The sequence below is a fragment of the Scomber scombrus genome, chromosome 10, assembly GCF_963691925.1.
Source record: "Scomber scombrus chromosome 10, fScoSco1.1, whole genome shotgun sequence".
Classification (NCBI taxonomy): domain Eukaryota; kingdom Metazoa; phylum Chordata; class Actinopteri; order Scombriformes; family Scombridae; genus Scomber; species Scomber scombrus.
In genome coordinates, this window is record NC_084979.1 from 17,330,427 (window position 1) to 17,454,581 (window position 124,155).

Sequence of the window (124,155 nt, forward strand, 5' to 3'; positions counted from 1 at the left end):
ACTGTGTCTTTCAAATTTCTTATTTCCGTCACACCATAGTCTCTGTTTCAGTTAGAGTAATCACAGTCAGGGAGGACACTGAACATAAATTTAGCCATACAGTAAATCTGCAGGGATTGCAGTGCAGCAGAGAAGAAGAGAAGAGAAAGAATGCGGTGCAAGAAAAGAGGCAGGGTATTGGCTAACACTGTGGTCAAGAGAATTGTCAACCCAATTCACACACTAATACAGACAAATTATAATATATTTTTGTTTTTTAGGTTTAGCTGTACTGAATAAAACCTGCGCAAAAGAAACCCCTCTCCTATGCATTCATTTAACAAACTATGGGTATGAAACAGTGCAGAAACCAATAGCGATTACAGTATCAACACAATATCTAATGGGTTTGACCTCTGTGTTGTCAATGGCAAAAGGAGACAGAGGTCACAAAGCCACCTGTTCTGTATAGTGGGCAGTATATAGTGGTCACCTGGTGGCATCCCTGAGACACACAGGGTGGGCACGCTGTAGGTGTCCATCTCATGCCTCATTTCATAGGCAAAGTCAGCTGAAGGTGAAAGACAACCTGGGCACACTACATGGCCCTCTATACACAGTCAGAATGATGGAGGGGTGAACATCTAAACACCAGCAGCTGGTTAGACATCACTATATCGTTAAGGATTTGCATGGAAAAACTTAAAAGAAACCAAAAGAAAGAAATAAAACACTGACTTCTTACTTTCATAATGTATTTACCTTACGTGAGAGTTGATGTCATGTCATTTGAATAAGGTGTATTCTTTTGGGAGTCATTCTCTAGACTGGGAATCTAGTCAGCAATATCGGGTCTGCCTGAAATGCCAGGTTTACACAACAGTGTAAATCTACAAACAGTATAAACGCTGGTTTCATTGCTAGAGGTAAAGGAGTAATTCACATGGAGAAGGGCACGGCAGTGCTCCAAACTTACCAATGTTATCAGTGGGAGAACAGCAGCCTCTGCTGAGCGCCCGCAGTAGTGCACTCAGGACAGCCAGACACAATGTTCTCCCAGTCCATTCATAATTCCTTGTGCGCTGCCTCTCCTTTCGCTTCTCGGGGTTTAGCACCTTTCCGAGTTGAGCCTGGTTCGTTTTTGGTGGGGGAAGTTCATTGTGGTAATTTAATAACAGACCTCCTTTACTCCGATTTGTCTTTGGGTCAATGCAAGTCACTGAGTGGGCTTGTTGATTAGCCATAGTGGAGCTGGCACGATTTGACTTGTATTTTACGCACAGAGAGCGTGATGACAAAACAGTCTTATTACAGACTGAAGACAAGCTATTTAGATGATAATCTTCAATATAGCTTCCAAGCCATCTGGGAGGTTACTGTGGAAACAGAGGACCCATGGCAACGGTGATTGGGGTTACCGAGGAAACGACCGTCGCCATGGAGACTGCATCACAGCGGGCTATATTTGAGGCATCCAAAGAAAAGCACATTCCATCTTTGATTGTTGTATGTGTGCGTGAAAGAGCTCTGTGTTTCTCCCCTCTCACGTGTGTCTTGCGTCGATAATGACACACTGACAGACGGCTGGCCCCTGTGTTTACATGGTGCCGTTACGCATTAAAAAGCTACCAGTACAATAAATATCCAGGAATTATAGGGGATTGATTTTAAAGACAGTAGCATTTGGACTAGACTTTAACGCACAGTAAATGCATAGCACATAACGGTCTAATTGAGATAATATATGCTGAACTGTGTTTTTCATACATTACATGTGTTTAAACACACACACATATTTAGATGATTCTGAATATTATACACAGGCTATGACTGACGAATCACGACTCATAACGCATGTTAATACAATGTGAGTGTCCTTCGAGTAAAACATACATTTGCAGTCATCTTTCACGGTTATAAAGCTTCTATTTCTACCTGTTGTGATAATATACTGGATATTGCACAATGCACAACTGGTCAATTCCCCCACTCAGAAAGGAATAGCAGGCCTAATACTTTAAGGAGCTCTTGCTCTCCAGGCGCGAATGGAAGAGAATTATGAATTCAGATCACTGAAATGAAAAATCCTGATTCTCTGAATGGAGCACAAAGCAGCATCTCTGAACAGACAGGGTTTGCTCTTTCTTTCTATCTCTTTTTATTCCCTTTTGTTATTAATCTGATCTACCGCTGCTTACACACACTGGTGCGCAACGACAGAACCAGCTGTGTGTTGACACATCGACCCATGTCCTGTGTTCAGGGCAATGACACTAATACTGGCTACACGTCTGTGAAAATCTTTTTGTCTATGTTCACACAATTTTGCGAGTTGTTTTGTGTGGTAGTGGGGAAGTTGGGTTGCTGTTTAAACGCGGTGTTTATCCCATGTTCCTCTATCACCATATACTCGCTCTTGCTGAGTGAGGAAGAGGATCGGGTCTTCCTCAGCTCCTCTGTGTCTGCCAGAGGCTGACAGCTGCCCACGTGCAGGTATTGTGCCTGCTCCTCGCCCTCCGTCTCTCTGTGGTAGAAGTAGTTGAAATTGGAGACAATGACAGGTACAGGCAGAGCAATTGTCAGCACACCGGCGATTGCGCACAGAGACCCCACTATCTTCCCCCCGATTGTCACAGGGTGCATGTCCCCGTATCCCACAGTGGTCATGGTGACAACAGCCCACCAGAATGCGTCCGGGATGCTGTTGAAACCCGAATCTGGGTCGTCTGCTTCAGCAAAATAGACAGCACTGGAGAAAAGGATGACACCGATGAATAGGAAGAAGATGAGCAGACCCAGCTCACGCATACTGGCCTTTAGAGTCTGTCCTAAAATCTGAAGCCCCTTGGAATGACGGGAGAGTTTGAAGATGCGAAACACCCGAACAAGCCTAATTACGCGCAGAATGGCTAATGACATGGCCTGCTGTCCATTCCCTTGCCTCTCTGCCAGCTCTGTGCCCAGGGTGATGAAATAGGGGATAATGGCCACAATGTCAATAATGTTCATAATGTTTTTTGAGAACGTGGCTTTACTCGGGCATGCAAAGAAGCGCACCAGCAGCTCGAAGGAGAACCAGATGATACACAACGTCTCCACCACAAAGAACGGGTCAGAGAAGGGGCTGATAAAATATGGGAGTGTGCCATTTATCAAAGGTGCAATAGTGATCGGATCCCTATTATCGTCCCTGAACTCCGGCAATGTCTCTAAGCAGAAGATGACAATGGAGATGAGAATGACCAGGACAGACACTATCGCTATGCCCCGGGCGGGACCCGAGCTCTCTGGGTATTCAAAAAGCAGCCACACCTGTCTTTGAAATTCATTATCTGGCAACGGCCGCTCCTCCTCCTTAATGAAGCCCTCATCCTCTCTGAACTTCTCCATAGCCTCCTCACCTAGCTCATAGAAGCGTATCTCCTCAGAAAAAATGTCAATGGGCACATTTACGGGTCTTCTGATGCGCCCACCAGACTGGTAGTAATACAGAATGGCATCAAAACTGGGTCTGTTCCGATCGAAAAAGTACTCGTTCCTGAGAGGATCAAAGTATCTCATCCTCTTCTTGGGGTCCCCCAGCAACGTCTCTGGAAACTGCGAGAGAGTCTTGAGTTGTGTCTCGAAGCGTAACCCTGAGATGTTGATGACCACCCTCTCGCAGCACTCGTGATCCGGTTCATAACGGTCCAGAGAGTGGTGGCCCGGGAGAGCCGCCGACTCTTCTAACATGTTGTCACACGCCACAACCGTCATCACGTCGGCCTCTGTCTCGGTGTATCCGTGGTTCACCAAATTGTCGCCCCGGGTTTTGGTTGCGGTCGGAGGGGGTGATTGCAGGAGGCTGAGGTGGTCGTCCATGCGCAGATACAGGGGCGGCCGCCTCGCCCCCTCAGCAAACCCCGGTCAACCACAGCCGCCGACACAGCCTCGTCTCCTCCACTGTCTCTCTCACTCTGTTCCAGCACTTCACTTTCACTCTTGCTGTTCCCGCCCACGGCGAAAGATCTGGGTTTATAAACAGGCCTTTCCCCCGCCCACAGCGCGCCAGCGCTGGGTACCTTGCCTTGTCCTCCTCCAATCGCAGGACGCACCAATATACACAAGAAGCAACAGACGGGCGTCATTCAACACCATCGTTTGGGCGTGCCCTCCTCCCTTTGCCCCTCTCTCTGTCTTGCAGACACGCGCTCATGCACACACACACACACACACACACAGACACACACACAGACACACACACACACACACACACACATACACACACACACACTTAATAGGCGAATCCAAACAGTCACATTTTTAAACAAGGTCATTGCCCCCAGATAGGACAAATGGACTACTCATAAATAATCAGAGCCTAATTTTTCCGGCACAGAAGCACCAGCACCTTTGGTTACAGCTTTAGTTTATTCAAGAAACGAATTTTGGGTTTGCCATAGCAAAATTAAATGGAAGCGGAATATTATTCATAAAACTATTGTTACTTTCCTAATTATGCACACAGAAATCCCGTTTGAGTGATTGCCATCCCATCTGAAAGCTGAAATATTTGATCTCTGCTTCCCAGGGAAAAGGTGGCGATGACACGTGTCCAAGTGAAGAGGAACAAAAAGAAGGCAGTGATGAGGAAAGGGGAAGAGAAGACCAACGTCGATGTGAGAGAAAAACGTGTTTCTCAAACAAGAGCAATATGAAACAGAATGCATGTTCTTGCACGTCCCATATATCATATAAAAAACAACGTATCGTAGCCATTCATGGACACTAGCCCCGTATAATATTTTAGGACTAGTATGGTGAATATCAAAAGGGCAAATATAGAAACAGCACTGGTCCTGTGGCAGATTTGATCCAATTTAGAGAGAGAAAAAGTTTTCCCCGTTTTCTCACCTGAAACGTCTTTGCTCCCACTGGTTCAGTTCAGCTCTGCTATGCTTATTAGTGACGTTTAGCCTACTTTACAACCTTTGTGTTGAATTTAATGATATTCATCTCCAACAGTGACCTGGCATTGTTGCTACTTGACAAGTGACCCAAAATGTCATCATTAATACAAGAAGAGGAATCATTATGAAAAAAATAAAATAAAAAATGAGTAACGATGATTCATCACAAACAGATAAACTGTTGAAGTATCAAACAGATTAATACATTGTCTTATAGCCACCAGTTTCTGATCCACTTGTCTATTCAGATTATCCTAAACTAGTTTGTTTTCAATATTCATTGTCCAGTCCTATTAATTGCGGGGATTTTTTTAAACCCCAGGGGGCTGCTGTCCGAGGTGCTGAAATGAAAAATGAAAACTACCACAAACTATGAATTTTTCATGCAAATATTTGTGAGGAAGAGCTTTCTGAAACAATCCCCTTGGTTGGTTCATACTCGAGGATCCAAAACACTTCAGCAACTAGAAGAAAACTTTGCTAAAAAGATAAGAGACCATACAGATGGCAGCCGATATTATGAAGTCTGGCCATTAGCTGTAATTTATGATCTCGCCCATCATACCTTCTGTAGTCATGTCTCAAGTAAGAAAAACAATTTCTTTTAGGCAACTTTGATAAAGGGTTTATAAACCCAACAAGATTTTTCGCTGCCCGAAAAGATTGCTCTCATTCATGCCTTGTAACTGATCTGTAAAGCTTTAGTAAATCTCAATTAGAATAAAGCCATTATTTACAAACCAAGAGTGCCATATTATATAGTGGTGTCAAAAAGTCATTGTGATTTCTATTTGTTTTTCTATCTGTGTTATATTGTCAAGTTTGTCACAATAGCTAGTGCTCTGGAAAAAATTGGCACCACTTATTAAGGTTGAACTCAACAATATCATTATTTTGCCTCCAGAGTTGCTCTGTCTCCAAGAAATGTTTAAAACACCAGCCTGCCAATAATGAGATTTTAACCTATAAAGACTGAACTTAGTAGTGTGAAATGACAGCAACATTAAAATAACAAATGTTAGTCATTTATTAATCTTGACATTCAATTACAGGACATTTGGGTTACAAAATCTACTTAAACCAAAGTGTTTTCTCTTGGCTGCTGGAAGACACGTCCATGTTTTTCCTCAAACAACTAAAGGAGCCTCAGCTGCTGGCCTTCGATAGTCTGAGATGTGCCAGATTTCTTTATTATTTTAAAATGATAACAATGATAATTAAAACTGCAAGCAGTGTCGAAGGGTTAGGGTTAGGGTTAGGGTTAGATGGCAAACTAAGACCACAAATGAGTCTGGGTGACTTCTCAGCACAAAGGAATGTGGGGGAAGGGCCAAAAAATCATTAAGATTGAGCATTTTTGCCTGGATGGCAGACTTCCTGTTGGACTTAGGATATGGGTCCAAGAGGCTTTTTAGTGCGTCTTTACACGATACATGTGTTTCCCGAATTTTGTTTGTCTACGTCAATCTGAGTGGAGGGGCTTGATTTTTTAAATTTTCTAGGGGGCGCTATTAATCCATTTTGCGTCTGCCATTTCCGCGATCCTTAAAATATCAAATTCTTCGCCGGATCAGACATGATTGCAAGTTTTGGTGAGTTTTGGGGCATGTTTAGGCTGTCAAAAAGGCGTAAAACTATAATAATAATAAAAATCATCCAGATTGAACATTTTAGACTGGATGGCTGACTTGACCTGTTGGACTGAAAGGTATGGGTCCAAGAGGCTTTTTTGTGCGTCTGGACATAAAACATAGGCCTTGTCGATTTCATTTCTCTATGTCAATGTGGAAGGCGGGGCTTAAACTTTGAAATCTTCCAGGGGGCGCTGTGGAGTCATCTTCTCACTTAAAAATCCCAAACTTTGTCAGTAGTCAATATGTGTGACTGTTGACGTATGTGTACAATTTGGTGAGTGTAGGAGTTCGGGAAAATGTACAAAATGGCTAAAGGCAGTAGGGGGCGCCATTGAGCTGTTGTACCACGCCCAGGGGCAGTTATGGTCTCAAATTAAAGAGCTCCTGAGTGTGAACCTATGTGGGCAATTTGGTGATTCTGTGAAGACGGGAAAGTCCTCTAAACGCTGTGGGAAAAACGGAAAATTGACGCAGGAAATGCACAATAACTCACTTCCTGTTAGAGTGAAAATTTTGAAAAAAATAATTTGGGGGTTTACCCATGAGTGCTATGAGTCCTGTACATTTTACTAAGATCAGACAAAGTTTGTGGTCACATGACCTGCTGTTAGGGGGCGCTATGGAGACCACTTGCCACACCCACCCCCAATGATGTTGAAATTGAAACGGCTTCACCAGGTGTGACATTTTACGCACTGCATGTATTAACATCCGACAATGTATGGAGGAGTTATAAGGGGTTATAAGGAGTTGTTTGTTTATACAAAGTTGTTTGTTTATACAAACAAACAACAAACAAACAACTTTGTTTATAAAAACAAACAACTGCCACGCCCACCTGGTATAACGTAGGTCAAATCTGTCATCAAGTTTACATAATCAAGGTATGAGGATGACACAGTTCGATTCTGAAGTCTGTGGAGTCAAAACTGCAGGAGGAGTTCGTTAAAGTACGAGGCCTGGAAATGGGGAAAATGGCGGAAAAAATGCACCTGTGATCCAAGATGGCCGACTTCCTGTTGGACTTAGGGTATGGGTCCAAGAGGCTTTTTTGTGCGTCTAGTCATGATATATATGAATCCTAAATTTCGTTCATGTACGTGCATGTAGAAGGCGGGGCTTCAACTTTTAATGTTCTAGGGGGCGCTGTAGAGTCATCTTGGCACTGAAAAGGTTGCGGTTATACCAAAAAATCATATTCGTGAGTCTTGATGAGTGTGTCCAATTTGGTGAGTTTTAGAGTTTGTCAGTGCATCCTAAGTGGGAAAAGGCATTAGGGGGCGCTACTGAGCTGTTGGGGCAAAATGTTGGGCAAATGTGGTATCAGATGAAAGAGCTCATGATTTGAAACCTACGTGGCAGGTTTCATGATTCTGTGAACATCATAAAGTCCTCAAAGCGGTGTTCGAAAAATGAAAATCGGTGCACGCCACGCCGCGTGGGCGACTTCCTGTTTGGTAAAAAAATTCCACAAAATTAATTTCCCCATGATCCAATGAGAGCTATGACATATAAAAATTTCATGCAGATCCGAGAACATTTTTGGTCACATGACCCGACGTGTGGGGGCGCTAGCGAGTCCCCTTACCACGCTTGCGTCCAATCACATAGAATTATATAAATTTTCACCAGATGTGACGTGTGTGCAGAATTTCATGAGTTGTCATGCATGTTCAGGCCGCCAAAAATGCGATTGATTTGGCGGCCCTTGATTAATAATAATAATAAGAATCTTGGCAAAAGCAATAGGTCCCTCACTGACTTGTCAGTGCTCGGGCCCTAATAATAAGAATCCTGGCAAAAGCAATATGTCCCTCACTGACTGGTCAGTGCTCGGGCCCTAATTAAATCAGATAATTCACCAATAAAGAAACGTTAATCCACATGCAGCTTTCTTCTTTATTCAGAATTGTTACCAACTATGAATTCAATTATGTGTATGGGTATGCAAGAAGGGGATCTCCCACTAGTCTCAAACTTCCTTACAAGGTCAGAGGAAATGAGGACAATCCCTCAAGGTGAGGACATTTTTTCTGGTCCTCACTTCTATGAAGGTCTGCTGGGTCTAAGGACAAATGTAGTCAGTGGGAGGTCTTCAAATATAATATCGCAGCTATAATGATTGTGTGTGTGTGTGTGTGTGTGTGTGTGTGTGTGTGTGTGTGTGTGTGTGTGTGTTTGTGGGTGTGTTTTTGTGGGTGTAAGTGGGTGGATGGTGGTGGGTATGTGAGCTGGGAATAAAACGAGAATGAAGAAGCCTGAAAGTTGGCTGAAGTTTGCTCAACAAAGAAAATACCAAGTCTGCTATAAAACCTTCAGCAGCTCTCTTTTAGTCTGCGCCTCTGATGTCTTTCACTGATGGAGTATACCTTGAAAAAGTGTGTTTTACTTTCATACTCTATACATCACAGTCAGGCGCGCACGCGCGCGCACACACACACACACACACACACACACACACACACACACACACACACACACAGACTACAGATCAACAAGTGGAGGGACACAACACTAAATGGAGGAAGGGAGGGGGGAAAGGAGGAAAGGGACCTTGGCTAATTGTGACAGATGACTGTGTTAGGCACTCATGAACATCTGCTTCCTCCAGATTAAATTAAACAAGCAATGAATGACTGGACTAATCTGAGAAGTCCCCCATCAACATGGGCGATGTGTGATAACACCCAACCTGACAAATAGAGCCCCACCCTCACATTAAAAAACTTGTATTGTACCTGCACTGTACTTGTGAGTATAGTGCAAGTTTACCCTAACTGCTACATGACTAACCCTTACCCCAATTTAAACCACAATTTAATACTGCAGCTTCTTTTTTGATACTACCACAGGGGGGCACCAATACTGGTTTAACGTTTTTTTTAAATGAATGACACAAACAGATATTATTTTAATTTTTAGATTGCAGAGCAAAAAGTTTAATATACTTCCAACAGGGTCTAACTGAACCCAAAATCATTTTGGCAATTTAACTTGTCCATACATTCCCTTTTAATTTAGACCTACTCATTAAAAAGTCAATTTATGGTAAACCACCATTTTTAAACTTAATTACATTCACTCTGTAATTTCCCACTACTTTACACTTCTACCAGACTACATTTCATGAGGAAATATTGTACTTGTCATTCCATTATTTGATTTTATTTTTAGCTATTTTGATTAGTTACTTTTTTATATTTTTATATTTCATTTATTAATTAATTATTGAGTTTATTAAATATGATGCATTCTTACCAAACAGTATATACAAATTATTAAAATTAGCTTAAGCTTGATGCAATCTGATATTTAAAATTCTGCTCACATGATTATGACTCACTAATAATAACCTTTATTGTTATATGATAATGTAACTCTGACAGGGGCCATACTGTTGCATAATAGTTGTTCATTTATGTATTTTTTATTTATTTATTGTGTCATGCACGTACAAGTGCCCAGCCCACATGATAGACAAGAACAAAACTTCTTACATTACGCAGCAAACAAATCACTTTACTTTACTCAACACATGCAATCAGCAACACAAAAGATTCAGCTCAAGAAAATTAATTAAAATTATACTAAATAGTATAGGCATTAAATCATCATATAATGTGCATAATAAAATACTTTTGATGTTGTTAGTGCATTTTGTTGATTATACTTGCAATATTTTGAGTACTAAGATTAAGATTACAGTGACATTGGTTCAGAAAATGCATTGAAATGGACCTGAGATCTGTTCAACCCAGTACTGGAAGTACAACTCCCTGGTTGTTAGAAACATAAAATGAACTATGAAATAGATACATGGGGAAGACACTGTAATTAGTTAAAGCTGCAACCACAGTGAGAGTCTTGTTCTGGGTCGGAGGGGTTTAATTTTTGACAACTCTCTGTGTGTAGAGCCTGTTTTCCTATTGAGGCCACATTGAAGCTGTCTTGTATTAAAAGGGCCAGTTGGTCCACAGGGAAAGAGCTCAGGGACAGCCAAAGGGCCTTTTAATGTGGTTTCCACTCTCCATGTTAAATATAGGACCACCCCAACTCCCTTATTAACCTACGAAATTAGGTTACCTTGCACATTGCACTTGAATGTCTCAAACTGGAATGTGGCTGACTGAAAGGCGTTGAAACAGGCCCAAAGAACATGTGAGGGGGAAATGGGTCATTTTTGCAGGAAGAACAGCTCAGTTGGCTGAGGTCATGGACATCTGGTTGCACTTGAGAAAATGGGCTGGTTTGGATCTTCTGCAAGGGATGCAAAGCAGTCTCCATTCACACAGTTCCCGGAAAATGGTGAAGTTAAGAGAAAACTAAAGGGTGTGGATCACGTTTCTGGCAACCTGTCCCAGCGTCTACAGGTCAGCATTTATGTGTGGCTGATGGCTCTAACCTCACTAGTAGACTGAATGTGCATTAGTGTGCTATGTGTGTTTGATCTCACCAGGAAATACTCACATTTGACCATTTACCACTCGCCACCCTATTGCCACTGCTGCTGTAATGGAGCATTTATTTTTCCATGATGGTTGTCTCATTTGCTTTCCTTTCATCTAATTAAGAAATGCCACAGCCCATGTTTGTTTTGTTCTGGCATCTGTTTACATACAGCCATCTTGGAGGAGGATCATCTGTGCAGCAAGTGTTTCCTTCCTCATATGTTGTTCTTATTTTCAAAATTGGTCTAACATTGATGTCACTTGATCAACACAGCTGACTGTAATAGCAAAGATTTTTTTTTAAAACTTGCTTTTTGTGTTTTTGCATTATAGGTTCACAGATAAAGCCACTCACAGGAGGGAAAATTATCAAATGTTAATGACACATTTGAGTATGTATGTACATATAAGTCTAGAAGACGGGTTTCAGTGTATAAAGAGAAAACTCTGTGCAGAGACATCTTGTCTGGACAGTAATGTTGCTTGATCACATCTCCCTTGAGCTGTGGAAAAGTTTAGGTGTGTCTCTGGTTATATTCCCCTGGAGAGGCCTTAGGGAACAACAGGACTAATGTCAGAGAATGAGAAGAGACATTCAGACATATGTCTTTTATTAACAAGGGAACAGCAGGAGTGTAATTTATACGTTAACTTTGTCATGGATGATTTGCATAGTAATATCTACACTTGAAACCTGTTAAAATGGATCTTTTTCAGTATTATCAGCATTTTTACTTCTAATAAACTAGCCTGGCATGCTATTCTGAGATGCAATTGCAACCATAGTCATGACTTTATTATTCCATAGACAGCTAATTAAATCCGCTAGTAATCTCTATATGATAAATAAAATCCAGATTCAAATCACTTTTACAAGCACTATTTTCCTGTTTCTCAACTACTGACCCGCATCCTCTTCCTATCCACACATACATACACAGAGGAAGCACACAGGGGTGCTGTAATCCAAAAATTCACAAATGAAGAGGAGGCCCATATGGACAAAGCACCTGAGTATGTAGACTAATTAATCAACTGCTCATATTAGCATAACTATTAGATATCACTGCAAGTGTGCAGCTGCACATGACAGAGAGTGAGAGAGAGAGTAAAGACAGGACCATCTGTAGAACAAAGCCTGACTGCATCAGGTCCGGCTGTAACCCCCGGCAACGGAGAAAGGGATGGTGGAGACAGACAGGCTAGGGGAGAGGAGAGCAAGGGGAGAGGAAGAAACATGGCTGAAGATCGTCTGGCTGTGGCACTCTGTTATTGTTTAAGTCTGATGATGATGTTTGGAGACAAAGAAATAAACAAACAGTAGACATGCAGTAAAACCATGCATGCGGACCAACACACGAAAAACACACAAATGTACACACAAGACCCATCTTTGCAATACTTTTCCAACGTCTTTAATCTGACTTTGCCACTTCAAATGAATCTCTTCAGGTTGACTTGGATCCAGTGAAGGTTTCTGGAGACTTCCAGAATGACTTGTGTGTCATAAATATGAAGATGTAGCAGCAGGCAATATGTATGCATAATAGATACAGTCCCACCAGAGCATATCAGCTGCAGCAGTGAGAGAGAGGGGCTTTCCTGTTCCATAACCACCACAACCTCCATTTATACACAGAATGAGGACAGAAACATAAAAAGCCTTCAAATGTGGAGGCAAAAAAAACTGCAAAGCTGAGGTTGATTTAACTGAGGACTCCAATGTGTTATCTGTATGGAAGCTCTGGAGACCAAGCAGGACTTTGATGAATTATATTTACTTCATCTGTCTTCATGTGTCTCCTATGATGGAATGTCTAGTACAAGCCAGGGAAGCTAATTCCTCCCACAGTTTTAGGATTAAAAAAGCAGAAATGTGAGATCCCCATCACATCAGATAACATCCCCTCATCGTGCCCACCTCCCTGCTCTTTCCTACGTCGACTGGCTCACACTTCATTTCTCACCTCATCGTCTCCCACTCCATGTCTCTCACCTCCACTCATCTCTTTCCACACCTTATAATCTCTCCTTCTTCTTTTAAAGAAGAATTTACTGACCAATGTTAGTGTTCAGTTGACTGGTCTTATTTCATGCTTTTATGTTATCAATTACTAACCAAGTTCGTACACTTTAATTTACAGTGTGTAGTTATCTTTAAACTTCTTTTTATCTTGAAACATTTTTGAAATGCCCCAAAGCTTCTTCACTTTAAATTTCCCCATAAAGTGAAGAAGCAAGAATACCAGTGAGCTCAAGTTATCCTTTCAAGTTTTATGATTTTATGCTATGCAATATTTCATTATGTACCTTGACAAAGGCATATACTTTGTTTAACTGAATGAGTGCTTGTTTGTGTATTTTGAATGTTTTTGTTTTTTTAATAAATGTAACATATGTGTACCCATCTGTTTTTACAGTTCACCTGTGTTTGACACATTCCTCCCTGCCTTGCCCCTTGTCCCCAGTTGGTCCAGATGGTTGCTGGTACATGTAGCGGTGAAACATGCATCCTCAGAGGCCCATTGTCCTGCAGAATGAATTCCCTCTTTCAACTACCACATGATTCAATTTCAGACCAAATTAATTTTTAAAAATGTGCAATTTTTTTTTGGTTAATTGTTGGTTTGGCCTGGGAAAGCAGGTAGAGGATTATACACGGTCGCCCATAAAGTTGGAATACAATATTTTTTACTTTTTCTAATGAAATGATTGTGACAATGTGATTTATTCTTGATAGATAAAGTGTATATATTCTCAAAATTGTATTGATCAATCTCATTGCAGCTGGTCAAGGGTGATTACTGATGTATTAATAGAAAAAATAAAAAGTGGTATGTGTCTGAAAACAAAATTATTCCAACTTTATGGGCGACCTTGTATGTTACACGTACAGTGTCAGGGATGTATACATTTAGAGTTTTCCCACATATATATATATATAGCACTTTATCTTTATACCCAAAGTGCTTCGAAGTGAAGGCGGGGAAACTCACCTCAAGCAAAACCAATGTGTAGTACAATGGATGTATATAGAGAACTCCAGGGTGGGACCACGCTAATTCCAGACAGTTGCTCAATGGCACATGAAGCACAAAAAGTCTGACTTTTTATGCATAGCTTCCATATCTGTGGGGCCAACAGAGCAAGCATATCAGCAACTCCATCAGCTGAGCCAGCTACTTCTGGTTTAGCCCTCTGGCTAACAGGAATGGGGATAAAACAATTCAGTTGTGCACCTCCTCTAGATTTTCGAAATGTGTTTGGACCAAATGGAACAAATTCTGATAGTGAAATGAGTCTTTTCGCATGGTTTGTGATGCCCAAAAGAATTGTCTGCTGATTTACAGATGTCTCTTTCTCTTTGGGCCCAGTAGTGTCATGTTACATTGTAATTATGCAGTTTGGCCACTATATCAAATTGTCTTCAAAGCCTGGTGCTCTTTCTGGTGGCTTATTAGCACCCACCTGGGTTGATATACAGCAACCGTTTTGGACCAGAACGTTTACCACACAGCAGCTTAACGTGGAGAGGGAGGGAATCATTATTGGGCCAGTTACACTGGATGATTGATTAGATGGCCATATGGAGAGAGCCAGGCTGGGAATGTTTACCAGGGCACCAGGGAAACCCCTACTCCTTGTGAGAAGTACCTTGGGGTCTTTAATGACCACAGTGAGTAAGGACCTCGATTTAACATCTCATCCGAAGGACGGCAATTCCTGGCACAGTGTCCTCGTCACTGCACAGGGGCATTGAGATTTATTAGGACCAGAGAGAAGACTGCCCCCTATTGTTCCACCAACATAATTTCCAGTAACAACTTTGTTTTTCCTAGGAGGTCTCGCATCCAAGTACTAGCCAAGCCCGGACCTGCATGGCTTCAGTCATTCAGCAGAAACAGGGTACATGTTGGTATGGCTGCTAATCTATTTGTTAAACCAGCAATGTTTTACTCAAAAATTGTTTAACATTGTGTTAACAGTCCAAATAACAGATTATGGTCAAAACAGAAGTTTGAGATGCTGTATATTCACTGTGTTTTCCCAAATCAATGATATGTGGGGCTGAAACAGAGTGAAACAAAACTGTTTCCTAAGCACCTCTGAGCCTGCGCTCCACTGAGAGAAAATCAGATTTACCAACAACAGTTGAAACCAATGCATTATCTGTTATTGTAGACAGCTACTAAAAAGATTTACAGAAAGTCCACAGTTACATACTGTATGTCACATGACATTTGATAATAATGAATAGTTACACCCTCATCGTTCACTGCAACATGGAGCCAACAATCTGTGAAGCTGCTTACGCAGCTTTAAATATAGCTTGGTTTAAGAATTCGGACTATACAACAATGTTTCAGAAGAATTTAATCTGAAAGCAATATAAAATTCCCTCTCTTTACAATATGTGAAACTGACGTAAGCTCTCTAGCTTTGTCATCCTTTCAGCAGAAGGCAGCAAGTCAAAAACTTGCAGATGCAACAAAGTTAGGCTGTAGATATGCTCAAGAAAAGCAGTTGAGTCAATGAAGAAAAACACCCTGACATTTTATTACCTGTAAAACACCTGTGTAAGTGTAATCTGTTGATATTGTCTTTCCCGCTTGTTAAATAATTAAACTTCCAGCCTATTTTGTGCCCTCATGTCGATCAGCAGGTGAAATGGTCACTTCACGCAATACTGTAGAGAATAAACAGAGGCTAGCTGTTGTATAAATGCATTTTGGGGGACTTCAGGGAAGGATGGCTTCCACTGCAGGCCACCCATCAGCACAATTTCCATATTCCTCTGCTGTGGCTTTCTCCCTGCTGTGTGTTTTACAGATGGATGAAAAGGGAAAAGGAAGGCATGTGTGTGGTGTGTATTTGACTGATGGTACCATGGGAGGTCCGTACCTTTTCAAAGCTTGCTGGACTCCACAGAGGCAGAGGCAATAAGTCATTAATAGAACTAAGCTGACACACACATTATGTGGCTGGTGCTCCTTGGTGGCCTCTCTAGACTCCATGCACACTCTCCCTCAGGCCACACTTCCTTAGTAAATGGGTCAGTCTGCCTTTGCCAACAGCAACAGTACGGACATGCACGTTTTATCTCTTTATTTTCTTCTGCTTCTTTCACCTCCAATCACACTCTTCCCTTAATATCAGTGCGTATTCATTCTGTGTCACCTATTTTTGCTATCAACTTTAAATCCTGAATTATCAGAGCAAGACGTCTTGTGATTTCAAAAAAATCTGCATGCATGTGAGTATATTGACATTTAAGTAATCTATGCAAGTAATTGTTAATCCCCTTTAGTACAAGGTCACACAGGCAACACTACTTTCATTGCAGATTCAGCAACTTACTTTCATTAACATATTACAACACACAAGAAGAGATTAAAGAGGTTAAAATTAGGCCAAGTACATGCCATTTGACTTCACTGTACATTCATTCCCTTTAACGAGTGTTACAGTCGAGGTTAAGTTTGTATGATGAGGGTTTAGGAAAACTTTAACAAACACGAAAGACAAATCATTACATTTTCACTTTTGCGTATACAATGAAAAAACAGATTATGGTAATATTAATTAAACTGTCCCCTTTATTCACAGCAATCTGAGTTTGTGATAAATTGTTACCAAGAAGGATTTGTGATCTTTTTAGGGCTGCACATGAAGAAATGGAAATTGCTTTTCTTTTTAAAGTAATTTGTTTATAATTTTATAATCATACTTTGATCTGCTCTTTCACTTTTCTGGTACACACACATAATTGAAACTGAGATGAGGATATGCCAAAGCAATTCAAAAGATGTACACATAATCTCAGTCTGTTAATCTGGTTATGCATATTACATTTACAACCTAAATGTGATTACAATACTGTAACGCAGATAACATGATTTTCTTCTAGTTTGTCATGGACAGGTTGTTCTGCTCAGCGTTCACTGTATTCACAGGCCTGCTAGCTGAGCATACTACCATAATTTTATTTGTCATTTGATTTAATTTTGATCCTACTATTTTGATACTCTCTGTATTTTGAGAACTGCTTTTATATTTGTTGCCTTGCAATAGCAGGCAGCATGGATTCCCTCTCGCTAGCAGGTGCCTGCTTTACCATCTTGTATGATAGACTATACTATAATAGAGGATTCAGGATGGTGATTTTTCCAGCTCACTATTTAACACAGTATCACCCCTGAAGATCAGAACTGTGTAATCTTATTGCTTTCCTGCAGGAAGATCTAGTTGTGCTCCCACAAGCACCACTGTGTTGCACAATAATTGTACAAACAATTATTCTCAAAATAATACAAAACAGCTGTCTAAAGTCTCCTGAACTGCAAACTTACCACTGATGTGTGTAAGGAAGCTTGGAGTTATCATGTTTAACTTTTCTAATAATATTATTATTAGATTACAACAACTTTATTCCTGTACATACTGTGTCATGATTATTTCCAATACAACCAATGTGTGAAGACTGTGACAACTAGGATATTATTGATATCTGCATACCCCCAGCTTCCAACTTGACCTCTGCTGATCACTTAGAATAATGCAACAAATTGGTTTGGCCCCAGGTTATGTATGACCTCATAACCTCTTGTAATTCTGAGTGCAAATCAAAGTCTCTTGACATTATGCTCCAGGCCATTCCTAAATCTAGATTAAGGTCTAAAGGGATCAGAGCAATCAGGTCTGCCTTTGTAACTAATACGCTATGTGTTAATCTATCTTGTATTCTGTTTTTCCACCACTGTCCTCTTTTAATGGATCCTTTAATACAAAAATAACCTATCGTTGTATTTTTTCTAAAAATTCACATTTCAATTTAATGTGTTATTCCTCATTTTGTAGGGTACTTATCTGGGTAAGGATCCAATACTATCATATTAGTAGTCTTGGTAAAGAAATGTTAAAACGGTAAGAAAAAGTGAAAAGGTAACATGAAAAGGAACAAATAGTGTATGTGTTTCCACCACTGAGTGTGTTTCAACTGCTGCAGATTAACATGCATGTCAGGACTGACTCTGAGACCACTCCAAATAGCAGCTCTTTTCCTGGGCTGTCAATACACGTGTACACAAATGACAACATACAGCCACAAACACACCTGCACATACTGAACACATGCAATCACATAACTAAAGCACCTGTTTGTGTGTGTACAAGTCGTACACTATTGTTTTCCTTTCTTTCCTCATTCATCAGAATCATCCTTCCTTCCATCTGTCTTCATACGCCATCACTGGCCTCACTGAAAGGTGTTGCCTTGATAAATTATTCAGTTTTGGCATTTAGAAATCTCTGGCCTTGTGGACAGAGAACACACATTTGAAAAATATGTGTGTTATATGAACCATTCCCTCAGCATGCATCCTCTACCCCCATTACATGTCACATTTTGTTATTTTTAGTGTTCAATCACACAACACAACACACACAACACAAACACTTTATCACAACATTGGTTTTCCAAAAATGAATGGCATGTTGCACAGAAATGGTAAAGTGGTTTTACAGACTGCGATAATAAATATGTAAAAGTTATAAAATAAAAAAATACAAATTGAGCAATGACAAACAGAGGATACCATTTTAGATTTTTGTGGTACAAATGTACTAAGCCTGGTTCATATACTTTGCTTTTAGCATTAATGATCACAGACACAAATGTGTTCATTAACAAAACAGTGTAAGTTATAACCATAGCAAAACAAGAAAGTAAAAAAAAGTAGGCAATTGTCATTTACTCATTGTAAGCTTCTTAATGCATAACTGTGCCGCTTAATATTTGTGAAGTTTAAACTGATCAGAAGTATTGATTTTATTACAAGAGAAGAGAGTACATACACATGACAGCCTTTTGACATTCAACATTACAAAAAATAGCAATAAAAAAGGACTAAACAAGAGACATTGAATGAAACCAATCTGAAACCAGGAAAAACATTTAAAATACAGATTCAATAGCAGCTTGCCCAGCAGGGTTCCTGGAAGCAGAGATAATATTGTAATTGATAGGACACAGTTATAGCAACTCAGTGTTCTTGCCAAATATTCACCAATTAAGTCTCAGAAAGTCTATTCTTTCTTGAGACAACAAACATTTTTCTGCACCTCAGACTAAACAATAGGATTATTTAAAGAGGGAAAATTTGACAGTTAATTCCCACCTCACATGTCCATCTTCATCTTGCAAGAGACTGTCTTTATCACTATAACTTCATCATCATAAAGCCCAACGATCGTTCACTCTTGACTGCTTTGTTAGGCTTGCAAGAAATATATCAACAGATTTCACACCTGTTTTTTCCCCAAACAAAACAGACATTTCTTTAATTCTCTTGTCACTGATCTTTTCCTAAAACTTTGTCATTTGGTGCACTGTGTGCCTGTGATTCAGTGGTGGTTAATTGGACGAACAAGCTTTCTATTCCCTGTTGTGAGAGAGGACAATGTGATGAAAGAACTAACCCAATTTCTCACAGCTTCCCATACAAGGCTGCTGATATGATTAATCTCAAATTCACACACACATGCAGAGGTGCACGAACACAGCCACATATGCACACTTACATGAACACGCATGCTTTTTGTCAGCTCTTGCAGTATCTCTTTTAAGTAGGAAAGCATAACATTTTTTGTGATGGATCCATGTTGTATTAATGACTTTATGACTTTTTTATTTTTTTTTTACAAGTTCAGTAACTTGAATAATTCGAGAGCTGGGCACTTCTATAAAAATAGAAAAAACAACGTTCAAATAGTCTAAGAACTTACTGTAAGATAATGAGTTCAACATTCTTATTTTAGTCTGTGGTGTCATTCAGAGATTATAAAGGCAGTACATCTGTGCTTTTCACTCACCTCTGGTGTACTCATGGCCAGTGTCCTGGGACCCTGCAGTGCTATTTCTATTCAGAAGAAAGAAGAGGACAGGAGGGGTGAAGTAGAAAAGAGAAGGAGAAGGAGAAGAGAAGAGAAGAGAAGAGAAGAGAAGAGAAGAGAAGAGAAGAGAAGAGACGAGAAGAGAAGAGAAGAGAAGAGAAGAGAAGAGAAGAGAAGAGAAGAGAAGAGAAGAGAAGAGAAGAGAGGAGAAGAGAAGAGAAAAGTAGAGAAGAGAAGAGGAGAAGAGAAGACATGACAAGGATCAAGTTATTGTAGGTCCATACAGTGTTTCCCTTCAGAACAGGGCAAAGGGCTAATAGCGCTGAGACTCTGGAAGGCCTGAGCAACTGGAGGAATCAGAGCAAATAAAAACTGCCACACAAATAGACCCACATAGACATACATGCTATAGAAACACACACACTCACTCACCACAGACCTCCCCAGCTACCCACTTTGACAGATGAATTCCTGGGGCATCTAGGGGATGTGAGAGAGTGTGAATTGAATTTTAGGTCGAAAAAAAAAGGAAACATACACACACACTAATACACAGAAATGCACACACACACACACACACACACACACACACACACACACACACACACACACACACACACACACACACACACACACACACACACCACACACACACACAGCCCATAAACAGAATGACATTGGCACAGTTAAATCTCAATTACACTGCAGCTATGGTGCCCTCAATCTTTATAAGACATAACGTCTTTTTGTCCTTCATCATGCCTTTCCATCCTTCCTTCATTTCTCACCCTCCATCTGCTCCATGTTTCAATTAACTCACCACTAAACCACACTCTCCCCCCATTTCAGGCTTATCCTGGGTGTACCTTGTGTGTGTGGATGCATATTGTTGCATGCCCTTTTGGATGCGTGTGATTTTATGCATCCATACGTGTTTACATGGGTGTTTATCCTAAGGGGAGACCCGTGTTTGAAATATTAAAAAAGCAATCTGTGGCACAGGGGAACTGAAGCTGCAGGAACTATGATTGTTCTTGGGGAAGTAATTTCAGAGGCATGTTGCGGAATGGAGGCCTCAGAGTTGTAATTCTCACTGTCATATCTCAGCCTGACCTCATTTACATAATCATATTGTGGCTAAAAGGCTCCATTGGTGAACATATGAGGTATATGGGTGAAAAGTATACCTGGTAGAAAGAAGCACAACAGCTGTGAGTACAATCCTGGATGTACATATGGATTATGGAATTGCACTTTCCTGTAAGTTCAATGTTGAGGTGAATGCAGGTAAGAACTATTATAATTATAATATAAAGTCCATGTTGAATCTGCACATTGCAAATTTTAGTTTTTTTATCCTGTATTTTTTATATGTTTTTTTTTTTTTTTTTGGTTGACTGCACACATACAGTATACATATAAAGAGGAAGGAGGGAAGGAAGGAAGGAAGGTTATTTACTATTCATACTATGGAAAATGTTCTTTGGTGCTGAAAAACAACACTAAACAGGACAATTAATAATAATACACTGTACCAACAAACAACATAACCAACACTCGCACAGCCCCCATCCCCGTCACACTTGCACCCCGCCCCCCTACCTACTCATTCAATCCCAAACATGTCATTAACTCACAGAACATTTGACATTATAACAGAACATTACTGCAGGGTCGCTAGAGTATTTTATTTACTGCATATAGCATAAAGTAAGAAAATTAAGTAAATGTGGAAGAATTCATTTTTAATATTCTTGTGAAAAAAGCATATGTTGGCCTCAGTGTTGTCAAAACAAAGTGATTACTGTTTTGTTTAGAATTTAACTGCACTAACTGAATGTTTTGCCATTTTGGGAGCAGCATGGAAAAAGAAGCAGTGAACACAACATCACAATCTTTTAAGTTGACATGGAACATTTTTGCTGCTTGTTTATAGATACAGCAGATGCAGCAACTGGCAATCTAGAGAATGTAGGTTCCATATTCATTGTTTTAGTGTTGTTTTTTGGTCTCTACCAACTGCTGAGGGAAATATCCGTTTCTTCAGCTGCTAAATGCTCCACTGTTTTCACCAGTCATTTGCTTTTTGTCTTTTGCTTTGCTATGTCTATGGTGAATATTTGGAGCATTTTCAATGAAAAAAACAGAGAGATTGAAACAAAATGGTAAAATAGCAGTCAGTAAAACAAAAACAATGAGCTAAAAGATGCTATAAATATATGTTTCGTGACCATGAGTAAACCCCTTCAAAAAAAAATTTGTCATATGATCCACTGTTAATACAAACATATTGAATCCTCCTTCCTATAGGCTTGTACTGTATCAGACTCACGCAATCAGAGCGAGAGTCACGCAATGACCGTTTTCACACGCACTCATGCCACGCTGCTATTTCTCACGCTGTCAAAAAATAATACTGAATTATCTTTTTAAATTATTAGTTTGGACCCCCCCATACACTTTTACCATGTAGAAAACCAGTATATCAATATATCCACTGAGCGCTGTTTTCAGAGCGCGGTGTCAGTGCTTCATTATTAAATCTGTTCCGTTCGTTTATTGACAGAAAACCCAAACTGTTAAGAAGCGCTAATGCTATGTTAGTAAAATAGTGAAAAGATAAGGAGAGTGGTTAGTTTTTATTTGATAGTAACTATAGAGAGGACTGGTCTGTTTTTGGCTGACAGTCTCTTGGTTTGATGTTTGCTTTCCCAGACTACATGGACATAAAGAAGAGTAAAGTAAGTCATCACTGGTAGTAATCCGTTAACTTCAGCTAACTACACCTGAGTCTTACAGGAGCTGACTCATATATAAACTGGCTCATAAAACTGACAATTATTCTACTTTTTGATGAGTAATCTATGGCCTGCTGCTGAGGGCCCCCATTACATTGTCCCACCCACATTTCAAATGTTTCCTACGCCCATGCTGTACATACTCATGTTTCTTTACTTAAAGTACAAATTAAATAAAAATTTCTTTGACGTAAGGTGGCGACCATGAAAGGGCGAAAAAAAAGATTGGGGGCCCGCTCAGCTTCCCTCTATTCTCACTCCAAGGTTTTCTGAAAAGTTGACAGCTCTGGTATATGTCCAGACTGACCAACAGAGGCACCACAAATATATTTGTCTCATGTCTATTAGTATATTCCTCAGACTAACTAAAGACACATCAAAAGACCACCTGTAACTCAATCGTTCACCTCTATGTGCCACTACCATGCAGGGATCTTCAGGAGAACGGAACAAAGACAGTAAGAGGGAAAGAAAGGATACGTGGAATAAAGGATTGAGGGATGGAAGGATAAGGAGATTAAGGATGTGTATTTGAAGGTGGGGGTTCGATTAAACAGCTGACTGTCCTCTGGCCTGTAATGGCCTTTACCATAGCAACAATGCCCAGTAGAGGTACGTTAATAATGCAACAGACATTAGAAAAACGCTGCCAATCAAAGAGCTTAGGTCCCCACTGCACTGAGTAAATTATTCACCACAGGCACTGATTAGAACAGGGAAAAAGAGTGAGAGAAAGAGACTGACAAAGGTGTGGAGAGCGTGACAAAGGAGAGTGATGTGACTTGAAGGGGAGGAGGAGAGACAGACAGAAAAGACGAGAAGAGGAAAGGAAGGTATTTGCTTGTTATGTAACTCAGGAGTTGACAAGAGAGAGCATGAGGTTGTGGCTTGTTTCAAACAGCTTGCAACAAAATAACAGTCTTGTTAAAAGAGCTGTTGTTCTGTGCTAAAAACATGATGTGATACTTAACATGCTCATTTACCTGCTTTGTTAACATTTTCTTGACTGTTTCTTATTTCTCATAGATGCTCTGAAGGCTGTGAGCTAATTCAGAGGTGGAAATACACATTCACACACACAAAGGAAGCATATGCAAACATGTCATCTTCCCGTCACTGATAGGAATGCGGATCCCCTGTGTATGAGCAGCTGCGAACGTGGTCAAGGACAATGAAACATAACACAGTCATTCTCTTTTTTTTCTCTTCTGTCTGTCTCTGTCTGACTATCTCTCTTTTTCCTTGACAAACACAAACACGCCACCACTTCCTGCCCTTTCAATTAGCAATGCTTGAAAAACAGCGCTTCCTGGCAAACCTTTATTCATTAGGATCCAATTAGCGACTTAAATACATTGAGCTCATGTGTAAATTTAGCCTTTATATGATCACTTCATACTAGCAAAGGCAACACAGGGATGGAAAGAAGCTGGTAATTAGAGGCCTGTGGCACTAAAGGAAATGTGCCACATAATCATTTACATGTGCATGCACACAAGATAGACACACACAGATGCACGTACAAGGATTTTCCATAAGCAACATTTTCCATAAGAAAAAGTAAAGGTTATTAAGTTCATTTCAATTTTCAAATTTTCTTCAAGCAACTTCAGGTTGCAAGGGAGAGAAGTAATAATTCCATCAGAATAATTTTTAAAAATAAGTTGTATTATTGTATATTCTAGATGTACATATATATTTACATTTGTATGTATGTATATCAGCATTATATTGATTTTATCCTTTTGACAAAAGGTCAAAGGTGTTTATTGTTAAAGCATCATCAAAACATTTCTGTGTAGCTCTGCACTGTACATCTAACTCAGCATGTGTGTGAAAACACACCAGCCCACATGTGCTGCAGTGGTAAACCAACTCATCAGTATTTCCTTCATGACCCAGTTTACTGTTTTTCCAGGATTGAGGGCAACCCTTCATGATGGAGCACTGTTGGATGAAACATCCTCTTTCCACATGTTGAATGTGTGGGTGAATGTGTGTGTGCATGCGTAAGTCAGAGATAGAAAGAGTGAGTGTGTGTGTGTGTGTGTGTGTGTGTGTGTGTGTGTGTGTGTGTGTGTGTGTGTGTGTGTGTGTGTGTGTGTGTGTGTGTGTGTGTGTGTATTGAGGGTGGGAAGACGTTGCTGAGCTTTGTTTTTGTCATGATTACACATGGTGGAATAACGCCTTAGGCAACCAGATGTAGTCTCTCTGTGTGAGAGCTTCACAATCAAATTCATCTTTGCAGTCCACCATTTATTCACTGTGTATACAAGCTGAATCTGGATTCAGCTGAAGCTAAATCTTCCTGACAGAAAAAAGTGTATCAAAACAATGCAGTCCAAAATAACAGGATGGATGGGATGAGGAAAAATAATGAACTGCTGGATGGAGATATGAAAAAGTCCCAAACAGTTGTCATGTATCAATAGTGGTAATTTATCACCAGAGTTGTTTTGCATGATCAAAAACTCTTAGCCACAAGAAGTTGACAAACCCCAGCATCTGTGTGTGTTCACAGACATCAATTGTTGTATTTGATGAAGTACATTGCAAGAGGCTGTCCAATTCCTGTAATCATTTCCACAGTGTCCATGTTTACTCACTATCCTTTCATTAATTTTTGTTTTACAAGTATTACTGAGGTAGCTGAGGAAAACCTGGAATTACTCCGATATTTGAGAGGTTTTACTCAGAAAAGTTATCCAGGTGATTTAACATATAACTTAACCTAAAAAATAAAAACATGTACCAAACTTCAGGTGATATTTCACTATCGTTATGATGAACCTGTAATGAAAATTAGCAAGAAAGGTTACATTGGACCTGTAACCATGAGTTGTATCCTTATAACAGCCTCCCTTTAACCCTTTCCAGATTCAGATCAACTTTATTATCCCACATGGGAAAATTTGTTTGTCCAGTGCACCAGACATACAGATCGGGGGACAAATTAAAGGAAAAACCAGTACAGGTCTGAATGGTTGAACTCTACCTTGAGGGGATCCAGTTTCTCTGTTAAGCTGTGGGGGGCATTTTGCTGGGATGGTTTGGGTCAATTTGTCCCCTTAGGGGGACGGGTCACTTCAAAACAATACAAAGTTCTTAGTGATTACCTTTATCCTTTGATGAAATGTTTCTATCTTGATGGGAGTGGTCTCTTCCAGGATGACAATTCCCCCATCCAAAGGACATGAGGGGTCACTGAATGAATTGATGAATGTGAAAAATGATGACCAAATGACAGAATATCTTTTGGAAGAATGGTGTTCACCCCTCCAGTAGAGTTCAAGAGACTTCAGAGAATCAATTCCAAGGTGGATTGAAGCTGTTTCTGGCAGCATGTAGTGGCCCAACACCATACTAATACACTTTATGCTGGTGTTTTCTTTCATTTGTCCCCCGTCTGTAGAAACACCATGATATCAATAGTAAAAACAATAGAATACCCAATAAGACCACAGAGCAATCATAATAAAAAAAAACATTTCCTCACATTGAGACAGAATAAAACAAAGTCAAATTAAAACACTTAATCAAAATCAGCCCGAGTTAAAAAGCCCCAACAGACACGTGTCCAAAGTTCTGTGCACAATTGTTGGCAAGGGAGAAGGGTGGAGTGACGTATTAATATTTCATTGGAACAAGTGACTTGCGTGTGACAAGTTTTGGATTTATGCTGTAGTCTTTTCAAATCATTCACAAACTAAAACATATTAATAATGCTTTATTGAGCACATAAAAGTAAAATAAGTACAGTACAAATGCAGTGCAACAAGTCCCTAACCTACCTCCATGTCCTCCAACAGATATATTCAGCACATTATGCAAACCTTACACTCTTTCAGTCCTTGGGTGGGTTTGGTCTGATACACATCACTGCCTTTCTCATACCTTTTATTTCGTTTGTTGCTGTGTACACCTGATATAGATAAAAATTCAGTTTGAGATGGTGGAACCAGGATTTCTATCATCTCCTGAGTTCTGACATACAGTATAATGGCCTTGAGTCATTTACCTGTTATTAGAGAGGGATTATCAGCATAAGTAAGACAGGACAGTTGAGGACAAGAAAATCTGTACTCAACTCTAATGTAGCCATGTGTATAATGTTTGTTCTACTTCATTAGTATCATTCTTTAACTGACCGTAGATCCTGTTTAGATTTTGCCACTGATACAGCAATAAGAGGCTCCATTAGAGCATGCCATGTTATGATAACAGGGCTGGTCACTAGCCAAATGTGCACATTCAAGTGGACGAGCTCTAGTGGCTGAGATAGTTATCTTATTTGAATTATGAGCAGAGTAATTTTAAAGATACAACAAAGAGATCATCATCTATATGTTCCCACATTAAGCAGCTCAGCTACTGCAGCCTTACATAGCACATACCTTGTGTGACACTGATAAGTGACACTCAACATCCTAAATAGATCATATAAAACCTGTAGGCCAAACACAGCATGACATAAAACAGTTTGGAGAACCTAATTATGATCCTTATGGTTTCTAAAGCTCAATCTAGGGCTTCATAAACCACAAAGGGCTCAGACTGACACTCAAATGAATTGTTGCCCAAATTTTGGTTCAGTCCACCATTTTCCACTGAGATCGACATGACGACCACTGCTGCTCCCCAGTGGTCTTTAAAGGGAACTGAACAGAAGATACTTCAACAAAAGTTAAAAAGTTATGGAGTGGGAAAAGCTGCACATCATAAAAGAACAAAAAGAAAAAATTAAGCAATAAGGTAAAAAAAAAAAAATATGGCATTAAAAATGGGAAGGAGGATAGGTGAAGAGTGAAATGGGTAAAATAAAAAATACAACAACAAAAGAAAAGAGACGAAAGCCGAAACAGCCAGTCTTTGTACTACAGTACAAAAGGGCAGACAAAGAACCATGGATACCTGATCACCAGGGCCTTGGACCAGAGAGAGAGAGCGCCCACAGGAGAAAGAGACAGAGAGAGAGACTGACAAGGGCATGAGGTGCATTTGAGTATACTATATGTGTGTGTCTGTGTGATCTGGGGAAGGGGTGAAAGCCAGGAAACAGGTCTCCATTGTGTAACAGGGAGTAATGAGGAAGGTAATGAGGGTTTGGGTTTCCAGAGCTGCCCATTACAAGTGCAGCCTGGCTTTGCCCAAGAGAGCCAGGGGACTGAGTGAACAGAGGAGGGGTGGTGGGTATCAATGAAGATAGGGGAGCTTGATCTAGATCGCAGTGAACAGCCGTCAGTCTGAAACTACCACACAGGGAGTACAAGTGACATAGTGGATGTTAATGATTCCAGATAATTGATGCTTGTGATTTCATATGTTGAAGTCTGTTTTTGCATGTTCAAGTATTAAAATAAATGTTTTCTGCAAGTAATGTTGCCACTTTGGGTTAACAGCAGGTTTGATTGTGTGTGTGTGTGTGTGTGTGTGTGTGTGTGTGTGTGTGTGTGTGTGTGTGTGTGTGTGTGTGTGTGTGTGTGTGTGTGTGTGTGTGTGTGTGTGTGTGTGTGTGTGTGTGTGTGTGTGTGTGTGTTTTAAATTTTTCTCCTCTTGGTAGTATTATTATTGACCACCTTTTTCACTTTATATTGACTTAATCTGAACAGCAGGTCATAAATACTACAGCCACTAGATGGCGTTTGCCACTCAAACTTAACTATAGGTCGTTTCTGTTGGCTGAATTTTTTACTTACGCTGTAATTTTTCCTTTGAAGAGCTGAATTTGACCTACAGTACAGCAGTATAGTTTATCATACACTGCTTGAAACATTGTAATCTGCAAAGTATATAGCAATTACAGCTATCATATAAAAGTTTGTTTCTATTGTTTCCCCTCTAAAATGTAGTGCAGTAGAAATATAAAGTAGTACAAATGGAAAGAAATTAGTAAAGTACCTGAAATTAGTAGGTTAAGTACCTCAGTACAGTATTTGAGTAATTGTACTTAATTACTTTACACCACTGCCAGCATTTCACAAATACTTGATTCCAAGTTTAATCCTAAAACCAAATCTCAACCCAACCCTTAAGTGAAATTTAATAGATACACCTTATTGTAATGTTAACCCTAACCTGTGTCTAAACCTCAGTCAAAATATCTTTAATCTCTAAAACTGCATTTTGTCCTCACAAATACACAGGTGCACTGAACTATACACAAACATTTTCACTGCACAGAGAATGACACAGGGAACACAATTTCAAATATGCCAAGGTGAAAGGGAACAAATGATGATGAGAATGATGAATAGATTAAAACTGTAGACACATACACACACACACACACACACACACACTCATACTCATACACTACATATCCACAAGTGGAGGGAACAAACACACTTACCTATGTGCCTTTTAACTGTAGGACTGACTCATTTCCGCATGCATTTCCATTGCTAAACAACCCCCCTATAATGCAAACAATATGCTTTGCCTAATCTGAACGGCTGAAAGGCCAAAGTGGAAAAAAAGAGCACATTAATAGCTAGGTGAGGAGGGATTTACTGTATAATATATGTGTATTTTCTGTATGTATACACAGTAAATTAGAGAGCTGTAGTCTTTATGAAACAAGTCCGCAGGCAATCTGCCCTAATGACTCAGAAATAATGAAAGATTCAAAAGCAACACTACTTGCATACATAGGTAAATCTGACCTTTATTGAAATGAGTGACTCTTTCACTGTTAAAAGTCTCCCTCCTCTCTCTACGTCTTTGGAGCTTTACTGTCCCAGCTTTACAAGTATTTGTCCAGAGACACAAATACCACCTGATTTATCTCTGTGTGTGTATCCGTCAGAGCTGCAAAGCCTTGGATGTCACCTTGTCATCCCGGCTCTTCCCCTGGCTTGGTTGTCTGACTGTGTAAACTCAGGAGACTGACACTGAAACCGGGGCAGGACGAGTCGGCAAGTGGAATGTAAGCATTTGGGAAATGTGAGAACTTGTCTGTGACTGCGCTCGGTGTGCAGTCCAAAGCACAATTATGGTCTGTGCTTGTGCCTGTGTGTCTGAATGTGTGTGTATGTGTGTGTGTGTGTGTATGTCTGTGAGACCTCAAAGTTTACCTGACTTGTTTCTACAAAGATTTTAGTCGCTCGTGGTGACCAAATGAACATAATACTGCAGCTATCAAAGAAAGAGTCTTGTAAAAAGCTAAACACAGTTTTCCTTTGTCTTAAGCCACTTTGCAAGCTCCCCCTTCTCTCTTTTCAGCATATGTTCAGGAGAAAATGAATCAGTCTATGAATGTGAACAGGTTTAGTGAGAGGAGGTAAAAAGTTAACACCTTTAGGTTTGCTGGCATGTTGCCATGGTACTTTCCACAGCACATTTCGAAGGAAACTGTGCGTGAGCGTGTGCTATTTATTATACTATTGGGCAGTGGCAATTTTAGATCCTTTTTAGAGGCTTTTTAGCACCCCTAAATTTGATCTCAACCCTAAAAATAAATAAAATATATATTTTTTTTTTTTCTAAAATGATTTTATACAACTTTAATTATTTTTCAAGCCTGTCTGTTAGAGATGGGACAAACTCTATGCTACAGGTTCAAATGTTTTTTATTTTAACAAGTTAAATATACTTTGGATAGTTCTTTCATTAATACTGTCTTTGCCTCAAGGTTCATTAACTATCTAAGAGTCCTCTCTGTAGAAATCTGTGATTGTTTATTCTGAACCATTATTATTATTATACACTATAGTAGACCACTCTACTATGTATTAATATTTCTTGTTGTAATTTACGTTATTTAGTGAAATTAGTAATTTAGCAGGGGGTTTAAACACCTGCAGAGCATTGTATGTCAAATTCTCATTAGGAGCTGAGGCTCTCTAAAGGTCTTATCCTGGAATCATCCCTGCTTTTGGGACATAATCTGTTCACATCATCACATGTGGAGACTCACCTTCCATATGGGGACAAAATACAGTCCCCAAACGGTTAACTATTTATGTGTGTGTGTGTGTGTGTGTGTGTGTGTGTGTGTGTGTGTGTGCGCACGTGTGTGTGTGTGTGCACGTGTGTGTGTGTGTGTGTGTGTGTGTGTGTGTGTGTGTGTGTGTGTGTGTGTTTTCCTGTTCTTCTATCTTTGTTAGGACTACTTTAGGTTTTAGACGTATGAGGACATTTTTAGCAACACAGTTCTAGGTATGACAATGTCCATCACTTGGTTGGTCCACCACTTTGGTCCAGACATATGAACATGAAAGGTCCCCAGAAATATTAGATTAGGGTTACCGTAAAATTGTATAAAGGCATTCTTGGTCCCCACTTCCCAGAGACTGACTGCTAGCAAGTTTAGTGAAATACTGACATTTCATATGCAGAGTATATACAACTATGGGATGTTGTATAAAATTCATGACCCCCACTGGAAGGTTTGTGATAACTTTGTCAATCCTTTTACTTTTAATGTAGAGCTATCGGCAGGTACCACTTTTAATTTGCTGCAATTTTGGTTATAACCAAATACCTGCAAAACTAATGTCATACCTATTAGCCTCAGTTGTACTCTGTGTTTAGTGCTAATTAGTACATCTCTACATAAATAGTGACCATGTTGCACATTATATGCTAACAATCAGTATACCCTTTAAAAGGTGTGAAGGTCCATTCAACATTAATGTAAGTAGTTCAATTTTCCATATGGATGATCAATACAAAACATTTGAAAATTGAATTCAATCTAAGCTCCCCACTCAGCTTGCATCTAATTGGCTGGCAGGTTCACTTATCTTGCCTGTCACACCTGCCTTCAAGCATTTCAGCTGGTCTGATTACAAAGAAAATTATTTACTTGATTTGTATATATATATATATATATATATATATATATATATATATATATATATATATATATATATAACATGCCACTGTAATTGACCACAAAACAATAAGTAAATTTCAACTTAGACGAGCAGAAACATTAGTTCAGGAGAAATACTTGAAAAGGTCCAGGACACCGATCTGAAAACAATTACTGGGGGCGGGAGAGCAGCAGAAAGACTCAAACAGAGACAATATGCATTTCAATATATGGGTATTTAGTATGTTGGCTACTGTCCATACCACCCAAATTCCACAGATGTCTTGCATTTATATAACTCCAAAGCCAGGCTTATTTGATTTGAGCTACGAGGCTGACTGGGGGAACAAAGACTTTTTAGAGTTTGTGAAAGCGGTTAAGGGTATGAATTTATCAATAATGTGTGTAAAATAACTCCAAATTTGTAACTTTTCCCAAGTTCAAGTTACCTTTTTGTATTTATCTCTTTGAATTCCAAAAAATGACTCCAAAGGGTGAACACCATGATTAATCAACACACTCCAGATGTGTGTCTGCAAACTGAGCTTTGCCATAATGCTAAAGAGAAGACAGCAGCCTCTCTGTCAGCCTGTTAGCCCTCAAATATACCCCCAATCCTCAAAGAACACACCATTTAGCCCCACTGAACAGCTCTTAGTTGTAAATTTACCTCTTTCGCTCTTTTATTCTTCTCTTCACAAACACACTGTTTGGCCCAGGTCCCAGTCATGCTACTCCTCTATTAAGGGTCCTTGTGGCAATGGGGCTGCCCTATCAAATGCCTGCGTGCTGTTCGATCCCATCCTGGATTTCAAAGGGGGACATCTGATCCCTGCCCTGGGTGAGTGGTTGAGATAGGAGGGGGGTGGGCATTGGGAAAGACAGTTGGCAGGATCCTAGTCCTGTCTCTGCCTTTTTCTCTCTTGGTCTGCATCTTTCTCCCCAGAGGATCTCGTTTCAACAGACAGATAAAGATGGACAGGCAGGCAGGTGGATTGGGGTGGAGCTGGTGGTCCTCTCATATTTCAAATTCTCTATATCAAGGGCCTAATTTAGTTTTATGGGTGAACAGTGTGTGCACTCAGTTCACTTAGAATCAGATTGATCAATAATTGTTTTGCTTGAGAATGTGTGTGCATTTATAACTGCTCTTGCCTATGCATATATTAATAAATGTAATAATGGATAAACTCATTTCCAAATGACAGACACAAAACCTCAACCACATAAGCATAATTGTTAGATTGTCAACTATGGTTCACAGTATGTTTTGACCTTTGATGTTGAATTAAATCCTGCTCCTGCAAACTTTATCAACTAGTTAATATCTTGGCAAGTTTAAAACTAACTTCTCTTTCTCTTTGTTCTGAAAACTAAATACTTTCTCTTATGATTTTACTTGTAGTACTGTACTTAATGTCTCAATTGTGACAGCTTTTTACCATTTTTTCATCACCCATGCCAGTCTTTTTACTCTTGCTCAAGCCATTTAAAAATGACAGGCAGGCAAATACAGGCCATTCTTACGCACAGATTTAAACTTGTCCTGGCACACTTTGATAAATGAGACCTCAGCTTTAGATCGACACACATTAAAGCGCTACAATTCATCATCAGAAAATTTCCCATGCAGTTTTTCCTTCTCTCAGTAATTATGTTTTCTTTCTTCTGCGAAAGATTATTTTCTTTGACTTGATGCATTTTTCTTTCTCAGCAATTTCTTGTTGCGTGCATGAAGTGCTTTAAATGAAATTCTTGAGTCAGAGCAAGGTCAGGTTGGACGTGTTATAAACGTAGACCCTTGGGGCCTAATGTGCTCTGTAGCAATGGTAGGAATTTTTACAATTGAAACACAGACCCAATCACCTTCTAAGCAGGTGGAATTTTCTGCCAACGGATGCGACTGTTTTGTACTCAAGTTTTATGAACGTGAAAGGACTACCTTGACTCTGATTGTTGAAGTAAAGGCAGTAATCTAAAGCGCTGGCATCATCTGTTAGACATGTAAACAGGTGATTAACACATGTTTGTTCAGACACAAAACACATATGGTGTGCAATCATACAGCATATACAGTATGTAATCATTTGCTGCACTCATCAAAAGCGAAACATCGACATCCAGAAGTTTGAGTCACACTTGGTGAAATCCTGAAGAGATAAAACCTTCATGGTCAAATTTGACTGTAAGTGTTTCTGTTGGACAAAGACAAATTGTTTATTTCAGACACTCCACTAAAATGACCACTATCTCCACCCAAACCCTAAATCATAAACAGGGAATAAACATGTCTTTCCCTACCTTATAAAGGAATGGAGAAACCTGGCCACTTGTGCAATGCTGAATGCCGGTTCACTGGTCCATTGCGTACTATAAACTATGACCTAAATGGGCTTTTAAGAACAGAAGGGAGTCCTAAAAGGTTCAAAAAGTGACTAAAGAATTTGTGCTTTCCAGTTTTCAGCAATCTGCAGTAAACTTGAAAGAAATTCCCTCACTGATTTTTTTGATTGATAAATCAGACAGCAGAGCGAAACTCTCTTTATGTAGTATATTACATCATACATTACACATTATAACCGTTGTTAGATTGTAGAGTGGTGCCTTTGGATTTTGGTCCGGATGTGTATATGGGTCAAAAAACCTGCAGTGATATTATTCCTCTATCACATGTGTGTATGTGTGCCTGTGTGTGTTTATATGTGTGTAACAGGTAAATAATGCAGGGTCAGACCTAGAGGTGTGTCTGGCGTAGGTTACACCACTATGTCACAGTCAGAGACACCAAATGTGCACTTGTGTCTGAAGTTGTGTTTGCAATCTGCACACAGCTGTATATTCAGAGCTGCTAAATAGTACTAATGTTAAAAATAAAGAAAAAACGTAGAGAAACCAATTTCATAAATATTTATACATAGCAAAGAAGACAGTTTAACATGTTTAATTTTGCAACAAGCTGCTGAACATTGGCAGGCAAATGCTGACTTAACGTTTCGGGAAGACGCTTACTCACACAAGAGATTATGTTGGAATCCATGGTGGTCTGTTTCCTTTTCTTTTATGAGGCGAATTAATGAAACTCACAACAGCTCATTATGTGAGTGCTTTACTACAGTTGGTTTAGTATGCAGCACCTTCTTTAATTTGTACAGTAAATGTAATGTAGGCGCACAGCGATATGCAGACTCAAGAACAAATACTGTACCCACGTACATGCACGCACACACGTTTCCTTAATGGTTTAGTGATTATCTGCTATTAGGTAGTGAGAAAGTTCACACAGTGGAAGTATAATGTTACATCAATTAACCTGAACTCCCACAAAGCAATTACAACATTAGAATTTCGAGTTATTACAGTAGCATTGCAGTCATGTACATGGTGCTTAGATGTTCTAATTTTAGCAGAATTTCCATATGTACTACCCCAGTTGTTCACAGTACAACAGTTGGGCTTCTCATTATTACTAACCTAGCATAGCTTGATAATGACATTACTGTGGTTAAACAGGCAAAGCCATGGCTTTACGAGATCCTGTCTTACTCATTAGCATTGTACTGTAGCATCGCCACGAGCTTGAAAGTCTTATGGTGAGAGCATGACAGCCTGTGCATTTATTGCATCAGTGTTAAAGCCATTTGGAATGAATGAGGGTTAATTAAAAAAAATGCTGAGCAATACAGACAAACAGATCTGTCTGTCTTTGGCTTTTTATGGTGTTGCATAATCACGCCTTGTAAACAGTTTATTTATCCAATTACAAATAACGAGCCACTGAACAAAGAGTAAGGTGTGTGGCTACTTTTCTAAAACCAATCCCATAATTTGTCATCATTGACTGTGCTTATATTAATTTTATGTGTTGTGAGCCGTCATCATCTCCCCTCACCTGCAGCCACATTTGTCCATATGGGTCAGGGTGTTTTTCAGTTTGCGCTCCAAAGATTTGTGTAAGTTCAGCACATCCCCTGACATTTTCTCCATGTCATTGTACTGTTGAGTGAAACAGGATTTCTGAATAAACAATAATGTTGCTGGCAAAAAAGATCAGCGGTGACAAAAATCCATGTGATTTAGATTAGCTGGGAAAACATTAGCCGCCCACCCTCAGCTCTGACCTGTGTTATGGTTCCCAAATTGAAACTCAAGCCTGCAGAATGTCATACAGCAGTACAATGCAGTGTGCTGCCCATGCTGTGCTCAGCATATGTGAGCAGGATTGGTTTACTAGGGTCCAATGTTTTATTTAGTATGTGTCAAAGTGGTTGTGTGTCTTTGTATGTGTGTGCGTGACTGTCATGAAGGGCATGTATCCGTGTGGTTCAAGGACCATCAAAGAACACTAATCAACAGTCTATTACAAACATGATTGATGAACTCTGGCAGTCTACTACAGCAGAAACTTGCAGAGGCCAAATTGCTTTCTATGTGTGTGTGTGTGTGTGTGTGTGTGTGTGTGTGTGTGTGTGTGTGTGTGTGTGTGTGTGTGTGTGTGTGTGTGTGTGTGTGTGTGTGTGTGTGTGTGTGTGTGTCACCGTACACAAGTACATTTCTGTGTATCCATACGTGGATGATCTTTTATTCAACAGATGTCATTGCCCCTGGTCACACTCATCTGAACACAAAGACACACTGATGCAACTTAAAACCCTGAGCTTGGATGGCTCTCTTGTAATAACCCTGACATCATTAAAAATAAAGGGGGAACATGGCAATTACCACCTATTAGAGTCTGTCTTGTTTAGACGCATACAGTCCGCATTGGGTATTTAGCTATGGCGTGTGGTCAGGTTGGCGTGGCGAGGTTTTTCTGGGTAGACCAATTTTATTTAAATCATGAAGTACATAGTTAATTTTATGAGAGTCATTTTATAAAAAACGTGTTATGAGCTTTTAACATATGCTGTCTGTGATTGCAAAATACTGCTTTCAGTCATGGTAATATTATAGCATGTTTATGGCAGATCACCTGAAAGCTTTTAAATATGATTCTCTCTCCTCGCAAAGACATAAATAAAACTGATTCAAGATGTAACATGGCCATAAATGTGTTTTACAAGCACATTCCTCACCAGCATGTTGACCAGCATAATCAGAACAGGAATCCTCCATTGAGATGACTTGAGAGGAGGGCGGAAGTCATTTGGTCTGAAAGCTGTACTCTCTGGCCAAAACGCTACTCAGAGATGACTCTCTGGGTTGCATTAGCTCTGATCTTTGTTTATCTCACTGTCCACTTCAAAATTGACTCTGATGGATGTTTGTCCTTAGCTCTTTGGGTGTGTTAGATGTCTGACAATTGTACCCTTTTCTATCACTATTTAGCCTTTCACCTGTGCAATCACTCTTTTTCTCATGCTTTCACAGTCCAACTTCTGGCAAACTCAAGGTTTCTACAGCGGAACTATGCAATGACACTGAAAAGCCTTTAATGCAGGTTCTCTAAAAGTTCTGTATAAACCTTTTCTACCTTGTAATATAAACACTTTAAATGGTTCTAATGGTTTATTTCCAACACAGTGTTTAATGATGTGTAATCAAAAGTAGCCACGTCAGGTTCTCTATTGATGGTGTTTCAGTCCACTTGAACCATGAATTTCACATTTACGATAAGGTCAGAGTCAGGAAATTTGTGAAAAAGACACATGACTATTACCACAGTTAAATCATAACCAAAGGCTCCAGTTTCGCATTTGATGTAAACAAAATAAACACGGTCGAACATAAAGTTGGAATAATTTTGTTTTCAGACACATTCCTCTTTTTATTTTCTATTTATACACATTAGTAATTACCTTTGACCAGGTATAAAGAGATTGATCAATACAATTTTGAGAATATATACACTTTATCTATCAGGAATACATCACATTGTCACAATCATTTCATGGAAAGAGGTAAAAAATATTTTATTCCAACTTTATTGGCGACTGTGTAAATCATGAGACAGGAAGTATGCACACAACCCCCTCTCATCAACATCAAGTGCATGAATAAACCTTTGCCTCTTTTAATATGGTCAATATGTGAATAATGTTTCCAAATTTGTACTGGCATAGACAAATTATTTAATTGTGAGTGTCTGGTTATATAGTAGCAGTCCTGATTGCAGCATTGCTACCCACTCAGGATGTATGACAGCACTTATTAGCTTTGTTTAATTGATCACCTCTGAGGACATTGTAGCAGTGATTTTCCATGGCTGTCTACTCAACCGCAGACATCAGGAATACACTTCCACTCTTGTGTGAATGTGAGACAGAGCTATAAACACATGTTAATGGCTATGGACACCTGTGAATACTTCACTGTAGGGCCTCTTCCTCTCTCTTTCACACACACACACATTCATATATCTCTCCTCCAAGCTGCCCAAATCACATCTGCCTCTGTCAGAGTGGGTGTATATAGTGAAAGTTGGTGGTTTTCCATGTGATTATTCTTTGCGGATTATTCTCTGTGAGTCATCTCCATATGTGTGCAAGCTCACGCACACACACAATCCCTCCCGCAGACTGGTGATGGAGACCACCTGGTCACAATCAGTCTGGGCCAAGGGTTAAAATCATTGTGTCTTTAGTGTGGTGGAAAAGGCTCAGAGCGATTGGAAATGCAGGAAGGAGGATTGAGTTGGACTTGACAAAGTGTGATGCAACCACACTTACTAAATCTGAACACCTTCAAAATGCAGTCATCTGTCGGTCGGGGCTAAATCTGAAACTTGCCAGATTCTTGGCCATGACGGATGTGGTTATTGTGTCATACTAGCTTAAATACAGACACTGTCTGTGGAGAAACTGTAAACCCACACTGTCAAGTCTTCCAAAGTCATAGCTCCACTTCCATTGCGCTGATATGTTACAAAGGAAATAGTTAGTCAGAGCTTGTGATGAGGAAAGCAATGGGCTAGATGTCCACATTTCAAAGAACCAAACTTATGGGCAAAGTTGAACTAGGCACTAAGCTATCTGATACTTGTACACCTTTTGACATACTACATAAGACCTTTAACTCAAGAAGTAAGTAAGTAAGTAAGTAAGTAAGTAAGTAAGTAAGTAAGTAAGTAAGTAAGTAAGTAAGTAAGTAAGTAAGTAAGTAAGTAAGTAAGTATATCTTCTGCAAGAATACACTGCTGTGCTGAGCCTAGGTGGGGGAAAAAATCAGCAGCTCTACACAAACACACGTAGACAGAAGCATTTGGGATTTTGTTGTTGTTGTTGTTGTTGTTGTTGTTGTTGTTGTTGTTGTTGTTGTTGTTCAAAGCAACTGCGAGTGAGGCAGCGGATTGACACAAGAGCAGACAAAGGAACAAAAGATTGCAATCATGAGGATGAGTCAAACAATGCAGGCAATTTTCTTCCACCTCTAGCCTGTTACTGAGCCTAAGCAACCCCCTCCCTTAATGCTGCAACATGTCAATCTCCAGGTAAAAGCTGGCGCTAGTCAAAGACAAAAAAAAACAGAGATGGTCTTGAGTAACATGTATTCTTTTTGTGGCTCTGTGATACTGTAAGTGCTTGTAAGGTAGGACAAATGCCAGTGGAGTCCATTTGGCTTCCTGCAGAGCATGGAATGTTTTTGACAGCACCTGCCTCTTGCCATTCATCTCTGTCCAAACACTAAAGCCACACTGATTACTGTAGTTGTGTGGTTTGGACTCTGATTGACTGAGAGTGTTTGTAGGTGTGCACATGAGTATGTGTTTCTGTAGACACTTAACTGTAATTGTGCTCTTTAAACAGTTTGACAGCGTGGACCCATCACTCTGTTTATGTTTGCCTGCTTCCTTTCAGCACAAGGTAGAGTTTCAGAAGTAGCTGGAAGTCTTTGGCTCAAAATAGGACCCAGTCATTCCCTGTGTTTTATCCTGTTCTTACATACTTCTTTCTGCCAGACGGAGACTCAGTGCCATCTCTGATGTGGTAAAATCAATCAGTGGGATTGTCAGCTGGTTTTAATGGCTGCCTTGTCTCTGTGCCATGTCATTCTTTCCTAAAATGTTTCTCTCTTTTTGTCTGCCTTTTAAACTATCTCTCACTCTCCCTCTTTCTCGGTCCTTATTTCTACCTTTCTCTTCTAGTTCCTTTTTTTTCAAGATGTAAACCAGAGCTTGCCCTGGCAGCAAAATACAAGAGGAGATTGTTGCTACAATAAGCATCTCTTAACAAACAATGAAATAAATGTGTGAAAGCCAAACTTGTCCGCTGTATCCCTCTGACATGTGGCCGACACTATGCAGACCTTCGATGTGGCAGCACGAACACGTGACATAACACAAACAGGACATTTGTCATTCAGACACTGTTTTGTCATTGGTTGATATTTGATGAAACTTCATTCACTATTTTCTTACTTTTGGCACTATTGAACTCCATTAAATGTAGTTAATGAAGTTTTTCATTGCATTAAGAAGTTTGTATCAGTACATGCTGATTATTCACAACTGTATCAGACTATTCTATTTCATTAATCGAGAGGCCAGATGTGAGTTGAACCTAACTGATTTCTTCTACTTATGTCTTTCAGATGTTTTGTCTTTTATATTTATTGTCAGCAGTGATTCATTTATAAATGTGTTATTTGTGTGTTGGGATGAAACATTAATCTTGTATCTTGTCCATGTTTCAAGACCAGTTTTTAAGAACCATGAAGTTCATGTCACCCCTTCTGGCTTTGACTACCAGTTTTGGCAAGACTTTGAGCAAGACGGAGTGAATAACTGGCGCCAAGGAGTGATGCTCAATAACTGTTCCTGTGTGCTGATCTCCCCAACAACATAAATCAATAAAATCACAAAACACTGATATGGGCATTGCTATGCTTGTGATTTTGTGCTGATATACAGTATGTAGGTCATCTGATGAAGTGGTCAAGAAAGATTTTTGGTTCATCCATGTCCCTATTTTACTGATGACATCATATAAATACATGACTTACACTCATTCATGAGCATTGATCATTACTCTTCCTATTTCCATCGCTCTCATTCACACAGACACACACACAGGCATGTCTTATATGTGGTTTGGTTTGTGGTGATGTCATTATACAAACATTCAGTGATGAATGCTTGTCAACTTTGTAGAGATGAAAGCACAGGAAGTTGAAACTTTGAATCTTGTCGAAAAAAGGCTTTGACTTTGTAATTACATGAATGATACATGATTACACATTGCTCTTCATATTCAGTGCGCTGCCTCAAACAGTAGCTGTCTGCAGTCATGAAACTATAACTAAGCACATTGTGAACTCTAGCTGACTGGAGAGTCAAGTTACAAACTGGTCCAATGACATCTGAAGCATTACAAAAATGCCCATTTACATATACAAATTGTGAGGGTAAGACTAATGGCTAAGCATTACAGAATGCTTCTCACTATTTCGGTCTGTTTTTCTGTCTTTAATGGGCAATGGGTAATCAAGGGAAGATTTAGATGTGGTAACATTGGTGTAGCTAAATGTAAAGGTTATCAAACTAAATTCTATAGTTGATGGAGGATTTGGTAAAAGGTAGTAATGTTTGGCATGGTGTGATTGAGAAGTGATCTTGTGTGGTCCCAATGGGTTAGGACTGAGTTTTTCAGAGGTTTATGAATGGAGTGGAAGAGACAACTTTATGGCTCTGAGGGCCTCTTTTACCACTAGACATCACTAAACACCAGGAAAGCTCAGTGCAGCAGACCACTGGGAGCCCCAACCATGACGTACATGGATTTAAATGTGTGTGTGTGTGTGTGTGTGTGTGTGTGTGTGTGTGTGTGTGTGTGTGTGTGTGTGTGTGTGTGTGTGTGTGTGTGTGTGTGTGTGTGTGTGTGTGTGTGTGTGTGTGTGTGTGCGTACGTACGTGTGTGTGTGTGTATGTATGTTGACTTCCATTAAGGGTAGATTTCATCTGCAGTTACTCTTACTTTGAGGAAAATTAATTATGAATGACTGAGTTACTTAGATACCATTCTGTCTCTTTCTAGCAACTCTACGGGGTCAGTAATACATCTATATACTTATATATCACAGAGGAAAGAGTACAAGACTTGGTCATCATCTAAAAACATGTTTTTTATGGCAAATAGTGAGTGGAAAAACACAGCGGCAATTACTGTAAAATTTAAGCCTGGCTATAAACGCAGACTGGAAATGCTTACTGCCATGCTCAGTGTAACATGGTAAGCAGCTCCACCTTCATTGCGTGGACACAGAATATTGAAATCTCTTCAGGGTCTGTAATGAAACAGTCCCCATCTTTGAGTAAAGTGATGGAGCTCTGTGCTTAACGGAGAGCAAAGCCACGACATCTTTTCTCATTTAAACAGGCTTAAAGAGCAGCCATCTACCTCCAGTGACCTGGGTTGATTAGAGAAGTGTCTGGCACAGAGGCCGGGTGTGTCTGCCAAGCTCTAACCACCCAAGAATAGCGTAACACACACACACACACACACACACACACACATACACACACACACACACACACACACACACACACACACACACACACACACACACACACACACACACACACACACACACACACACACACACACACAGGGTGAAATTAAAATGAAACACATTCCTTTTATTTAAGCAGACAAGAAAAAGCTGACTTCCTGAAAATATAACTACCTCCCCAATTTTGGGAACTCATACTTCAAACGGCAACTGCGGATTTGAGTGAGCCTGGGTTCCACATCATTTCCAGTCATTCAGGATCAATTAGATGTTTCATTCCATTCCTCTGATGTTTCACTCAGTCTGCATGGGACTCATGGAGACAGTAGCATCTTATGACAAATTGTAATGTTAAAGACATGAGAGTTGATCAGTATTCTCTGAAGACTTGTATTTAATTTCATCTGCTGTGTTACATACTCCACAAAATCATTCCAATTGAGTCTCTGCTGAGATGACAATAGTGTCTGAAATATATTTAAATCAGCCATTATCCCAAACCACAGAGCTGGGGTAATTGTACAGAGATCTTACTCATCATCCCACATTTTTTCCATTAATCTTTTCTTTGTTTTACCATTTCAGTGTTTTCTGCCACTCCGCCCTTCATACTCTTCAGTGAATAGAAATCTCATGAGCGTTTGACCCTGCCTTCCCACTCTGAGAGGAGCACGTCAAATAGCTCAGAAGAAAACCAGACAGATGTATATTTGAAGAGAACATCTGTCCAGAGCTATCCCTGTGTTAAATGAAGTACCAAATACAATGAAACTTACAGAAATTCTCTCTCAGAGGATTGAAATACTTTATGTTAGCATTATGTATGTGAAAAGCTCTCTAAGAAGACAATTAGACACCAGTTTCCTCTCGAAAGGGTACATTTCTTTAGCTTTGGCACCAGATATCTGCAGTGAGAGTAGCTTTGGATGCTGTGTGAGGGTTTTTTGGCGGGGTACATAAACACTATCTCCAGCCATTTCAAGGCCAGAAGGTAAGAGATTTTTGGAATACAAAGAAAAGAGGTATTCATCATAACTTTGAACAGCATTTTGCTCTGAGAGGTGAATGACTGCTCTAGAGAAAACATTTCAACATTTTCCTCAAACTCTTGTGTTCAGCAGTTGTTATGCTCTGACACAAAACATCCAATTGCACCATTCCACTTGAATACAGCTGGCTTTTAACATTTTTCTCTTATTTTCATTGTTTTTGACCTCCCTTTCTATTGGTTTTTAAAACATTGCACTTGAGCTAATTGCTGAGATTGGGAAACATGATGACAGTGAGGTCTGACGGAGCAAAAAACACAAGTATCCAGAAACTCTTAAAGACATTTTGTGAACAAGCCAAGCCTAAAATGAAATCTCATAATGTCTGGTACAGTCCCTCATTACACAGGAAAATTGTGTGTGTGCACAAGTAGGAAAGTACAGTATTTCAACGTTGAACTGAGGAGTCGGTTTGTGAACTGTGAAGGATGTTTACACTGACAGTTTGGGTGATGATTTTACATATTCCCAGTTTGGCTAAAATATGGGTTTTCCACATGAGGCTTCTTTTTAACAATGCTGCAATTTTCTCAGATATCAGCAATTAAATTGCTATGTAAAGTGTTATAAGTAATAATTAAAATGACAGGTATAAGACCCAAGTTGTACTGAGAAGATTAGGTGAAAAAGTAACATATTCCCTTTGTGTTCATTATGAATAAGTTTTGTTAGTCTTTTCTTTTCTTTTTTTTTAACCAAAACTAGTTGAAGCCAAAACCACATATACTAGACCAAAGTTGTCAAAACAGGAATTTTCCATCAGAGTAAGGGTGAGAGGGTTCATGTATTTCAAATTTGAAAGAGTTAATCAGGACATGACTAACTAAATTCCAAACTAATAGATCACTATTTGATGTAATGTCTGTGTTCAGTGACCCCGAGTTTATGTGAAAAGTTGGTCACTAAACTGGAAGTTATAAAAATGTGGTAAGAGAGGGGGGAAAAAACAAAACATATGAGTGTGTGAGTATTGGCTTTCCCACCTGCTGACAGACTGACTGTAGAAAATGTTTGACACTTATGTCTTCCCAGACTCCCCTGATTGATATTCATTTTATCCCATTAATTTATCGGGATTAGCGTCAGATATGCTGGATTATCTGCGTTTGCTCTCCCTATGCTGCAATATTTGCAAATGCACTACCTTCAGACACATCCAGGCTAAGTCATCCTATGCAACTTGTTTTACCAGACATATTGTCAAGATCTGTGTTGGAAGAGTCCATGAACCCAAAGAAGCTTTTGCCATGATGCTCCATAGCACCAAACAAAATACATCTGCCTTAAGAACATCCAATACGCACTATACTTTCAACATTTGTGTTTTATGGTTTGGACATTACTTTATCCCTTTCTGAAAGGCTTTGTCACCAAAGGTCCTCTCGCTCGTTGCTCTCTCATTCTAAAACTTCTTTCTCTTCCCCTTTCACCTCTTTGTCTCTTGTCCATCCTTTACTGTGGAGCTGTAATGACTTTAGCAGATGCTTTTTTTGAAGTAGCAGATAGTAGCTACTGTGTGGCAGCAGATGTGTCCTGTGTTCTCGGTTTTGTTTATGGCTATAACTAAGCCCTGTTAGGCCAGTCCCAGCCCTGCTGTCTGTCACATATCAACTGCAGTCCACCACACACACAGACGAATCGAGGTGCTTAACTTCTACAGAAACAGTTTATGTTCATTCATTTCTGGCAGAACATAAAATGAAGTCAGTGAAGTGATCAAATTTAATGAGAAAGAGACAAAGAAATGTTATACTGGGAAAAGACACACATCCTTAATTATAATCCTTGAATCTTTCTATAAGTTCCTGGTAGAGGAAGGCAACATTTTTTGTGTCTGATTTCAGGAGAAGAGTTTGTTGTTCCGTTTGGAAACATCCAAGAGTTATCTGAAGTACATGTTTTGAAAGCAGCAGCAACAAGTGCATTTAACCAAGGAGTTCAGAGGAATTCTTGATATTAGTGATGTTACTGTTTATGTCAGTAAATCACTGTGTCAAATGCCTTTCCAGTAAACTCTGTGCTTTCGTTAGATCCAAACAAATGACAAAAATAGTCTTGAAGAGGTATACAACCTTGGGCATGGTAGATCTGGTGTGCGTCCCACTTAATTGTGTATAAGTGTGTGCTGGTGTGTATGCGAATTATTCTCCCCTACTCGCAATTCATGCCAGCCCCTTGGTGGTTCCAAGATCAAGCTGGTGAGTTCATTTCTATGACATGTTGTGTTTCAATCTCTTTTTGTCTAAGCATAGCAAAGGACAGCTCAGGACAAAAGAATGAGCCTAAAAGCTCATAAAACCTTCAGATCAAACACACTGTTCATTTTCAGTGTTTGTGAAACACATTCTGGATCCACATGTCTAAGTCTTGTGCGACATCAATCATTCCTAGGCTCATCACCTCATTCATCAAACAGTGTCTTTCCACATTAATGTGCACAGGTTAAGGCTAGCTTTGCTCTGTATTTTTGTTATTGTTGACAAATGACATGAAAAGACCAAGTGTATGTTAGCCTGTCTGTGGCTCTAAGCCCCAAACCCATTTATTCTTCCTGAAGATGTAAATCTCATCTTATTTTAAAAATAAAAAGACGATGATTTAATAAAAGAGCTGGGCACTGTGGTGAAGCAAATGGGAGTGAACTGTGTGTTTGTTGCAGACTGTATATGTGGTGTTCTTCTTTATTTACAGCAGCAAACAGCACTTGCTAGTCAGATCATGATTTTGTTGATTTTGTTTTTTTATGGGATTTGTTGATAATAAGAAAAATAAAGAATGAGAATCAGGCCTATCCTTTTAAGACTATTTAGTAAAAATCTAGCAATAGTGAAATGGGATCAAAAAACTGAGCATGGCGAGTATAATTTTATTATTCACATTAAATACACAATCTAAATATAATGAATTAAGGAGAAAAAAAAAGATTAAATGGTAGCTTTTGGTAAAATATATTTTTCATCAACCAGTGTGGTACAAGTTTATGCAAGTATAAGCATAACAACATACATAAATGCAGATGCATGGACTATTTTACTTATGTGTCCTGTCTGAACTGTTCATGCTTGATTTTTTTATGTGTTGAATTTACAAGGTTCTTGGTACATTATTGGAACAAAAACCATCCCTTGACTGGAATTCTCTAAATATTTCTTCTTCACTTCTTTTAAGTAAGCGCATCTTGCCTGTGATTTCACTGAGATTTGAGAAAGTGTGCCACACTGCGTGTATTTGACAGTCTGGGAGTATTTTGACCAGTCAGTCAGGAGAACGAAGCTGCTGGAGCCAAATGCAGGAGACTGCAGGGGAAATTAACTTGAAAAATGAATCTTTACTTGAGACTCTGGATTGGGATACAGAAATGCAGGCAGGCAAAACCAAACAAACCAGAACAAAAGATCCAACAAGACTGAAATGAAACACAGGACTAAAATAATAACTAAAGTAATTAATGAGGTGCAGGTGGAGAGATGGGTGGAGAAACTCAGGTGAGGGGAATAGGGTGATGAAACAGGAGAACAGAAAAGAAGCTGATAAGCTGGGGGAAAACACTGGGAACTGAGCAGGGTTAATGAGGCAGATTCAGGGCAGCTGTGGAGGGAAAGTATGGACAGGAAAAGGCAGGCTGAGGAGGAGCAAAAGGGAAAACAGAACAAACAGACAACCAAAAACACAGAAAACACAAGTAGGCTTAAGAAAGCCTTAAATGCCAGCAGGCCAAAGGCAAACACAAAAACATTCTGTTCTACAGAACTAATGCTGACCTTACACCATACAATTTTCACAGTTGCAGACAAAATTTCCAAAGTCTGAAAGAAATCATGGGAGTTTTACTGGAGTTGCAGCGCATTCCTGTCACCTTGATCATTTAGTATAAGGTGGCGATCTGAGCTGTTTTAGGTCAGTCTGAGTCAATCTTTTCCTAGTCTTGACCTTGCGACAATAAAGTCAGATAAAGTCAAAAACCAATACATGAGCTCTAACCAAACCAGAGGCTCCGGTTCACAGCTGGTTCACAGCTCACTCACAGCCCCACACGGACCTCCATGAGTTACCCCCTTCACCCAAACACACACACCCAGAGTTTAAGCAGCCGCAGCTGGGCTTCACATCCCCAGACCTGGCAGAGCTCTCCTCCTGCCTCACTCACCTCACAGCCTAGCGCGAACCTCCATGAAAAATGAAAATTCGCAAAAAATATCTAGTTGTAGTCTGTTAAGTAGTGACCCTGCAAGATTCACAGTCTTTGTAAAGTCATAGTCTGAGACTAACTTGTGATTAGACTGTGACTTAAAACTCTACGACTAGTCTTTAGATGTGAGCAGGTGTGAGATGTCAGACTTTTCAAATCTTTTCATAGTCTTCTGATTTATAGTTAGCATAAGTGGGCTGCAAGACTATCTGGGACGTGCTAACTCTTAAAGCTACTCTTACCTTTCTTGCATTTCACACAGCACTTTGAAAAAACTTGAACAGCAACAACCCCTCCTCCCTCTTAAGTCCCACCCCCGCACTCCCTTCCCCTCCGCGAACGCGCACTATCTATATATAGTTTTCTTTTTCCCTGTGGGAGCGGCTGGAGGTGGAAGCTGTTGCCCGCTTTTGTCAGTCATTGTCAGTCGCTACTGGCTTTTTACAGCTATCTCCGTGGATCATGGATGTATTATAATGCCGTGGACCCACTACAGACTCTCTTCCGGGTGGCGGTACGTAATGCGGAAGGGGAAAACAGGCAGGTTGCTCGGCCAATCATATCATTCGGACCGAATGATATGATTGGTCAGAGTTTTCACAGAATATATCTTTCTAACATTGCCATCACCTTATTCATAGCATTTTAACCTAAACAAAAAAATGTGTAAAAATGTAACAAAGGTAAGGGTAGCTTTAACATACAAAACAGATCTGTTCCATTACCCAAAAATCTGATACGTCACCATTTACAGCGTGAATTGCCTGATTGAGCGCTAAACCTGGCAACACAATAAAACCAGACTGAAACACATTCAAAACACAAACATGGTCATTTAACAAACATTCTCATTCTTTAGCAGGTGAAGATAAAAGTTCATCAGCTTTCATGTGTGTTTGCTCTTCCAATTGAGCGCATGTAAGCTATTATGAACTAGGCGGTTAAATGTCTGGACAACAGTTCACTGCAACGAGCAACAGTATAATCTGCAATTTACCTGTCCTCCTCCAAGTCAGTCCTGTCTAAACAAGTAGAGAAAAAATTCTAAGGGCAACTGATGGAGAATGACAACTAACGGATATAGAGACAGATTGTGACAGGATCATGACATTCATATTTTGAGTACTGTACATTCCTGGTATGTACAGTAATTTACCCTCAGGGTTCCCACACTTCTTTCACTTTTACCCTGGTAAAAAAACTATTCACATTAGTCAGAGATGGGAAAACCCTGGGCCACGTAGTGTCATAAAATTGCCATCAAATAATCGTACATCTGTTGGGAATAAACAGGTATGGGATGGGCTTTCTTTATTTAATCTGTGATCACTGGTGTACTGTAACATATTGTGGTACTATCCCAGTGGCCAATTATTATAGCAGTGATTGTGTCCCTGGTTGCATATTGGATACTGTAGACCCCCACTACAAAGACAGTGTGAGGATGTGCTCAGCAGTCTATGTCAGACTCAAACACTCTACAATGAAAATGGAGCATCTCAGTGTCAACATGCTGGGAGACAGAAACATTAAACCTATTTCATTCTAACATAACGAAACATGATTGCACACTAGACAGGTTATGTTTGGACCTGTGTGTGAATGTGTGTAAGAATATCTGGGTGTATATGTGTGTATATGTTGACCTGGTTTAACCCTTTAAAAACTCTCTGTAGGGTTTTCAAGAATTAAAGCCAAGCCAGCTGCTGCTTTGTTACTCTCCCAGGTGTCTCCTTTAGCTCACCCCTCACAACTGACTCTGCCTTCACTCCTCTCCCCCACTCCCTCTTCAACCTTTACAATTCACCAAAACTGTCCAGTTGTGTTTCACTGGGTAGTTCAAGGAGTGCTTGGCAAATATTACAGAGGAAGGCCATTCGTTGGGAACAATAGCACTTACAAGGCTTTTGTGAACTATAAAACAACAAGAGGTCTGATTTATTTTCTCTCTCAAAATACTGTAAAAACATGTGCAAACTTCTCAAAGCCATAAGCACTGGTTATTAGGAACAGAGGAACTATGTTAATACCCCTATGAGGGGACATCAACAATATAACCAGAAATAATTATTTTTCTCTAAAAGAATCATAGACCGAAACATTGGATGGTTCATAAAATGAGAAAATATGTTAATAACCCACATTATCAAAACAAGGTAACTTACTGCTACTCACAAGCTAATGTAAGACAGGTTTGCCAGGTGAACGAATCCTGTTGTGCTTCATTGGGTTGCTCAAGGAGCAGCTTGACCGGTCAAACAGGAGGCAATGTCAGTAATGTCAGTTCAGATTTGTGCTTTAGATTAGTTATACCGTTCTTGTGTAGTTCCCATCACAAAGAGACCTTTTCCCGTAGCTCCTTAGCCAGGACTTCCCATTTGTTTTATCTTCAGGTGCAGCTCAAAAGTAAGCTTAGTGAAGTCATTTTTTAAGAGAAACTCGAGGCCCCCATATTCATCCATTCTGCAAACTTGCTAACTGTTTCTGCTAGCGCTACATGTCAGTTGAAGACTCAGACTCAGGCACCATAAAAATGTTGAGGTCAGCTAAGATGGCCTCTGATTGTGTTTCTTTTCTCTAAAGGAATCAGTTTCACATACGAGGGAATAATACCTTGTCTTTTCTTTATTAAAATATATTCATGGGGAGGCCAAGCTTACTTTAGCTTCCGAGTGAAACCACCTGTGAAATTGTTATGTGTGTGTGTGTGTGTGTGTGTGTGTGTGTGTGTGTGTGTGTGTGTGTGTGTGTGTGTGTGTGTGTGTGTGTGTGTGTTTGTACAATTCTCCATTCCATTCAGTCTCTGTACTGCAGTCATCTACTTTTACCCCAACTTGAGACACCTCTCTTAAATTTAGAATTTTTAATGCTTGATATTTTTTTCAATTCATCAGAATTTTTTTTATTAGGTTTTTATTCTTAAATTTGTGAGTTGAAGTAATGCCGAACGATTTTTTTATATTATCTCTCAATTAAGTCCAAAGGTTTACTTTAAGCATTTTTAGTATTTGATAATAGGGAAGGACACTTTACAACATAAGGAGGAAAATTCTTCATCACATTTTTGTTATTTCACTGTTATCATTTCCCATTGTGCAAGCAATTTATTATCTATGGCCTGCCATGTTAATAAGATATTCATGTCAGGTTTCATGATACTACTATGCCAATTATGTACACTCCTTCAAGTTAAATGTTGCCCCTGCGGTTACTGAGAACCACAGTATACCTGCACAGTCATCTGGCAAAAGAATTAATACAAGTATTACGTGTAATCAACTGTGCACTACAAAATTACCATTCTTTGAAAGTGAGAGATAAGATAAACCTGGAAAACAGAGTAAAGTACTTCATGGAAGATTAAACAAAGCCTTTGCCATCAAAGAAAGAATTTGTCATCAGATAGAGGTGTCTTTTACATAAATATGCCTGCTATGTGATATATTAGCCTAATAATTGCCTATTTACAGCCCCAGCAGAGCAGTGACATGCAGCAACAATCACCTGATGACTTTTTATGTCATAATTAATTCTCCTTTTAGTTCTGGTCTGATTTCCACCAAATCCTGAAGAAAATATGCGGCTCTTGTGCAGCTAAATGCCTCACTTTCTTTACCAGCTAATCACAACGTTTTTCTGTCTGCCATTGGGTACTGGGCACATTTTCTGTAGCCACAGCTTTGCCCAACAATGCTAATTGTTATAAATTGTGCTAATTAGGTGACAAAATACACCATTTAGCAATGTAAACAATACATTTTCTGATCCCCGGCAGTAATCGGAGAATCAATATCTTTGTCTGTGCCTTCCAAAACCATTACAAATCAAATGTTGAACACATTTTGTTAGGCGACAATGCAAAGGTTAAGGTTTTGTTAGGAAAAATCTCAGTTTTACTATTTCCTTACTTCCTTAATGGTAGGGCCTTCGTCATCATGGTTACAATAATAACCACGTGGTTAAGGTCAGAGGAGGATTGTGGTCATGTTTTTTTTTGTTTCATTTTTTTTAAACTATTAACTTTTGGTTGGAAAGGTTTTGTCAACCCATCTTTCCACCCTGACCACCTCCCTACGACAACTTTTGCTTGCGTCAATTTGCATTCTTCCGTACTTACACTTGATATTTTGAGTGCATACGTGCGTTCACACTGACAATTATGGCAAAAACATGGGTGGTGTACTCAGTGCATGATCAAAAAGTTGAATGTGGAATACTGGACACTTCTCCTCCTCAATGGTTGCCATTTTAGCAATATAGCAGAAGGGGAGGGACCACCAACTTAACAGAGTTTTATTATTTTTTTCAGTAGCGAAAAGTAACTATGTATATTCCCAATATGTGGTTAGTTCATCTAAATAATGCCTGTTTCTAAGTCTGCTGCAGTGTTTTCAAAGATGTTTTGGAGCCACTGGCTGAGTGAGACCCACCAGTCATCTCAGCTGCTAGCAACCTGACAGCATCCATCATTTATGTATGTTATTTATTGAAAAGCAGCTGTTTCTACATTTAATTCCCTGCATCCACCACTGTACTCCTTCCCAAAAAGTTGGCTGGCCATCCATAGCGGTGAGGCCAGATCAGCATTGGCTTTTATTCATATATAAAGCTTGGCTACAGATACTGTCACCCTATATTTAATCTCTTTTAACCCTGAAGTCACACGATAGGATATAGAATAGGTTGTTGCTCTACATTCCAGTGTGTTAAGGACTTGGCAAGTTCGACTCAGGAGTACAAACTGTGGATGGAAGGATGCTGTCAAATGTTGCCATGGTCAGTTCTGGGCTGTGTTTGCTTTGAGACATTATTCTTTCGAAATTCACACACTACACAACCAAGTGCATAGTGTACACAGTGTACTACATGTAAGTCTACTAAAGGAACTATCTATATTGAGACACTGTTTGTATAGTGTACAAATTGCTGGAATGACTGACTTTTTTTTAGGAAAACAGTCTCACTGGTAGTGTATAATGGGTTTATTACATTTTATGTGTAAAATCCTAGAAATTCTATTTTCCGGTCTACTTCTTATCAGACAAGGTGGGCCATATAATGTTGAAATTATGTTCTCATCAGTTTGGAAAATTACAAAGTGATGTTATGACATACAGTATCTGCAAGTATGTCATTTTAAAAAATAGTTTCGATCGTTGTCGAAACTGTCATCTGCCTGTGTTCTGCGTCTGCTTGAATTTATTTGGCAACAGCACAAAGGAAGTGGAATTTCCTTTCGCTTGCTCACGTTTCGTGGCGTTAATGACTTCAAAGATTAAGTAAAAGTGAATGGGAAAAATTCTCAGACAAATAATAAGATGAAATAATTATCAGTATGATGTGTAAACATCAGAAGATATGTTCTGACATGTGCACTGAGGTAGAATGTGAGTCACAAAGGTTTCACATCTGAAAAAAACGTGTGGCTCATATCTGTGGCATTCATGCAAAAGGGGGAAAAGTACTCTCTGAAAAGAAATCAGGGGACTTAAGGACTGAGGGAAATTGGATTCTGTAAAAAAAAAAATTGTGAGATGCAATGTACTTGTGCTATCTTGGGCATGACTGTGTGATTGCTGTTAGAAAGTTGACCACAAAACAGATTTTGATATGTTGGTAAGGATGTGAGCCAAGTGACTTCCTTCTCATAGCTGGTTTCATTTTTTGGTAGATATTCCACATGGGAAATGTACTGTATGCAGCTCTCAAGTCTGCTCCCAGATTTCTGTCATTTTATTGAAACATTTCAGGCCCCTATCTCCGTCTGTATGCGTTTTTTCTTTCTTCCTTTCTTTCTTTTCTGTTTTTTTGCTGTTTGGCTATATGAGAAATAAACTGTATGCAGGATATCCAACCGCAACAATGTGTTTTGAGGCTGAGATCTAAGCCTACATGTCTATATGAGTTGGGAGCTGTGAAGACACAAACCCTGAGGCCAGGGCTCCATTACAGGACACAATGCCCTCTGTGTGTGAGAAACAGCCAGTTGCTAAAGAACTTTGCTACAGAGTTGGGTAACTTGGACACTGGTTACCATGAATCTATAGTCACAGAATGAGATAATGCTGACAAAATGTGTGTGTGTGTGTGTGTGTGTGTGTGTGTGTGTGTGTGTGTGTGTGTGTGTGTGTGTGTGTGTGTGTGTGTGTGTGTGTGTGTGTGTGTGTGTGTGTGTGTGTGTGTGTGTGTGTGAATATATAATAATAATATATAATATATATATAATAATAAATATATATATATAGTATATATATATACTAAGAATATAAGATAAATGATCTGAAATCATGGGAGAGTTTAAAATTCTCATTCAATATGTATGAATTCTTCACATTAAAAAACTAAGTTTCAGAGGGTCATCTGACATCAATAAGGAATCCTTATCAGTGTTCATCTCCACAGTGGGATGTTCAAAAACATATGATCATAAGACTTCTCATCCCTTAACTTTGGCATAGCACCAGATGCAAAATTAACACAAGATGTTGGTTGATTCAACATTTTTCCAAAAGCTCTGGGAACTGGTTTCAGTAGCAGTGGGGCATGTCACAGAAACAATGGTGAGAGAGGCTAAAGTTTAATACGCTTACTTACCCAGCGCACAGAACCACAGCAACAGACACAGACACACATAAACACACACTAGGACTTTGGATTTAATGAAGTGCTCGGTTTCCACTGAGAGGAGATTAGGGTTGGAGGGCAAACTGTGGGAAACATTGCAAACTATTCAGCTTGTGAAAAACTTTTTGATATTATGTCATATGATGGTTTTTTTATGTGTTCAGGTATGTTCTGTTTATCTTGGGATCTGTACAGCATCTGTACATGCTGTATGTGCATAGCGCACAGTGGGTATGAGTGTGAGCCTGGTTGTTTGCTAGCCTGTGTACACCACAGTCTGTCCTTGGTTGGACAATAGCGGGATTCTGCATAGTGAGACCGTGGGAGGAAGGGGACAGAAGAGTCAATGAGTGAAGAGGCTTCTGGGATGCGTCAGCGCAAGGCCATGATGAGGGTGTAGGAGGACGAGCCCTCTAACCCAACAATGCGCAAAGGAACAGCCATTCAGTCGCCTCACAGGACGACATGCACACAAGCATATAACCATAGGTACACACAGTCAACAAAGGTGCAGGTGAAATTAAGCCATTCATCTACCCTCCACATGACATATGGATAACTGCACCAGAAAGCCTCAATCAATGACTAATTCTCTAGCATAATTTTTCACTCGCCATTAAGGAAAAGAAAGAATGAATGCTATGGGAAATGTTAGAGGAGAGATGTGTCATTCATTATTGAGCAGAGTCTAACACATGATTATGTGAAAAAGAAAATATACATAATGCAGAGTGATTCATGTGTGATCCTATAATCCTTATATTGAGAAAACGGGTGAACAGTCATTCATATATGTCAGATGTATCAGGGCAATAATGAAGTATCATATTCGCACAATGTGTGCTTACACATGAATTCATATTTTTTTCTCACATTATGTCCTTTAGAAGTACATTCTCCTTTGAGAACTTCCCCAGCTCTTTTTCGATGAAAGCTTCCAGTGTGTGACAAGCATACTGGCACTAGAAACCAATGAATATTTTTATACTTTAATACTTTCTACCATATATTTTAAGAAGAAAAAAAAAAGAAAGTATTTATTGGTTTCATTAAAAACATTTGAGGACACAAAATAATTTACCAAAAAAAGATTCACTTAATTCCCTCTGGGTTAAAGAATGGCAGATATATGACATTAAAAGGGGTGGTTCATTCAAATTGAAAAATGAAACAAAATATAATTTCTCAACTACCAGCCTTATCCAGGCATACTGACAACTCTGGTTTCATTTGCTCAGGAAAATTCATTTTTAAGAATCGCAACCGTTTCCAAAAACATTGTCACTATGGCTCTAATACAATTGTTTTAGTACAAAAAGAAGGAGGTCAGGAATGTCTATGAGTTTTACGTAGGAAGACTGGGAAACATGCACATTTTCAATGGTACACACCCTAACCCTAAATATCAGGAATGCATATCTCAAAACATTGACACATGACACCAATCTGCATGGATAGACACCACAAGGAATATGTGAGAAAATGTTTTTAGTAGTCTTGGTAAACTGATGTTCTAAGCTACATTTGACCTAATACTTCTTCTTCACTTGGACGAGAATCTTCATAAACACAGGCAGATGACGCTCAAATTCAGAGATGCATGACATCAATCTTGGCATGATTGATATGAATGGGGTGAGTGATTCAACATGCATATATGTGTCTGTTTCAGCAGGCCTGAGTGTCCCTGAACAGCATCTTTCTGCCAAAATGAAACCTGTCCGACCACTTCCTTCAGATATAATCTATGATCTGAATCGAGCGTGGCGAAGGATTAGCTTGTTGTTAAGTGCTTGGAAGAATACAGTGGGGGTATTTGGATTTGGATGTGAACTCAGTGCTAGTGCACTGCACTGGTGCCCTAAGGCTGCATGTCAGAAAGGAATGAACTCATATATTGTTTCAAACAATGGAAATAATTGTGTTACCTGAAATTCATTTATGGAGAGAAAATATTATCTTATAATAATTATGTAACACTTTATTAGACAAATCCTTTGATTTTATATTACTGTCCTGCAAGCTTTATTTGTAATTTGGAGATATTAAACAGTTATTTTATTTGGCCTTTTACAGAGAGGGTGGTGCAAGTTGCAACAAATTATAAGGAAAAACAGAAAAACTGGTTTAGTAGGTTAAGTGCCAACTCATTATATTCAGCTTCATAAATATTTGCCAATTTTCAAAGACTCTTAATTAATTAGACTCCTAACATTTCTTTAACTGACAGAAAATGCTTTAAAATGTTATAATGCTAAATATTTATTACTAAAATAATAAATACTATAAAAATACTAATTTTGAGTGCTTAGTTTTGCTACATATTAGTGTATAAGGCACATTTCCCATATAGTACCAAATTACGTAACACTTTGAAAGAAATGTCCTAATAATTAACAGGCACACAGCAGCTACTTTTTAAAAAATATTGATTTCTTCTCATTAAATTATTAAACAACTTAATATGCTAATACAAAATTTGACACACAAAACTACACACTTAAAATGCAGTTCCTTATGGCTGCATATCAGAAAGGAATTAACTAACGACTTTTTTCAGACCATGGAAACAATGAATATGATGTAGTATTGCATTACAATAATTATGCACCATGTGGAGGCATCAGAGCAAGACTTCAAGTTGCTGCAGGCATTTACTGGAATTTGTAGACCAGTTGATTGAAAACCACACATCAAAGCTGGATTGTGACTCATCCCAGTTATTATAACACACACCTACATAATAAGCATGTGCACTACAATGCACGTGCATTGTACTGTTGGTTTATACAAACAATACAGTGATAAATGAGACTGTTATGTTACTATTCTCAGCAACTTTGAGCACTCTTAAATCATTTAAATCATTCAACTTAGACAAATCTCTCAAGGTTAAGGAACCTGATCAACAATGCAGTTATTAAATTACCTGTAATTAGGCCCAGACCTGAAACAAGGTCATACAGCCCGTCCAAAGCATCCAAATGTCTGAAATATGAGGATTTCGGCACACTCTTGACCTCCTCTCTGCCTTCCCAGCCCAAAGAGTTCACCCCTCCTCAACATTTCTCACCCTTAACCAACCCTGGAGTGGGGTGCAGGATCAAAGTTCACCGTCTTGGGTTACTCCTGTCAGACTCGGCCTCGATAACAAGGGCTGAAGCAATTTTGACAGTGACACACACTTGTACGCACACACATACACACACACACACACATACACACACACACACACACACACACACACACACACACACACATCAGATCAGCCAAGTGGGCTTTAGGAAAGTGCCCACTTGGGTTTGAACTCATCAATAAGGGTCAAAATTCTTATGCCGAAACTTGGAGACCCTTCTCAAGTTAGCACCTGTGTTGTTTCTTCTAGGGCCCATTTGCACCCAATAAAGTTTTCTCATTAACACTGAAACACTTATCAGTGTGTCAACTGAAAGTAATGGAATTCCACTTTCCCAGGAGGAGGAGTAAAGGGATGACACTGACACACAATCCTTCCTTTCTCTCATTTCTCTCTGTCTTTTTTCCCTCTCTCTGTCTGTCGGAGCAAAGGGGTGGGATGTCTGTCTTCTCAGCGCCAGGGGCTCCGACAATGATACGGTTCAGGTCAGTGGGAGCTATGAAAGAGAGAAACGCATAGAACCTGAAAAAGGGTGAGATGAAAATAAAGATGCATAAACAAGAGGGACAGAGAAATGTCAGAGAGGGACTGTTGTGATACTGGAGCCTAGAGGCCCCGCTGAATACAGGGTGTGGCTGATCTCTACCCAGGGTGAGGGGATATAATAGTTGTGTAGTTTGACTCTCTAAAGTTCCTCTTACAGTATAACAGATAGCAAGTAACCTGTGTACAGGCTATGTGACTTGTTTATAGTTCAATAACCAATAGAGGTATATATGTGTGAAGAATAACCATATTTGGAGGTAGTAAGGGTAAGGATTTGGTGGAGAGTTTAAATACTCTTGTCCTGAAGTAGACCTCAGAATTAAGTGACACTGCACAGTAGTTTCACTTGTCACTCTGTTCTCCTCGATTGAGATTCAACAAATGTTCCTGCACAAGACATCTCAGTTTCCTGACAAGTTTGTCACTTTGGGGTAACTCTAACTCTCTCCATTAATTCCTTGACATCCTTGCTGCCTTATTTCCCTTTTTCTCTCCATTAGACATTGACAAGTAGCAGGGATGAATTCCTGGTTGCAACAGACCATCAAAGTTCTATTCTTGTAAATCAGAACACCCCGGTAGCCGAAGGGTTACTACGCATGCCACATAACTGCAACGTGTCTGGTGTGATTCCAGCCAGGAACCTTTGTTACATGTCATTTCCATCTCTCTTTCTTTCCCGTCCACCTCTTCACTGCCCACTATCCAATAAAAACAGGGCCAAAATGCCAGAATTTTTTTTTCTTGTAAGTTCAAGAATTTCATTTGACTGTACAGTTTTTGAAAGTGTGAATGGGAAAAATATGGGCATATTCAGTGCACCACATTTTCTGAAATGTCCGCTTAGCTGTTTAATTTAACTTTAGCCACCATAACCATCCTTTACACCAAGGATGACTGTATCAAAGGGTATCTACACCAAGGTAGCAATGACTCAGGTGTGGAACAATAAAGGCAATCTTGGGAAGCTTGCATCACACAGGGAAAGCCTCACTATTAGGTGACGTCAAGTCTCACGTGAAAAGAAGTTGAATCATCCCCGGGTGAAAGTTTATTTCCACCAATTTGCGCAAAAGGGACAAATGGAAGGAGAAAATGAATAACAGCAGCTAGGTGTAAATGAGGAGCAGCTGTGCTTCTTTTTTTTCCAGAGAAGCACGTGGAAGGAGTAGGCACTAGGACCCGTCATGAGCCACACAGAAGGGAGGGAGCAGCTTTTGGGACTCCTCTTACTAAACTTTTAGAACAATCCATTTCCCAAAGAGTGTGGGAGGGAGACAGACAGAAGTGGATGGCCCGAGACCTGGATTCACAGCTTTAAAAGCAGGAGCGGGATTTGGAGTTTGGGATAATTCTGCCCTTGGCCTGGAGAGTGAGGTGGAATATAACAGACTTTCTCTGGAAGTTTTCACTCACTGGGGAAAAAAGACAAGGAGTATTAACAGGGTGGTGAGTACTATCTTGTTATTTTAAAACAGTAATTAAAAATGGTGTGAATATGTGTGGTGTGTGCATATTGGACAGAGACATTGAGCAATAAAGGAGATAAGAGAAGAGTTTCTCTCAGAAATGTTGCCCTAAAATTTTCTCCATACCTGTCATTAAGTGAAAGTGGAGTCTCTGAATTGGGATTGAGCTCAGCAGCAGCCAGTTGGTCCTCTGTTGGGGGTAGAAAATTCCAGTGGACAACTCACATTAGGCACCAAAAGTTAATTAATTTAAGATTTGTTGGGTTTGTTCTTTAATTGTCTCCAGTCACATGCAGTAGTTTGCCAGATATATATACAGATGGAAGAGGAGAGGGGGTAGAGCGAGAAAGAGAGAATAGAGGTGAGGATTAGAAGAAAAGGGGTTTCTCCAAACTTCAATGGGAACCAGTTCAGTGTTCAGAAAACTCCTGGGACATTAGGTTACCTTCTTTCTCTCCCCCTTTTTTCATATCTGTCTCTGTCTCCCCCTCTTTTTCTATGTCTTTCTCTCTGCTCATGTTACACAACCCTCAAAGGACTTGTAGATTCTGATGAGCTCCAGTGTCCAACATGAAGTATGCTGCTGAGGTTATCCTTATGCCTGGATGGGGCCTGGTGCTTGTATATGTGTGTGTGCAACTTATCTTTTTTTTAATTCTGATATTTATATTTGTATGCATTTGTTTGTATGTGTGTGCAAGCATGTATGCTAAACACAGACCTCATGCCTGCCATTCCTACTAGGGAATTCCTTTCGGGCTTTGACAGGGGAGGAATGTCACAGCAGACAACATTTACACTCACAAACAAACATTATAAACTAAAGGCTTTATCTGCAATAGACCAATATAAACGTTAAACCTATTGTGTTATTTTGATATAATTATGGGCGGGAGAAGATGAAGACAAGTAAGCAGGGTTGGTTAAGGTTTTCTAATATTTACACAAATAGAAAATGGAAGTGACAACTCAGTTAGCTGACTACTGTTTGTATTTCCTCTATCACACACATAACTGTACTTTATCTGCTTCTACAGCATTGTACATACATGTGCACATCTGTGTTGGATAAGAAAACCTATCAAAACTTTGAGTGCAGGCCAGCGAGTAAAGCTCTCTCCAGAGAAAGATGCTTCAGTCTGTACAAAAAGATTTTTTTAGAATTGTTTACAGGCTTCGATTTTGCTGCCAGCATGCGCCAGAGGGGAGCTGACTGTGTTTTCATCACCTCTCTGTTGATCCACAAAGGAAGTGGGAAAAGAGCTGCAGAAGTCCTGCCATATATTTTGCATGACACTTCAACAGATACTGTACTTTGTCCATGTGGTTGACACGGGATAATTCAGAGCATATCCTCCTCAAAATGACATTTAATACTGTTACTGATGAAGGCAACCCTTGCCATCTGTGTAGATGGAGAACCTTTTAGCAAACAGTCATAACATTTTTACACATTTCAGTAACTAATGTAATGTGATATCTCCTTAAAATTTAAAAGTGTAAACTAAACTACTCTAAACTATCTAAACTTAGTCTACAAATTTTCTTTTACTTGTGTTCCTTCTATTCAAATTGAACTTTCTTCTTAATAAACCAGTGTATTCACAAGTTCAGGAGGCAGGAAAAACATTGAATAAGGGTTTATTTAAAGATTTAGTTCATTACATCATCAATCAATCTCAGTCCATTACTGGCCTGATGTGCTATTTCCTATTTACACAGTGTTTTATCCTATAACACTCTATGACACAGTCGAAACTTCAAATTTGCAGATTTTTTAAACTTTAGTCTGGTCCATCTATAATACGCAATTAGAACTGGCTTGCTGAACAAGCTATAAACATCCTCACAGCCAACATCATGTTGCGATCTGGAATAATCAGCCTTTTTTTTCCAATACCACTTCTGATGTAATTGTTATCAGCTGTCTGTCAGTTATGCATAAAGGTGGCATTTCTCATATATTTACAGTGGCATAATTTTATTTTCCGCACAATATCAAGAGCATTTATTTTTCATGGCAAAAAGGTTGACTTTGATAAGCATTAAAATGGGAATGGTCATACTTGATATATTCTTCAAAACCCAAATGTGCACCCAGTGGCATTGCTAACAAGATTGGTCAAAATCTAGTATATGGGCAGACCATGTATGAAACACAAGAGGGCTTTAAATTTGTAGGTCCCCTGGTTACCATCAGACATGGATATATTTGTTTTTATGTTAGTTTAAGTTTATTTCTATAGCACTTGTTATACAGTAGTTGTATATCAAGGTGCTGTACTCTTTAGTTGGCCGACCAATTGTATAACTTCCTCACTCAGTCTTTTAATGATTCAGTGATGGACAGACGTGTATGTGGAGATGGCCTGCTGTTGCAACCCAGCCAAACACAGCATATAAACTGGCACAAACAAATTTAACCTAGTGTGCGTATGTGTATGGAGGGCAGATGGACAGTGCTGTTTTCCCCCTGCAGACAAAGATGTCTGTGATTATTCATGACCGTCTCAGGTTTCCCTTTGAAGCTGAATTACAGCTTTCCCTATGTTAGCACCGGTACACCAGTGTGTTTGTGTGTGCATATATGTGTGTGTATGAGAGAGAAGAAAGGTTGGTATCTCTGGATTGTGCGTACCTTCTTGTAAAGCTTTATGTCAGGTGAATAGGTGATAAACTATAAAACAGTGTTACTCACTACTTATCTGATTAATTGTGTTTAATAGAAGTTGTGTGTGTTCAAAATGCCTCAGTCCTCAAAACATGACAGAATCCACCACTTTAACAGATAAAGGATGGAATTAATTGCAAGCTGTCTAGACTGCAGTGCTGTATAGTACACCTGGGCAGGAGGGGGTGAGGCTGCGACAGCACACCTGGACTGTCAGTTTAACTGTGGCTATTTAACCTCAGGATCTAACACTAACTGCAGGAACCTTTAAAGACTAATAATGTGCTACACACATTTGTTACAGGCCTCCCAAAAAGATTCCTTGTTATTTGCTAATGATACCAAAATCTGGGACAGTGCCATCTGGCAACAAAAAAACAATTAAGAGTTTGATTACACAGAACAGTGATGTCTGAATACTCTTATCAGATCACAAAAGCTTGAGGTTGCCTGCTCATAATCTTCTACCAGTCGACACACTAGTTATTAGCCTAATTAGTGAAGGATGTTATTCATAACACTTGCTGTTAGTTAAATATTCTTGATGAGCTGACTTTGAATCATGCATGACCATTACCAGCAGACCTGATCGTCCTCTGATCCACTTCTTTTTTTCTTCTTTTTTTTTTTTTTTTTTTTTTTTTTTTACAGTTTTTCTTAAAGCACTATCTCCCCCTGCCTTTCCCTGCTTCCTAAACATTCACCATTTTAGCAGCACTGTCAGCTACCAGAATAATGTCCCATTTGGTTTTGACCCCAGGTCTAAGTAAACAGACTTGTTATGACACAAGCCTATCACGTAAAACCACTACATTCCAGCTGGATGACCTTTTCAGAATTTATCAGTAATTTTGTGTCTTTGCATACTGCTGGCATTGTTACCGTCAAAGCCCCATATATGCCACAATAGAGGGCCATATTGATCAAAAATTGTTGAGACAAATATTAGTCAAATTATAACACAGTGTGCACAGCTGTATGAAAACCAAAGCATTTTCAAACCTTGTTGAAAGCTGACAAAGAAGAAGAGTCTTGTTATTTTGCTGGTTGATGCATATTTTGCTGAAACAGAGAGTACAAATTGAAAGAATTAATTTCACTTTTACTCCAACCTTAACTTTGATGACATAACCTTACAAGAACAAAACATAGTTTAGCCAAAGAAATAAGTTATTTCTGTGTCTGTGAGAGATATGCAATGTCTGCACATCTAAACAATGCATCGTTGTTTAGGGGAAAAAAGAGTTAATTAATGGGTCAAAACATAAACCCAGACCCTCCTTTGGTTATCTCTTGGGTCACCAGAGTTGCAGTCTGCCACAGGTCAACGCACAGAATAGGGTAAGAACATCTGGTGTAAAGTGAACAGCTGAAGTGTTCTGTCTGGAATCAGTGGGAGAGGTAAAAGGTCAGAGTTTGAGCTCAGGGTTACATTTGTGTTTGTGGAGGAAAATGGGGATCTAGAGGTCACTGCATGTCAGGATCCTGAACCATGTGGCACAGGAGCAGGAGAGCACAGAGCAGAATGGAAAACACTGAAATGTTACGTCACCTGCAAAGTTATTTTCTGCAGTAATTCTTGTTGACATTTCCTTTACAAACAAGTTCTCACAATGTTTGGAAGCAAATTTATACGATGGAAATCACAGCTAACATTGTTTGACATTCATAACTTACTGGATATTCTTGTTGGACATGAGCAGAATTATTTTGTCCCAGGACCTTTTTCCCATATGGACCTAGTTTTCAGCACCAATCATACACTCCTGTGTTTGGACTTTTCCATGCATTGAGAACTAAATCCAGGACTGTTAATGTAAGTCAGTCTTTTTGTTTGACTGTTGAAGATCTGATTTTGACAGGTGTTCCATCAAAGGGTTATTTTTGCCTGTGTCTGCGTGTTTCTGTTTCTATGTCTGCACACATGTGCGTGTATTCACTCTATAAGCTTCAAAATGACAACTGAATGTGCAAACATGCCTTCTCATTCCACATTAAATGCCTCTATGACTTTCAGACATGGCCTGCTTTCCTCTCATGCATGTGCATGCAGCCCAAACACACGGTAGCCGATAAATCAGCTAATTACAGGGTCTGTACCCTGCTAAAATAACAGTGTTGTGGTCTTAATCTGTTGACTTAGTGCACGTTTAGGGTTTTGAATTGTTTCACCGCAACTCCTTTTTATGTGTGTGTGTGTGTGTGTGTGTGTGTGTGTGTGTGTGTGTACATTTGGATTGATGTGATGACAGGCCCTCACTCTCACTTTCCTTCCTTTTCTTTTCCAATTGGTAGGTTGACTGTAGCTTGTCAGGACAAGTTGTCTCCCTCGTTGCCATCAACAGGGCAAGAATACAGGACTTGATCTTTTCAAATATTCAAATTCACCTCAAAGCCTCAAATAATGGGAAATTAACTTTTGCTGTGAGGCACTTGTGTTTTGGCTGATCTTACAAATTATTTAAGGAGATCAGGTTAACTCAAACAAAGAAAATACACAGAAGAATTGTAAACATAAACCACACCAGCATTGGAGGAATGTGGTTTGTGCAAGTGTATGTGTAATTCACATGTACAGGTGTGTATGTATGTCTGTGTTTGTGTTGCATATGCATCAAACACATTCTCACACACACACACGCATGCACGCACACACACACACACACACACATGCCTTAGCCCCAAGGATACAAGTGAAGCCACTTATTATGCACTTATTTGGATTATGCCGATTTGAGAATGCACAGCATGCAGGATGATGAGCCACTGGCTAGTAATAACAGATTTGTCTCCTACACAACAAGCTCAGATTAATAAGGGGTCATTCTTTGTATAGTTGTTTTAGCCAGACAGGATACCAACACAACTACTGAGGTGTGAAGGATTATCAAACCCTTTTCTCCACCTCTGCTCTCTAACAACCTGTTTTATCTGTCATTGAGATTTGTTTTAGTACAAACTTGTGTGTAAAAATGGTGAGTCATGAGGAATTTTGGGAGGATGACACTGTAGGAAGCAATTTCACTCTGCTGGATTCTTTGCTAAGCCTGAAGCATCAGGCTCCACAGTAAATATTAATTCATCTACGCTTTGGCTGCAGGTCACACACAAACACACATGCAGACACACTGGAAAGCAGCCTCCTTATCTCTTTCACCATAGCTCTGCTCACACACTGAACATGGCATGCTGCTAACAGACAGAGGATGGGTGTGGGAGGTCCCACACAGACAGGTGGTTGACATCAGCTAGAGGGGGAGAGAGAGGGAGGGAGGGAGGGGAGGTATGAATCGAAGGAGATAGAGAGGCAGAGAGACACAGGAGCAGAGAAAGAGAGAGAGATGACAGAACGATGTGGAGACCACACAGAATAGAAAATGGCCGGGTCAAGTCTTTAGTGAGAGGGGTGAGACTGTAATCAAACAATCACTGGGAGTGACATCAAATTTTTTACACTCTCCAGAGGATTCAGTATCGTCCTGACAACGCCATCTGTAACGGTACAACAAAGTGGATTGTATTACTTTGCTTTATAGAAAACAAAGCTCAACATTCATATCTCTTATTGAGAGTGACACAAGATGTTAGAAGTGCATACTCGTACATGTACGTGTGTGTGTGTGTGTGTGTGTGTGTGTGTGTGTGTGTGTGTGTGTGTGTGTGTGTGTGTGTGTGTGTGTGTGTGTGTGTGTGAGTATATATATATATATATATATATATATATATATATATATATATATATATATATATATATATATGCATTGCTTACAGCTAGCTTGCAGCCAGAGCACTTTTATTGTACCGTAACTGCGTTTCAAATACTGTACTCACTTTCATGTAAAATTTCACTTATTATCATAACATGCATCAAGAAGAGACTTGACCAGAACCTTTTTCTCATTGATGGAATACAAATGTAAACATTAAAACAATGCCATATACAGTATATACAATCTAATGTCTGATGCAATATGGGGCCAAGATGATGCTGCCCAAACTAGCATCCATGCCATCTACACCTTATCCATTTTGTTTTCTTGTTTTGTAAATAGTGTTTATTGGCAGGATAGGGAAGTGCAAAGAAGTAGAATTCAGCCAAAGTGTAGTCATCATGGACTCACTCCATATTTTGATTTTCTGGACTTTGCTCTATACTACCTGTGGTCTAGTCATGCAAACCAAGCAGGACAGGATTCAATACAACCACTAAAAAAAACAATCCGCTAGCTCCTTCCCAAAGTCTGGTCTCTACACATCAGACAACTCATATTGCTTAAGTTAGGGGGGCATATCTGACAAAGGAAACGGAGACTAACCAAGATCCCAACCCACATCAATAGCTAGCTGATGTTGCTAGTTTCTACATTCAGTTTTGTGGGGATATCTATGTCACTAGGGCTCCTGAAAAAATATACCCCAACAACAAACCACGAGTGTCCCTTATAGCCAGCTTAAATAAGAAGAAGCTGGCTTACCCGATGGGAGGTATTTTGGAGAAAGTGCAGGCCTGTCTGGAGGTAAAGCAGGAAAACAAAACGGAAATAAATCGGTATTAGATCTGCTTTGATGGCAGGGGTGCAAAAGAGTGCTAGTGGGGGTTCTGTTCCCTGTGGCTCATTTCACGATAACACTGACCTGTCAAATGGACTTAATGACTGTTATCTGAGATTTGATGAACATTACTTTAAAGAAGGAAATTGTATTAGTGTACTTGTGTCCACTGGAGAACCAACTGTCATAGAGCAGTCTATGGTTTGAAGTTAGTCAGAAAAAGCTGTAACCCTGATTGTGTTAGTGATAGAATTCTTATATCCTGGGCCAACCCCAATTTGCAACATCAGGCAGCACATGTTTCAGACCTCTCTGAATTAACAGAGGCTATCCATGCTCTGGAAAAAAGCCACTGTTTAAGTACTAAGTTTGCTAAAGAACCAGTTGCTCTCACTGGTGAAATGTTTTGAGATGGTAAAATGGTAGTTGGACTGTACATGGACTGTACTTATATAGCGCTTTTGTAGTCTTTTGTAGTCTCATCAGGGGGAAGCTAACATTCACACACACATTCATACACCATTGCTGCAGCCATTGGGAGTAATTAAGGGTTAAGTATCTTGCCCAAGGACACATCGATATGCGGACTGGAGGAGGCGGGAATTAAACTGCAAATCTTCTGATTAGTGGACGACCTGCTTTATCTCCTGAGCCACAGCTGTCCCAGAATGACAGAATCATCAAATATATTATCATTAACAAAACAGAAGTCATATTGGACCCCATGCAGTTTGCCTATAGGAGCAATGGGGGGGTCTCATCCAACTTTCACCTTAGACCTCTCCTTGGTGGGATGGATGTTGGACTTGTTGACGAACAGATCCCAGGGAGTGGGAGTTAATGGAGGCCTGTCCAATGATGAGATTCTTAGTACCTCCAAACAACAACAAACAGCAATGGAAGGATAACACAAATGCCATCCACTCCAGAGGACAACAAAGATCAGGAGTAGGACCAGGAGTTCCACCTTCTGCCCTCTGGGCGGAGGTATAGGGTCCCTAGACTCAGGAACTCCAGAACTCAAGGCTCCTACATAAGGCAGTTGCTGCCATTAAACATGAACTACAGTCCACTTTGTACATTTTACTACTTATACTTTTTTTACTCATTGCACTTTGTAAACTTGATGTTTGCTATTACTTGTTATTTATAGTCTTGTTTGTTGTTGCTGTCTGCTTGTTACTTGTTGATAGTGTTTTTGTTGTTTTGGTATGAACAGAATGTTTCTCCCATTATTTTTATGCTGCACCAGACATGCCCTCTGTGGACAGTAAAGGCTGAATGAGCTGAATTGAATATATACCCATTTTCCATCTACAGACCTACACTCATGCTCATGGCATCAGGTGAGAGAACAATACAAGTGGGGTGAAATGGAAAAACTTGGTGTCTGAGTGAGCACTTCTGTGTATTTACGCCCACGTTTCACTTGATGTTCTGTTCGCAAATTCACCTGGGTGACTCATTCACAATCATTCCTCCACTGTTTTGTTCACAATAGCATTCAGTCAAAAAGTGTTGCATGCAAATCTATATGCTTGATTTCATCAAAGGTACGCATTGTGAAAGACACATTCAAAGGATGCATGTCAGATTGTACTATCAGTCAAGTCAAAATGATGAGCTTAATGAGTCAATCTTACATTAGTCACTGATCTTTATCAGAAACATTTCATTGTTCTGTGTTAGCGATTTCAATCACATACACACTAACATTGTTGCAGTGGAATTAATATCAACATGCGTGAACCTCTGCACAGACAACAATGATGCTTTTCATGTTCTACTCCAGTGGATGCCCTGTAAGTAAATAAGCAACATGCACTACATCAGCTCACAGTTGTTTTGGCTGTTGGCTGGAAAAAGGATGTGAGAAATATTCTTTGCTGTTAAAGCAGCTGGGAGATCAGACACCATTTGTCCTTTACTCCTCAATACTTTGTAACTCTCTGCAGCCCTTATTCCTTCCCTGTCTTTGAACTTTTCTTTGTCTTCCTTTTTGCTCCCTTAACCTTGTCCTTCCTTGCTCTGTTCTATCACATGCTCCTTTATTATTTGTTCAATTCCCAAGACATCTAATTGCCCATCTGCACCCCTCCCTCCATTACTTGTTGCCTCTCCCCATCCCTTGATGTTACTGATTCCTTCCTCTCCATCCCACTGTCTTCATCCCTGTCCGTGGCCAGACAGGCATTCTTGCCTCTAGCCCCCCTCTCACTGTTTCGCTGTGGGATCTTAGATTCTCACCAGGAAAGGGGAGTTATTACCACCGCCATGCCAAAAGATTAACCACTTGTCATGAGAAGATAGTTGAATGTCAAGGTCATAAAAACTAGGGGTCTGGAAAACATGTTAATCATTGTGTTCATCCTGCCTTCAAGGCCTGGAGGACTGGCCTCCCACGTCTGCTGGTCCAGTACAGGGAGAGGCTGGGGTGTCTTGGGGATGGGCCCGGTACTAGGGAGGGAAGTGGGGGGACTTTCACTAACACAGCCACAGTGCTCTGGTTGTGGTTTTGCTTCATTGCCAAAGGAAGCTCATGCCTAGAGTTTTGCCCAGTTCCAAGACAGCAGTCAAGAGTTCATTATAAGGGCATAAAACAGCATTGCACCACTGAAATTCACTGTCTCAAAGGTCCTTTCATGCAATAACAGCAGAATTAAAGAGTGACAGTGGTCAAAAACAAAATCATAGTCTTAATGATGTAGAATTATCCTCTAAAACCAACTTCACTTGCATTGATTATTCATGTTCTGTAGTGCCTTTTTAATTAATCATAACATAATCTGTAGCCCATCTGTTCATAAATAGCTCCAGAAAAACCAACACAGTTTTACATAACATATTTTAAACAAAGTATGCAGTTTCTGGGAAAGTGCTGTAAACTACCACCATTAACAGAAAAAGAAAAAGAAAAAATGATTTTCTTTGATGTTCAAAGAGCTGTATTGTTTCAGTTTACAGTTTATATTTGCTACTTATTCTTTATTTCTTTGAAATGTAATTTCTACTCAGTCCTGCTCTCAGCTAAAAGGTTTATTTTGGATTCCTTTCAAACACCACAAGGATCCAATCTATTATTATGATGAAGAGTATGGTCTAGACCTGCTCTATGTGAAAAGGGCCTTGAGATAACTTTTGTTGTGATTTGATGCTATTTAAATAGGGACTGATTGATTCATTGTTCGACTTACTGTAGGACAATGTGTGACAACGGAAAAAAGCTGAGGTGACATTGTAATCATATCTCTGCTTTGTCACATTGTTGCCCTTGCAAACTGCTTGCTGTGCCAAGATGTTATTCCACATGTAGGCTTATGCACAGCTGAAGTCATGTAAAATCTCAGCTGAAAAAAAGATTAAAAAAGATCTTCGTTATGTCAGAGAGATACAGTATACGCAAAACTCAAGGTCTACGCTTCCTCAAACTGTGTTTCAGTATTTGGACAGGAATGGGAGCTTTGTCAGGGAAGTGCCTTTGAGACTTGATATGGCATAGATAAATGAGAGTACCTTACAACTGTATGGGAACTTAAAATTCACATACTTGTTAATGCTGTTACACTCATTTGTAAGGAGACAGGAATATGATAAGAATGAAGTATTTATTGTAAAGGCTGAGGAAATGGACTGCAGATTTAGGAAAGCATCGGCTAGAAACTGGGAACCTGGGGCTGCGGCATTGGCTGGAAGCTGGGAAGAAATGGGGGCCCAAGGCAGGGAAGCAGGACTGAGGAGATGAGACTAGGAGACAGGAGCCAAAAAGAGAGCAGGCGAAACTGCATGAGACAGGGTTAGGCAAGGGAAAGCAGGCTACAACAGGAAAACAGGATAAATGCATGAGAAATGGCTTGCAGCATAATAAACTGGCAGCGTAGTAGTGGCAGGGCTGAGTATTTGAAGAGGGCTTGATTACTCAGATGAGGAGCAGCTGGTGTGGCACTGCTCACACTCCGGCACACCAGTCTCCATTCAAACAATCACACACATACAAGGAGAGCAAGGGAGAGAGCCACACGAGGAGTGGTAGCAGGTTAGGGAGACACAGGATCATGACAACTGTGCCTCATTATTTGTCAGGTATGTGGGGTGGATTTAATTAGTAGTTGTTTTTATTCAGCTAACTGATTTGAATTTTTCTTTCCTGATTTAATACTTAGATTTTCCTTGTGCAGATTGTATCAGTGAAATAGTAAAAGTGGAACCATATGCACAAGACACAAGTCCAACAGTTTTAATGATCCCGCTTCAAAGAAAAATTCCTTCTACTGGGATGGCTAATTGAAATCCTATTGTATGTGGCAGGCATGTCTTTAGAGAAATCACTTCACAGCTTCTGAAGCAGTAACCAATTATTTGTAGCCCACAGTAACAAAAGAAAAAACAAAAACACACTGACCCACTGGCTTGGTTTGAGATGGAGGGGAGTCAGATCTCCAGGGAGAGGGTCTATGGATGTGATCATGGACGCCTAGTTATAGATTGAAGTGGGGGTGCAAGATTAGTGACAGGCACAGGGAATTATGGCAGGAAGTCTTTTAATTTAATTAACACCTGAAGGTGGTATGTCCTGTAAAATAGAGCCAATAAAGCTGGGCATGATTGAAGAAGAATGAATAGGAGGGAGAGCGTGTGGGAGAGAGTGATTGGGGTAGCCAGCCAGCTACTCCAATAACACACTACATAGCTTTGACATCCAGAAAGTTGTCTCATCTACCTGTTCCTGTGCTTCAACATCATCATGTCTCACCTTTTTGCAAGATCCACAAACTTTGATGTTTCATTTGTAGCCTGCACCAACAGAGTCAAGTCTGTCTGACTTTGGTCTTGATTTGTCTGAGTGCGACGATTGAAAACCAACCGGACAGATATTCAGAAGGCAGTGACATAGTTAGTGTAACATGCTTTTCTGGTGGTAAGACTCTAAGGGTGCTACAAATGTAATTTTTAACTATACATGTTTTTATCCAAAATAGCTAAAATGTAAAAAAAAAAAAAAAAAAAATAGCAAAGTTGTATTATCAAAAAATGGGGATGCAAAAGCACATGTTTGCTCCCCCAAGTCTAATTAGTGGAGGTGTAGCTGCTCAGCTTGCTCTGTTGCTCAGGACCTTATGGATCTGATTGGGATTGATTGTTTAAGTTTTCCACAAGGAAATAATAAAGCAGATCCGGCAGTAATAGCAGCGGCCTGCACCTGTCCACATATGCTTACAGTGTTGAAATCTGTTATCGTTAGACACAGAAACTGCCATGTATCCAGGAAGTTATATATGGCTTTTAACCGTGAGAGAGAAGGTGAACAGACAGTAGGTTACATTCCAGGAGCACAAAGACAGAACCTGGATAAATGAGACCCAGATCGACAGAAAGAAACAGACCGAGAAAAGCATGAAAACACTGGCTGATTGCCAATGCCCATTTTTTTCAGTTTACATACTGTGGCTCCCTGCTTCCCTGATATTCTCAAGATGCCCTGCACACATATTAAAAAAATCCCACAGGCGCCAACCACACATACCTTGTATTTGCTAATTAAAATAAGAATCGAACTTCAGATACAGACCATTTGATGCCGCTCCTCCCTGCATGGCACCAACTTCATGTATTATTTTATTACAGGTAAATTTATTCATAAAAGCTGAGGCCACAAATATATCTAAGACGTCTTGTTGGCAGTGTTTTACTGATCTGGGAAACATTCAGAGGGATGTGTGGCTGCCAGCATTAGCCAGCTAAGTTGAATAAAAGGTCAGTCTTAGAAGCTACATGGTTCTTGAGGAATACATTTGAAAGTTGGAAATGCATTTACCTGTGTGTTGTACTCGCCAAGGCATATTTTATGGCTGTGCCAAGCAAACCCCTTGTGCTAATACAAGCTGATGTCAATTACTACACGTTTTTTCCCCCCATATTCTAGCAGTTTATAACATAATAAATGTTCTTTTGTTCTGAGTAGCTTGCATCATTTCTCATCGTACTGAGGAATCAAGTGTTTTAACAGGTTGTGTGTGCCTCTCAGTTTGATGCAGCCTGTCTCTCTTTTCCTGTCTCCTGAGCAGAGTTGCTGTTTGAAATATCCCTGATGCACAACAGGTGCCTTGGTTCTCACAGCAAATGTCTTTTAAACACGAAGATGAGGGAAGGACTGAGCAGACACTGATCTCTTTCATCTCTGTTACTGACATTACAACTGTTACATGCTATTGTCTGATAGCTTTAGTCAAATACGCTGCTTGACATCTATCATCTTATGTGACATAGAACAATTAATCTTAACTGAAAGCTACATAGTTGCACTGGGCTAAATAAGAATGATGAGACATCAAGTTGGACTTACAGCAAGAAGGAATAATCAATGGATTCCTTGTTTCAACACTTTCACCACAACCACAAAATATGCAACTGATGGTTTTTGCAATTGTAGACTTGTATTGAAATGTTTATGAACCACAGAATGACTGAAACACCATGTAGTTCTGTACAAGAACAATTCATTTTAAACTGGTTTTTCAAATAGTTTATTTTAAATTCCTTCTTAATATACTTCAGTGATAGATGAATGGTCCCTGCATTAATGGATATAGTCACTGTGTAACATCACATCCAGCAGAATCAATACATTGTCCTATTTAAATGATTTTGACTGATTGTCTGGCTTATTGAAAACATTTATTTTCCATAGTTTATTTTACGGAGCTGAGTTTGTCTAACCTGTGCTGTGTTCTCCCCATATGAGACTTCTGAAGTGTTTCCAAGAAAAACTGGCTCACTGACAACCTCTCAAGAATGTTTGGAGAATTATAACAGACGCTGCATGACATAATTTTGCGTGACAAAAACTGTGAATAGAAATGCAGGCATTACAATTGTATGGATCTGTGAGGTGAAAAGTATATTGTGAATTGCTAGTAGACTGTATGTGCATTTTACCGTGTAAAGTTTTCAAATAAAATATTAAACCTGGTCCTGAAAAACCAATTGCATTTTTCAAACTCGGATTAACGAACATTTACAAGGCGAAAAATATATCCTCAAACATTTGTGTGTGTAAGAGTGAAAGGGAGCAAGTTGACCTGGCGTTCATCTCCCTTGATAATTATTTCCAACGGATGACAGGAGGAGGAACTGCACCTCACCAAGCTGATGAAAGACACAGAGAAAGTGTTGACCTTCCTCTCTTTTCTCACTGCATCACCCTCTCTCTGTTTCCTTTCTCTCTACCGCTGTAGCTGTCAGTCTGTCTTTCACACCCTCTCATAATCTGATGCTGTTGTGAGGGCGAGGAGTGTGTTTGTTTTAGAGAACTGTTGACGTGCCGCTCCTAGACATCTTTTAACAAGGACTTGTAACTAATGACAAATGTATCACACGGATAAGAGGAGCCCTGCTAACTGTAAACTAACCTCGGACTGATGGCAGGCAATGCTCTCATGTTTTGGCTCACCTGTCTTGTTGTCACTGTACTACAGTCAACATATTGTACTACAGCCTCATGCGGTCATTTGGCAGCTTGTAGATACCAGATTCCGATCAGTAGAGCATCTTGTGGACGGGCAGACAAAATGAAAATGTGTCACTGGCTGCAAAGTCAGTGCCAGTAAATGTGTGGTGTGTCTCTACTGCCTTGGGCCGAGTAATTAGTCTCTGTCTCAAGTGTTTTCCTCTCATGCTCCCTAATGATTCATTTTCCAGGTCATAACCTAGTAGTTGCATGACTTTCCACATACTTTGACAATCTTGTATAACCAGGTAATGCCTTGTATTGCCTCTAACACTCATGTCCTTGTAGCGTTCGTGATGGATAACTCAACCGAAATGGTCTTGATTTACAGTTTGGCAAAGCTTTGAAGTCAGCCAATTGAGAGAAAAGGATCTTCCTTAGAACTGAGTACACTACCTCAGGCTGTTTTACAAAGTCTGTTCTCATAAACATCCTCCTTGGTAAACTTCAGAACTATACAAAGCATGAATCATAAAACAATATTGAACCACTGCTTTGTTTATACCAGTGTGTATTATTACAGTATGTTGTCATTCTGAAAATATGAACCATTCTGTGTTTGTCATTTGGAATACCTTTGCCTGGACACTAAAGAGGAAAGCAGCTCCCTATCTTGAGCATGTCAAAATGCAGGGAGCCTCACACACACCACTCTGACTTCCTGTTTTATCAGTACCATATGGATCAACTTTCCCCCACCCCAGTTTGATATAGGATGCATGTCAGTATGTAAAATCCATTGGACCATTCATCTAACATTGTTTGTTCCAGGCCCAGTCAACACCCTGCAAATGTAGCTAAAATATTTTACTTTCAACACACAATTTCTGGAGTGGAGTGCGGTTTTGTTTCCACAAAGCCATAAAACAAACAAACAGCATTGGGAGCACATCCAAACCCAGCTCACTGAAATACTAGAATACCTTAGGAGCATAACGTGAGTTTGTGTTTGAATGTTTGTATGTAAAGTAGTGCCTGTCTGTTTATTATTCAAATACAGTATTTTGTGTGAGAGGGTCGGAAGGGTAGCCAGACAGATTCTGATTCAGCGCTAAAGTAATCCTATAAGTCAGAGGTGCTCTCTAAACCACTCTGACCCCTGTGCTCCTGCACTGCCGTGTTTATGCTGGCTCCACCGGCATTAAACACAAGCCACATAGTTTTAACATTAGGATCCTCCCGGCTCACCCTGGGCCATGTAAATAGTGAGCTGCTCGTCAGCCTGGATCAATCAACTTACTGCCTGTTTGGACCAGCTCCATATGTGTATGAGAGAGAGAGAGAGAGAGAGAGAGAGAGAGAGAGAGAGAGAGAGAGAGAGAGAGAGAGAGAGAGAGAGAGAGAGAGAGAGAGAGAGAGAGAGAGAGAGAGAGAGAGAGAGAGAGAGAGAGAGAGAGAGAGAGAGAGAGAGAGAGTGTGCGTGTGCGTGTGCGTGTGCGTGCGTGCGCGTGTGATATTGTGTTCATTGAAGCCAAAAGATATCACTAGTCGGTCAGTGTCTGTAAACGCTCCATTGCCCAACATTACTAGGTTTTGAAGATGCAATGCCAAACTGGTCCTTTTGCAATAACTATTCCGATCTTGAATTTAAGTGAAAGCAACAATGTTGATATAATACATTACATGTTAAAGCCCTGCATTTGAAAATGTTACTTAAGTAATAGTCTATTCTTTGGAAAAATGTATCACAAGAAACACACTTATTTTGTAGAATGACCACTTTTTTTTAAGTGTTCGTGTTGTGGCTATTTGAGGTAACAACTTTATATGCTTTTGGGTCATTTCATTTACAGCAATGTACCATATTTGAAAGCTCATCATATGATTTGTACTGAATGAAAAACCTTAATCTTTAGTTAAATACCAATTATGCACATATATTGCATTTATCACAATAGGTTATGTGTAAAAGCCAAATCCAGTATTTATACTATATGAATTGTGTAATTATTTCTGAAATGTAGTGGAAACAAGGTAATTAAATACAAGTTCTTCAAAACTGTACATGTATATGAAGTTACTTTCCACCACTGCCTTGCAGACAAACATGTAGATAAAAGTGGTTCAGAGAACAGAAATCTCAAGGAAGCGTTCTCAACTTAGAAATGATGTAAGATGCTAAACTTCTCTCATGCAACTGAGTTGCTATTTCTGATGGGAAACGGGTCAGTGACATTTTGATATTTCTCAGCTGCTGGATTTTATCTTCAAATGCTGGTCTGCATGTATGCAGGCGCTGCAGCCAACACTGACCTCTACTGTTTATTATTTGTAACACTAGGAGGATTTCAATATAGTTCATTTTTCTTGAAGACCAGGGTGCTACAAAAGATTAAATAAAAACTAGTTAACGTTTCATCTTTGTAAAGATCGCTTTGTATTACTAATTGTCTCCTACGCTTTTCCAATGAAGCCAGAAGGTTGGACCCTTCACAGCAGGGTAGTAAAATTAAACATGTTGGAGTAAACATTTACAACTCCAATAAACTTTGTGGTATTTGAACGCCGTACCAGCAAGATGGGTTTTACAGAACGACTGTAGATATGTCAAAAATACTGACACTCCCATTTCAACTCACCTCAGTGACCTTCAGAGTGTTTGTGTGGGAGTGTGTGTGTGTCTGTGTGTGTGTCTGTGTGTGTTTTTGTGTGGTTACGTATTCACATATCACAGCATCTAAGCATGCAAACTATCCATAAAAACAACCTTACATGCATGCCTACATGCGTATGTATGGCATGCGTGTCAAAGAAATATACCATTTATATGTGTGACAGTGTTTGTGTGTGCATGCATGTGTTCCTATCCTCTATTAATGATGTATGATGGAGTGCTTTACTTTGAATATATATGTAACATGTAATGAGGTGTGAAATGCCACACATTCTAATGTATGGCAAGTCTAAGCTCAAAGAGTTAAACATGGTGAGTGTGTGTGTGTACTTAGCAAGAGATAAGGTAATGGTAGATTGCGTATGTCTTTAAGAGTAATGGTTGTCAAAGGAAGAGAGGTGACGGCCCAGAGTTTTGTAGTGCTCTCAAAGTCATCCAATACATTGCTAAACTGAAAATGTCTACCTTGCTTCCTGATTGATGTCACTTGCACCTTTCTGGCACTTGTGTTTTACGACTTAATGTTAAAAACAGTCTGAAACACGAAAAGTCGTTATGTCGAATGTGCCATGTCAACAATTGAGAAACACATTTAGTTCTTTGGTCCAGCACTTGTTTTAAAGTTTTTTCTTCCGGATGTGCGCATCTAGAACACGACTTAAAAGTAACGATAACACATGAGAAACATTTAAGTTAAACAGTTACTCTGAGGAGAATTAGGCTAAGTAGATAAAAGCCTCTTATTAGTTCAAAAACGTAGGCTTATAGCAAGAGCATTTGCTTGCTTTCTTCTTCTACAACTAGTTGCTTAATGTAGAAGAAAACTGGTACATATAATTTTAAATAATGTTATGAGTTCAATTTCTACGGTGGCTTTGTACATTTGTTGCCAGAGAGTGTCTTTTAAGCTTTGATGTTGGGGTTATTAGTGCCAAATGTGTGGAAACTACTGAAAGTCACTCGCTATACGTACATGCAGAAAAGGTTGTTGATGTATTTTTTTAATCCTCTGTGTACACTAGTGTGTCCTGCTCTTGAGTTGAAGCATAGTTGTTTAGATTAAGTTTTATTGGCATATTTATTAAATTACCGGCATTTTTTAGTAAAATATCAATTAAATCTATCTGTTTAAGTTAAACATTCTGTGTGTGTGTGTGTGTGTGTGTGTGTGTGTGTGTGTGTGTGTGTGTGTGTGTGTGTGTGTGTGTGTGTGTGTGTGTGTGTGTGTGTGTGTGTGTGTGTGTGTGTGTGTGTGCGTGCGTGCGTGTGTGTGTGTGTTACAGAGCTGTGGTTCAGGGGGTCCAGATGGCAGGCATGAGGGGCCCGGCCTGCACTGGAGTCTGGCTCTAGAGTCCACAGGGGCTCCCACTTCAACTGGACACATTCCACAGGTACACATAAACACTCACCACAGCAACACACAAAACAAGACACATTCAAGTTCAAGGCACCACAATGTTAGTCTTGTCTTAGTAGAGAAAATGGACTTAACATTTGTTACTCAACCAGAGCCCTGAAGTGGCAGAAAATGCTCCTTAAAGCTGCTCTAATCAGTGTTTTTAGGGGTCAAAAACCAAACCTATTGGAATATGTCGATTAGTGTTAAGAGAATGTTTCTGCTTCACCCAAATGAACAAAGAAAAAGTCAGATGTTGCAGGTTTAACTTCCCTACTGATTATGCAGTAAACAGTTCCTCCTTAGTGATGTATGTATGCTTAGACTGTAGCTAATTATTACCTTTCATTACTTTCAGCTAATCTATTATAATTTTCCGATTAATCTAATTTAATTTATCGTTATATGCGTCAGAGTCAAGAGTCAAAAAACATAAAGGTGTCAAAATCAGTTATCTAAAAAAATCACATTCAATCCTCTTTTTTAATCATCTGAATTGTGTATGCAGAAAATGTTTTTATAAAATTGTAATTTTACTTGACAATGATAAGATGAAGTTATAAAAGTTATAACACTAATTGTTTAATTTTCTTTTAGTTTGTCAATAGTTTCAACAGCAATGTACTCCTCCAGCGCCTTAGATAACAGTCTGATATTATTTTGACTCAGGACGTGTGCCCATGAGGTCGTTACCACTGGTCCTGCTCCTCCTGATAGGCGTCCAGGCTGTACTGAACATGGGAGATGGATTGGCCCGGAGCACCGGGGCAGCCAACCACAAAGTAGGACAGCAGACGGTAGCCAATCAAAGAGCAGGACAGCAGCAGACAGCAGCAGCAGACCAGCTCTCTGGACATTATTTTTCACAGGAGAATCATAGGACCAGCCACCACAGGACCAAGAGGCCTCATCGGGCAGCTTCACACTCCCAGGATATGAGCCCTATCGTCAGGCACACCACATCGGATTCCACCCCTGACCCCTCCATCCCAGTGGTGGACCCCAAGCTCTTTTCCAAGAGACGTTACCGTTCCTCACCCCGTGTTGTCTTCAGTGAGGTACCCCCATCGCACGATGCCCTGGAAGGCGAGGGCTATGACATTGAAGGGGTGACAGGGGTGAGGGTAAGGCGTAGAGCAGGATCACACTCCATGCACAGGGGAGAGTATTCAGTATGTGACAGCATAAATACCTGGGTGGGCAACCTGACACGGGCTACTGACATAGCCGGGAATGAGGTGACAGTGCTGCCCACCGTTACAATCAACAATGTGGTGAAGAAACAGTTCTTCTATGAGACCACCTGCCGATCCCCCACTCACAGGGGCTCCGGGACTGCAAACGGGGGAAGGCCAGGGGGACGGGGTGGCAAACAGGGCTCCAAATCAGGCAACTCAGGCTGTCTCGGCATCGACAGTCGCCACTGGAACTCCTACTGTACCAACACACACATATTCGTAAGCGCCCTCACCATCTTCAAGGAACGGACAGCCTGGCGTTTCATCCGCATCAACGCTGCATGTGTGTGTGTTCTCAGCCGGAAGTCTTGGGCAGGACGACTGGGACACTGACAGAGGACAACGACTCCTGACCACTGACCTTTGAACCAAGCACACACATTTCTCCTAAACAGCCACTGCAGCTTTATTGCCAATACTGTAATCCTCTTTCCCACCTCTACACATACATTCACCAACACACACACACTGACCATAGCACTCAATCCCCATACACAAAGACATATACACAAACAGCTTCATCTATCCAACCCCTTGGCCCCTGACCCTACCTCAGTCTGAGAAGTCCTGGTTGTTTTAAGTTATGAGGACTGCATGTCATATTTATGGTTTATACAGTCAAATATGAAAATATATACAGTATATGTATATATACTAAATGAATTCAAGCTTTTAATGTTGTTATTGATGTTGTGTTGTTCATGCTGTTATTTATTAAACACCTCAGTACTTGCCTGGTTTGTTGTGTCAGTTATAATGTTGATTTTCACATTTTAGCTTTAAAGCAGCTCCTATCAATCTTTGTATGTTAACAATAGAGGAAAAGACTTTGGAACAGGGTCATTTGTAGTAATGAACTTTCCTCAGTTTTAAGGAGCTTTTTAAAACATTTGTCAGCAATTTCTTTGGTTTTACACTGTTATTTATTGTTTTGGTTCGCAGATACTTTTGTGAAAAGCTTTGATACATCCGCTGTATACAACCTGCCCAAGACCAAATAGCAGATACACAGCTAGTGCTTATCTGGGGAATATAGTGGAGCATTTAGCAGCTAAAGAGCCTTGTATTTCCCTCAGGAGACCAAAATAGAGTTAAAAAGAGTGCGCATTGGATTTACATTCATCAGGTGGCCAGAAACATGACTCAGAATTAATGCAAATAACGCTCCATAGCAATGTGTAAATAGACAACTCTTCATGAACATGCTTACTGTACCAACTTTATCAAGTAAAAATATGATATTGTGTTTACAAATTATTTTGCTGCCCCAAGTAACCAGAAAATAAATTAATGCAATAATTAAAAGTAAAATCAGTGATTAAAGTGTACTTTAAACTAGTTCTCAAACTTGGGGTTTGGGCCTTATAAGGGGTCACAAGATGAATCTAAGGAGTCATTACAACATTAGTGGGGTAGGGAATAAAGAAGAATACACATCATTATGTTTATTTATTTTTTAAACTATCTTAGTGTTTTTTCTTAGGATGTAAAATACATTTTTACCTGGTCACGTCACAGAAAATGATTCAAATCAAACAGAGGGGGAAATCATTCTTTGACAGGAGAGTTCACATATCAACATGCACTCTGTAACAAGGGGCCACTAGAAGACATTGCTTCGTTTTAACTGGTCACATGGTAAAAGTTTGAAAAACATCTTATCCTTAAATCCCAGATTGTTGAAGTGCAAAGCTGTTTTAGACAGCTTAAAAAAGGCATGAAATAATCACTGAGACAAACCTGCGATTTCGTCACTTTTTCTTTAAATATATTGTCGCTAATTTCAGATGACTCATGTCTCATTCAGTGCATTGGAATTTATCTTGGATCTAGGGGCGACAGCCAGACAAAGAGCAAGATTGAGTTCAGAGGTGAACAGCACAGACAGACGGGCCATGAATACTTTTACATCCATAATGAATACAGGAATGTCCGTTACACCATGCAGGCCTGAGAGTCCAGCTCTGCATTTTATACACACAGAGGAAGATTGATTGGTGTTCCCATCTGTGAGGCAAAAATTCCTGTCACCTTGGAAAAATAGTGTAAACACAGATGTGAGAAATGCCTGTGAGTCTGTGTGTGTATGTGAGCGAAGGACGGAGGTTAGATGTGACACATTTAAGAAAAAAGCCCCAATAAAATAAAGTTAGTAAGGTGCTGGCCCATGAGCCACAATAAAACAGCTGCAGTGCACCTTAACATAGATTCTCAAAGTCACTTTGCTGAAGATGTTCAGTCGGGCTGGGATCAGCTGACTGTGAAGGCCAAAGCATACAATTCACATAATTTTGCTTATCACACCAATCAGACCACCGCCTCTCTATATGCTAGATTTATTCAGGTTTTAAGATCTGTAGGGTCAAAATAATGACAGTAACCAAATGAAATTCATACCACTCAGATTCCATTCAACACAATCAAAAACTTACATGTAGGTTTGGTATTTACATATGAAAAAGTATGTCACAACACAAGAGGAAGGCACCATGAGCACCCTGTGGACAAACATTAGTTTTGGGCCTCTACTGACTCCCTTTTGTGGTAATTACAATCAAAAGTATATTTAGGAATATGGACAAATATGTCAATTTTAACTCAAGGCTTTTCTACAAAGCAGGTAGAAAATATAAATAATACTTTGACCTGTTCTTATAATCTAGGTAGATTTTGTGCTTGGGTGCATATTTCAGAGAAAATCACAAACTAAGTAATACACAATAAATATGGGGCCCTCAAGATCTTAGCCCAGCAGGTAATCCATATTGAATACTGCAGATTACCTGTGTTAACCAAGGAATCATTGTCAGTCACAGAGACATGTGAAAATTAGAACAATAGCATTCAATCTCTGCGAATGCATAATATAATAATATAATAATGTAATAATAGTAAATGCCTCTTGCTGGATTATGCCGGATTTTTCAAAGAACATACTACCCTCTTGTGGCCAAGTGGAAAATTGTCACTGCAAGATCCAAATCCCAAAAGGATCAGAAAAGGGGACTCTCATGGTTTACTCATTTGGATATACATATTTGGATTCACCATATAGTTGTTATACATCTACACCACTTAGGCCTACATCTTCAACTATGACAGGTTATCCATCTTTCATCTGGCCTTGAAGAGGGACCCTGTTTCAAAATCTAGTTGTTGTTTTTTAATACCGTAATTGTTTTAGCTTAAGGTCATGCTCATTTGTTGTACAGTTGTGTTTTATCAAATTGCACATAAAACCTAGATCAAGATAGTCTTACCATATATACTACCATACAGTACTTTAAGGCTGCAACTACCTATTCATTTCATTATCAATAGGTCTAACAACTATTTCCTTTATTTGATTGATTGCTTAGTGTGACATCCCTCAAGTCCAAGTCAAGTTCAATTCACATTACTTGCTATGTCTGACCAACAGTCATATATCTAAAGGTGTTGAGTTAAGTATCATGAAAAACTGAAAACTAGCAAAGAGCTGGTACCAGTGAATTTTTGGAAGTTTTTAAAGTAAAGTTTTCAGAATTGTTGCCAATTAATTTTCTGTAAATCAACTAATGGACCAATCACTTCAGGTCTGGAATACTACCATGTAAAGTGGGGGCCAATAAGGGTCCAACAAGGAACTTTTGACTGGGGCCCCATCTTGCGTTTATCCAGCCATTGAAAAGAGAAGGGGCTTTTATGGAGCTCTCTCTATTTCTGTCTGCTCACTGAAAGTCAAATTCTGCAGCTCTCATCACATCATCACCTCCCCAGGTGCCTGTCTGTGCTCTCACCCTCACTAATGCTGCTGTTTCCCAGATCATATGCAACACTATTCAGCTCTGAATGTGTTGCCAGGAAACCTCATCGTGGCAAGGTTTTCTGATCAAAGGCTGTTCAGCAGGTGACCTCAGATAACCTCTTACTTTGGCAGGAGGTGAAACCAGGCGGTGTGGTTTTTTAACCGTTTCCCATTTTCTGTCAGTTCTGCTGCAGTATAGCTGTGTAGTTAAACAAGAATGTAACCTGCATGTAAAGGAAGAGAGATAGAACTGGAACTGGCTGGCTGCAAACTCTGAGACAAGGAATGCAAGTGAGATGTAAATTCAAAAGATGTGTTATAGTTTTTGCAAGAATTTATCCCATAATTAACATTTTTGACATTTGTTTTCAGGTTTGCAAAATGGTTGAATATGCTGAATAAATATAACTCCCCCTCTGTCAACAGCTGCTGTAAAAATGCCATTAAGAAAACACTGCAGTGTGCCTGTGCAGCTCCCAGTCATAAATGTGCAAAATGGTTTAGCTGACTAAAGTGTACAGCTGCTCCAGTGATTTTTCCCTAACAACAAAATACCACACATTCAATGTTTGCAGAGTAACCTGTAGATGGTGCTATGCTGCCACAGATAGAAGTCTCATTCACTTACAGCTTCTCCTGCCAGTTTGTTGATCTAATGATAGTGTTTTGATCACAGCTTGATTACAATTAACATTCCCTACTAGGCTGCAGTTTACTTTCTGGCAAAATTAGACTAACAGATATCAGTCTCTCATCAATAATGACCTCAGAGGAAAAAAGTCCAGGCCCTGACCCAAACATGGGTGTAACAGAGACAAAACAACAGCTACTGATCCCACCCTCTCAGGAGAAGAGAAAAGCATGGACTGAATTATATGTCCTGAGGCACTAAGTCAAGGGCATATTTTCAATTTTTGAAGACAAATTGTATGAGAGGTGAAATGTCTTTAAGAATCTAAAAGAAAACCTGTTGCCCTCAACTTGGACCTTCTAGAAATACCATAACATGGATGACTGAGAATCTTTACAGACAATGGACTTGAAGGATAGGTTCACAATCTTCCAAGTCTGTCTTAAAATAATAGTGCTTTAAAAGATCCCATTTAAATCTGCTTACAATGTAAGTGATGGGGGACAAAATCCACAGTTCTTATCCTGAGCAAAAATATTTAAAGGTCTATCCAAAAGCAATATGAGGCCTAAAATAAAGTATTTTTAATATAAAATTCCTTTGTTGTGTCTCGACAGGCAGTTTTCCTGTTCAGCTGCAGTGGAAGGATTGTATCAAAGAGAGGGACTTAGGCACTAAAAAGACTTACTTTGAAAGATATTCACTAATTGATTTGATTTAGCTGATTGGGTGAATTTGGACAGCTAAGGGCTTTTAAATACATGTTTGCACAGAAGAAGGACTGTGGATTTTGTCCCCCATAACTTACATATAAGTGCATTATAAAGGAATCTTCTAATGGCCAGTATGAACAGAGGCACCTATTTCAATGTGTATTTGAGCACCTGACTATGGTTTTAAGACAGACTTGAAAAATTGTGAACCTATTCTTTAATTTTAATACTGTATCTTACAATAGACAGCACGATATGATAATAAACTTCCAACATGGCTCTGGATTATATGTGGCTGCGACACAAGATTAAACCAAATATAGTCATACACAACAGCAACTATTTGCCTACTTAAAACCCAGAGCCAATGCAGACCATGTTAACTTCATGCTGGATCTGTTAAGTATCATGTTGAGCTGTAAAATAATTGAGTCAGCTATTTGTTATCTATTTTCATGGAGGTTATGACCTGCAAGCATTTTTCTTGGAACCACATAGCAACTGGGCCACCAACAGCCAACAACAACTAACAAGCAAGGACACAATGGTCTTGTCCCAGTCTTATCGGCCTTTCCTTTTTTGGCACTACTCTGATTAGCGTCCAAACTAAACCTTTTAATTTTCCTTCTGTCTTCCACCACTGCCCTAAAGAGTCTCAAAGGACAAACTTTGCTGCTCTAAGAGTTATAGATGGTCCAGCTTTGAGACCGCCACAAGTGTAAATGACGGAAAAGAGCCACATGTTGGTGATTATTCACATTAATACACCACCTATGCATTTTTTTTCCTAACACTTCTCTCATGGAATGACTCCCCCTTTCCTCCAGTGTTCAGCTTTGCAGACTTCTTTGTTCCTCTATAGGGACATTTTTTAAGTGCCCAATTTCCCTGTGATAAAACAACTGCTATTTGGATGTTCCCTTCACTCTCCATGGTTGTGGGGGAAATATTTATGTTGAGCATGGTGTTGCTGCTGAGTTACATGCTCCGAGTGGCTGATGACTCCGAGGGATGAAATCCAGCAGAGTGGCTACTCTTTCCATTTCATTAATAGTAGGCTACATTTAGTTAGTGGCAGTGTCCTGCTTGAGCTCATTCCTTGCTTTGCACCAGGTTGAACCATGCACACAGGAAAAAGGAGTCAGCTGTGCTTTAAATGAACAGAAATATGTTGTTTTAAAATCCTTGTTTTCCCAGAGCACTTACTTTTTTAAATTATTATTTAAAAATAATAATAATAATAAATAAAAAATTGAATAAAATGAAGAGACAGCAGACATCTGTATGCCGCTCTATAACTCATTACTCAGGACTAAAGTCAGTGCAATGAGGAGCAAACAGAAAAAGAAGCAGTAAATGTTTAAGCTCCTATTTCATCCTTTAAAAATTAGTCACTCTAATAATAAATAATCACATAACTTAATTCGTTTTGATTTACATGACCTGATGTTGTGTCACTTCTGGTTTGAATGTACAGGAAGTGTTTGGGAAATGTGCTATAGTTGAGAAATTTCTCTCAGCACCCCACCATCATGGGTTTTTTCGTTTTGTAAAAGGAAGTTGAGTAAATCCTGTTATCAAATGCTGTGGTTACTAATCATAACGGATCCTTTACAACTATTCTCGGAAGTTTGAATTGCAGCAACTCCTAGTATATTAGGTCATTGCTTAATACAGACATACTTCATATATGCATTAGGAAAGGGGGGGGGGTCGCCACTTGGGGAGGGAACGGGGAGGATAAAAGGGAAGCGTTCTCTGTTACCACTGTTGTGATTAACATTGCTGTGATGTGTATTGTATCCTTCTCTTTTGAAAATAAAAATAATTGATAGCAAAAAAAAGAGGAACGTTTTGATAATTAGCGTACTATGTCGTAATTCTTCAATAAGAAAAACGGCCCACTACGTATTTCAGTCAAACTACGAGAAATTGTTCAGGAATTACAGCAGGCAAGAAAATAACACAAAACTCAGCGCATTTTTATTTAATTTTATTTAATTGATTGATTGATTGATTGATTGATTTTTTACTAGTATAAATATTTAAAGAAAACCACAGTTGTAGATATAAGAAACTTTACTCCATAAGTAGGCCTACCATACGGTGTCGTATTGATCGCTACATTTTTGTATGTTTTATTTTTCAGTGAAAACGACACGTCTTTAAACATTTGTGAAGTCTCCATCGGGTAGTCTCGGTCCCCCTTATGGCCCCCCTGTATTATTGAAAGGGGCGGGTTGGGAACAGTGTCTAAGCGGATCCTGTGGTGTTTTGTGTGCATGCATGTGCGTGAGAGAGAGAGAGAGAGAGAGAGAGAGAGAGAGAGAGAGAGAGAGAGAGAGAGAGAGAGAGAGAGAGAGAGAGAGAGAGAGAGAGAGAGAGAGAGAGAGAGAGAGAGAGAGAGAGAGAGAGAGAGAGAGAGAGAGAGAGAGAGAGAGAGAGAGAGAGAGAGAGAGAGAGAGAGAGAGAGATTCTTGATGGTTACTTGTGCGGGGCCAATACAGCCGTCAGAGCATTTTGTGGGATAAAGGCAAAACGTTGACACAACCAGCCAAAATGGGGAAAGTGGAAGGAGGAATGAAATGCGTGAAATACCTTTTGTTCGTGTTCAACTTCATATTTTGGGTAAGTGCATGTTCGGCGGCCGTAGTGATGGATGTAAGCTGTTCGTAAATGAACGTGAAGCAAGTGCAGCAGCCGCTTACTTTAACACTCAACGATGCTGACATTGTATACAATTTTACTCTTAACAGACTGTGCTGTGCTTTATTTAGCTCCCCCTGTGGCGTGGGTTTTCTCTGCGTGGCGCGGAAAGGGTGACAGCCAGATAGGTTTTTAGTTTTGGCTCACCAGACTCAAATCAGATTTTCCACAGAGGAAAAACCCGCCCCCTCTTCCCGGTGAAGCGTGTTTTTGAAAGGAAGGGCTGAATGAAAAGACAGAGCGAGTGAGAGAGATTGAGAGACAGCATGGGGAAAAAAAACTCAGCAGTTGGCTCCTTGCGCCCGCGTGGCTTCATTAACAAACAGTGAAGATCTGATTGATAATCTCAAATTACCAAAGAGCTCCCAACTGCATGCTTCCTCTTAAAAAAAATGTAAAGGTAGCACTTGAGCACTCAGGAGGCTCAAGAGAGTCACTTTACTCACTACAAACTGTCAGGTGGATGTGAAAGGTGTGTTTGTGTGTGTGCCCTGCACACATATTTTGCACATGTGCCTTCATTGAGGTCCTTGTTCAAGTCCACTCATAGTTCATGCTATGAATGAACTCACACTAATCTCTCACTTTCCGTGGTATCCCCATGGATAACTTTGGTGCGTGTGTGTGTAAGGTTGTCTGCTCTCAGTCCTCAGAGGGGGAAGTTATTTTGTGTGTGTGTGTGTGTGTGTGTGTGTGTGTGTGTGTGTGTGTGTGTGTGTGTGTGTGTGTGTGTGTGTGTGTGTGTGTGTGTGTGTGTGTGTGTGTCTGTGTGAGAGCGAGATTTTCCAACAAGCATCTGTGGAGTGGATCAGGCACTGAGGGTAGTGTGAATGGATCCATTGTGACAGCAGGACAATAGCATAACTTCAGTCTGCTGCTCCTGCCTGGATAAGCAGCAGAGCCTGCTGCAGCCCTTAATGCAGCGGCCCCACTAGTCCCATCATTGAGTTGTTCTATCTCCACTTAGAATTACTGCATCCCAGATGGGTGTGGCTGATATCTCCCTTGAAATATCCAAGTGTGGACACAAATAGAGACTGAGATGACAGACAGATGGAAGAAGACGATGGGGTCAGACAGATGAGCTAATGCTTAGTGAGAGAAGAAAATGAGAGAGAGAAGACAGAAAATGTGATAGGAGAAAAAAAGGGTCATTGGGAGATTGAGAGGGATATTCATGTGCGTGTGTGTGCGCGCACTCACATGGCAAAAAGAAGGACAGTTGGCATGAACTTGACCCAGATAAAAATACAGTCAGTGGATCAGTGTGAGGAAAAGTGGGTATTCTGTAGATATATGTGTGTTACATATTACGGGACCACAGGAATAACTAAGTAAGTGGATGCTTGTCCACTTTGTAGTGCTCTCTGCATAAGAGTTTTGCACATTCCCTGTACTCTTTCTTAGCAGTGATTAATCTCTGCTCATGATCACAGCATCCCAACCCCCCCTGGGCTGCAGCTCTCTCTGTTGATGGTGGAATGAGAGAGGATGAGTGTGAATGTGTACGTTGAAAGCGGGTGGAGGAGGGGCAAATATGATTCCCTTCAAATCCCCCCATTAGCCCTGAGTGGACAGTATAGCTCAGAGACAGGCCAGTGGCGCTTTTGTTGGACATACTGTGACACTGAATGCTGTCAAAACATGAGAGCCGATAGACTTACTGACACACACACACACATACACACACACACACACACACACACTTACAACACAAAAAAATTAAGTTGTTTTTACCTTAAAGATGAAGAGTATAATCTCCCGCATTTCACGCACACATACAAAGTGGCTCTGTGTTTAAGTCTTTTCAACCATCATGATGAAGTGATATTCTGCAGAGCCCTGTTACTAAATTGTCATTAATGTATTACAGGCCCAGCTCTTGTATATATTACCTGATAGCTGCAAATATAACAGCTTGTAACAGAACGTCAATGCCTTTCTTGCTTGTGTGGCCTGTTTTTGTGTGCTATGGTTCGGTGACTGCCCTATTTAGTCAAAAATTAAGCCAGTGAGGTAAACCGTGTGGGGCAAACATTGCATCATGATGATATGTGTGGAAGTTGCACAAAGCAACTTTCTCATAAATTGTACTCATTGCACATGTTTGCAGTGTTCTGATCATAATTTTATTTTCTCAGATAATGAAAAATTATTAATTTCTCAGTCGTCTGTCCAACAGAAAAGAATAAACTTTAGCAGCACTCAAATGTATTTGTCCAGCTGCAAAGCTCTTCGCATTGAAAAGGCTATACCAGTGTTTATGCCTGTTTTTTTATATATATATGAAAACTTATATTTTTAAGACAAAATTAATTTATTTTTCTGTATGTATTGTCCATGCCATTGACTATCAAACCATATACAAACTATCAAAATTTCCATTCCAACAATGTGACATTCATCTGTCTGAAAAACTTTCTTCTATATACTTAAAGATTTGTCCAAAAGACTTAATGGCATGAGAAAACACTTCACACTACAGTAATGTGCATGTTTTATGTTTTGAGATGAAACCTTGGTGTCCTGGGTCCTGTGTTGTTTCTATTTTATATCATTGACAAGTATGTAATTTATTTATTGATGCTGGCCATACTTCACTATTAGTTTCTTTGTATATAGGTATAAATGCTGTATGTAAGGAAAGCATGGCTATGAAAGTGTTCAGAAACTAAATCCGTAGACTAAGTTCTTTGTCAGGTCCTTGTTCTTTGCATAGGGATTGTTTGATGCTCCTGGCATCAAGTCTGGCACAAGGCTACTTTGACAGAAACAAGTTTAAATAACTTGGTTATCAATAGAATTCAGAGCTACACAGATAAAGGAAAGTATGCTACATATGGAGTAATTTATTATCATGCAAATTACATATTGTAAAATACAGGATCTAGCTGATTCAATACAAAGATTGACAGGAGGTTATTTAATTATTCAGGAACAGTTAAAATGTTATGTTTATTGTTGCACATTACTATGTTATTATAGTACATCATCAATCTAATAAGAAAATCAATTAAAGCAAGAAAGTAGAGAACAGATTGACAAATTAACGGACAGATTTTCTCTATTTGAAAGACATTTTTTATTAAAGTTAAAAGTTTGGAGATCAGTTTTTTTAGATAAGTTCGCTATTAGTTGAAATGTAGAAGATTTGAAAATTTCTGTTAAAATGTACTAATGTTACAATCAGCTGTGACACTGAAACTAGATTGTGTTCCAGTGCTCAGCCATACAGACACACTTGTCTATGCAGGAGATTTCACTACACTCCCCCACCCTCGCCCTGTGACAGAGTACAATGGGATTTATTCCACCCATAATTATCTCACTCCTATTTACACTTTCCTTCTGCCCATCATTTTTAATGTGCCCTCATGTCTGTTTTTCCAAACATATGCTAGGCTGAGGACTATTTTGAACAAGCTTAAATCACCCACTGTTAACCGCTGGATTTGAAGAAGTACTTTATAGCTTTTTTGCTTCCATATACTGATTTTGCTTTAGTTTACAGCGAAGCCCTATTTTTTCCTGAAAATAAGGTCTAACCTAGAAAGCGGATAATGCCGTAGACTGTCTCTGACCAAGACCACAGCCCTGTGTCAGCTCAGCCCCTGCTCATGGAAATTCCCCTCACAAAAACACTATTTAACAGCACTGTTAAAAAAGTTCACCATAAAAGAACCTCAATAAAGCTTCGACACAGAGATTTCCATCCCCTTCTAGAAATACCCAGACATGCAAGCTATCCTCAGAGCTGCTGGGACAGAAAGAAGACACAGGTAAACTTTGCTATTGGCTAAATAGGACTTAGATAGGACAGAGGTTAGAGTTTTATCTTTGTTATTGGAAAAAGATGCTTTTGTAGGCCTTGTCCACGGGCAAAGAAAAAAGATGATGGGTCCACTAACAACTTATTCTCTCCTTTTCTTTCTCCCTTCTCTTTTTCATGATCTCTTTCATTGTGTTTGTCTGTTTCCCTCCTATTGTGCGCCAAAGCATATAGTCACAGGGAGACAGTGGGTCTTTGTCCTTTGGGTAATGTTGGGAGGGAGGGGATTCGATGAGGTGGGGTAGAGAGGGGTGGGGGGTTGGGGGGGACAGGACGGGGGTGGTGGAGGGGGGGGGGGGGGGGTGGTACGTGGAGATAAGTCAGGTTGGTGGAGGAGTAGATTTGGGTGGTAGAGGCAGGCAGACGGGAGGGGTGTGTCTGGTGTCAGCCAGGGTAATGATGACGGACAAAGTGGTGGGGGGTATGTTAGTAGTGAGGGGGTTAATGGGACCTTTGGGATAGTCAGGCTGAGGAGTGCCAAAAATGTGAATGTACTTAGCATGTCAGCTACTGACTAAAATGAGAGCTTTCAGTGTGGTATCCATCACTACATCTGGTTAAGAAAAGGTTTTTAAATGTAGCCTTAATAGTAATGAGGTTTGGCTGCGTGTTAAGCTCTTTTGAACTGTGAAACAACCACCTGCTCCTCCATACAACACAAACACAATCTACAAAAGCTTGGAATGACCCAGCTCCTCCACATTAGGTGCATATCGGCACGATTCAGTCAGCAACAGTGCTCACCTCACACCTCCACCAACACCATCACACCATCAGGTGTTCCGACAAATACCAGCACTAAATAGATCCAGAGCCCATATTTGGGCTAATCCAACAAGCCCGCAGATCCACAGCCTTCACTTTGCCATGCTTTATCACTTTGGACCTGCTAATCCTGAAACCCCAAGAGCTCAACTGTCCCATACATCAGCACGCACGACACTAAATCCTCAGTTTGGGAGGAAGCCGGCTTCCCAACACCTGCATGCTGATGGTTTTCAACTGAGCTACTGGCTTTACTTCAGACCAACACCATAAAATATAAACTGCGGACCTGAAGTGGAGGACAGGAGTGTAGACAGAGATGGCAAGGATAAGATACAAAAGTTAAAGAATTAAAGAGGAATTGCAGGACCAGACAAAGGCAGAGCCCTTGGTGAACAAGAGGTCACAAAGATGCAGACGTAGAATAGTTTGGGTACTGGGTAACAGGGTTTGTTTATCTAAATAAATTCACTTATCAGAGCTTGAGGACACGGAAGCAAACAGTCATACAATCAGTGCTCTACCTAAATACCGAGATCTAGGACACAGAGAGACCATGTGACAAGCACTCCTAAATACTCTCCATTTAGACAAACCATTTTATTGCTCTGCGTACAGACACACACATAAACACTGTGTTGTTTTGAAGCTCTGCTCGGAGATTTCTAGACTGGATTATCCTCAGGGGGCATTGGCTCAGTGATCATTAAAACCTCTCAGTATTGATTTGTCAGTGGAGCACCCACCACAGTCTCTGTCCTTCAGAGCATTGTATCACAGAGAAAAAAACATTTACTTCAAGGTCTTCTGACACTAGAGACTAATAGTTTGCTTCAAAGCAAGGGCATTGTGTTCAATGTATACTGATGGTGGTTTAGATGAAGGAAAATATGAGAAACATTTGACCACGTTTCCAAGCAAACATGAGGGCCTGTTTAAGCTCAAGGTGCCACACTGCTGCCCACAGCCAAGCGGGTCATTTTCTTCCTACAGGGAAGCCAGAGATTGCTAAAGGGTGTTTTAAATTTCAGTTACTTTTTGCTGGCGTCTATTGGTCTAGAACATTTAAATCATCCACCCATAATGCAGACAGATATTCAGACATATTGTTTTGACTCAAAATATTCAATTTTAGCCTAACTTGCCCTTAGTGAAATTACACTACTGTTGCCTGAGTGCAAAGGGTGGAGGGCCAGAGTGGAAACTCCACTGCACAATTTGCTTTATTTATGTGGAAAATCACAATTAGGCAGAGCAAGAGAACAAGCCCTCAAGCCGGGGGGAAAAACATGCACTCTTACTGTTCTACTTTAGATGAAAAGATTGTTGCATTTGTGATGAATACTGAAATCAATTTACTGCGAAGATGTTTGATCTGAGCCCTGATAGAAATTCACATGCTTCAGTATGAAATACGTTACATAAAATTGATTATCAGCTTAAAAGTTAAAAGTATTTCTGCAACTATGACTTCTTTAATCATTATTACATCTTTAACCACAGGAGAGGAGCGGAGCATGAGTGGAGACTAGGGAAAACAGTTGGTAGTTATTAGGGTTTGGTTCAAAGCCTGCATACACATCATACCTGACAGCACATGATTGCAGACCATTGTTCCTTTATTTGTCTGTTTTTATTCATTGTCTGTAATATACATGTAGCAAATGCTTATTGCATGTCTTTCTGTCCAATCTATCTACAGTTGATGGGATCCTTGGTTCTAGCAGTGGGACTGTGGCTACGTTTTGACCCAGAAACTGTGTCTCTGCTCAGTGGTGACAAGGCTCCAGACACCTTTTTCATTGGTGAGTATTATAGCAGACCTCAAATAGTCCTCACAGTGCAGGTGTGTAACAATTTGCTGTATCACATTGTATTGTTTAACGCAAAAACAATGATTCAGTACATGTGTCGCAACAATGTACCACATATTTTGTACAAAACATGTTGTTGACCAGAACCTGTTTTTGTCAGTGCATGTTTTTTTGTTTTTTTTCCCTGTGAAGCACTGGTTGGGTTTGTGTCTATTTATGACTTTTATGGGTCTTAATGGACTAAGAACAGTGTTTGACTGTATAATATAAAAGACAATTTGAAATTTTGGCACATCCTTCTTGTTTTTGCTGTATTAAAATGTATCACATCATGATATTATATCTTAACAAACCGTGAATTTTGCAAATTGGGACATTCCACAATGTAGAAGTTGATCCATAGAGCAGGGAGGAAAGGTGAAGATAGTCATTTTACTTTGACTTTCTTTCTAAAATTCATAATATTAAAGCTCCAACTTTTCACAAACCCAGTCAAATGTCATGTTGCTGTCTTCTATGTTGTTCTCAGTCTGGAGAAAGGCCTAAAAGACTTTATTGACATGTTTCCATGCCTCTAAATAAATGCCTGCCTCTACGTCAGAGGGGATATTCCCACCACAGGGTTCCATCCATATACACTCACACAAATGCACACTCCATTACCACATAAGGCCCACACATGCTCAGGCCTTGGGTGTAAAAGAAAACTATCTATGCTCAAAGTTTTGCTAAGTCTATCAGTGAATGTGCTGAAAGCTGGTAATTGTCCCAATAAGCTATAGCTAGATAGCCATATTTGAATTAACTTTTTTGCTTATTGGGCGTGTGCATGCTTCTTTAATACCGGAGATGAGTGTGAATAACAGGAAATAACTGTTGCACATAGAGCATAAATAAACCACAAGGATACGAACCACCTTTCAATCAGTCACTCAGTCGCTCAGATGAGAGATGGAAGGAAAGATGGATAGTTAAAAAAGAATATGGAAGATCATAGAAACAGATGGGAATCCATGGCAAAGATTTGAAGGAAAAATAAAATGGGATGTCAAATGAAATGACAGTGCAGACGAGGAGTATAACGAGGTGTTCAACTGCTGGGTGTAGGATTTGCTGTCTGCATCCATGCACCACAATTTGTGTGGAAGCAATGATAATGTCAGTTATTTTAACAGTCTGCAGACTAAACTATTCTATTCTTGATTGGTACTTTATTTTCTTCTCTGAAGCCAGCTTGATAAGGTTGTGTTTTGGCAGACTAATGTCGCAGAAAGTTGTTTTCTTAACGTCATGGTGTAGGTGGTTCATTACGTCCTTCTGTGTATGCATCTGCACTAAGACCCAGATCTCCATGTGCCTTGACTGAGGGTGGGTAGCGTCTGTCAGGTCCTCTGTGAGTATAGTGCTACACATGGCTTTGACAGTGAGTGTGCTGTCCCCACAGGCGCAGCTGAGAGCGCTCAACAGTTGCTATGTCTCGTTCCCATGGCATCAAGCCAACACAGACCTTTTTTCTTTGAACCTTACAATAATATATTATTTTAAAAGATGTGGACAACCTCAGAGTAAGAGCAGTTTGCGAGTGAAGCTGGTATAAGTTAAGAGTTGAGCAGAATGCTAACTGATCATTGACACCTCAAGCTGACAACTGAACTGACTTTCCTTACAACAAAAGGAGTGACTCTCCAAAATGAATTACTGTATCACATCACGTCTTTCTGTTGACACACACAGGGTTCCTATAAACTATCTTCGCCTCTTTTTTCCACCTGAGCCGAAATCACCTGGGGGTTGATGTGTCCTCTCTCACCCCTTCCTCTGCAGAGGTGTCGCTTAGCAGCAGATCCCACCTGTACGAGGGCACGCTGTTCGAGCCAATCTGCTGTTGCGCTCCTCCCTGCAGACATACCTATGATTAACTTTTCTTAATCAGAGTGTTAATGGGAGTTCTAATCATCTTAAGGGACATGAAGCTTCCCCACCTCTCCTAAATGATGCCAACATGCTATTTATAAGTCATCTTATACGGGCACACTATTAGAAGTTGCAACAAGTGGGTCCACTCTAAAAAAGGATTTGACAAAGCACTGATCCCATTTGTTCGCTTGACCACAGAAATAGTACATACTGAAATGTTAATGCCACTGTCTGAGCTCTGCTTGGCAATCTAGATAAAGGCTGTGTCTCAATTCAGGGGCTGCATCCTTGTAAGGACGCGGCCTCGCGGTCTTCGAAGACCGCGTGCTACTGAGGAACCTCAGAAGGATGCATCAACCGTTGTGAAATGGGACGGTCTAGCCTTCGAAGCATTTCCTGGTTGCGTCACCAGCTGTGTCACCAGCTGTTCCCGCCCATAAGACGCGAAAGGCACACACAGAAGAAAAAACACACAGAAGTATAAGACAAACAGCAGAAAGAAGAAAAAAACATAAGAATAAGACAAACAGAAGAAAGAAGAGGTGGTGGTGGTGGTGGTGGTGGTTGGAGATGTTACATATTTTATTATTTTTTAGTTATTATAGTATCATATAATTTCATTATTATAACAAATATTTCAAATACTACTCATGTTATTTTTTTTTTCTTTTAAAGAAAAAAAAGAAAAGGAAACGGATATTTATCATTGCCACCCAGTGGATGATGCGCAAAGCAACACTGCTTGACCCAAGATACCGAGGGGACCACATGAAGCCACCTGAGCTAAGTGTTATAAAAGCAGAACTGGTAGCGGAGATGACGGCGGCAGCAGAAGCAACACGTGAATGTCTTTTGCACATCACATTTTTGGGTGTTTAATTAATTATTAATCTAAATGATTTTGAATTTTATTGTTTTTAGTATAATTCGTTTCGTTCGTTTAAGACCTTGGTTAAGATAATTTTATATAATTCGCTTTGCACGGGGGGGGGAGGGGGGCGGCATCGTCCATCGGACCAACCCCAGTGGACAGTGGAGACCAGACCCCCAAACACCCTGAATACCAGCCCAGATGATGTCCCACTGACCACAGAAGACACCAGGGTCTTTATTGTGGCATCCCATCCAGCCCAGCAGCACTGCCAGGGACTCCTGCTCAGCCTATTACATTATTTTTTTCATTTTTTATTTTATTAATTTGTTATTATTTATTAATATATTTTTTTTATTATTGTAAATCATGTGGAATTTTAGTAGTGTTGTATTTAATAATACATATTTTGTTAATAGTTTGTTCATAATTGTACATAATTTTCTAATAATAATCTGTAAATAGTATTTGTGATGTATTTTTTGTAAATAGTTAAATGTTAAGACTGCCCCCTTGTAGAGTTAAGTTTCATCCTTTGCTAATAAAAGAAAATATTAGAGAAAATATTAAATCCCTTGTTGTTCCTGAACAGTAGCACTTTATGCCGTTTGCTAATCCTGTTATAAATTGTACTTAAATTGTAAATACTAAATGGAAAAGACAACGTGTAACAATTCACAATATTTTTTATTTTATAACAATACCATATAAAAACATAAACATTTATTAACAATAACAACCATTGTTCTTTTCGTGGGACTGCACATAGATTTATATGGAACGTCATGTTCTATAGATATCTATGGGACTGAACAGCGGCGCGCAAAGGATCTTGGGATATATAAGGCCGCTAAGGATAGTAGTGATGCATCCTCAAAAACAGGGAAAACAAGGACGCATTTTGAGGCTGCGTTTGAGCATTCGTTTGAGGAGTCTTCGAATTGGGACAGGCCTTGGCGCGGCGCTGTGACGTAACCGCCCTTAAAATGCGTCCTTACAAGGATGCAGCCCCTGAATTGAGACACAGCCAAAGAGTGACTCTTTTATTTTATATTTTCAGCTCTATGCTGCCCCCTGCTGGGTTCTTAATATAGTAAAGTTGTCAGATTGAGTGACGGGCCTGTCTGAGAGAAGCTGAGCATGTAAAACAAATATGTGGTGGGTAATCAAACCGTACCTTTACAGGCTGGTAAATCTTAATAATGTTAATGCGTGGAATATATCAGAATGCAAAATATGCTGATGCTGGTTTTTTACCTTATAATGAAAGATCTGCTCTTTGTTCCAGGTGTGTATATCCTGATAGGTGCCGGCAGTCTGGTGATGTTGGTTGGTTTCTTTGGCTGCTGTGGAGCTGTTAGAGAATCTCAGTGCCTGCTGGGTTCAGTGAGTACAAATGTATATGAACACAAGAGCAAAAAACTCAAATGCACCTATAAGCTTTACAAGTACTGTGTATATACTGTCAACTGTGTACTTCTTTTTCAGTTCTTCGCCTGTCTGTTGATCATCTTTGGAGCTGAGGTGGCAGCAGGGGTGTTTGGATTCCTAAACAAAGACAAGGTGCATTTATTATTTCACAGCTGGAGTAGTTGATATGGTGTTTTTGCATTGTGCAATAATTCACTTATTTCCTCTCTCACACAGATAATCGAAGATGTTCAGAACTTCTACACAACAACCTACAATGAAAACAGTAATGGCACATTGATTGTCTCATACCAGAAAGTAGTAAGTCAAAAATAACAAATTATTAGGCTACAGTTTTTATTACATTACATTAATACAGCGTTCTTGACGCAGAAAAAATAGCATATTAAAAGGAATTTGGTATTTCCTTCAATCATGTAACATTAACCTTCACACTTTCAGCTGAACTGTTGTGGAACTCTGGCTAGTCCCTGTCCTGATACTGAACCAAACATCAAGGTAAGATCTGTCACCAGCTCTAGACTCAAAATGTAAATTACATTTTGCTGTTTTGTTGTTCTATGTGTATCATGGCACCTTTGACACCTTGACACCTTGACTCCTTTGGTCAGGACTGTGAGACAGGCATCAAGGACTTCTTCAACAATAAACTCTACATCATTGGGTACGTGGGCATTGGCATCGCTGGAGTCATGGTGAGTTAGGATCTGAGAAGAAAAACACACACATGCAGGTTGTGATTTGGATTTTTTCTTTTAATTAAAAAACGACTTTCCTTTTAACAGATCATTGGAATGATCTTCAGTATGGTGCTCTGCTGTGCCATTCGGAACAGCAGGGAGGTCATCTAAGCTGCCCCTGACCCCTAATGTACCCAGCCCAGAAAGACTGTGCAGCCTTCAGATCAGATGTTAACTGCTGTCATCATCTGCCAAGGGTACCAGGAAATAGACCATGTTCAAAAAATCCTTCCCACTATGGTGCTCAAACCAGCTCTCCTGGTCTTTCTCTGTTTTTTCTGTATTTTTTCCTTCGTATTTATTTGCTGTCAAAAGCAAAGTAGTATACTGTACTCTTAGCCATTCATTTATCCAGTGAGAACAGTACCTCTATTTGTGATGTTGACCCTACAATCTTGCAAATTGTTATTACTCCTGGCCATTTGGCTACAACTACAAATTTTAACCCACATACTGTCGCAGTGGTGTCAATGCTTTTTCACACAGTCTTGACACTGACCCTTTGACTGTGGGAAACTTAAGCCCCAAGAGAGCAATCTGAGGTGAAAGCAGCTGAGTTTGCTTGTTCGCTGCGCACAAATGATCACATGCACATGGACGCGGGCATGACACATACGCACAGTAATGTTATGCTATGTGAAACCACAGCCCTAAAAAAGGTTGTCTGGCATCTCGCAAAGAATCCTGATTGGTGGAATCGGAGTGGAGTGGAGAGGGAATGGCGAGTGAATGTTTCGAGAGTGCATCCATCATGCACACATCACACACATATTACAACGCACACACACTCTGTGAATTGTGCAATCAACACAGATTGCTCTTTACCAGACACATCCACAGTTTTGATAAAGGGACAGTTCAACATTTGTGGAGATATGTTTATTTGCCAAGAGTTGAAAAGAGGTGAAAAGATTTGTAGCACTCGCATATCTGCACGGTGAATATGAAACTACAGCCAACAATCAGTTAGCTTAGCTTAGCACAAAAACAGGAAATTGGGGGAAACAGCTAGCCTGGCTCTGAGGAGAGATAACATCATTGTTTAACATAGGTTTTGTTTTTGTTTGTTTTTTTAACAAAATCAGTTTGTTTAGTTATCTTTTGTCGTTGGATATAGAAAAACAAGATTTTCTTCTTGTTTCCAGTCTTTTTGCTAAGCTTAGCTAATTGGCTGCTGGCTGTATAGCTTCATATTTATTGTACAAACATGAGAGTGGTATCAGTCTTCTCATCTAACTCTTGGCAAGTAAGGATGTTTCCCAACTTTGGTTAACATTAGTTAATGTTCACTGGTGGATTACAAATGTATAAAGTTATATGGAGTGCATGGAGTAGTAGGAAAAGTATACCCAAAAAGTATATATAATTTGTAGTTAAGGAGCTAAAACTTGCATACACACTATTGTCCTTTAAAGATGATTTTAAAAACAGCCCCACATGAGCGAAACTACAGACCAAATTCTCTCTTAGTCCCAAAGGAAAAGTTCCTCAGCTGTTAGGCGGAGCGACCTGGTTATATAAATACCATTTTCTATCCGTTCTTTGTTGATATGTATGTTCTCTTAGACTCTTACATAAGAGAGCGCCCCTTGAGTCTGTGTTGACTAGGCTTATATATCAAGACCCAGATCATATGGACATGTTTACAGGCTAAACATATACTAGTAGCCTGTTAACTGAGACTAGGGCTGTGAAATGTACTTATTCAAACCAGGCCTTTAATCTTTTCCCACTTCTATCTCTTTTGTTCCCCTCTGTGCCTTGAAAGTACAATACCTACCAGAAAAACTCAGAAACAAACCCTTATATTCCCCTCACCTCATCAACATCAGCAAATAGGAGGGTTTGACAGACATGTTCAACTTGCCAAGTTGAATCAGGCCACCATTAATTCTGTAGGGTCTATTCCAAGTGTCAGGACTCCTTTATGTAAATATGTGTGAGTTTTTTGTAGTTGTATATTATTTGTGGCTGATTTGATCATTACTATTTAACATGTGCTGTGTAGACAGAGGCTTGCAGTAGTTGTACAGTGTTGTAGTCATGACAGTGTTTGCGATAGTCAAACAGAGCCAAAACAGCCCCTTATCGTGCCTTTCTTTGATAACAAGCTATTTTTGAACAGCAGGCTGTCTGGACGTAGCAAAAAAAAACGAAAAAAAAACCGTAGCAAAAGTGTACATATGTTTGTAGAGTTGGACTGCAACTGAATTGTCACACACATTCCACAGGCAGCACATATAGCTCGACTGACTTACCGTTATTGTTTTTGTGTGTTTTAGTGTCACATTCGACCATGTCTTCCAAGACAAGAGAGCTAAACTGGTGAAAGCATTAGCCAACTATTTCGAAAACCTCTACTGGCACCAAGAACATCTCAGTTATCTTAATATTGATTATATTCAAATGATTAAGCTATGTGGGACAAGGAGACAACAGTCACTTATTTAAAAATCAGACTGCTGAGATGCCAGCTGTGTTTAATCTAAGGAGGGGCTGTCACTTTAGGGGCTGTGTTCAATTAGATTTGGATGAACCAGGAACAGGTTTAGTGCTACTCAAACCACAAAGCTGTACTGTGTTTCTCAATTATTTGTTGGAGCAAATCTGAAGATGTAACGTACTTTGCAAAAACATTATGTACGCAGTCGAGCCTTTAAATAGTTGATTGTGTGTGGTAATTTATTTTGATACCATTCCAGGCTTCTCAGGAAGATAGGTGTTTGAAGTTTAATAAAGCATTAAAGTTTTACATAGATTCCTGTGTTTTATTTCATCACAGAAGTTCTAATACTATTTCCTGTTATATTGAAATGTGGTATCCTTTCAAAGGAACTGACACAAGAAAAACAGATAACTCCATTGGTAAGGTGATAAAAAGATCAGGACATCTAAAGCATGAAAGCACACTACAGCCTGGTCTAGGAGCTTATAGCTAGTAGCAGGTGTATTGAGTTGTCATTGATGATGTTGCAGATTCAAACCCAGAATAGGTATTTTTATTTCAGTTTATCTGCATGATTTGAGGGGGTTGTCGAAAGTCAGCAAAGTTATCTAAATAACTCTGTAAACCTGCCTCCTGGAAAACAGTTAAAGCTATGCTTGGAAAGAACAGAAAACAATCAACTTAACAAGCTTGTTGACTGAGCCTTGTCAAATGCTTTTGACAAAGACATGTACATGTCCAGATATTGAGTTTGGTTTTCAATAAGAAGAGTTATCCAAATATTTTGCATATAAATTACTTCAGCTGATTCTGACAAGCAGCTGTTTGTTTGTTGTTGTTTTTTTACCCTTCCTATGAATTTTTGTCTATATTTAAAAACTTCTCTCACAGCATCAAAGGCATCCTTGATCCTCTTGATCTGCATCAGAGTCCACAATTGCACACACAGCCCCAGTCACAAACTTTGCTTCCTGCATCGGTTTCAAGGCCTGAAAGTAAACCAGTAAGTCAACACACCTGCCTTTTGAAATAGTGAAATACATGCTGTGCCTCGCCAGATGTGATTTATATAGGCTGATATTTTCATCAGATTACATGGGGAAAATGTGCAGTGTTGGCATTCTAATGAATACATAAAGGATGATTTTTATTCCCTTTGAGGAAAGGAAAATACACTTTTTCAATTATTTAGAACAGAACATAAACATGAATTCCATCAGCACACATCTCTCAACTAAATATGTAGTAGCTATCCGATTGTAATGGGGTATACTGTAGTTGTGGATACTAATTTAGAAAGAGTAAGGTGATCGCCAGGAAAGCCAGTACTAATTGGCTGTAGTACATACAGAATCAGGAATAAGGTTATTAAGATGGTAAAGATCAGAGTATGGCTTTAATGCAACTTGTAAAGAATCAAAATGACCCACTTAAGAGAATTTTATTCAGTGTTTCAAAAACACAGTCAGCCAGTTAACTTACATTTTAAACTGATTTGCTCTATACTTCTTCACAACTTTAATTATTTGATATCCACTGCAATTGAGTAGTTTTCCAGGTTTAGTAGTGTAAGCCTCATGTCAGTTTCACCTTTCTGCACTTGAGCTTGAAGGACAGCTGGATATTTGGTTGAGGGGATAGATATGCATGCAATGCAGCAAGGCCTGCAGGAGTACCCAGGGTAGGGTTTCCCAAACACTGCAGCATGAGCATTTCTACTGCTACAAGTGCCTACACATGTATCACCCACATGGGTGATACATGTGTAGGACTAGGGCAATACCTTTCAAGCTTGCATCAGAAACAGTTTTAGACTCTCTACCATCAACCTGCTGCTAGTTTCCAACAGCTCTACCTGAGAATACATGACTGAATGGGTTCCACCTCTGTGATTGAAGGCTGTTGATGCAACACTTCAGGCAAATAACAAAAAATAAACAGTGCAGTACAGTACATTAATATTTATTCAGCATTTATAAATCAGTATTTACATGTGTAGGCAACTAGTTGAAACACGTTCAGCATGTTGAAATGTTGAGTTTAACTTGCACAAATTGAAAAGTTTGAAGATATATAGGATACATATTTACAATGGTAAAATTGTTACAAGCACCTAGACCCACCAAAGTTTACAGAAGAGAGAGAAGAGCCCAACATGGCACTTTGTTCTGCTTAGAAATGCCTTACATGATGCATTAAAGATGGCTTGTGTGTCAATAACTGACAAGAAAACCTGACTAGTCACAGACAACCACAGTCAACTAAAAGAAAATGGCCAAGTGTGGGTTATGTTGCACTTTTTCAGAAGACTTGGTCCCAAAAACACAGCGAATCCCATCAATAAACTGCCCATCATCACTCTAGTAACCCTCCATCGAAACAGCATTTCCCTTATTGCAACAAAGTGAATCGCCATAATTCGCTACAGAAAACCTTGTTGAGCTATTTAGCTGCAGAGTTCAAACTTACACATTACATAATCAGAGTTGTGTAGGCTGCCATAAGGAACATTCATATTGCCTCACACCTCAATCACAGATATTTTGAAAAATAAGTACTAGAAAAGATCTATGGTAAGCTAACGCCAACTTTAGAGCAGTGTATATCATGAGAATGGGCCGATAATTTCAAAGCATGGGAAAACTCTCTTTGTAACAGAGGGCAGGAAAACACAGGATTCCTGTTTGGCATACTGGTGTAAACATTTTTCATTTTTAAGCTATATTTTCCAGATCCTTTCCCATCCAGGTTATTTATATAACTTGTGGCAGTCATGTTATTTACCAGATCAAATCAACTTTATAAAAAACTACACTATATACATAGACAGGGATCAACATTCATGGCACAGTTTTACACATAACCCTTTAAAACAGGATTTGAGCCATTCAAGTTTTGATTTCTGCTTATTATTCAGAAGATGTTCCCTGGTACACTGAGTTCTCTTTTGCAACACCATGCAACAGTCATCACCTACTGGTTGACAAGAAGGTGGAGTTGGAGAGATAGGCGGGTTTGGTTTACAGTGAAGGGTAAGAGGCACATTTAGGGGTAGGGTCTAAATCTAAGGTGCCACAGGGGAAGGTTTGGTTCCACAGGAGTAATATCAAGTCTTATCTGGACCTAATGATGATCAGTGTCAGATAATATTGTACCTCAGTGAGAATAGTAACTCTTTTCTCATAATATGCTCCACTGAAGCCCATAGACCTGTATGTATCTAAGTCTCTTAAATACGAAACAGTCATGCTAAAGGCATAATTTCAAACCACTTTGAAATAAATGGCATCTCCCTGGTCCCTTTAGCATTTTACTCCGCAGACTCCAACAATAAATGAACGGTACACAGTAATAGAGAGCTGGATCCATGACTATGCCCAGGCCATAGCTGCCTGAAATTTAATGAGTCGGCAGAAATACTAGGAAACAGCTTGTTTATGCAGAGTAGATGTTGTGTGGGGTGTATCCCAGCAGGTACTCTCCAACTCCTACAAAGTACACAACCTGGGCAATGCCAAAGAGAGGGGCAATGACGAGTGCCCGGCAGCTGGCCCCCTTGAGGAAAGCTCCGGGGCCCTCCTTTCTCATGATCTTTCTGCAATGCAAGGAAAAGCTTAGAGTTAGCATGTAACATAAGTAATTTACACCAACCCAGTGAGGGGGAGGGGACATGTTTCAGCCCAGTTACAATTTCTGAGAACGAGGTGAGCATTTTACCTGACACAATCCACCACTCCATTGTATGTTTCCTCATTAGCTCCTTTTTTGAGTGATTGTAGCCTTGTCTTCACCACTGCACAACCAAAAAGAAATGTTTAGGTAAACCGTAATAAAATCAGTTAAACAACTTCAGTTAGAAACAAAACTCATTTCACACTTTTAAGCAAATGAACAAATTTCAACACTGTTCCAAAGAGAAAGACTGTTCCACTAACCGTCACAAGGGCTGACGGCCACAGCGGCAATGGATCCAGCCAAGCAGCCAGATGCAAAAGACCAGTAGAAGGGCACAGTTGGGTTTTCAGATGAATGCTGGCCAAGCTGGTGTAGATGTGCAAAAAGAGGGAAGTACACGACCGAGAATGGGATGTCCCTACAAAAGGCAACAAAATAAGCATGTTCACTACATTAGAGACCGTTGACTAAAGATGGAAAGCCGTGTCAACTAAGTGCAGGCATTAAATACCATCTCACCTCATCAATGTAGCCCCAAGTCCCCTGTACAGTCCTGTGACTCCTTTAGTCCTCAGCAGCTCTCTGGTGATCTCGGTGGCGGACATTCTGATGACTTTAGGTGCAGGACTGGCATTGTAGGAACGGCTAATAACAGCACTGGTCCCCCCCATCTTCAGAGCTGTTACCACACTAGGCATCACCCTCTGCTGGGCCGCTGGCAGATATAGGAAAGATACTCTCACTGTCTTTCTAAATGCATTATTTCACACAAGTAAACAATTCTGCTGTTTTCCTCTTAATTTACTAGCTGTAGACTGTTACCTAGCCTGCCAGCATCCTGAAGCTGGATCTTCAGCATCTCCATGGGTGTAGTCACAATGACCTGGCACATTCCAGCGCAGCATCCTGCCAGCATCTCTTTCAGCACTGTCAACTTACCACTGAAGACACACACAGACATTCGTGAAGTTCAAATCCAAGATTGATCTTATAATGCACACCAAGACTAAGTCCTTTTTAGTGGCACTACTCACCCATCTTTGCTCAACTGGTGGCGAAAGAAGTCATTGGCAGCTAGTTTGATGGCCTTCTCAGGGGTTACTAGGGTGAGATTTACTGCAGCACCTACAAGAGCAAGCATTGTTCACAATGAACTTCATTCTCATTAGATAAACATTCAAACACCCTCAAAGAATCAAACACATTGAGTAGTTTGAAATTTTGCATTGTAGAGGTAAAGGAATTAAACCATGAAAATCATGTCTGTGATTTAAAATCGATTGATCCACTTCCTGTGGTTCCTTGAAATTGATCCACTTATGCGTAGCCATGAAATTGAATATAATTTGATGCAAGCACTGAAACAATATATAGTACCAATAAATTAAAGAAAGTTGGCATTAAAAAAAGTATTCCTCTCTGTGAGTATTGTAAATTGGTAGGTTTGGTATAGGCCACACACAACATATTAGTTTGATTAATTTTAAATATGGTAAGCGTACAAAATCATATCACAGAGCTCTTGTATCTCTATATGATACCTTTTCAACGAGACTATTTGATTGTTGCATTTCTAAAAATGCCAGTATGGAAAGTTTGAATAGCCTTACCTCTATACATGCCAAAGTAGCCTTCAGACTTAACTGTCTTTATTAGGCAATCCATCCTAGGAAGAAAAAAATGGATTAGTTGTGCATATTTTTTTAGTAAACACTTGATGTATGAACAATCATAATGAACTGATTGTAGGAAATTACAATTACAGCAAGGAGTCATAGTCTGCTCCTGTTGAAGAGCCTTCATACCAGGAAAAAGTTATATGCTTTTCCAAAATAGTCTTTAGTCTCAAGACTAAATACTGACAATCTAACTTGTCCCCAATATAGATCCAATAGCACTTGGTGACCTCAATCTCTCAAGAAACTCAGTCTATCACAGAGACAGAAGCTGTAAAGGTATCACTATAAGGTAATGATAGATGACATTTAGACAACTTGCATTGTTTGAAAAGGTTATTGTATGCATGTACATTTCATTAAGAATACAATTTCAAATCAAGAGAAAGAGCAGGATTCTAGCAATGCAAGGTGGGTGGGAAGCATGGCCTGTCAGTGATCCTTCTTTTGTCAAATGTGGTTCTTACATGTTCTTGTATAGTTGCTGCCCACTGCGCTGGTTCTGCAGGCGGGTCTTGGCTAGGTCGATTGGGAACACACAGGTGACTCCTACCATGCCTGCAAACCCCCCATTAATCAGTTTAGCTGGGAGGCTGCAAAAAGACAAGTCAAAACAGACAGGAGCATAACAATCATTCTTGTGGGTGTAGTAAGGTGGGACAGCTCAAGTGACCACACCTGCTGAAAATGATGATATATAATCATTTTAGGCAGTGGTGGAAGAAGTACTCAGATCCTATAAGTATTAAAAGTATCAATACAATGTAAAAACACTCCATTACAAGTGAAAGTCCTACATACGAGTACATGAGTATTAACAGCAATATGCAGTTAAAGTACTGAAGTAAAAGCAGTGGTTTGGTCCCTCTGACTGATTATTTACTGATTATATATGACCTCATTAGATTATTAATACTTAGGCATCAGTGTGTAAGCAGCATGTTACTGTTGTAGCTGCTGGAGGTGAAGCTTGTTTGAAATACGTTAGCTAGTTTAGTCCAGTAGTTCCCAACATAGGGATCAGGCCCCTCCAAGGGGTCACCAGATAGATTTGAGGGGTTTTGAGATGACTAATGTTTTTTTTTACTTCTTCTCTAATCTTGGATTTTTGGTGAAATATTGGATCATTTGAACATGTATTGAAATGAAACCAAGTGAGGAGTTTAAGGGGGGGGGGGGAATCACTATTTATTGGAGCTGGTAACAACTCAGACATCTGAAATGTGACCCCAACAACACACTGCTTTTTCACCAAAAGCCAAAAAGGTTGGAAACCACTGGTTTCATCTTTAACAATGTGTTGTATTTTAAAAGATTGTTATATTTGTGTCAAATCTTCAACTGAAAAGTAATTAAAACAGTCAAATGAATGTAGTGGACTATAAAGTACACATTTTCCCTCTGAAATGTAGTGGAGTGGAAGTAGAAAGTAGTATCAAATGGAAATACTCAAAATTGTAGCTTGAAAGTACCTCAAAATTCTACTTAAATACAGTAATTGAGTATCAGAGTATGTTCTTAGTTACTTTCCACCACTATCTTTAGGCACAAAAACAAAGACATACCGTGGAAAGACAAATACTTCCTTTTGGTTTTTAAAGTGTTTGCAAAGTATGTAAAACATTAGCCAATAGGGTTCTATCTTGTAGAGTCATTGCAACAGAACTGAGTGTAGAGTGACTGCCTCTGGGAATCTGGTCATCCAAAAATAACTTGTTGAGTAAATCAAACATAAACATATTCATGAGGCATTACACATGCAGTAAGGCTTCTGTGATTTACAATTTTAGCTTTTAAAGGATTAATAGATTGTAAACTAGAACTGTTTTCTATCATGAATAACATAATGAAATAATCCAAACATGCTTTACTCCTGTTTTACTATTTGAGAAGCAAACATGTAACATTGAAGGGTTTGGTGTATTGTTGTCATTGAGAGAGCAGGTTCATACCTAATCTGTTGTTGCTGGGCCATGGTTCTTGGTTGTTTCAGGTGCAGAAGTTGGTCAACACAAAGACAGAGGCCAAAGAGGGAGAGCAGGCTGAGAGTCCCTGAGAGACACAGAGCAAGGCAAGAGTAGAAGGAAGCCAAGGGTTATATATATAGGCGAGTCCAGCCCTGTGGATCCAAGGATGAATTTGAGATCACTCTCCACCCCCAGCACTGCCAGCCAAGAAATTGAGCCAGGGTCTGATTAATTTCACTTACAGACCATCTAACTATAATGTACACATTCAGTGTATTCAAGAATCCCTTCTTGGGAATGGAAATGAACTGATAGCCAAGGTAGTCTGACAGCTGAAATACTTTTGGCAGCATCCTAATCAGACACTGGATCTCACAAGTCATGGATTAAGGTGTAACATTGATTTCTGAATATATTCTGGTATTAGACATGTATAGGCCTACTCTAAACCAAAATGTACACACTTTGCACACCTGTTCTGCTACTTAGCAGGCAGCTCCAGGATACTGACATGGATACCTAACAAGCTAGATGTCCAAAAAATGTATGGAATGTATTGATAAGAGCATGCATTAATGACTCACCTTGGGTAAAAATCAAAGGTTTATTTCTGCTCAAACAAAGTTTAACTGCAGACTCTCCCTCCGTACAGCTAAATGAACGGAAGGAGTAAGACAGTGCATGCAACAGTCAGGGGTGTTTTAGGTCTAACTATGTGGCCAATGATCACAGTTCCTTTGTAAAGTGGGCGAGACCAATTTAGGAAAACCAAGGTGAGCATGATGCAACATTGGATCACCCAGAGGGACAATTAGGAATCTCTCATGATATTAATATTAATCAAACATTAACTCTAACTGCACTTGAGTTCACTCCTCTGGCTGATGCAACTTAGTACTTACCATGCAACATTTCCTTGAGGTTGTTTAATTTTGGGGACATTTCTCACAGTCTTACCAAAAACTGGTATAACTAATTAGATCATATAAATAATGGCTGCATTCAATTTCAGTGTTCCAGTGGCAGTGCTGTGGTATTGTGAATACTGTCTCTCTGACAGCTTACTGAAACTATTCTGCCTTTTGTTTAACTATTAACACATTTGCATGCACTACAGTGCCCCCTTCTGATTATTTTAGTAGCAACAGTTGCAGAGCAGGGAATTTCCCTAAATTTAACAAGCCAAGACAGAGAGCACATGTACCTGCTGCTACTCCTGTGGTTATCTTTTGCAATTGTTGCCTTGTACACTATTTGTCCGTAAGTATTATTGATTTATGCATTTTTCAATGTTATAGTTATTATATATTTGCTCTGCATTTGTGTTATCTATGTTTTGTTCAAGAAATGGCTTAATTGGTTGCTAGCATAGTTGTAATAATAGTTAGCCAATGATGCAGCACATTTTATATTATGTACACTATGTTGTGTAAGAGTAATGCTAAAATATTGATTTATGTTTGTATTTGTGTTTTCACAGTTTTACAGATAAGAATAATTGTGGCTCCTTAATAAACCTTCAAGAAAAGTTATGCTGTGTGGTTATTGGAGGACTACAATAATCTGTTAGCTAACTGTCTAGCAGTGGAATAGGACTTCTCCTTGCGAGGGCAGTATAGAAACAGTAAGGGCGTTTTCACACCTATAGTATGTTTGCTGAGTTGCTACTTTGTTGCATTTTGCCTTGTGGTCAATTTGGTTTTGTACATGCAAAATTTCAAGTGAACCAACCATAGACTGTATGGAACCAACATATATCAACAAAAGCCACAAGTCACACAAAACACATGTGGACTGGTTGGCAAACTCCCATGCACCCTCAAGGATCCTGCAGAGGGTGTAGAGCTGGTCCACAGTTCCACGACGAAAACCACATTGCTCATCCTGAATCCGAGGTTCGACAATCCGACGGACCCTCCTCTCCAGTACCCCCGAATAGACCTTATCAGGGAGTGTGATCCCCCTATAGTTGGAACACACCCTCCGGTCCCCCTTCTTAAAAAGAGGGACCACCACCCCAGTCTGCCAATCCAGAGGCACTGCCCTGGATGTCCATGCAATGTTGAAGAGTCGTGTCAACCATGACAGCCCTACAACATCCAGGGCCTTGAGGAACTCCGGGCGGATCTCATCCACCCCCGGGGCCCTGCCACCGAGGAGCTTTTTGACCACCTCGGCCACCTTAGCCCCAGAGATAGGAGAGCCCACACCAGGAGGTCCCCAGGCCTTGCTTCCTTACCGGAATGCCCGTTGGTGGGATTGAGGAGGTCTTCGAAGTATTCCTTCCACCGATCCACATTGTCCCGAGTCGAGGTCAGCAGCGCATCGTCCCCACCATACACAGTGTTGACGGTGCACTGCTTCCCCCTAACCCTAACCCCTGAGACGCCGGATGGTGGTGGTTCGAAGTCGTTCTCCATGGCCTCACCGAACTCCTCCCATGTCCCCGCCCAGGCCTGGCTCCAGGGGGGGGCCCCGGTGACCCGCGTCCAGGCAGGGGAAACAAGGTTCCATTTATAGTACTCATCATAATGGGTCTTGTGAGCTACGCTTTGTCTGGTCCCTCCCCCAGGACCTGTTTGCCATGGGTGACCCTACCAGGGGCATAAAGCCCCCGACAACTGAGCTCCTAGGGTCATTGGGACACGCAAACCCCTCCACCACGGTAAGTAGTTCAGGGAGGGGTATATGTGTATATTATATATTTATATGATTATTATTAAGTCGACTTTATGTGAACTTTGATTTTCTTTTTAAAAAGGCGATTAATGAAGCCGTGTAATATATTAAATCATCTCTTTTCTTTCAGGCTAAGCCTGACAATTAGCCTGGTCCGGACCAGGTTAGTTTGCCAGCATAAGTTGCTGTGTTAACTGAGCTTGAACTATGCTGAGCTTGCTTTATGGAACCGAATCTGCTGGAAAATGAGCCAGACTAACGAAATAAATCTGGCTTATTTGTTAATCCTGCTTTATGGAACAGGGCCCAGGTGTGAAAACCCCCTTAGATAGCCATTGCTGATTTTTAACTTGTGTACGTGTGTCCTTTGGGAGAAAGGTCCATCATGTATACAAGTAAGTATGTGTAAAAGGCTACAGAAACCCTGGTAAATCTATACATATAAACAAGATCATCATCGCCCTTAGTATGTACAGACAGTAGACTTTATTTAACAGGGAAATGCATTTTATTTTGCATTTAGTTATTTCCATTTATCCATTGCCATTTAATTCATATACACAGGCAATACAATCCACAATAAAGCTCTGATGCATGCTCAACACAGTGTTTTATTGATTGCAATATTGGCTAACGAACTAGAGAAAACAAACATGAAGCTGAGATGCACCACGAATACTGCTGGTCTATCAGGTTAACAGCTGCATCATTTGCAGTGCACGTACACTCCTGGTATCAATATACTGTCTCAGGTTTCCAAGGCAGGCTGGTTCTGATTCTTCAAATTTCCATGTGCCATGGTACACCGGTCATGAGGGATTCGGCTGGAGCGGACACAGTGGAGTAGGCGTGAGTCACAGCGGTTACATCTGCAACAGCGGGCTTCAGGATAATACAACTGTGGGTTGACATCCTGAGGGCAGCCAGGAAAACGAGCAGCTCGATACACCAGAGAGCGAGGGACACAGCTACGCTGGATCAGGAAAGTCCTGCCAAACCGACCCTTTAAATTAGTGTCCTGAAGTGGAGGAGACAGCTGTTAGAGGCTGTGCGGTGGTTGAAATTATGACAATGTGTCACTTTTTTTCATGAGTTAGGAAATGTGACAGAAGAGACCATGTTTGACAGAATAATACTTTTTTTTCCTCTATATTTATATACCTATTTATTTCACATCTAAACAAAAAACTATTTTCATTATGATCCAAATATTGAACTTACAACTGAGAAAAATATGTATTTTGAAGAGATGAGCTACTGTATCAATATATATGTTTATAATATCGTTACCATCGCCTCCCTGTTCTGATGGTGTCCAAACAACAATGGTGTTGCATCAAGTATTCTTATAATGTATATCACCTCTTCAACATACACTTTGTTTTAAATATGCCTCAATAATGTTGAAGTTTAAATTTTCACAAGACGTTTGTGAGTGTATACCAGTTGTCACCTGTGTGTAACAGTATCCACTGCAGATGGTGGTGTTGATAGCCACACACTGGGCACAGTCGTGCCTCTCAATCCATATGGTATGATTCTTCAGCATACAGGCACACACTGTTCCACCCGTTAACGCACAAAGCAGCATGCATTTTAACACAAACATAGGCATGCTGCAAATGCACGTCTTGAAATGCTGATTTACAACACACCAACAAAACACACCTTTGCTCTTTGGCTGCTGAAAGACACTGAAAAGGAAAAAAAACAAATGAAGTACACAGTCATTATCACTGCAAAAATATCAGTTTGTTAAATTTCATGCAAACTGAAATTGTAGGGGAAAAAACACACCTTTCCAGTTCCCCAACTCTACCCTGTTCCTCTTCTCTGTGAACATCTAAAAAGATCAAGAGTGTCCATCCTCTTTTATGGAAACCCTAATCCACCCCGACTGCCCTAGAAGACTGTAGTCTACACCAACGTCATTCTAGAAATCACGTTACCTGTCTGCAATGTTTGGAGATACAAGTGGTCTCAAAACACACATACAGTGTGTATGTGTGTGTGGATGTGCATGTGTCTGTGTGTGTGAGTGTGTGTGCATGCATTAATTTAGTGTTCATTTTCACAGGTCATACTAAAGAATATGAGGGTGACGGCCAGAGGATGCTGCCAGACAATATCTGTAAATACCACAAACAACAGCAAGTTATACAACTCCAGCCCTGACCCTTACACGTGTGTGGCTGACCAAAAACTGATCCATGTGGTTGACCTCAAACATTTTAGCTCATGAGTAGTCCAACTTTCATGCTCTTGCTTTGTTTTCAGTTGCAAGGTTGATATAAAATCCCTTGTAAATGAGTCACCTTTTAAAAGTGACACGTTGAAGTCAAATGAGATACATCTTTCATAGCATGGATGCCTGTTTGGACCACTTGATAGTAAGTTTTAAGAAATAACTGAAAAGGTATTAAATGTAAATATAAGTATTTTATAATTTAAAAAAAATGTTTAAATGTACATTTTCTGGGCATTCAGATTGGACAAAAAGCTATCACTACAAAATTAAAACTCTTAACCTAATATCTCTAAAAACACAGAAATATAATCAGACTGTAAGATAACTTGAAATTTAAGAAGATTTACAACAGCCAAATGAAATTAAATCAAATTAGGCTCAATGTCGGTGATCTCATCTAGCTGAGGCTGGGTCAGCACTCACATGTTTTTGCCTCACCTGAGAGAAAAGGTTATGCCCTCTTTATTTAAGCCATTAATGCTCTCATTGTTCCCATCTGGGCCTTATGGGAGTGGCCACTGGCAGATTTTTCTAAGTAATCAATAAACATGTTTACCAGATACAGTTAAGGATAAATAGCCAATAATGAACTGTTGACCAGAGACTTGGAAACTGTGAGTTTGACAGTTAATATTATTTTATTGTTAATACATTAATGTAATTGTTATACTATCACTACAATTAAAGTAAATGGCTAATAATTCTAAGTGGTGCTCCTAGTGGCAGTTTAGGAAGTAGGAGTTTGACAGTTTCAACCAGTTAAAACAGAGTTTTTGTAAATGCAGTGGGTGTTGGTAGTTTTTTTGTCACCTACTGTTTACTCCATTAATAAATTAAAATTCCAAAAATTGAAGTGCACAGAAAAAAACACACTTCTTAAACCTGTTCTAAGATTGATTGACAGGACAACAACTATATAAAACGACTACACAATAGTTTCTCATTTGGATGCAAGTTTGTTCACGTCAGGACTGGTTGTAAAAACTAAAATATATAATATACTCAAAAAACTCAAATCATGAATGCTGAAATGATTCGAATCAGTGGAGAAACCACTTTATCTAAAGGTTAGAGCCCTCAGTTACCTGTGTGAATAAAGCTGCAATTTACCTGTAATTAAACTGCAGCTGACAAACGACGCATTTGAACATCAATACTGAAATATGAATTATAGCAGCAGCTTAATTAGTCTACATAAACCCAGAATACTCTAATTAGGTTGATATTTTTTATTTTATTTTATTTGTTTATTTGTCAGGGACAGTGCATATTAATAAACATATCTGTAAATATGCCAGAATTAGCCCAAAGGCTAGTTTTCATCTGTTGTCCCTGGCCAGGTGTGAGTTGGCAGCCTGTGCTACCTGACGCCACAGTTTTCTGCTTCTGACCCGGCCCCTGTTTCTGTCCTATTTTTTGGTCTACATTCATGATGTCGGGTCACAGTTATGTAACAAATCCATCAGATAATTACAACAAAGTGGGTCAGTGACAGTTCACGAACTATCTGTCCTGACACAGATCTAGCTCTTTTGAGGCTGATGTGACAAGCGGGAAAAACAAGAATTGAAGGGTCATATCTGAATTGAAATAAATAAAGTTTCTGTCGGGTTTTTGCATTATAAGATCATAGCTGTGTCGTTTCATTCAACAATGCCTTTATTCGTCCTCAAAGAGCAACTGATTGTGCCGCAGGGACTTAGAAACACACAAATTGCATACACAAATCATATACAAAGTTAAAAAATTGCTGAATTACCTACTGTATTATAAAAGAATTATGAGTAAAACTAATATAAATAAATCATAAAATATTTACATTCAGGATTTGGTGTATAGGCTTATGTTACTGTTCCCTCACCAAGTGAAGTTGAGAGTTCCTGTTATTTGTTAGTTTTTAATAATAGACAGAAAGAACCAGTGTGGTCAGACGCTCTGCATGCAAGAGTGAATGTTGTCAGGCAGGTTTGTTGTGCCGTGATCAGTCCCAGACCCGAGCCAAGTACAGCTGCCTCAAGGAAAAAAAAGGTTTCACTTAGAAACAGGACGGCTATTAGGACAGGTCATTGGGTTGCCCTTCTGTGCAACCCTTTTCCTTTGTTGTCTTATCATCATGATGTCTGCAGGTCATATCTGAGGTAAGGCCGTGGAACTGGGTCAGACTTGAATTTTGCATCATTATACCTCACATAAGTGCATAGGGAAATCATAAAACTTTCTTAAAATATGCTGCACTTCAACTAAATGTACAATCAATTATAACAGAAAATCTTAAAACCTAGTAGTTTTGACTTAATCATTAGCCTATATTTCGGCCTGTGCATCGTGCACTTTAAGTAAATGATTTCATAATAATGCTTGAGCTATTTTACAATGAAATCAGATTAGTGGTTTGAATGATAATTTGTACAGTCTGCAGAACAAATTATCCATCCGTAATTAAATGAAAGAAAAAAGATAAATGAAATAAATAAAAATGATGTGGAGTGGTATTGGGGTTTGTTCTTTGTAGGTTTTAAATGTAAAATGCGACATTATCGTTGGTAAAAGTGGGGGGAGAGTAGTCTGAATTGGGTTGTGGAGCTGTGCACCACCTCATACATCGCACTCATTTGCCAGCCGCGAACAATTCCAAGCCGGGGAGCTAGCATCCACCCGCGGCGCTGAGAGTCTGCTCCGCTGGGTTTCTCCTGCTACAACCGCTCAGCGTGGCCCAAGGTTGCTGTTCATTCGCTCACCCGCATCAGGTGATACCCTGCTAGGGTAACTATTGGCTCTTGTCTCAGACCTTCCCCGAGGTGATTGGTGGAGTAACGAGCACTCAGCATGTAACCTCTACAATGAGCTTCCGCCCACAAGATATTACGCTGGAAACATGACGTATATATAGACCCAGAAAACTACAAGTATGGTCTGTAATGGTGACAGTTATATTGTACCTGGTGTTTTTACAAGGAGAATGTCCCCTATATAAAAGCGTAAGTGGCTACCGTACAATTTCTAGTTTTACCGTCTATGTATCTTTCGCTACATTATTCTAAACTGGACGGGACGTGGACACCCGTGGCATGCTGGGAAACGGTGTCGCTTTAATCTTTCCTTAAAAAGGCCCTTCCTGCCTCTTTAAAACCAAAACTAAAATGTGTAGACTTTGACTACACAGAAAATTGTTTATTGTCAAGCTTTATCTGAATAAGAATACAATTAAATGGGCCACAAATAATTTATTGGGATATAAATCTTCTGTTGAGAACATTTAGCTGTCTCCTCATGATATTCATACGCAAGTCAAACTCATACACACTTGGTGTACTGGTTTCCTGGTTATAAATCTTCTAGTTAAGAGTGACATAAAGAGTGATCTGAACAGAAACACGGAACGCCCAATAATGCCTCATAATCAGTCTCTGTACTATACCTCTGCACCACACATTTTACATTGATCAGTCATTAATAAATGGTTGTCTGATCCTTAAAGAAGCTTTCAGAGAGCAGAGTATTATTTTGGTTTTACTATTCGTTCAAGGAAAGAAAAAGAAAAAATATTATAAGCACACTATATGATATATGGCGGTCCAATGTTACATAAAACAGGAGAATATCAGAGTGAATGTTATTGAATGTGAAGAGTGTAATTTTTTTGCATTAATTGTGATTTATATATATATATATATATATATATGGGTCAAATGTTGCCAAGAACACTCTCTACAGTAGGTATTAAATGTGTATCGAACATTTTAATAAACATTATACATTTTTGTATATTCTAGGTAAAGAAACTTCATACAATTTCAGCCTAGAATAATAGTGTTTAGGTTTTTTTTTTTACTACTCTCAAATGGAAAAATGGAAGAAAGAAAATTGACCTGAACAGTATGAAAGGCTTAAGGAAATAAAACATAATAAAATTTAAAAAATTTAACAGAATTCAATACTGTTTAGCCTGCTTCCAGAATCATTAAATTACATCTATTTATTATATAATAGAAATAACAGTCCCACATACTCTCTGATTTGACTTGATTTGCCCACTAGATGGCAGACAAACACAATCTCAGTTTTCTCACTCACAATCATGAAGTGGATTCTGTGAGTCTATCTTTTGATTTCATTACTTTGTTTCAGTTTTCTCTACGGGCAGCTATAACCTGAACAGTGCAATACATACCTTCATAACATTTCATAACACAGCCAGACTAAAGTGTTGTCATTAAATCGAAGCCATGGCTCAGTGGGACAGGTGTAAAAAGAACATGGCCAGATGTCACAGCTGGTGTGGAAAGACATTTGGTGCTTAGCCCACAGGTAAGATGCTTAGGTGATATTTGTTGTGCTTTCAGATGAAGGCATTCAAGCTGAATTTCCCTCAAACTGCACACTGACAGATCTGTAGGCGGCAACAATCATCCTGCTTCCTTGGTCATATAATAAGTGGCAAAAGCAAGGTCCTCTTCACATAGAGGAACAAAAGCAAAGAAAGAAGAGTGGTTCACACTAGTTGCTAATACATTTGCTTTACCTGCCACTTCCTATATAAAATCCAAATAGCAAAGGAAGATGATGCATTTGAAACTGATTATAAACCTGCAAGTGTTTTATGAGGATATCAAACCATGTTCTATCATCCTGGGTTATTGCTCCCAGAAAATATTTCAAGTCAGAGGAGAGATATTTCTGGGGACAGTTTTTTTGGCTGACCTTGGGACACCTCAGGAGGAAGAGGAAATAGTTTGACCCAAATCATCATTGGTGTCCTTGAAGACACAGTCTTATTATTAATAACCTCAGGAATCTGGAGACCATAGCCACTCCTCCCAACTTCAGCTCTCCTCTCTGTAGTGATCTTTCCCTGTCCTAACTTTTCCCACCTCCCTTTTTGTGGTCTGTTTGCATCTTCACTTTCACTCACATAGACCCTCAAGGCCCCCACAGGGCCTCAAAATCAATCTCACATTGCTTAAAATAATCAACCTAGTTGAGGAAGAGGGCTTACCATTAACATGTACAGTAGCTCACTTTAACAATTGTTTCTTTCACTCCTTCCCCACTTCCCTTTGAGTGTGAAGACTGCCAGAATTAATTTAGTTTTTCTTTCATTTCAGTGTTTGCCTCACTGGTGTTTATCTAATTAGTCTAATAAAATATATTTGTTCAGACATGCACTTTCATTTATTTTTCCTGTCTTGTCTTATTTTAGCATTTGCTTTTAATTCTTTTTATCTTGTTTGGATTTCAAGAAAAAATTTGGTTTTGTCATCAAGAACGTCTTTTTTATTTTCCTGGCTCTTTTTTGTCTTTTGTATTGTAATTCTGTGATTTTACTTTATTTTGCAGGTTTATACACTTGCCTGTTTCTTAATTTGCACACTCACTCATACACGCTACTCATAATCCACACATAATCAATTCTTAACTCATTTGAAAATATCATGAGCGTGTACAATAGCGCAAGATGACTCACCTCCATGTGTTTGAAAAACACTATTTACTGTAAAGGAAAGGAAATAAAGGTTATTGGCGCTCTGTAATTGGTGCACCTGTTTCAGTAGGTTGTGACCCTCAGACAGCTGAAGAAATAAATAAGAATAGCACCTGGAACAATGAAACCATCTCCTCCTCACTAGTGCAGGTAATTAACAACATTCACAGTGATGCAACTAGCTGAAGATCTTCAAACAATCCCTACTCCTTTCTCTTACAATATTTTAACTAATGAGTTCTCCTGCTACTTGAGCCACCACTTTGTGGAAGAAACTGGAAAACAGTATTGTGACCCCGGTCTGATCTAAAAGTCATGTTTAGTGAAAAACAGTCTACTGCAATTATGATTACTTCCTTTGTATTATTTTTTTTCCTCATGCTAATTCCATTATATGTCTGGTGAATTTTTTAGACTGCTATTGATTTTTAAAGGTATGCAAATTTGTCCCAACACAGTGCTGAAGTCAAGGAGGCATTGCCCGCTCTACATTACAACTCAAATATAGCTGTACCAATTAAGGCCAACTCTCCTACGCTACATTAAGCATGTGGGAGAAATCATCCTATATCACTCTATTATTTACCTCTCATTGTCAGACTGTGCAGACACATACCTTGTCAGTGGCTGAAATCAGCTGGAACTTTGTCAAGGTACACCTCACTTTACTGGATTCTGCATGAATTAAAACATGACTGCAATGATAACAGAGGTTAAGAAAAAAGGAAAGTGACCGAGTTAGGGGTGCTGATGAATGACAGAAGAAGGAGAGGAGGGCAGGCAAGAGGGAAGGATGGGGGCGAGCAGGATGGCAGAGGGAGAAAGGGAGGGTAAGCTTCCGACAAAAGGAAGTGGGAGACAATCCAGTAAAACACATGGTGAGTGAGTTCATCTGTGTGTATGTGTGTTTGTGTGTGTGCATGCACGTTATCGCACATGTTTCAGCAACACTGTGGTAAGGGAGCGCAAGCAGTAGATGGTCACAGCCCTAACAGCATTATATTACTTGATGCCAAATTTAAAATATACGCTAGGAGGGTAGATTGCAGGCTGTTAGGGATTTAATTCTAAATTAAGCCTGTAAGGAGAAAATTTGCATGTAAATCCATGTACCAAACCATTACTCTATGTATGCACAACAATTAGAAGCATTTAAATCGGAGAGTTAAGACAAGTAAGAGGGTGCCAGGATAGCACTCATGCTCGCACACAAAGCAGTGTGCTCAAGTTGAGATACACATGATAATTATTAAAATACATCATTTGCTTTTCAACCTCTATTCAAGCCTGTTAGGTTTATAATATCTGTAATGAAACTCATACATGTGCAGGCACACCCACACTCACTAAGTTAAGGCCAAGTGTGACAGAAAGGGAGAGCGGCGAAAGCACAGGAATGTAGATAAAACAGTGTCGGGAGTCAAAAGAGAAAAGGGGAAGCAGAATGTGACAAAGCAAGTGAAGGAGAGCCAGAGCTCTGAGCCCTCTTTCTACATGGCTGCCGGCCTTGAAGCCTGCCGGCTCCGAATGGCACATTTGGCACAGGGAGTCTTCAAAGCTTCAATGCAGTTGATTTTTATCCCCACAGCTGTGCTTTCTGTTTTTTAATGGTACAATTTAGTTGACCTCTTCTCTCTGTCTAGAAACCAGGCTTTGTTCAGCAGTGAAGGGTCTTTAACAATGAGTTTAGGTTAGTTTTGTGTGTGTATTTTCTGGCTTGGTTTTAAAGCACTCATAAAGGTGAAAGGGTCAGTGCATGCTCATTAAAAATATAGTGACTCATGATGATGATTCACTCTGAAACATAATGGTCCTCTCTCACACCTCTGTTCCTGTCAGTTATGAATCTGGCATTCATGAGCTCTTGGCCAGACACCTGATCCTACCAGCTTTTTGAAAAGACCATTGCCACTGTCATCAACAATGTACACTACCTAGTAACCACAAATTATTTAATTAATGAAATAACTTGAAGGCTGACACAACAGTTTAATGCAATCCAGTACAACAGGCCTTTAATAACATTTGGGAAGCTTATAGCTTGTACCATATAGATGTAAAGATTATGTTCAGCATGTTTTTGAGGCTTTCATTATCACTCTTTAGGCTGTAGTTTCAGACATTGGATTGCACTGAGGAGTTCCTGTTATTAAGTCTGCACCCCATCACCCGTGCATACATGAAATCCATTGGAAGTTATACAAAACCTTGTGCCTTTGTACAAATAGATTTTCAGCAAATAGATGCTGCAGCAGAGTCAAGGTCTCTTGTGAATGTCTGTAAGCGCCACAAAAAGGCAAAACCATAGTGTGTGTTTGTGTGCGTGTATCCATGTGTGTGATTTGGTAGAAGGCTGCTAGAGAAGAAAGAACATAGCTGTTGTCTCTGCATCCCAGTCAACTTGCTTTCTCTCCCTCTCCCTCTCTCTCTCTCCCTCTCTCTCTCTCTCTCTCTCTCTCTCTCTCTCTCTCTCTCTCTCTCTCTCTCTCTCTCTCTCTAACACACACACACACACACACACACACACACACACACACGCACACAAACACACACACACAAACACACACACACACACACACACACACACACACACACACACAATCCACCAATAAGCATGTGCACAGGCATGCAACCTCACAGACACATAGAAACCCAGTAGTTAGTTCCTGCGTCATTACAGTAGCCATCTGTCAGTATACAGGCACACGTACACCGCCTTGGCTTCTGTGTATGCATCAACTACACATAGACACACACACATTCACCCAGGAAATATATCACCCCAATGACCCTTTCTAATGCCCTGTTAGTGGTCCGATGGATTCCACATAAAACATTAGATTTTTACATGGATCCATCTGAGAGGTGAAAGGTTTCTTCTCCATGCAGTTCTCTCCTTTCTTTTCTCTTTCCCTCGTCTTTCTTTCCATCCCTACCCACATGAATCTGTCTGAGCTGTCTGTGTCTGCCAAACACTGATGTCACTGTCCACCACCAGTGTGCCTCAAGTGTATGAGATGAAATGATGAATGTTGAGGTATAATCCTACGGTTTAATCCCGACCACTCCCAATCCGCTGCCTGCACACCGGACAGCCAGAGAAACTCTCATGACATACACACAGACAGACAGTTTGTTTAACCATAAAAACATGCAGGGTTTTGGGGGGTGGTGAGGTTGGGGCTGTGATGGACACATACAATTTGGGCCTCCAGCAGCCTTTAATAACGATCTCGCATTATTTAAAAATACCCACCTGCTAGGCACACACACACACACACAGAGAGAGAGAGAGAGAGAGAGAGAGAGAGAGAGAGAGAGAGAGAGAGAGAGAGAGAGAGAGAGAGAGAGAGAGAGAGAGAGATGAAAGATTATTTATTTCTCATGGGTGGGAGACAGTGAGTGAGTGAGGAGTGAGTGAGAGTGGGAGGGAGGGCGGCAGTCAGAAACAAGCAAACTAATTCTCACCAAAGACAAGACAGTCGAGCCAGAGCGGGAGCTGTGGTTAGTTCACCTCTCTGACGCTGCTTGTACAACCACAAAGAAACGATATCACTGCTGTCTTTTTTTTCCTCGAGTCAAGACACCAAGTAGGACCAGAGTTTCCATTTTGGATAGGGGGGCTGAAAACACACGCATCCACAGTTCTCCAGAGCTGCGACAACTCAAGGTAAGACACGGTGTAAAGTCAAAGTATGGTGAATTAATTTCACCTTAACAACTGGATTAGTTCATGCTGGTGTTAGAGATCAGTCAATAAAGAGATAAATAAAAAGATGCTTTCTGGCGCGCTGCTGTTGGTGCTGCTGCTGATGTTGAGCGGCTGGCGTGCGTAAAACAGCTGCAGCGAAAATCTCCAGCTGCCACGGAGAGAGCACAAAAAGTGTCTGGCTTCGCCTTGTGCCAAATTATTTTAAACATGATACTCTTAGTCCTACTAGTGGCTAACCTGTTGATTTTTTTTCACTGCTGAAAATGTGTTTTGTGCATATATACTGCCAGCAATTATCATCGGGTAATTGTAACGAACTTAATGTACTTTGGTGTTTTTATTGTTATATTAGCATAAACAATAATGTTCATCTAACAGCAGGTTTTCTCGACAGCCTTACAGTAAAATGAGTCTTATAACAGATATTAATTTAAGTGACAGTATTTAACTCAAATCTTACAGTTGGTCCACTTATGGTAGTAGTTTTGCACTACTGGGAATTTCTCTTCTAGTTTCGAAGGAAAAATCAGTACTCTTTGAAGTAAAACCAAAGCAAGGCGTTAACATTTTTTTCTCACACCTTCTGCCTTCACTGCCTGCTGCTGTGAAGCTGCATGCTTTAGCTTCCCCAGTTATTCACTTGTTAATTATGTATTAAACAGCCCAGAAGCACCAGGGCACTTTGCTTTCTCCATGTCAGCATATTGACTGCAGGCTTATGTTGAATCAAGGCTGGTAATATTAGGTTTTAAGTGGACATTTGGAATAACTGATAAATGTAGTGAGCTCAAACAGTTGAATGAGAGAAGATGCAGAGACGTTTGCTGTAAATGTATTGGCCATAAAGTATATTCAGAGCATTGCTTTAATGGTAGTGCAGTAGAAAAGTTTGAATTTACAGTTTGAATAATTGTATATAAACATATCAAAATTGATTAACTGTTTATTAAAGCCACAACAGGGATTATATATTTTCATATTTGCTATGGAAGCAGAGTCCACCCCCTGCTGGCCTCATTAACTTGCTTTATATGAGCTTGTGCAAGATGATAAAGGGGGAGAGCAGAGGAGAGAAAACATCACACAAAAAGGCTACTACAGTACACAGCACCCAGGAGAGAGACTAAAAGAGGTTGCTGAACTAAGAGACTGAACAAAGTAGCTGAGGAAAAGAGGCTGTGGGAATGACAAAAGCGGGGCAGGGGAGGAGGGAAAAAAGTGAAAAAACGTGGTTGTTCACACATTCGTCTCCTTGGACTTGTGAGAGTTGCTCTCGGTTTCCTATCACTTTTAGCCTTTAGGTGGCAAAGAAAAAGCTCACCCTGATTTTATGTAACAGAGTGTGAAGAACCGTATATCAGACAACATTACAGGTGCCGCATCTCTCACAGTTCACACCTGTCTGCTGAGTTGTCAGCCTCACAATATGCACTGTCACATGATGGTTTCAACTAAATGACACAGTACAGTTATATAGGCTATCTATCTATCTATCTATCTATCTATCTATCTATCTATCTATCTATCTATCTATCTAACTATCTATCTATCTATCTATCTATCTATCTATCTATCTATCTATCTATCTATCTATCTATCTATCTATCTAACTATCTATCTATCTATCTATCTATCTATCCAGAAGTCTCTCTCTCCCCTCCCCTCCTTCCATATAACCACTGTCTTTTAAGCTAACCTGTTAGCCGCAGTGTTTTTTGTTGAACTCATCTCTCGAGACCTCATTTGAGTTTGTGGAAAGACTACAGCCTAAAGGACAAAAGGCTTTCAAATAATTTGTGTACTTTTATCTTTGTGTACTGTGTTGTTCACGGCAGAGATCGGCTGTCCTTGGATTTCACTGGACAAGCCAGATAACTGACAAGCCAACACAACATGCACATAATCAAACAAATTGGTTTCAGTGATATCCAGTATGTGTGTGTTCAGGTATGTTTGTGTTCAGATGTGTGTGTGTGTGTGTGTGTGTGTGTGTGTGTGTGTGTGTGTGTGTGTGTGTGTGTGTGTGTGTGTGTGTGAGAGAGAGAGAGAGAGAGAGAGAGAGAGAAAGAGAGAGAGAGAGAGAGAGAGAGAGAGAGAGAGATTTTGGTGCAGATCTGGATC

The 124,155-nt window shown here is 39.8% G+C and overlaps 4 protein-coding genes across 5 annotated transcripts; 2 read left to right on the forward strand and 2 right to left on the reverse strand.

The window, feature by feature from the left end:
- Positions 1-2,262: 2,262 nt before the first annotated feature.
- On the reverse strand, positions 2,263-3,840 carry LOC133987395 (potassium voltage-gated channel subfamily A member 3). The gene has a single exon (XM_062426748.1). The coding sequence runs from the start codon at positions 3,838-3,840 to the stop codon at positions 2,263-2,265; it is 1,578 nt and encodes a 525-aa protein (XP_062282732.1).
- A 54,872-nt stretch (positions 3,841-58,712) lies between these two features.
- ngfa (nerve growth factor a (beta polypeptide)) lies at positions 58,713-79,845 on the forward strand. Its single transcript, XM_062427796.1, has 3 exons — positions 58,713-58,951; positions 77,595-77,702; positions 78,377-79,845. Exon 3 carries the CDS (start codon positions 78,388-78,390, stop codon positions 79,276-79,278), a length of 891 nt encoding a protein of 296 aa, XP_062283780.1. The 5' UTR covers positions 58,713-58,951; positions 77,595-77,702; positions 78,377-78,387; the 3' UTR covers positions 79,279-79,845.
- A 6,717-nt stretch (positions 79,846-86,562) lies between these two features.
- On the forward strand, positions 86,563-100,890 carry LOC133987940 (CD9 antigen-like). 2 transcript variants are annotated; one of them, XM_062427432.1, is made up of 8 exons: positions 86,563-86,704; positions 93,079-93,181; positions 97,267-97,364; positions 97,467-97,541; positions 97,626-97,709; positions 97,851-97,907; positions 98,021-98,104; positions 98,195-100,890. In XM_062427432.1, the coding sequence occupies exons 1-8, from the start codon at positions 86,636-86,638 to the stop codon at positions 98,258-98,260; spliced, it is 636 nt and encodes a 211-aa protein (XP_062283416.1). In that variant the 5' UTR covers positions 86,563-86,635; the 3' UTR covers positions 98,261-100,890. The 2 variants fall into 2 exon arrangements, with proteins under 2 accessions (XP_062283416.1, XP_062283415.1); XM_062427431.1 differs by having other exon boundaries at positions 97,267-97,541.
- Positions 100,891-103,997: 3,107 nt separating this feature from the next.
- LOC133987857 (mitochondrial glutamate carrier 1-like) lies at positions 103,998-108,128 on the reverse strand. Its single transcript, XM_062427329.1, has 9 exons — positions 107,899-108,128; positions 106,414-106,539; positions 105,881-105,936; positions 105,305-105,395; positions 105,093-105,211; positions 104,790-104,985; positions 104,531-104,688; positions 104,313-104,388; positions 103,998-104,190 (listed from the first exon to the last, which is right to left on the reverse strand). Exons 1-9 carry the CDS (start codon positions 107,919-107,921, stop codon positions 104,031-104,033), a joined length of 1,005 nt encoding a protein of 334 aa, XP_062283313.1. The 5' UTR covers positions 107,922-108,128; the 3' UTR covers positions 103,998-104,030.
- Positions 108,129-124,155: the final 16,027 nt, after the last annotated feature.

Coding starts and splice junctions, on each gene's coding strand:
- LOC133987395 (XM_062426748.1), bottom strand. CDS start 3,840: ATGGACGACCACCTCAGCCTCCTGCAATCACCCCCTCCGACCGCAACC.
- ngfa (XM_062427796.1), top strand. CDS start 78,388: ATGAGGTCGTTACCACTGGTCCTGCTCCTCCTGATAGGCGTCCAGGCT.
- LOC133987940 (XM_062427431.1), top strand. CDS start 86,636: ATGGGGAAAGTGGAAGGAGGAATGAAATGCGTGAAATACCTTTTGTTC. Junction 97,710..97,850: donor TTGTCTCATACCAGAAAGTA/GTAAGTCAAAAA, acceptor TCACACTTTCAG/CTGAACTGTTGTGGAACTCT. Junction 97,908..98,020: donor ATACTGAACCAAACATCAAG/GTAAGATCTGTC, acceptor TCCTTTGGTCAG/GACTGTGAGACAGGCATCAA.
- LOC133987857 (XM_062427329.1), bottom strand. CDS start 107,921: ATGGCCCAGCAACAACAGATTAG. Junction 106,540..107,898: donor GCCCAGCAACAACAGATTAG/GTATGAACCTGC, acceptor GTCTTTTTGCAG/CCTCCCAGCTAAACTGATTA. Junction 105,396..105,880: donor CTACTTTGGCATGTATAGAG/GTAAGGCTATTC, acceptor TTGCTCTTGTAG/GTGCTGCAGTAAATCTCACC.